The following is a 144179-nucleotide window of genomic DNA, read 5'->3' as shown; positions in this document are numbered from 1 at the left end:
CCAAACTTCCTCCAGACCAACACTCCTAACCAATGGTAGATTATCCCCACCAATGTGTACCATGACAACTACTTAAATCTAATAGCCGGTAGTGATTCCATAATATCTCCTTCAGCCTGAATGCCGACTACCCCGCACTATGTCGAGCGTCCTACCTTCCCATCGTCTAGAAACAGAGATTTCAAATGTTTTTTACTAAGTCCTCTTAGGGACAACAGAAAGGAAATGCGAGGAGGCTTCCAGGGCTAAAGAAATTTTAAAAACCATGAATCTAACCTTGTCTTCTATATTAGTCACAAATCTGGGCTCCAAATCCCCCATAGACTTTATTCTTAGGAGATTTAAGTGCAAAAAGCTTTGCTTGGAAATAAAGTGTGTATTCTACTTTTTCCAATCCAGTAAATAATTGCAAAAAGGAATAATGAACACACTGAGAAATTTCCTAAGAAGTTATTCCCTGTTTCCCATTTGTTTCTATTGATTACATCTCATAAAGAATAATTTCCCACTAAGTCTAGAAAAACAAAGCCTCAGAGGCCTGGGGAAGTCTTGGCATGGCAGAGGAATGCAGCAGAGGACAGTCTTGGAGTAAAGGACAGCGGTTGAGGAAGATGAGCTGCTTCCAGTCAGTAGGCTCTGAGAGAAGAGTTACATGCATTTTAACAAAAGAAGAAAACCAGGAAATTGGAGTTGTCTGACTGAGAAGTCATCCTAAAGGAGCTGTGAAGTGCAATGTGATCACCATCTCAGGTGCTCCCTCACACCCCTCCCATCTCTGCCCTTCTCTGCCAAGCCTCTTCACCATCATTCCTTCATTCCACTTATTCATCTGGATGTCCATTCTCTTAACACTGGCTCAATATCATACTATGTGCAAAATAAAAGACACATTTACAGTATGGTAGAAAATTTAAGGCATAGTCACATGAAAAATTTAGTAAGAATATAAGCAGCTAATGTTAAATTAAACAAAGAATGTTGCATTAATTCAGAAGGCAAGGGCACCGGAGTTTATCCTGGCCTTGAAGACAAGCAATCCCATGGAATGGCTCTTGCCTGTGGCTAGTCCCAGGCGTAATTATGCATATTTAGTCATGAATCTCTGTTTCATCAGTCTTTGCCTTGTCTCCCCACTAGATTGTCTCATGCAGCTCTGGGTTCCCAAAGTAGAGCTCCCCCTTTGAAATGTTTTGGGCTTTGGGCCTTTCCTACTTCTACCTCCCCAGACTTGTCCCCTTGTTTCCAGTCTGACTTTGAACCACATGAGGGGAAAGCTCGTCAATCCAACTAACAAACTAATTGCGGCTCCTGGATTGAGATGGTTCTGCGCCTACAAAGTGTGCTGGCTCCAGATGGCTTCTACTACTGGTACTTTCGGAAAAGTATCAGGTCACTTTAGTGCAGTCTGAGTCATGCCATGGTCACACCATAGTTTGCCTATTCCGTTTCCTTTGGGATCCCAGCTTCAAGCCCAACTTGAATTCCTGCTAAAACACAGCCACCGTGTAAATGCAGATTCTGTTCCCTGCCTTTCTCCATCCCCCCCAGTGGAGATGTGAACGTCAGTGAGACAAATTAGGTGAATCTAAAATGATTGATCAAGATAAACAAATTATTAACTTTTTCAGGTACACTATTAGGTTGGAATAGTTTCTTTTAAAGAGAAAAATGAGAGAAAACTCAGCAACATAAACTTTTTTATGTTTGAATGATAATGTTATAAGAACTTAAATATTAATGATTCATTTAAAAATATTAACTATATTTTTTCTTCTCTTCCTTCTAAGTCTTTCTATATAAAATGATTTGCTTAGTCATTCTCAGTTTGGTTCATTTTCAGTGTTTTATGGTGAAAAAACCCATAAACGTTGACGTTTGGGTCTGAGCTTGGCCAGGTACCAGCCATACACCTTGAGCACGTTGGTACATTTTTCAGGACCTCAGTAAATAAGGCATGTCTTAAGGGGTTGTTTTAAAGGTTGAATAAGCTAATCATTAAAACGCACATCATAATAGGTACTCACTGGGATAGTTTTGTTTATTTGTGACTGGTAATCATTAGTTTGGAGTGTAATACTTTTAATTTCCAACCCAAATAGCCACAGACATATTTTAAGTTCACACAAGTCTTCAGGATATCACCTGTCTACTCTCCAAGGCCCCCTCTCACCCTGCTCTGTCCCCAGGATAGGCTAACTGACTACATTAGTCAGTGGGCTCTCTTGTCCTCAGGCTGGGTTTTGGCCAAGGGGTGTCATAAGCAGGGGGTCTGAGGGCGGAAGAGGTAAAGAGACAGGATGAGGATTTATTCCCCAGGCGCCTCCCTGTGGGTCCCTCTACCAGAGGCCACAGCCACTGTCACGAGGCCCTCTCCCTCCAGCGTGCTCTCTCTCTCTCTCTCTCTCTTTCTCTCTTCCTCCCTCCCTCTCTCTCTCTCCCAGTAAATGTTCCCTCTCCCCCACGACTTATTAGCTCCAGGGTACTAGACTATTTCTTGTTGCTTTTTAGAAATCCTGTCCACGGCTTTGTAAATAGTCTATTAAACTCTTTTCAGTAACTCAGCTTGAAGATACCATTTATTTCCTGCTAGAACTAGACACGACAATAATTATTACACTTTCCAATATTATTGCTTCCAAACTTCATTAGATTTTGTTTGAATGGTAGACTATATTTATATTTAATTTAATCAGGTATTTATCACTCAGGTTCTTCCATAAGGCCCTCCATCATAGCTAACAGAAATATGTGTTCTGGAGGAGGTTTGGCTGAACACAAGCTTTGGTTTCCAAGAACTCATTCTTCTCATGACTCTGCCACTTCTAAGCTAGGCAGTCCCTCCAAGACTTCTCTCTAAGCCTCAATTTTCTCATTTGTACAATAGGTGTAATAATAGTTCCTACTTCACAGCACGGTTGTAATACATGCATATACGTTGCTTAGCACAGTCTAGAACATGGTAATTGTTCGGTTAATGTTAGCTATTAACATTATTATGCCACGAATAAGAAAAGGATGCCCAGCTGGCCATAAATGAGCAGCTGAGCTGTCGAGTCTGCTTCCAGTGCTATAACATTTCAGGCCACAGTGGAGGTACTGAAAAATCAGGCGCTGTGTGAACCCAGCACGAAAAGGGAACTGGGTGCTGGGTGCCAGAGGGCGGTCAATGTCCTCTGGCTGTAGATTAGGTCTTTGCTGGAGGCCTGGCTCCACAGCTGCTTTTCTCAACTCTGGCTCTGCATCAACCTACCAGGGAAAGCTTTTTAAAGCGCAAATTGCAGGCTCTGTTTCAGAGTCTATGGAATTTTTGCAAAGCTCCTTAGGTGCATCTGATGTTCAGCCTGGGCTATGAACCTTATCCCAAGGGATGCTGGTACCATCCTGGGCAGAGGTCGCCCTGGGCTACACCCTGGAGTCCTCCTCTGGCCCATAACCACACAGGGACCAATCGTATTGCCTTCAAAGAAAGCAAACACTGGTGCCAGCCTGGTGGCACAGTGGTTAAGTTCGCACGTTCTGCTCCAGTGGCCTGGGGTTCGCCGGTTCGGATCCCGGGAACAGACATGGCACTGTTTGGCACGCCATGCTGTGGTAGGCATCCCACATAGAAAGTCAACGAAGATGGCACGGATGTTAGCTCAGGGCATCTTCCTCAGCAAAAAGAGTAGGATTGGCAGCAGATGTTAGCTCAGGGCTAATCTTCCTCAAAAAATAATTAATTAATTAAAAAAAAAAAAAGAAAGCAAATACTTAGAAAATCCTAGGGCTAGGATGCTAACATTTACCATAGGGTTGCCAGCCATAGATTAGAGGTAGGAGCTGCCTCTTCAACTTGGGGATAGAGTCCTGGCACCAGCTATTAATCAACTCAGTATTCTCGGGGAGAGCCCTCAATCTGCTGATTTCTGCAGGTGGTCTCTTAGTGTGCAGGTCCTTCAGGGTGACTCCAACTTCTTTGGAAGCACAGTGGCTGCCACTGCTGGAAGTCTCCCTCTGCCTTCTTCCCGCCAGTGTGTTGTCCAGCCAGAAGTGCCTGTCTCTGAGCAGTACACTTCATTCTTGCCAGCCCCCTGCTTGTCCTGTGTATTCACTCATCATCCATTTATGCATTCAGTAAATATTTATTGAACCATGGCAGAGGGTGAATTCTACCTATATAGCTGTAGAGCCTGTCAGAAAACAGAAATCCTCAAGTAATTCTTCGGTACACACAGGACTGAGAAACATGCTTCTAAACATTGTCATCCTAGAATAATAACTGTGTCATTTTTCTCTAGCCCATTTTTCTCTAGCACTTTTGAGTTTGCAAGGGATTTTGGTAGGAATTATTTTAATTGTTCACTCTGCTTATCCTGGCATGTAATAGTATAAGTATTTACGGCTTAACTTTAAGGAAGAGAAAACTGAAGATGGTTGCTAGTAAATGGCCATGCCAAGACGTGGAGCATCAGTTCCACTAGTGGAAGAAATCTATTGCAGGTGTTCCAGTTTATCCAGAGTATCTTATTGTAAGGGCTATACATAAGCTTTCATTGGTTTTTACCTTCTAAGGGGATTATTAGTTTAGGAAACTGAATGGTCCCAGCAGTTCCTGCCTTTTGTTCAGGCTCCTGCCTACCCCAGCTGCCCTGGCCACAGCCAAGTCTGTGCACGGCGTGTTGCTGCCACCTCATGGTGAAGAAGGCCCTGAACCCTTGTGACTGGAAGAAAACTCTCTTTAGGAGAGAAGAGAATAGACAGAGTTGGATTAGCAACATCAATTGGAAAATGATCTTGACTCCCCTCTCGCCTTCCCAAAAGAAGCACCTGATGTATCTTTTGACAAGTTTAGATATTATACAATCATCAGATTTCTTAAATGGGCACTTAATGCGCCTTTTCCGCCTTTTCTCTATTCACGTTCAATAGTAATTTTCCTTAAAATTGTTTTAAAAATCAGAAACAAGCTATCACCCTAACCTCTTAATACCTGTAAAATATCTAAGGTGGATATGCAAACGACAGAATGTTCTTTCAACTATTTTTGTGAACACTTAAACATCAACTGTATCACACTTCTTCCAACGAATGAAATCTCTCTTCTCAGAGCCAGGACACTTCAGAAGCACTCCATTCTGAGCTCCAACAGGGATGAAGCTCATTTTAGGGACAGCACTTGATGGGAATTGATTGTAATTAGATCCACAAGCTGGAAAAAGTAAACGTATCATCTCCCCTTTTCTGTTTTGTTGGTTGGTGATCTAAAGTAAGTTCGTCCATCCTAAATTTCCCCAAGGAACTCAGAAAACGTTTCTGTTATCTTTCTCTTTTGTTCAGATGAGGGAACAGAAGTGTGAGAAACAAATAGCTCATTTGTCTAAGTCTGAATTGTGCAGAGCCAGCAGCACGCTCAGGCTGATGATTCAACACTGCTCTCAGTTCCTCTAAACATGAGACCAGTTCTGCCGCCAGCTCTCTGTGTGACCCTGGAGCACTTGCTCATGTTTGCTGGGTTTTGACTGGAAATGCTAGAAACATGCTCTATGGTTACTTCTAACCCTTTTACACACGCGCACACATGCACTGATTCCCCTGCCACACTCTCCTGTTTAAGAGACCCATGACCCTTCAAACATCTTAAACTGGATGGAATGGTGGCCCCACAAAAGATGTGTCCATAATCCAATCCCCTGGAACCTGCGACTATGACCTTATTTGGGAAAAGGGTCTTTATACGTGAAATGACGTTGAAGATATCGTGATAAGATCATGCTGGATTATCTGGGTAGGTTCTAAATCCAGTGACAACTATCCTCATAAGGAACTCTCAGAGGGGATACACAAAGAGATAGAGAAGGCCATGTGGAAACAGAGGCAGAGATTGGGGGTAAGCTATGGGACACCTGATGCCACCAAAAGCTGAAAGAGGCCAGGAAGAATTCTTCCGCAGAGCCTTCGTCCGATAATTCATCCGCTGACTGGCAGGCCAGTCTGAAGTATCAGCAGGAGAGCCACCCTCTGTCTGATCCCGGAGAAGGTGGAGGTGGCCTGGACTGAGGATACTGGAAACACAATGGTTTTGTGTGTACACTGTGGTCAGCACAATCGCCTCTGAGGGCTGTGTGTGCTTGTGTGTGTGTGTATGTGTGTAGGGGCGGGGGATGTGGGAGAGGCCCTGGGACATATCGTGAGGTTGTAGCGTAAGGATTATGCTGGCTACCGAGGAGCTATGAAGTCCCAAACTCCGTTTTATGTTTTCTTCAACTCCCTCCTATTCTTCCCCAGCCTGCAGTCACGTTTTATTAAATATTACCACCTAGTTCCTGTGCACTGGGGAATTGGTGAAGACGTGATAGCTTCTTAGATAAGAGCAAAGCCTTTGAGCCAGAACACCTCTGAATCCTGACTCAGCCATTTTCCAGTTATGTGACCAAGTTACACAAGCCTTTGTAGACTCACTCATCTGTAAAACAATGTTAGTAACAATACCATTCTCATAGGACTTTGTGAAGAGTAAACATAGAGTGCTACGGAAAGGGCTGGTCCAGTGGCACAGTGGTTAAGTTCACACATTCCACTCCTGCAGCCCAGGGTTCGCCAGTTCGGATCCCTGGTGCGGATTTACGCACCACATGGCAAGCCATGCTGTGGCAGGCGTCCCACATATAAAGTAGAGGAAGAATGGCACGGATGTTAGCTCAGGGCCAGTCTTCCTCAGCAAAAGAGGAGGATTGGCGGCAGATGTTAGCTCAGGGCTAATATTCCTCGAAAAGTAAAAATAAAAATAAAAAAATAAAACAAGTGCTGAGGACAGTACCTGGTCCATGGGAAGTGTTGGTGATGCACTTGTTGATGAGTACGGGAACTGGTGCTGCTGCAGCCTGCAGAAACCGGCTGTGAAGTGGCAAGAAGGGATCAGCAGAAGAGCCCAGAGCAGCAGTCAGGAGTCATTTGTGAAATGTTTTATATTACCGAGCAACCCCCAGATGGAAGGGAAACTGGTAAAAACAAATCTAGACTTCTTGACAATCTAACAGAATAGAAATTTCAACTATTTTTATTTCCATTGGTGGCCATGGAGTTTAGGGAATTTGAATGTACCTGGGTTGCATAAATATATTTATTTTTAAAGAATAAAAAAATGCTCTACTGTTCTCACTGTCCTGTAACTGCTCTTTTCATGTAGTAACAGATAATGAGTATCTGCCATGCTATGGTATACTGCTCTGTAGCTTTACAAAATGTTTAATCAATCCCCTCTATTTTCAGTTTATGCAGTTTTCAGGTTTTTGCTATAAAAATCAACACTGCTATGAACATCTGTAGGCTACATATTGGGCATTATTTTAGATTTTCACTGTCATTCTGTGATTTATTTGCTTGAACATGACCTTCTTCCCTGTTGGACACCTTTATTTGCCACGCCCCTCCTCCTCAATTTCTTGGGGACCTGGAGAATGGAATTGGACTTGATCGGGGGTGATCAGCCCAGGCCTGGCTGCCACTTGGGCATCTGTACTGTACATACCACTCCCCCATCCCGTCCCCCTGTCGGCTTAATCTTCACCCAGGTGAGTTGGGGAGCGTGGGGAAACGCGGCAAATTCCCATCTCTTCCTGAGGATGAATAGTGATCCCCGGGAGGTTTTGAGAAGTAGGCCAAGTTCAATGAAATTCACTAACATACAGCTAATAGGTTCCATATAAACAACACATTTAATTTGTAGTTTAGTGTGCTGACTCAAAAGATGATAGACAGAAGTCTTCAATTAAACGCATATTCTGCATACGTTAGTGGTTTGGTAAATTGTAATATGTTATAGTATGCAGAAGTTCACAGTAAACTACCTAAATGGGAAGTGTTATTCATTTGATTGGCAGACACGGATGCAAAAGCACACAGTTTCTCAGCAGGGAACTGGCACCTCTTGTTGGCGGATGGGCACGGGGCGGGGTTTGTTGAGTTTCTTTTTCTTAATGGAGTTACGGGATGAGGAGATGATTTCCTTCGCAGGTAATTGTGCTGGGGGAGAGATGGAAAGTTTGGCATGCTAGGACTATTTCACACTGAGGTCTCTAAGCTATTTTAAATGGATAAGAATGGCTGCTGGCGAAGGGTCGTCGGAGTTGCAGAGCCGGAGTCCGCTCTCCTCTGTGGCCCCACCAGCAAGGGCACAGCACGTTCTCCGGAGCTGCAAAGATAAAAGTTACTCTTCCACCTTTTGTTAAAAAAAATGTGTGGTGTGCTCACCATGTTCTAGAGATTGTGCATTGTCACATTTAATTCTAAAAATTTCTGAGGCTGGTATTTTTTGTTATCTACAATAAACAGATAAGGACACTGGAGCCTCTGCAGTGAAGTAATTGGATCCCAAATCACAAGGCTGGTAGAGTTTGGAGTTGGAATATAAACCCGAGTCTGCCGGACTCCAAAGTCCACGCTTCTAGTCACAGTATTTTACCCTCTCTGTGCTGCATAAATTAGCACCTAAGAAATCTTTATAGGAAACCTCTGCTTCTGATCCAAGAATGTGCTGTCTTTGAAGAAATGGAAATGACTCGGTGCGTAGCACATTCGATAGACACCTGATAAGTTTTTGTTGAATTAATGAATAATGATTTTGTAATTGCATGTCTTGCAATATGGTATACCTGAAAACTTTTTGGCTGCATATTAATAATTACACATCTCCAGATTTTAGAATCCTTCCTTAATCACTTTAAATTACTTTACTCTTTAAGACATAGATCAGATTAGAAGCTACAAAGACAACAAATGTAAACACTCTAATGTAAACACCAGGCTTATTCTGTGAGATGTATTTCTTTTCCATCTTTCCTCCCTTCATAAATTGTCATTCTTATCAAATCATTTCCTGAATACTGTAACGAAATGGGTAATGTCATTACAATTACAGGTATCAATGGCATGATATAATACAACAAACCATTTTATTTAGTAAACTCATTAAAACATGCTATTTTTCAGAGGGAAACACCAGTTAGGGCACACAGAGATGAAAGAACCTCGAGGTGACCCAGTGGGGGAAGCCCTGTTGGGGTCTGAGGCTGCCAGTGATTGGGAAGAATTTTAGGATGTGGTAGATGTGGCAAAACATGGCTGAGGCTGCGTAGAAAATTTGTATAGTCACGACGGGGCTGATGATCTAGGAGAGAAAGTTTAAGTTATCTGGAATCTTGTTGAGAACGGTTCAGATTTAGTAAATGGAGGAATAAGAAAAAAAAATTTCATTGTAATTGGCAAACAGTGCCATGATGATTCAAATATTCCAGATCTTTTTCTTGAAAGACTTCATGCTCCTTGTCATCAAGGTTTTGAAAGCAGAAATACAATTTTGCCACTGTAATATAAAAATAGAGGCAGTTAAGATGAAGAAGATATGGTACATGTATACAATGGAATACTACTCAGCCATAAAAAATGACAAAATCATCCCATTCTCAACAACGTGGGTGGACCTTGAGGGTTCTATGTTAAGAGAAATAAGGCAGATAGAGAAAGACAAATACTGTATGACTCCACTCACTCATATGTGGAAGATAAATAAACACACGGGCAAAGTGAACAGATTAGTGGTTACCGGGGGAAGGGGCACAAAGGGTGAAGGGGTGCACCTGTATGGTGACTGACAAATAATAACGTACAACTGAAACTTCCCAATGTTGTAAACTATCATAAACTCAATAAAAAACAACAGAGGCCGTTAGTGCATAGGCTTCTGGAACAACATTTCATTAGCAGTGCATTACGATACGGACAAAGTAAGGCTATACTGTTTCCCAAGCCCCTTTATAATGCTCTTTAATTAGGCTAGTTCCCTATCTAATCTCAGATATGGCCCAATGCAGTAAGTCGTATTTTTCTCACTGAGGTGCAGGGAGGTCGCAGTAAGTGGTTAAGTTGGGATTTAAACCCGGGAGTTGAATCCAAATTTCCTGAATCCAGAGAGCTTTTTCCTTTTCTCCTACACAATCCTATCAAGTCCTGCCTAGATGAAGATAATTTTTCAGATACCTATAAAATTATAAACCCAACATTTATTATTCTTGATCACTTTACCCTTTTCATTTCTTCAGAGCATTTGTAAAATTTTATATTTGTCTTGTATACACTCCCCTACCCCCTATACACACAGTTGATCACTATTTGTATGCTGGAGCAGAACCGAGGTTTCTTCCTGATGAAAATTCTGGCTTCGTGTTATTCCTGTGAGTCACTTCAGGTCAGAGATGAGTTGGCTTGCTGCCTGGACATGAGTACCACAGAACTCTCTGGTTTTCACAATTAGATATGGATCCTGCACCTGCTTGTCTGCCTTCATTGCACATGGACCCGCCCTCAGTCAGCACAACCAATATCAGAGAAAGCAGAAGAATCTTAAGGTAGAAAGATAGACTTGTCATGCCTTATTTTTACAATACTTGTGTTTTTTGTTTTTCTGCTGCTAACACTGCTACAGTACTTGTAAAATTAATATTTCCTGCCTTCTAAAATGGGTACTGACTCCTATTCTTTGGGTCTTCCCTCCTCCTAGCACTTGTCAAAGATTTTTGAAGGGATTCTTGCGAGTCAATCAGCTATGGAAATTTTCAGAACAGGTGTCCTCAAGTTTGAATGCAGTTTAAAAATCCTTGGAGCCATGGTTCAGTGAGATTTACCTAGAAATGAAGACTTCTCTGGGAATTCTAGATTTAATTACCCCTTCTTTTTTCCTAGATGATAAGAGAAACACAAAAGAAACATCTCAAGGTACTAAACAAGTGAATGATGAGAAGGGTATCTAACCATTGCTTATATAATTTTGTGGTGCATATGGAGAATACAAATATATTCACATGAGAATTTATTAGGCTTGCATTCCTTAATTTGAACATTCTGTATTAGAAATACACAAAAGTAGAAAAGTAGAAAAAGACTTTATTCAGGTATAAAACGGGAATAAAACAAAAGCTAACTACTGTGATAATTTAGAAACAGAGTATCCGTAGGTTGGAAATGTACGAATAGATGTCACCTATAAAATACACTGATATATATTGTTATTTCAATTTCAGTTCAAATTCTTTCTTTTTATTCAATGAAGAGTATTCTATTAACACACACCTCTTTTGCAAATGATGCAAGTCAATTCCTTCCTGAATTTGTTCCATGTGCAACACATGAGTTATCAATATATCCACATTAATTTTTTTTGGCCATAAAATCAGACACGAGTTTAAGATTACCGTCTTTTCTCTCAACAGCGAAAACAAGTAATATCAAAACAAAACAGAACATGTGCCAAAATATGGAGATTTTGTATCGGATCACATTTTTATGTTACCAGAAGACTAGTTACTAACAAGGCTGTTAAGATGTTTTAGTTTTATAAATATTTACTCATTTTAGAAAAATAATTTTTTTAATTTTTTTTAATTGCAATAACATTGGGTTATAACATTATACAGCTTTTGGATGTACATCATAATATGTTTTGAATTCTGTGATTACATCATGTTCACCACCCAAAAACTAATTATAGTCCATCCCCTCACATGTGAGCCTAATCACCCCTTTTGCCCTCCCCCCTTCCCCTATGGTAACCACCAATCAAATCTCTGTTGCTATGTGTTTGTTTGTCGTTGTTTTTATCTTCTACTTATGAGTGAGATCATACGGTATTTGACTTTCTCCCTCTGACTTATTTCACTCAGCATAATACCCTCAAGGTCCATCCATGTCACAAATGGCCGGATTTCATCATTTCTTATGGCTGAGTAGTAGTCCATCGTGTATAAATACCACATCTTCTTTATCCATTCGTCCCTTGATGGGCACCTAGGTTGCTTCCAAGTCTTGGCTATTGTGTATAATGCTGCAAGGAACATAGGGGTGCAGGTATCTTTATGCCTTTGGGTTTTCAAGTTCTTTGGATAAATACCCAGCAGTGGGATATCTGCATCATATGGTAGATCTATCTTTAATTTCCTGAAGATACTCCATACTGCTTTCCATAGTGGCTGCACCAGTTTGCACTCCCACCAGCAGTGAACAAGTGTTCCCTTCTCTCCACATCCTCTCCAATATTTGTTGTTTCCTGTCTTGTTAATTATAGCCATTCTGACTGGAGTGAGGTGATACCTCATTGTAGTTTTGATTTGCATTTCCCTGATAGCTAATGATGTTGAGCATCTTTTCATATGCCTGTTGGCCATTCATCTATCTTCTTTGGAGAAATCTCTGTTCAGATCCCATTTTCTAATTGGATTGTTGGTTTTTTTGTTGTTGAGCTGTATGAGTTCTTTGTATAGTTTGGATATTAACCCCCTATCTGATATATGGTTTGCAAATATCTTCTCCAAATTGTTGGTTGTCTTTTTGTTTTGCTGATGGTTTCCTTTGCTGTGCAGAAGCCTTTTTAGTTTGATGTAGTCCCATTTGTTCATTTTTTCTTTTGTTTCCCTTGCCCAGTCAGACATGGTACTTGAAAATATGCTGCTAAGACCAATGTTGAAGAGTGTACTGCCTATGTTTTCTTCTAGAAGTTTCATGGTTTCAGGTCTTACATTCAAGTCTTTAATCCATTTTGAGTTGATTTTTGTGCATGGTGTAAGGGAATGGTCTACTTTCATTCTTTTGCATGTGGCTGTCCAGTTTTCCCAACACCGTTTATTGAAGAGACTCTCCTTTCTCCATCATATGCTCTTGGCTCCCTTGTCGAATATTAGCTGTCTGTAAATGTGTGGGTTTCTTTCTGGGCTCTCGATTCTGTTCCATTGATCTGTGTGTCTGTTTCTGTGCCAGTACCATGCTTTTTTGGTTACTATTGCTTTGTAGTATATTTTGAAATCAGGAAGTGTGATACCTCCAGCTTTGTTCTTTTTTCTCAGGAATCCTTTGGCTATTCGGGGTCTTTTGTTGTTCCATATAAACTTTAGTATTCTTTGTTCTATTTCTGTGAAAAATGTTGTTGGAGCTTTGATAGGGATTGCCTTGAATCTATAGATTGCTTTAGGAAGTATGGACATTTCAACAATGTTAATTCTTCCAATCCAAGAGCACGGAATATCTTTCATTTCTTTGTTTCTTCTTCGATTTCTTTCAACAGTGTTTTATAGTTTTTGGTGTACAGATCTTTCACCTCTTTGGTTAAGTTTATTCCTAGGTATTTTATTCTTTTTGTTGCAATTGTAAATGGGATTGTATTCTTAATTTCCCTTTCTTTTTTTTCTTTTTTTTTTCAAGGAAGATTAGATTAGCCCTGAGCTAACTACTGCCAATCCTCCTCTTTTTGCTGAGGAAGACTGGCCCTGAGCTAACATCCATGCCCATCTTCCTCTACTTTATATAGGTGGGATGCCTACCACAGCATGGTGTGCCAAGTGGTGTCATGTCCGTACCCGGGATCTGAACCGGCGCACCCCGGGCCGCTGAGAAGCGGAATGTGCACACTTAACCACTGCGCCACTGGGCTGGCCCCTTAATTTCCCTTTCTGCTACTTCATTGTTAGTGTATAGAAATGCAACTGATTTTTGTACATCGATTTTTGTACCCCACAACTTGACTGTATTCCTTTATTGTTTCTAAAAGCTTTTTAGTGGAATCTTTAAGGTTTTCTAGATATAAAATCAGGTCATCTGCAAAGAGTGACAGTTTCATTTCTTCTTGTCCGATGTGGATCCCTTTTATTTCTTTTTCTTGCCTGATTGCTGTGGCTAGGACTTCCAATACTATGTTAAATAAGAGTGGTGACAGTGGGCATCCTTGTTTGGTTCCTGTTCTTAAAGGGATGGCTTTCAGTTTTTCTCCGTTGAGCATGATATCTGCTGTGGGTTTGTCACATATGGCCTTTATTATGTTGAGGTACTTTCCTTCTATACCCATTTTATTTAGAATTTTTATCATAAATGGATGATGTATCTTGTCAAATGCTTTCTCTGCATCTCGAGATGATCATGTGATTTTTATTCTTCATTTTGTTAATGTGGTGTATCTCATTGATAGATTTGCGGATGTTGAACTATCCCTGCATCCCTGGAATAAAACCCACTTGATCATGATGTATGATCTTTTTAATATATTGTTGTATTCAATTTGCTAGTATTTTGTTGAGGATTTTTGCATCAATGTTCATCAGTGATATTGGCCTGTAATTTTCTTTTTTTGTGTTGTCCTTGTCTGGTTTTGGTATCAGGATAATGTTGGCTTTGTAGAATGAGTTAGGAAGCCTCCCCTCTTTTTCAATTCTTTGGAAGATTTGAGAAGGATAGGTATTAAGTCTTCTTTGAATGTTTGGTAGAATTCACCAGGGAAGCCATCTGGTCCTAGACTTTTATTTTTTGGGAGGTTTTTGATTGCTGTTTCGATCTCCTTACTGGTGATCAGTCTATTCAAATTTTCCAATTCTTCTTGATCCAGTTTTGGAAGGTCGTATGTTTCTAAGAATTTATCCATTTCTTCTAGATTATCCAATTTGTTGGCATATAGCTTTTCATAGTATTCTCTTATTGTCTTTTGCATTTCTCAGGTGTCCATTGTAATCTCTCCTCTTTCATTTCTGATTTTATTTATTTGAGCCTTCTCTCTTTTTTTCTTGGTGAGTCTAGCTAAGGGTTTGTCAATTTTGTTTATCTTTTCAAAGAACCAGCTCTTGGTTTCCTTAATTTTTTCTATTATTTTTTTTAGTCTCTATTTCATTTATTTCTGCTCTGATTTTTATTATTTCCTTCCTTCTGCTGATTGAGGGCTTTGTTGTTCTTTTTCCAGGACCTTTAGGTGCACTTTTAGATTGTCTATTTGGGATTTTTCTTCTTTGTTGAGGTAGGCCTGAATTGCTATAAACTTCCCTCGTAGAACCGCTTTTGCTGTATCCCACAGATTTTGGCATGTCATATTTTCCTTTTCATTTGTCTCCAGGAATTTTTTGATTTCTTCTTTGATTTCTTCATTGACCAATCGTTGTTCAGTAGCATTTTGTTTAATCTCCACATTTTTGTGGCTTTTCTGGTTTTTTTCCTGTTGTTGATTTCTAGTTTCATACCTTTGTGGTCAGAAAAGATGCATGGTATTATTTCAATCTGCTTAAATTTATTGAGACTTGTTTTGTGGCCTGATATATGATCAATCCTGGAGAATGTTCCATGTGCATTTGAAAAGAATGTGTATTCTGTGGTTTTTGGATGGAATGTTCTGTATATATCTACTAAGTCCATCTGCTCTAATGTGTCCTTTAAGGCCAGTGTTTCCTTATTGATCTTCTGTTTGGATGATCTATCCATTGGTGTAAGTGGAGTGTTAAAGTCCTCTACTATTATTGTGTTACTGTCTATTTTTCCTTTTATATCTTTTAATAGACGTTTTATATATTTAGGTATTCATATGTTGGGTGCATAGATATTTACAAGCATTATATTTTCTTGTTGGACTGTTCCCTTTATCATTATCTAGTTCCCATCTTTGTCTCTTGTTACAGCTTTTGTTTTAAAGTCTGATATAAGTATGACTACTCCCGCTTTCTTTTCTTTGCCATTTGCATGGAATATCTTTTTCCATCCTTTCACTTTCAGTTTGTGAATGTCTTTATAAAGGTCTGAAGTGTGTCTCTTGTATGCAGCATACACATGGGTCTTGTTTTTTTATCCAATTGGCCACCCTATGGCATTTGATTGGAGCATTTAGTCCACTGATGTTTAAAGTAGCTATTCATAAATATGTATTTATTGCTATTTTGTTACTTTTTTTCCAGGTGTTTTAGTAGTTCTTCTCTGTTCCTGTCTTTGTCTCTTGCTCTCTTCCCTTGTGGTTTGATGGCTTTCTTTAGAAATACACTTGATTTCTTTTGTCTTACTTTTTTGCTTGCTTATTATAGGTTTCTGATTTGTGATTACCATGAGGATACTATTTAATATTCTATGTATATAACAGTCTATATCGAGTTGATAGACTCTTTAGCTTGACCTCTTTCTAAAAGCTCTACTTTTTCACTCCCCTCCTCCCACACTTTATGTTTTTCAAATCATATATAGTCTCTTGTTTAGTGTGTGTCTATCCATTACCCTATTATTATTGAAATAGGTGATTTTAGTATGCTTGTCTTTTAACCTTCATATTATCTTCACAGGTAGTTGATCTGCTACCTTTACTATATTTTTACCTTTACAAGTGACTTTATTGCCTGGTTTTTGTTGTTGTTGTTTTGTTTTATTTGATAATAATTTTTTTTTAATCTCTATTTGTGGTCCTTGCTTTCCCACTTAAATAAGTCCCTTCAGCATTTCTTGTAGAACTGGTTTCTTGGTGATAAACTCCTTTAATTGTTGCTTGTCTTGGAAGAAGCTCTTTATCTCTCCTTCCATTCTGAATGACAACCTTGATGGATAGAGTATTCTTGGCTGTAGGTTTTTTCCTTTTAGCACTTTAAATACTTCATGCCATTCTCTTCTCACCTATAGGATCTCAGCTGAGAAGTCTGCTGACAGCCTGATGGGCTTCCCTTTATATGCCTCTTGTGGCCTTTCTCTTGCTGCTTTTAGGATTCTCTCTTTATCTTTAATTTTGGACATTTTAAGTATAATATGTCTTGGTGTGGACCTCTTTGGGCTTATCTTGTTTGGAGCTCTCTGTGCTTCCTGAACTTGGATGTCTGTTTCCTTCCTCAGATTAGGAAAATTTTCATCTATTATTTCTTCAAATAAATTTTCTGCCCCTTTGTGTCTCTCTTCTCCTTCTGGGACACCTATAATCCGAATGTTAGCACACTTGATATTGTCCCAGAGTTCCCTTAGACTGTTTTCATTCTGTCTAATTCTTTTTTCTGTTCCACTTGGGTGATTTCCTCCAGTCTTTTGTCTAGCTCACTGATCTGTTCTTCTGTATCCTCTACTCTGCCATTGAGTCCCTCTAGTGAATTTCTCATTTCCAGTATTGTATTCTTCATGTCTGATTGTTTTTTTTTAATATCTTCCAGGTCTTTGCTGATGTGCTCACTGTCTTCATCCAGTCTTCTCCCCATATCTCTGAGCATCCTCATGATATTTTGTTTGAACTCTTTGTTGAGTAGGTTGCTTGTTTCTGTTTCATTTAGTCCTTTTTCTGGGGTTTTGTCCTGTTCCCTTGCTTGGAAAGTATTCCTTTGTCTCCTCATTATGCCTCTTTCTCTGTGCTTATTTCTATGTGTTAGGTGTATTGGCTGTGTCTCCTGATCTTGGAGAAGTGGCCTTATGTATGAGGCCCAGCAGTGTGCTTCCCTCTCATCACCAGACCAGAAGATCCAGGAGTGACCCATTTGTGGACTACTTGTGTCCTTCTGCTGTGGCAAGGTTGCTGCCACTGCAGGTACCCAGGGAGTCTAGTCTTTCCTTCCCTGGCCAGCTGTTTGCAAATCCGGTTTGGGGAGCCTCAGCACCGTTGGCCACAAAGTCTATCTGCACACTCCTATTGCAGTTTTCCTCTTAATTGGGTTGGTACCCAGTGTAGCTGGTTGCTAGGCTCAGGGGCTTACAGTTGCTATAGGCCTCAGGCCCACAAGGCTGTTGTCAGTTCTCTTAGGAGTACAGCTGAGTGGGGCTGGCCCTGGTCATGGAGCACTCAATTGTTTCAGGCTTTGGAAGGTGAGGCTGCTCCTTTTTATGGCTATTTGTGAAGCATGAGTCTTCTGCCGCTGAAAAGCCTCACCCCCCACAGGACCACATTGACATTGACACACACTGTCAACACAGTCCTGGTCCGTGCACACTTCTCAACCCCCTGGAGCGTACCCTCACGCCACACTGCAGAGGCCCCCACCTCTCCACCAGTGCCCCCCACAGTTCACCTGGTCCTCACACAGGCCCCGCCCCACAGAGGGAGACACCCTTGCCTGCCTGTAGAGGATCAAGGCACTCAGTCAATGCAGGCTGAAAAGTAGCCTGAGGGCTTGCTGTTAGGTGGGGCCAGTCCCTAGGACAGGTTGCCTGCCCGGGCTGAACTAGATTAAATCTGTGCTCTAGTGGGTGTGGCAGACCCCTGGGCTAACAGGCCAAGGGATGAACCTCAATGGTGCCCACTGGGGTCCGTGTCAGCGCGCCTGGACCAGTTCAGAACAATGGCCCCCACCAATGTCTCATTCTCCGGAGATGTTCCTCCTCTCACCAAGATGCCCCCAGAACCCACCAGGTGAGTCTCGTTTCAATAAAGGACTGTCAGCCTTCTCTCTGGTGATTTTAGGCTGCTGAAATGGTGAGTTTGTGCGTGGGCCCTTTCAGACCCAGATCTTTTCAGCTTTCCACTGATAGCTTTTCTGGGGGTGTCCTCGCTGCAGTCAATAGCCAGCAAAGCTAGACAATGAGACCCCCATCTCAGTTGGGCTGAGTCCGAAGGATGCTTATAGCAGTATCAGCCCCACTCCAGTCTTCACTCCTCCAGGGAGGGCTGCATACCTTAGGGTGGCTCCCGCCTGGCCAGCTGAGAAACTCTGCTGCTCCCAAAGGTGGCTTTTTCCTCTCCAGCAGGAATTGCTGCCTCTTCTGCCTTAGTCAGGACTGTCCCTTGTTGTGGGGGTTCTTTTTATCCAGTTTTCAGTTTTCTCTCCAGGGTAAGTTTTCCAAAAATAGCTGAAACCTAGTTGTGTTTGTGGGAGGAGATGAGTTCAGAGTCTGCTTACACCGCCATCTTGATGGGATCTCAGAAAAATAATTTTAATTACGTTTCTGTCTTTGTTTAAAAGGTTCCTAGACAAATGGCTCTTGAACATTAGGGAGCATTAAAATCTCTAGTGTTGGTGGGGGGGGGAATCTTGTTTAAAATGCAGATTTCCAGGCTCTGTTCCTAGCAGTTTTGACTCAGTAAGTCTGAGGGATGGAGCCCAGGAAACTACATTTTTAAAAACTTTTACCCGAAGTATAATATGCAGACAGAAAAGTACCCATATCATTGATAAATAGCTTAATGAGTTTTCACAAACTGAACCCACACATGTAAACAGAACCCAGTTCAAGAAACAGAATGTTCCCAGTACCCAGAAGCCTTCTCGTGCTCCTTTCTCTCACTCTCCCTTTACGAAGATAACCATTATGCTCCCTTCTGACTCTGTGGATTAGTTTTGCCTCTTTTTGTATTTCATGTGAATGGAAGATCATGCAGTTTATACTCTTTGGATTCTGATTTCTCTCACTGCACACATTTGTGAGATTCGTCTATACTGTTGTATGTAATCACGCACCATCCATTCTCATTGCTGTATGGTGTTCCACTGTGTGACTACACCACAACTTATGTATTCATTCTACTTTGGTTGGGCTTTTGGGTGGTTCCCAATTTTAGCTATTAAAACTAATATTGCTGTACACATTGCTGTTCGAATCTTTTGATGTGTGTATGAATACATCTCTTTTGACAGTGTACCTTGGAGTGGAACTTTTGAGTCGTGGAAGGACGCATGTCTTCAGGTTTGGTAAATGTTACCAAACAGATCTGCAAAGCGGTTACACCAATTGATACTCCCACCATCAGAGGATGAGAGATGGTTACTCCACATCCTCACCAACACTTGGCGTGATCTATTTTTCTCATTTTAGTCATCCTGGTGCTTATATAAAAGAAGACTTTTTTTAAAGGTTGACACGTGAGCTAACATCTTTTGCCAATCTTCTTCTTTATTTTTATTCTTCTCCCCAAAGCCCCCCAGTACATAGTTGTATATTCTAGTTGCAGGTCCCCTGGCTCTGCTGTGTAGGACACCACCTCAGCATGGCCTGATGAGGGGTGCCATGTCCACGGTCAGGATCCGAATTGGCAAAACCCTGGGCCATCAAAGCAGAGCGTGGGAAGCACTCAGGCACGTGGCCAGCCCCAAAGAAGTCATATTTTTAACATGCCCCCTTCCCACATAATTCTGATGTGGGGGGTGTGCAGACCACACTTTGAAAAGTACTAATCAATTTGTCACATGTTAGGCTAAATGAGGCCAGGAGATATGATTTGTTTCACTTACAACATTCTTTTTTTCTCAAGACCAGACTTGCATTCCTCAGTTTACCGTAATCCATGCGACTCCATCTCATTTCATCCTCCACTGGCTTTACACATTTCCATTGCCAGCCCAGCTCCCTAAGCATTCTAATGTCTACTCTTGAAGATTAATGAATCAATCAACAAATTACTAATTTAAAAGCAATTATGTGGAAAACACTATGTTAAGTGCTTCTTGATCTACAAAGAAATAATATAAAAAGTTTCCTTCCTTCAGAAATTTATAATCTAGTTGGATAGACAAGATATCAATATGAAAAAGCAAATACGTTAAAAAGAGGAAGTATTCAGGGCCAGCCCTGGTGACCTAGTGGTTAAGTTCGGCATGCTCCACTTTTGCTGTCTGGGTTTGCTTCCAGGGTGCAGACCTACACCACGTGTCTGTCAGTGGCCATGCTGGCGTGGTGGCTCACATACAAAAAGAGGAAGATTGGCAATGGATGTTACCTCAGGACGAATCTTCCTCAGCAAAACAAAACAAAAAAAAAGAGACCAGCCCGGTGGTACAGAGGTTAAGTGCGCATGTTCCTCTTTGGCGGCCCAGGGTTCACCAGTTCAGATCCCGGATGTGGACATGGCACCTCTTGGCAAGCCATGCTGTGGTAGGCATCCCACATATAAAGTGGAGGAAGATGGGCATGGATGTTAGCTCAGGGCCAGTCTTCCTCAGCAAAAAGAGGAGGATTGGCCGTAGTCAGCTCAGGGCTAATCTTCCTGAAAAAAAAAAAAGAAAAAAGAGGAAGTATTCAATGAACAGCTACTATAGTAAGTGCTAATTTGCAATGTAACTTATTAAACCATTATTTCTAAACTACCACATAAAGGAGCTGTTGTAGCCTACCAGATGGCGATAGGCCGTGTGGTCAAGAACTGAAACACTTGCCCATTAGCCAGCACCACAGCGTCAGAAATATGCATGAGGTCCTGCTGGGTCTTCCAGCCCAGCCCAGCCTCTGGTTGAATGTAGCCGCATGAGTGAGCCCGGGTGAAACGAGCAGAACCTCTCGGTCAACCCACAGCATCATGAGAAAAAATAACTTGCTCTTGTTTTAAGCCACTAGGTTTGGGGGCGGTTTGTTAAGCAGCAGTAAACAACAGAGATACATGCTATCTGCCACACCTGACGGTGCACAAAGTGAACCCCACCACAGTATTGAGAGTGTGATTCCATTTGTGGGAAAAGAGCAGATTTTTTCTATGTGTAAAGGAGTCAAACGCATGGAAGTAGAGGATGCGACTACACTACTACTAGTGATTACATCTGCGGAAGAGAGCACCCTGGGAGCCGGGAGAGTGCGCTCCACACCAGCACCGACCAACAAAAATACCACACGCAGCAAAGGCCAAACACGTGGAAACTTCAACTTTCCCCAGCTATACGATAAAAAGTAAAAAGGAATTGCCATGTTAATTTCAATAGTATCTGGTTTTGATCAAACCAGATATATACAAAAATATTACCATTTTAACGTGTGATCAAGATAAAAAAGTATTAACCAGATATTGCACATTAAGCTTACAGCACATCTTAATTTGGACCAGCCACATTTCAAGTGTTCAATAGCCATGTGTGGCCAGTGACTACCACACTGGACAGCACGGCTCTACAGTTTCTATATTCTCAATATCCATTACAATTTTTTACACTGAAAATGGATTCTTATATTATCTTTATAATTAAATATGAACAAAAAGAACATCAAAGCAAAATGGTTTATACCATTCAATCTGAAAATTAACTTAAAGACTAGAAAGAAAAAATTCAAAATCACCTGTCATCACTGTATCCAGAAAAACCACTCCTAACAAGCTGGAGAATTTTCTTACAGGTCTTTTTCCGTAAGGTGTGCGTTATATGAATACCACTCCTTAGTGTAAGTGGCTTTGTGTACGCATTTGTGGGAGAATGCTGCATCTGTCGGTGTTACATGTCCTTGGGCGCCCTGCCTATAGAAAACTGATTTTGAAAGTTCTGAAGGTTGAGAGAGGATCATTAGTTTGAGTCCCTCTGACTACAAAAGATTTGGAAACTATTCATGGAAACGTACCCGCTGTTGCTTTTCTCTTTCATTTTTAAGACATCTACAATGCAGCGAGTCTTGATTTTGTGTTCCTTTTTGGCCTGCTGATTGGTTATTTCCCTTCCTTTAATTTGTAGGGATGTGCTACTGGAGGGTCGTTTAAACCCCTGTATTGACAGGCCGCGGGGTGGGAGGTGGTGAGGAATTCTCCAAACACTGAGTGCAGCCTGGAATGAAGGTAGGTGGGACTTAGCCATTAGACTCTCTCTTTCACATTTCACTGTGTTTTGGCTTTGTTTGTTTTTAACTTTTTGTGAGGTAGAACAACAATCTGGTTTTTGGAGAGACGTTAATCATGAGAGCTAAGTTCACATTCCTACTGATCAGTATTGTCTCCTGATCTCACCTTCATAGAGCCTCCTCATTTTGTCCATAAAGGAGCAGCGTTGGGTCAAATGAAACGTGTTCCATAAAGAACTGTTCCCAGCATGACACATTTTCCATAAGGCTTGTTGCCAGATTCCAGGGCAGAGAAGTTAAGGTAGAAAAGGAAAGACAGATCCTTTCATACAAAGACAGCATTTAAATAGGGGGTCAGATTTGCCCCTGCTTAGCAATCTCTGGCAACCCCTCCCCTATTGAAATGACCTCTTTTCATCAGAACTCGGCATTAAAATGATCCCTTTCCATCAGAAAATTACTTACAAATAAAGTAAATGTCCTATGCATCTAAAAGATTCCCATGAAATTTCAGTGATTGGCTTCAAGTGCAGAGAAAACATGTGCAAAAGGCAAAAGCAACCACAGAGGTGAGGCTCCAACCATTGTCGGCAGTGCCAGGATGGAACCCCCTGAGTGTGGACTGAAAGGCTCATTTGCTTTTACTTTTCCAACAGCCACCCCTTCCAACTAATTCAGACAGCAAGGAAGAGAACTGTTTCTTCTGACTTAACTCTGGTCAAGAAGGAAAAGTTATTTGGTGATACAGTGATGGGAGAGAGCGACCATGCCACTGTAGACGACTCCTTCCTAATCATCAAGAAAGTCACTGTAAGCACAATCAGACTTATATTTAAGCTTTAGAAGGGCTGCTTTAAAAAAAAAAAAGTTTAAGAAAAAGTAGGTCAGAGCCCACACATAGGCACTCAAAAAAAGAAGAAGTTTAAGAGGGGAGGAATATTGAAGTATGAAACTCTGACAAGGGAGCCACAAGCGAGCCCTGGGAGGAGGGAGAGGGATCCCACTTAATGATCCCAGAGGGGCTGTGCTGGAGCTCTGAAAACGGACTTAGAAAGAACAGAACAACAATTTAAGGAGAGCCCAGGAATCAGGAAGGTAAGAGTCTCTGGACCAATAAGAGCAGCATCTCAAAGCTAAAGCGGAGAAGAGTGACTTGAGGCTTATTTAAAAAAAAAAAAAAAAACGAGCTAAGGGCAAATAAGGAGAATTTTAATGTTTAATACTATGTCTCAAACAAGAATAAAGGAAACAATCAGGGCAGATAAGGAAAGCAGAATTACTCAAGTCTTGTTTTTCTTACATCTTTTCAATGAGGAAAACTGTGGTAGGTCAAGAATGGATAGATTAAATATTGTTAAGAAAGAGCTGAATCCTAATATAGGCTGAAAGATGGTAAGATAGCAAGTGGCAGGTTTTGATGCTAGCAAATATATTCTGGGATACTGAAAGAACTTGCGCTGTGATTGTTGATAACCTTAGGAAGGAGAGAGGTGCCCAAACAGTGGAAATGAGCAGCTATTACCCCTCTGTCTAAGAGCCCACCCACCATGTCCTGCCTGGTCAAAATGTAATTGCAAGAGGCACCTTCACACCTCCCCCACATGGCTGAAGAGCAGCCAGGCTATTACTGAGAAGCTGTCCTGTGTGCAGGGAACAGTTCCTAACCTCCCTGTTTGGCTTCTGCAGGACTGGGAAGGCCAGGACAGGGAGCAGCAGAAAATAGGGACAGAGAAACTGAGCATCAGCATTAAGGCCAGAGGACAGGGAATACCACCAAAGTAGGGGGAAAAAGGATGGATGCTGCAGCCAGTTTGGGGTTTGAGACACTGGGGGAATGTGCCTAAGTCTAAAATGGAGTTTGAGAGCATAAGGAGGGTTGAAGTAGATCTTCAGAGAACGGGCAGTGTACAGAAGCCAAACACAGACTCCGAGTGGCAAAGTGCTCAAGTCCAAAGTCACGTGTAGCTGGCAGAGTCAGAGCTCCAGTGCATGGGTGTCTCACTCCAATGGCCCTGCTCTTTACCATAAGGAGGTCCTAGTACGTGGAGAAAGTTGTAAGTCACCCAGAACCCTGCACTGCCCTCAGGAGGCACTCTCAGAGCTACCTGCACACAGCATTATCAATTTACCTGAGCACAGTCCAGACCCCCGCACCTGGCAACAGCTCAGTCCACTAGTCAGGGGTAAAAGCCTGGATGTGGAATCTGAGAAAGCTTGGTTTAACACTTTTGAGATCAGGGCAAATTATTTCCTGTCTCTGAGTGTCAGTTTCCTCATCTCTACAATGTAGATAGTAATACTTCCCAAAGTATTTTAAGGATTAGATGCCAGGATGGAGGTAAAGTTGGACACAGATTAAGCACCATAAGTGGTGCCTATTGACTGTGGGTTCCATTTCTCTCCTCTAATGCCTGCTTCCTCTGGGGAAACAGACTTGCTCAGCCTGAGCCAAGAGGCGTGTTCACCGATGACCTCCCCTGCACTTTTCCTTGCCTCCTTTCTGTTTGTCTGTTACTAATTAGCCCTTCCACCTCTCAGTCTCCGCTCTGCCTCTGTCTTTATCACTGCCAGCTCTTTTTCTATCTCTTTCCTTGTCTTAAGGCCTTTCCCATTCCTCCCCTTTCAAACTTGACTCCTTTCTTCCTGCCTAGACTTTCTCAGGCTTCTCCCACCTTTCTTCTATTATCAGACTCTTCTCTAGGACATTCCCTTTCAACCAGCTAGCATGAAGTATGTGCTGTGCTGCTATGTGCAAATCACAGTGAGGAATATGAAGATGAGTAAGGCACAGGCCTCAGTTCTCAGAGGCTCACCATCTTATGTGGGAGAGAGACACACATTCCCCCTCTCATCAGGCAATCCCTTTCACTTTCTCCTGGTCACCAGGTTATATGCCATTTGCCCAGCCTCTCACCATTTTGTCATATGGCTACTCAAAATGTACCTGTCCTGTGTCACATTAACTTTTTACCCTTTCCAGGATCTTAACTAGCTAATCTAATGAACCAATTTTCTGTAGCGTGCTCAAGAGACAGGGTTAGGTGAGAGGACCCAGTCTTCTCTGGGATCTTCTCACTTGTCCAAGGTAGACATTACGGATTTTTAAAACAGCTTTATTCACAATAGTCAAGATATGGAACTAACCTAAATCCATCGACAGATGAATGGATAAAGAAAATGTGGTACATATACCTACAATGAAATATTATTCAGTCTTAAAAAGAACAAAATCCTGCCACATGCGACAACACAGATGAATCGAGCCAATCACAGAAGGACTGCATGATTCCACTATATGAGGAGCTAAAATAGTCCAACTCACAGAAGCAGAGAGTAGACCAGCAGTTGCCAGAGGCTGGGGGCAGGAGGAAATGGGGAGTTGTTATTCAGTAGATTTAAAAATCAGTTGTGGAAGATGAGTAAGTTCTAGAGAACTTCTGTACGACATTGTGCCTATAGTTAACAATACTATATTGTGGCCTTTAAAAACCTGTTAAAAGTGTAGCTATTATGTTCAGTGTTCTTACCATAAAAATAACAACAAATGAGGGATGAAGAAACTTCTGGAGCTAATGGATATGTCTATTACCTTGATTTTGGTAACAGTTTCATGGAGGTAGGCACGTGTCCAAATTCATCACATTATATACATTACATATGTGCAGCTTTTTGTATAACAATTATACTTCAATAAACCTGTTTTAAAAATCCGTACTCCTGCCTTGGACAAGTCATCTCCCAACTTGTTCATCAGATACCCACTGTCCTAAGTGCAGTCTGCTATCTTGGATTGGCTATTGAAACAGAAAAAAATGACATTAGTGGAAGAACTGTTGAAATCCAAACAACTGAAGATCAGTCAATAGTAATGTGCCGATGTGGGTTTCTTAGTTTTGACAAACACAAACATACCTCGGTGATGGAAGCTGTTAACATTAGGAGAAACCGGATGAGGGGTCTACAGAAACACCCTGTGAGAAGCAGAGTGATTTTGCAACTGGGGCAAAGTTAAAGAGACACAAAACCTGGTTTTCTAGAGCACTGCCGTCCACAGGACTATAATGTGAGCCACAAGTGTAATTGTCAATCTTCTGGTAGCCGCATTAAAAAGAGTAAAAAGAAATAGATGAAATTAATATTAAAACATTTTATTGAACCTGATACATTCAAAATGTTATCATTTAAAGTGTAATCAATACTCAAAATTATTAATTGGATATTTTACCTTTTTTGTATCAAGGCTTCAAGATCCCAAGTATGTTTTCCACTCAGAGCACATCCATTATTTTGGTCTAGCCACATGTCAAGTGCTTAAGCCTGGTGCCAAGGCCTTCCTTAAAAATGTTAAATGTTAAAAACTTCAGAACAGAAGTAAATGTGTTTCTAAACGTCTGTGTCACATTCCTCAGTTACTCCTGGTACACAGAGTTTACAACAGCTTTAGCTCCCTTTTTGTGGTAATCGTTGTAAGCTGTGTCGGGCAGGCAGGCGTGGTGACAACGCAGGTCTTGCTTCAAACAGACTTGGGTCAGACCCCTGACGGCATTACCAAGTGGACTTGGGAACATTATTTAGCCTCTCTGAGCCTCAGTTTTGTCCTCTATAAAATGAGAATAATAATATCTAATAAGAATAATATCTATCTCAAAATTGTGAAAATTAAGTGAGATAATCCACATAAAGTACTTCATGCAGCACTGACTGATGTAAAAGCAAGCATTTGATAAATGCTGTTATTCTGTTATTATCCGGCTGACTAGAAACCGTCTTCTCTGATGCCTTTTAGACATCTAAGTGGAGGTATTCAGCAGGCAGTTAAGCGTATGAGAAAAAAATCAGGACTGAGTAATCCCCAAAGAAGATGCAGTCCAGGCCTTTTTTGTGCTCTAGGAGCCAGTGCAAGATACCACATTGCATTTAGGACAGTTATTAGTTAATGGATAAATCTTAGTTCCTCTATGGAGGTTGCACAGGACAGGAATGTTTGATGGACAAGCTGGGAGATGACAAGTTTATGTGTTTTGGATATAAATGTATAGAAGTTAAGAGCTCAAGGGAATAAGATGTTTTTACCCAGTCTATTCTTATGAACATGCTGACACAAATCAAGTGACAGTAGAATTTGACAACCAGACCTGGAAACGTCTTCCTGTGTGAATTATGCTCGAGGTAGAGTTGGGTGGGTACAGCTGTCTGAAGTTTTGAAAAGCTTTCTTTACAAGGAGGCACATAGCAGAACAGCATTCTAGATCCCTTTTCTCAGGATTAAATCAGCTGGAGTGGCATCTGGAATTAAGTTTATAAGAGACAATCAATTTGCATCATAATGAAACACACAGCAGATGATAATAAATTTTACATTTCAAATTAAAACGTTTGTTCTCTGCTGGATGGCTCTCCCTCCTAACTTCCTGCCTTGCCTAAGGTCTCAACTTCAATGCCTTCTCGGAGAGATGTGTTCTAGCCGCCCTATCTCCCTCATGGGACCCTGTTCTTTTCCTTCATGGCTGTGGCAGACACTGCTGTCTACCGCCTTCCTTGTTGACTGACACCCCAGTTTTTGTCCAGGGCAGTGACGAGCTCAGCTAAAACGCAACATTTGTCAACCTTCCATGAGCGAGAGGCAGCTGCGCAGCATGGTCCTGGCCCAGGAACTGAGGCAGAAGGCTGCTGAGGATTCCTGGGATGTGGTTGCTTTCTCTGCGTTAATTGCCACTGCTTCCTCAAGGTTGCTTTCATCTCCTCTGTGGAATGCAGAGGCTGGGCTTGGAGGTACAATAGCCCCTTAGGAACAAAAGACACAGGCTAATGATGGTGGATTAGGAAGAGGGAAGAGGGAAAGAGCCTGTGTCCCATGCCGTCTCTAACAGGAGATTATCTACCTAACATCACATGGCAAAGAAAAGGGCCTCATTTGTTTAAGCCACTGTCTTTAGAAGTTTCTATTATTTGCAGCAAAACAAACTTCAAACTAATATAAGCTTTTTCTCCATTTGTAAACATTCGTTTATTTATGCATTTACTTCTTCAATATCTGTCTTCTTCACTAGACCATGAGCTTCGTGAAGAAAGTTTTTGTTCACCACTGTGCACCCAGCACCTTGCACAATGCCTGGCATATAGATTTTTCAGAGAAAATTTTGGAAAGAATGAATGATACACAGCATGTGGAGTGAAACATTTATTACAACAAAATATCATTGACAGAAAAGTAAGAGAAACAGTAAAAGGCAGCAACACAGAAGCCTCAGCTACAGTGAGAATAAAAGCTGAGAGCAAGGAAGAGACAGCAGTGAGCATGGCTGATGCTGAGAAGGAAGCAAAAGCCTGAGTTCTTTCCAGTTTCTCTTTCTCTAAACTGCCCTTCTCATCACACTCAATACAGTGGACGACTGCAGCGTCTCCTGCTCCTGATTACCATAGCCAGTCATCACTCATCGCCGTTCAGACATTTATGCATACATTTCAAGAAATCTCTCCACCTAGTTTCCCTTTGCTGAAAATAACAGAGTGTCTTGGGCTGGTAGTCTATTTGTTACCAAGACAACAAGGACACACACGCTGCCCTGAGCTGTGCAGTAGAGCAACCTCTGTCCCTTGGTTCTGACAGAACTGCTGCAAACTGTGCCCGATCAAACCAGTTGTACCATTTTTCCTAGTAATGATGAGAAAGGTTCCCTGGGTCTTCATACAGGGAACATAACAGAACCATGGTTATGTAGCCAGGGGCACATCTGCTGTAATGGACTCGTGGCCCTCTCTAAGGAAAGGTACAACCACACAGAGTGTAGACACCTCCTCTTACACAGGGGTTGTCAGGTCTGTGACAGAGACTGCTGTTTATAACCCAATATACGATTCCTCCCTCTTTTGTTAGTAGCCAAACCCCTATTTTAGACAGGGGTGGAATGTGCCCTGTGGAGACACTACCCTTTCTAACCCCCCTTGCAGTAGAAGTGATCAATGGATCTAGGTCGTCTGGGACTCAAGGACGTGAAGAGGAGCACATCGCTAGCATGGGCCCCGGCCTGCCTTTACCCTGCTTTCTTCTGGTTTTCTGCTTGGACTATGGATTTGATATCTGGAAAGACAATAGCCATTTGGATGACTGGAACTTCAGGAACCATCTTGGACAAGAGATAACTTCAAGAAGGGAAGCCACATATTAAGGAGGATGGACTCAAAATGTGGAACAAGCCTGGGCTCATAATGATACCATGGAGCTTCCATTCCAACCCTGGACTGTTGAACTCTTTCATATGAGGGAGAAATAAGTCTCTGTTACTTGCTGTGTAAGATATACTCCTAACTGTTACAAACTGTGGAATGAAAATCTCAAAATGCCAAAATTACCTTAGAAAATCCTTTAAATCCCCCATAAAACACACTAAAGTAGTGTGGCATGTGTCGTGAATGGGTTAAGGCATGGGGAGATGTTGAGCCTTTAATTCTTGGGGCCAGTCAAGAAAACAGACTAAATTAGGCTCTAACCTTGCATTGCATTTGTCCTTAGAAATTATCTACATTGCTTTCAGAGACTGTAATTCAGAAATTGAAAGTCATATGTTGTCTGAAATGAAAAATGCTGGGAAGCAGCAGTACATGTAGTCCCGGTGGCCGACAGCGACATGTGTGCATATGTGCATGTGTGTATGTGCGTATATGGAATTACTATGTAGGACTCCATCTTCACTTCTCACAGGCAATTTTGTGACTTTCACAGTATTACTTAATGTTTCATGACTTTTAATTAACACTTCAATTTTTTTCAAGGCTGTTGAACAAGTCATCAGCACAGACATCCTGGCTACTAGAGCGGGAGGCCTGGGATGTCTTTAAAATCATTCTCACTTTCTCCCCATAGGTTTTGGATGAGCTAAATTTGATTACATCTGCATGGTATGTGTTTTGTTTGTTTGTTTGGGATTTTTTGTGAGGAAGATCGTCCCTGAGCTAACATCTGTGCCCATCCTCCTCTATTTTGAATGTGGGATGCCGCCACAGCACGGCTGGTGAGTGGTGTGTAGGTCTGCACCTTGGATCTGAACCCTCGAACCCCGGGCCACCAAAGTGGAGTGCACGAACTTAACCAGTACACCACCGGGCTGGCCTATGGTATGTGTTCTTTAAGTAGAATTGTGGGAAGAATTATAAATATGATTGAAATTGCTCTCTTTTTTCTTTCTTTTTCTCTTGCATTCAATTCAACACTATTATAAATTGAAAACTCTGAAAGGTCACTGCCTCCGCGTGGTTTTGTCAAGCTGTGGGTACGTGGAATGCTAAGAAGAATGGCAGGTGGGGAGGTTCCAGAACTCAGATTTTGCTAAGGAATGTTGCCATGTTGCTAAGCTATGTAGTGTATCTTAAAAACCAGGGAGCCACCTAGGCTCCTTGGAGCAAGAGTGGGAGAAACTGGAGGGAGACAGCTATATTCTTTTGTAAGCAGTAGACTTTCGGCTGCTCTACCAATTAAAAATTCCCAACTCAAGTGCGAAGATTTAAGGAAATCAACAACAACTCAGTATAGACCCATTATGAGGCTTGGAGGGTATCAACACCCTTGAGTTCCTATCAACCAGAACACCTTCTTCTAAAACTCTCTTCAGGTATAATTTTAAATTCATCATTAAAATAATTTTCAAAAATTTTAGGTATAATTTAGTTTATGGACCTCAAGTTCATCTTCTTTTCAAGACTATGTAAAAGCCAAATAAGCCTGTTTTGAGGAAAAGGGGTGTCATCTTTTAAAATAAACCACCTACTTTTGAGGAGATCATACAAATGAAATATGCTGAGTTTGTGGGATAAAGACATTTACTCTGTAAAAACATTTAACTTTAATACTTATTGAGCGTATACTGTGTGACAGGTACTGTCAGTGCAGAGGTGGAAAAATGGACTGGATCACTGTCTGCTTATTACATCCTATTGAGAGAAGCAGAAAATAAGCACAGAACTGTAAAAAATGATGGCAGGGAGTGACACAGGTCACTTAAGCTACGAAGACAGCTTAAGGAGGGTGAGGACAGAGAGTGAGTGAGGCTGGGATGAGGGTGGGAACTACGTTAGAGAGGGTAAGGAAGCCTTCTGGAGAAAGTCTCCTTCAGAATAGCAATGAACGAAGGAAGGTAAGAGGCCACAGGAAGATCTGGGAGGCGTGGCTTCCAGGCTAGGGGACCAGCAAACGCACAGTGGTTCAGCACCCATCACCTAAATCATTGTCTTGACACCCGTTGGAGTTCAGAGTAATCTCAGCTGTGGATGGATCAGATATTGTCTTCTCCTTTTGTAAGCATATAGTTTTACATATGTGCTATTTGGCACTAAAAATATTAATATTTATTACAGATTTGCATAGTATTTTCTAAATAACAATGGCCAGAGTTAGGACTAAATAGATTAATAATGCTTTTAAAACCACCTGTTTTGAGAGTTTTGTGTCTGTAGTCTAAATAAAATTCAATAATTTACTAATATATAGGTAGATTCAAGAGGCTGCAAGAAAAAAAATATTGCTCCCAGAAGCGCTTACACGATTCCTTGAATGGTAAATGGTAAACCAGAATTTCCCACAGTTACCTCTATATGAGTTTTTCTTTTCCTCTTCAGAGTGAAAGCAGAGTGTTAGCATCACAGTTAAAATGGAATTATAAACAGAACTGGCCACTTTCACTCAGTGGGTCCTTAGAGTGTTCCTCTGAGTCAGGAGGCCTCAGCCTGGGTCTCTCAGCACACAGGTAGGGAAGCGAGACGCCAGGTTTTTACTAATAGTGGCTAAAATGTTCCAAATTGTTTAGTTTTTAAAAGGAATTAATACAAAAAAAGGTAAGTTCTATAACACTGCCTCCGGCATTTAGTTGCAATGCCATGTGCTTACCTGATTGCAAAGACGGGACTTAGAACCTGTTCGTACAGCTCTTCTGAGCGACAGATCTGACACTCTGTAGTTGTGATGACTGAAAACTTTTTTTAGTATTTTGCTTCCGCACAATTTTGGGACACAATCTTTAAAATCTGAACATGTAGTGGGAATGTGTCTTTCACGTGAATGTCATCTGTCATGTGTATCATGGTGGGGAAAATGGGCTGAGAAATGCTGCTCTCTATTATGTAGCAAATACCTATTAAGCGAAAATACTGGAAACAAGTATGTGCTTTTTGTTTTCCTTTGTTTTGGGGGTTTTTAAAAATAACCTATTATTTTTCACAAAACCATCCTTAGGCCCTAGTGAATAATCCATGGCACATTCGTAGAAGCACTGTAACTCCTTCAGTCTACAGAACCCATCCGTGGCCTACCGTGGCCAGCTTGGCACTGACCTGCCTCTCTGACATTGGCTTAGGAAAATGTTTAGTCACTTCAGCACAAAAGAAATGTTATTTCTGATTCTCCAATAAAGATAGTATTTATCTATCAATAAGTAAATTATTTATTGGTCTCCACTTCGATTAATTCATTATTTTAATAAGTTCTTTTCATATTTCTCTTCTCTTTTGGGAAAAAACTACCCTTTTGTATGAGAATGAATGATTCACTCATTTCTTCTGAGTTTATAAATCTTAAAAAGTTACAGAGAAAAATCAATGCTTTTTATAAACAGAAATCTTAATAGAGAAATATTATTCCAAATCAATTCATCGCATTTGAAAAGGTATCCATTAAAAGCACTGGGCAATGACTTATCGATCAATTAAAGAGTGTTGAAATCAATATAGGTAACAGATGGAAGAGAAAGATGTGGACAATTATTAATAGTAACCAAATAGTTCTGCTATTCTTCAAGCTTGAGGTAGCTTCTTTTTTCTTTAATTAATGGACTTTATTTTTTAGAGCAGTTTTTAAGCTTACAGAAAAATTAAGCAGAAAGTACAGGGAGTTCCATACATCCTCCCTGCCCAGTTTTGCCTATTATTAACATCTTGCATGAGTGTGGTACATTTGTTACAATTGGTGAACTAATATTGTACACTATTATTAACCAAAGTCCATGGTTTGCATTAGAGTTCACTCTGTGTTGTACGGTTCTGTGGGTTTTGACAAATGCAGTGTCATGTATCCTTTAGGACAGTATAGGACAGCATAGGAGAGGTTAGTTTTGCCGCCCTGAACCCCCTGTGCTCCACTATTCATTACTATCCAACTTCCCCTCTGGAATTCCGGCAACCACTGATCTTTTTACTGTCTCCATAGTTTTGCTTTTCCTAAAATGTCATATAGTTGGAGTCATACAGTATGTAGCCTTTTCAGATTGGCTTCTTTCACTTAGTAATATGCATTTAAGGTTCTGCCATGTCTTTTCTTGGCTTGATATCTCACTTCTTTTTAGGGCTAAATAGTATTTCACTGCGTAGATGTACCACAGTTTATTTGTCCATTCATTCACCTATTGCAGAACACCATAGATGCTTCCAATATTTATCAATTATGAATAAACATTCATGTGTAAGTTTCTGACTGGACATAAGTTTTCAACTCCTTTAGGTAAACATCCAAGAGTACGATTGCTGGATTGTATGCTAAGACTATGTTTAGCTTCGTAAGAAATTGCCAATCTGTCTTACAAGGTTGCTATACCATTTTGCGTCCACACCAGCAATGACTAAGAGTTCCTTTTGCTCCACATTCTCTCCAGTATTTGACGTTGTCACTGCTTTGGATTTTAGTCATTCTAGTTGATGTATTAGTGGTATCTCGTTGTTTTAATTTGTAATTCTCTAAAGACAAATGACGTTGAGTACCTTTTCACGTGCATGCTTTGCCATCAGATAATCTTCTCTGATAAAGCGTTTGTTCAGATCTCTTGTCCAGTTTTTAATTGGGCTATTTGTTTTCTTACTGTTCAGTTTTAAGTGTTCTTTGTATATTTTGGATACAAGTCTTTCATCAGATATGTGTTTTGTGAATATTTGCTCCCATATTGGATTGTATTTTCATTCTTTAACAGTATCTTACACAGAGCAAAGCGCTTTGCTTCAGATTTGAGGTAGTTTTATTCTTCCATCATTAGATCACTTGCTAGAACAATTCAAAGTACAACTTTGTCTTGAGTTATTCATTTACTTTATTTCTGATAATTTAAGTTTAAATCAGATTTTCAATAGTACATAATGTATATTTTTGATTTTGTAGAATTTTTAATGATATATGTGGATAAAATATTTATATATCGCCTTTGTTCCTTTAACATTCTTTTGAGACTTCCAAGAGAAACAATAAAAGCCATAGCATCAGATTATTAAACTTTCTGTAATCCAAGAGTAAGCACTACAACTCCTTTTTAAATAAAAGAGCAAGATGAATTTCAGACTTCTAGGAGGCACTGCAATTTTCATAAGAGGAGGAGAAAGAATTCTCTGCATTGTTTGCTGTTGAGCTTTTTTAGCACAATTTAAAGTGCATCAGTACCCTTCAAATTAGCCTAAGAGAGCTGATGTGAGAAAGACACACATAGTAGAATAGCTGAACATTCCAGCTGACACCTAAGTCAGTCCCATCAAGTTTCAGATGAGCAAATCAAAACCTAGGAAATAAAGCAATTTATCTATGATCACTTCGTTCGTTAACGGCAACACTGGGACCATAAATCCCATTTTTTAATTCCAGCTCAGTGTCCTTTCCACTCCTCAGATTACCTCCCGTAACCTTTTCCTCCAGTACAGATAAAAAATGAATTTACTGACTTCCTTGTACAAAAGGTCCCACACAGAAAGAAGAATGAATAAGTCGAACGTTTGAGTTACACCAAGAGGTTAGAACCACCTCCTCATTCTTCATATGGAGCAATAAGAAAGCATACTTTTTATTGTTAGGTAATAGTATTTTCTGAACTCAAAATATTTGAGTATATTTTATTCAGCCTAAAATAATTTTAGAGTGTATGAAAATCAGATGTTTTGTGCCAATAGGGCTGGTAATTTACATACCATACACTCTGAATATATACCGTGAAAAATTTGAACACAGATTCTCTGATCTAAAAAGATAGTCAATAAACTGCAAGTATCCGACCCAGCAAAATCTTGAGATCAATTTCTAGAATATGTACATATTTTGACACTACAAATTATTCTGACCAGAAAAGCTCCATACCATGGTTAGAAATAAAATGTATATTTCCCAATACTGCTATGATGAATAAGATTTCCACGTAAGATAGAAAATATACAGCAAAAACCAGAAAAAACATCCTTCTTACATTTCAAGGGTAGTATACCATCTTCAAGAAAGTTTAATTAGCTCTTTCCTATGTTCCTAACCCAGAAATTTTCTTTCTCACGTTTGTGAATTCCCTAAGAGCAGTAACATCATCTTTATCCCTTAAGCCTATGTCACTGTAGGTGTCAAATAAAAGATTGCTGAGTGATTGAGGGAAAATCATTAAATATTACTGAATATTGCAAATAACAACATGCCAAAGGTTCTCCAGTTTATCATCTGCAGACCCAATATCATTCTTTTGCTATTGGATTTTTTTTCTCCTTCTGGTTTTGCCACCTGCTCTGAGGATGATACAAATTTCAGATGCTGGTTTTCTTAAAATACAATGTGAAAGGTCCTCATTTAAAGTTAATTTAATGTAAAGCACGTTTGTGGTGCTGTATTTTAAAGTTATTTTAATTTACTATGTCAAAACTGATGATAACCATGTTATGTACTTTTATGTTGGTAAGCCAACAAAGTGACCTTTAATGTAATTAAATATAAAACATATTTTAAATTTCTCACAAATGTTTTGATTTTTCCAGGGAAAATTTTTCTGTCCCACCCATGCCTATGTTGATTTCAATGTTTACAAAAATTTGGTCTGAGAGTAAACTAGCCTCACGATGCTTTGACCGGAGAGATGGCTCAGTGCAAACAAAGGAGATGGAGAAATGTTGATGGGCAATGCCGAAGAACCCATCAGAACTCCTGCCATTCTGTGTTTCAGGGTCTGAGCACCTCTGGAAGGGATCAACAAGACAGACCCCAAGACCTTTTGTGGCAACAGTGGAGAGCGAGGAACCAACAGTCCATGAACATAAGCCTCAAATCCCCGATGTCTGCTCCCCAGTTTGAGAGCAAAGGCAGCCATATTATGGCTAGAAATGGAAGCTATTTTCTAGTCAGGCACACCCCTCATCCGAGAAGGGTCTGCCACATCAAAGGTAAGGTGGCGCAAGGTCCTGGAATGTCTCTTTCTTCTCTGCGTTTGGGCTACTTGATGGTTCTGGTGGGTAAACACAGAGGTACTATTCAAAATATTTAACCACTGGTGGGGCACAGGCATTGACTATTGGGACCAGATGCCATCATTGCAGCAAGAGCAGAGGCCTGCAGGCATCCCCTGTGCAAGGCATTAACCTGTGCATTACTGGATTGTTAGGAAAGGGGCCTTGAGAGGCGCCAAAGGGGCCGCTCAGGGTGCTCAAGGCAGCAACTGACCATTTGGTATAAAAGTATTTCAATATTTCAGCAACCTGCACAGCCATGCTAGCATCTACATGCTAAGTATCAGCCCTGGAGAAGCAGACATTTTATCCTCCCTCCCTGTCTCTCTCTCTCCTTCTTTCTTTCTCCCTCCTCTTCTTCCTTCCATCCTTCCTTCCTCCATCTTTCCCTCTTTCTCTCTCTCCTTCTCTCTTTCTTTCTTTCTTTCATATTTTTAGTTTCTGTAACACCTTATACTCCTAGGGTTTTTTCCCCTACCTCTGAGGGTTCTCCATCTGAAATTTTTTTGGGGGGAGGGGCTGATTCTTCTGTAAATATTGGAGTCCCTCACAGCTCAGTCTTTGTCCACTTTCTCTCTTTAATCTATACTGTGACCCAAATCAAATTTACTCATTCAGACGTTTCAAACACCAACTATAGGCCAAATACCTTCAAATGTGTCTCAGACTCCGGCTCCTTTTCTAAAGTTCAAACCTCTATATTCAGCTGCCTTCTGGACCTATACAGGAGGCTCTGGTGCTTCACGGGCACCTTGAATTTCGCTCTTTGAAACCGAACTCTTGATCTTCCCTCAAAAGTGTGGTTCTCCAACTAGTCTACCCCAACTAGTAAAAGGTACTATAAATTTGGGGCCCTTCTTTAATTCCTCCCTCTCCTTCCCTTCCCCTTGCAATACTTCACTTGATCTTGTCACTTTTTCTTCTAAATATTTTGTAAACGAAGCCACTTCTCTCCCGGCCACTATGACAGCTCCCTCCGAGGCCACTGCTCTCTCTTGCTCTGATTACTTTTGCAATCGGTAGCCTCCTAACTGCTCTACTTCTACCCTTGTCCTCATCCAATCCAGTCTCCACAGAACAACAGAAAGATCATAGTAAAATGTAAGTTTAACTGTTGAAACACGCTCCTCAAAGCCCTTCAGAAGCTCCCATGCACCTAAGATAACATTGTGTACCTTGACATGGGCTAAAATGTCCCTTATGATGAGGCCTCGGCCTCTCGAGCCTCCTAAGCCTCCTCTCCTACCAATACCCTCCCCCCACATTATATATATGTCACGCTGGACTTTTCTAAGTGCCTTGACCATGTAAGAAGCCCTTTCCACCTCTGGATTTTCACTTGTACTGTTCCCTCTAGCCATAAAACTCTTTTTCCCATTATTTGTTATTTCTCATTTTTCAGGTATTGGTTTAAATGTCACTTAAAAGAGACATTCCAGGCTCCACATCCTCAGTCTAAATTAGATTTCCTTACAGCATATTTTCATAGTCCCCTACATTTTCTATGAGAGCCGTTGTCTTAGATCAGGTTCTCAGGAAATGGATTCTGGGATAGAGATTTGTGTGAAGGGGGTTTCCTGGGGACTGCTCTTGGGAACAATGTGTATAAAGAGGCAAGGGAAGCTGGATTGGGCAGAAGCAGAATTGTGATGCAGATACAATAGAGGCCTCAGTCAGTCCCGCAAGGAGCAGTGGATGGCTCTGGAGAGGTCTCTACTGAGGCAAGGGTGTCAGGTCTTTGAAACCCCCATCAACCACTCATTGGCCGAACTCCCAGTGTGGCATGAGAGCTCCCTTCAGCGGAGAGCAATTCCCAGAGGGGGGCCTCAGCATGAGCCATCGGTAGCTGACACCACGGCAGGTAGGAGATGAGTACCTTGGTCCTGAAGGTATGATCTAGGTGGGTGGAATGTGCACCACAGCATCCACTACAGCAAATATTGCAGCTTATGACTAAATATTTATTTTTATTTGATTACTATCAAATATCTTCCACTAAACCATGAGCTCCTTGAAAGTAAGAGGTATGTCAGTTTTTCTCACCTCTTATTTCCATTTCCCAAGGAGTGACTGCCACCTGAGAGGTGCTAAACTCTTATGGAAGGAAAGACATTTAAATTACATCCAGATGAGATAGCAGAGCCACTAATAGGTTTTAAACAGATTTTGTATTCTACCTAAGCTATCTAGTAGTCGTGTGCCCTTGAACAAGTGATTTCATTTAAAAAAATAATTCTAGCTGTATTAGAAAAAGTGGAAGAGGATCAGGGGCCTCACTAGAGGTTGGGAGATCAGATTAAAGACTCAGACATTCAAGTGAGAAGTTCTGAGGGATGGGAAGAGAGAAGAGCAGAGAACTGAAGATTGAACTTTGTAGGGAGAGCAAGAGGAAAGTCCAGACGAGCAGCACAGAGACAAGTGTCTGCTGGTTATGCGATAAACAAGATTCAGGAGAATGGCTGGGTGCCGTTCCTGGGTGTCCAAAGACAAATTCCTAAAGGAGATTAGGAAAATGAAGACCAAACAAGAGCAGACAGATGTTATAATAAAGAAGTCATAGATGGCCTTAGAATCTATTGTCTTGGCAAAATCTGAGGACAGGATTTTTCATAAACCACATAAGAAAATCATTGCATTTAATTAGAATTGTCTTTTTTTTTTCCTAAGAAGAAGCATAAATTTTTCTGACTTTGAATATTTGAAAGTACTTGATATATACCTCTTCCATATTTTTTTCACATTCTGCCTTGAATTATCTTATACCTGTAATATTGTATAAAACTGATGGTAGGCAAGGGACTGAGCTTTGTGTCTTCAAATTCCCTACAATGCCTACCACAAAGCCTTGCTCATGGTAATATATGTTGACAGAGAAACATATGTTCAACTGAATAGAGAATTGTCTTTGGCAATCTTTCAAGGATATCCACGCTAATTCTAGAAGCCTAGTAAATGGAATTGTATGAGAAAGAGGAGAGCAGCAGGCTGCTCTATTTTGACTATTAACAGCTACGCTAAATTCAACACGTGCTTTGAGCCTATGCTTAGCACAAGGACACTACAACTAGCTTCACTAGTTTTACCCCAAAGATAGTTCTTATAATCCATTTTACCAACACTCAAATGTTTAGTCTATGAGATCTAATGTTATTTTCATAAATAAATGCTTAAAATATTAAATCATCCATAAGTTTAGTCAGTCTAAGAAACACCAATTTAAAGTCTGCTATTTGTGGTAGGTATACGTACTTTGCTGAAGGACACAACATAAGTTAATTCCTGCTCACAATGTAGTTGGAAGAGACAGGAATACAAGGAAATAATTATAATGCAGTGTGATATGTGCAATGATATAAGTGTGTTGGAAGTTCAGATGCAGTACAGCGACAGGGAAATCATTGGAGGGTGACGGGTGCATTTCACAGAAGTTTCGATTGAGAGATACATATGATAAACATTAAGAAGAAAGAATCAGCAGAACTTGGACCTTTATTGGATTTGGGGGATGGAATAAGAAGTCAAGAATTACTACCAGGTTTTTAGGTTGTTTGACTGGGTGGACAGTAGATCAACCCACTAGTCCTGGGCATATAGGAGGGAGAACATATGTAAGAGATAAGACTCTAAACTTCATTTCAAGATTGCTGTACTTGATGTACTGATGGAACATTCAGGAGGAAAGGGCCAAGCAGAGAAATGGATATGAGGACTTAAAGCCTAAGGACTGGACGGGGCTATAAAATAGATTTGAAAGACAGGAGCAGAGAGGTTAAAACTATAATGCTATTGTCCAAGAACACAAAAACAACCCCAAAGACCTCTGAAAAACACAGGGATGGGTGGACACAGAAAATCCAGTGAAAGAGACAGAAAAGAACTGGCAGAGATGCTGGGGTAGAACCAGGAAAATGTTGTCTCTGAAAATGGACAGAAATGATTTTAAAGAAAGAGGGAACAGTAAACGAGGTCATCCATAGAAAGATCAATGCATATAAAAGATGAAAAATTTCCATTTACGAATTAGTGATCTCTACAAGTCTATTACATAGAATAGGGAAAGCTTGAATTTATAGACATGATTATATTAAAATCTTACATTCGCTTGGCAGAGGTTTTCAAGCTGTATTCTGAAGGGTCCTAGAGATCCAGGCAGGCGACAAAGATGGAGTAAAATGTGTTCGAACAAAGGGCACGGTAGTCAAAGAAGTCTGAGCACCACTACTGTGGGGCGAAAGCATTCTATTGATTCATAGGGTCAAATGAGGCTTTTCTTCTTCCATAATTTTTGCTAAAGCCAAATCGTGAGATCATCTATGCCAACTTGCTAAGAGGTGATTAAAAAAACTGGCCCTGCCACAGCAGTCATTGCTACCTGCAGGCTCTCCTCTTACTTTAGAGAAGAGTGAAGGTTCATAGAAACAAAAGAGTGAGGATTTCCTTGAAAAGAGTCATTGGGATGCTAAGCACTTCCCCTGCTCTCCTGAGGAGCCTTAGCAGCTGCCTTCCCTACACCTGCAGGGCTCTCCAGGGAACCATTTATAAGAAGTGTCTACAGGGAGGGAGACCAAGGTCTCACTGGCTAGCCAGATCCTTGTCTATGCTGTTCCTTGTCTGACTACACTGTTTCTGCATCGGAATAAGGCGAGACTATTCTTGGGGTGAACTTGTTCTGTATCTTGTATGCTATAGAGGACACAGAGAATAGTGTCTCGTTCTCTCCTAAGATCTAAAGACAAGAGCTGGCGAGAGCTGGCTGAAGCTGCCTGTGTCAGCGGTGCCAAGACTGGGATCAAATTGCTCTCCCACTTGTTACATTGAAACATTCTGGATGCTTTCCAACATCTAAATCTGATATTCGTGAAGAGGCTAACATAACCCCCCTGGTCAGTAGCAAGACTCGGGAAATAGAGGTCTGTCTGGGATAGAGGCAGATCTATTCCCCTTGACTCTCAGACCAAGATCAAAGATGAGGGCCTGGTTCTCAAGGCTGACAAGATGGCAGGACATTTTAAGGAAGCAGGTGTTGCAAATGGAACTCGCTACATTGACTTTCAAAGAATGTCCACCTAGCACTGGTTCATACAATTTGAAGTCTGACATCTTATGTACATTTAACAATATGTGGTTGGGAAATTGCTGATCATTCAAAGAAATCTGGTCATTTGGTCTTTTTATCCTTACTCACTTAGGTTTGAATAACATTCCAATCTGTACTGTGAATGATGATGAGAAGTTATTGTGGGGTGTTGGCCAGTTCGGCCACTTAGAGAAGGACAAGATGCCATTTGCCAAATGCAGTTACCCACCTAGCACTGCAGCCCTGGAGAGCCCCGTCAGAGAAGTCTCCCCAGCCCCCAACAGTGTCAAAGTGCCCCCACGGCCTCGTTCTGGTGAGTCCTCTCCACTGATGAAATCTTTCCTGAGGCCTCCTGAAAACTATCAGGGGGAAAATAATCTGTGTGCTTGCCAATATGGCTGCAGTGGCTTTTAAATAGCCATGAAACTTTCTTGCTGCGAATTAGCTTATTCATTATAAAATGTTTTCACTCATCTAATCTCAATTCAGTAGTTCAATAATGTTAATAAATACTATTATTATTAATTGTGCCCAAGACATATTTGGTGTGGCTCCAGTCTCTAATTCCTACGAAAGTAGCTAAGAGATACCAAAAATGAATGTTTACCTAACATTGATAGGGAAAGTACTTCAGACAGAAAGTGACTTGGAGAGATGCAAGAGGGCTGAAAGTATGTATTTACATCCTCCCCACTGGACAGTCAAGCCCTTAAGGTCAGGGCCCAGTGTTATGGCCTTTGGTGTTTTTGCTATTCTCAGTATCTCCCCAGGTCCCAGCACACTGCCTGGTCTTCAGTAAACAACTCAATTAATTAACTGTTTATTGAAGTGAAATGAAAAGGGATTAATCAAAAGTACAGCAAGATGACTATAATATACTGTACTAGGTATTTGAAAGTTAAGAGAGTAGATCTTAAAATTTCTTACCATAAGAAAGAAAAAAAATTTGTAACTGTGAGATGATGGGTGTTAACTAAACTTATTGTGATAATCATCTCGCAATATATACATATATCAAATCATTATATTGTACACCTTAAACGAAAGCAAAAGCCCAGTATGGCAAAATCTAAAAGGCAAGGTAAAACAGAAGGCATTCTGGATGGTAGGAATTATATCCGGTTCTCTTTCTCCTGCCCTATTCACTTGCAAGCTATTACTAAAGGTTTCGGGGCACATGAAATTATTTTGATATAGTGTGGAAAAATCTTTGTCTCTCACAAGGTAATGGTAAGAGCACTTACGCTGTGATTCCATTCTAAGGTCCTTACACTTGTGAACTGCTTTCGTCCTTTCGAGAGCTCCTCTTCCCTCCTTTCCACTAGCAGTGAAGAATCAAAGCCAACTTATTTCACCCGCTTTCTGGTGTCCCTTCTTACACTGTGAAACTTAGAAACTTAAAAGTTACATTTGCAAGAGTCCCTTAAGGGGAATCAGGTGTGGCCATCCAGTGAGATTTGTATGGCAGACATGGGGCTACGGTCATTTTTTTGGTTGCTGGCTGCTGCCAAGCACGCCTGGAGTCACAGTGTCTTCCTGCTGCAGTGCCCCAGTGTTCAGATTCCGGATTTATAGGTGTCAAAAGGCGAAGTCAGCAGATATGGCAGCTTTCTGCTTGCAGCCACGATCCAGCACCTAGGGTTCAGCCTCATGGACGTTGTGACAGCCGTTGAGGTGGCATGGCCTGATGACTTCCCTTCCTCCCCATCGTGATAAAGCCTGTGCCCCCTTAGTGGGCCAGGTGCAAAGTGTTGTTCTTGAAGTGATCTGTGAAGGTCAAGACCAGCCCACTGCCCCAGACCTCTCAATGACTATAACGACTGCCTAATTCCCTGTGTACAATCTTGCTTAAAATAGCTGGAGTGGTATCTGTTTCCTGCAAGTGAACACTCACTTAAACGGATACACTGCCTATAACTTTGTTCTCACTACTTGGAGAGAGGTAACATTTTTCTATCTTTCTTCAGCTAGAACTAATTAATTCAATTACCCTTAGGTATATGCACAAAATCTTTAAAAATTGTTGTGTTAACTATGGCTTCAGTAAAAAGATAACATTGTTTACACAGAATATATCTTTAAATTAATGCAAAAAGAAATTAAGCAAATGTTTAAGTGGTTTTAAGGTAATTTAAGGACATTTAGTTAGAAAGCTGTATGAAATGGGTAGGGTTGAGAGACCAATGTGATGAGAAATAAAACAAAGAATGTAATTATAGCTCAGCACATTCCTTCTCTTTCTGTTTGCAGGGCAAACAGCACACATACAATCTCCTTAATTAGAGAAAGTGACAAGAAACAGAGAAAAACAAGTCTTATATGAAATATGTACTTCTAAAATCAGTTTACCCAGATCAAAAAAGCTCCTGCAGTGTTTTTTTACATCATCTTTCTTGGCATAGAATTAGTTTCTAATATAAATATGCTTTTATGATGTTATTGCAGTACAGTTATACCTGAAAGTTTTCTAATATTTATAAGTAGATCTTAACTGAAATTCAGATGTACTCTTGGCAACTGACGTATATGTCATGTGATAGGAATTGTTTTCAGTTTGATCTAAATATATTTTTCTTCCATATCATTTCAGAGCCCTGTAAAAAAATCAAGGAGTGCTTCAAAACTTCCAGCGAGAATCCCTTAGCGATTAAAAAGGTAGAGAAACAGCTATTCACAGTGACCTATTTACTTTGACTTCCATCGTTTCTTCTCCTTTTCTTCACGTACCTTTCTGAAAAGGCACATTTCACAATATTTTTTACAGCTTTGTTTAAGTATAATCAACATGATATAAAATGTACATATTTGGAGTGTACAATTTGATGAGTTTCGACAAAGATCTATCCACACACGGGAAGCCACCACTGAAATCAAGAGAATGAACATACCCATCACCCCCAAAGTTTTCTCATGACCCTCCTGCAGGCACACATTTATCTGTTGTTACTAAAGATTAGCTTGCAATTTTTAGGATTTTATATAAATGGAATCGTATAGTGAGCTCTCTTTCTTAATCTGGTTTCTTTAACTCAGCATAACTATTTTAAGATTCATCCACGTTGCTATGTGCATCAGGGGTTCATTCTTGTTTATTGCTGAGTGGTATTCAATGGTATGGGTATCCTACAGTTTATATGGGCATTTAGCTTGTTTCCAATTTTTGACAAAGCTGATATAAACATTTGTGCATGAGTCTTTGTATGGCTATATATTTTCTTTTCTCTTAGGTAAATACATAGGAGTGGAATGACTAGGTCTTATAGTAGGTATCCATTTAAATGTTTAAGAAACTGCCAAAGTGTTTTCCAAAGTTGTATGATTTTACATTCCTGCCAGCAGTGTGTTAGAGTTTCCTTTCCTCCACATCCTGCTAAAACTTAGCATGGTCAGTATTTTTAATTTTAGCAGATCTAGTCAGTGTGTAGTGGTATCTCATTTTGGTTTTAATTTGCATTTCCCTAACAACTAGTGAGGCTGACATCTTTTCATGTTCTCATCTGCCATCCATATACCTTTTTGTGAGAAGTATAGGTTCAAATCTTTTGCCCACTTTCTAAATTGGGTTGTTGGTCTTGTTGTTTTGAAGTTTTAAATGTTCTTTATATAAAGAACTGAAGCTTTACTTTTTTTTATAACAATGTCTTTTGAAGAACAAAAATGTATAATTTTGATGAAGCCCAAAATTTTCATCTATCTATAGTTTCAAAGCCACATGCTGCTCATCTCTCTGTTGTGTCTTGTTGCGATGGCTAACCTCCAGGGCAGTGGTGAACAGAGTGACAAGAGCAGGCCTCCTCGCCTTGCACCTGATCATAAGGGGAGGCATTCAGACTTTCACCATGAAGTACAATGTTAGTTTACTCTATTCATAGCCTTTTATATGGCTGAGGAAGTTCCTTCCTATTCCTAGTATTCTGGGAGTTTTGATCAGAAATAGGGGTTGGATTTTGCCAAATGCCTTTTTTGCATCTATTTGAGTATGTTCACATGATTTGTCTTTTTAGTCTGTTAATATGTTGAATTGCATTGGTTAGCTTCCAAATGTTAAACTAACTTTGCATTGCTGGGAAAAAGCCCCCACTTGGCGGCGATGTGTTATCCTCTTTATATATTCAATTTCATAAAATATCGTTTACCATTCTTGTATCTGTGTTCATAGGGAATATGTGTTTGTAGTTTACTTGTAATGTCTTTTCTGGTTTTGGTATCAGCATAATACTGGCTCCATAGAAAAAGTTGGGAACTCCTCTTTAATAATCTCAGGGATTTAATGTAGAATTGGTACTAGCTCTTCCTTAAAAGTTTAATAGAGGGGCTAACCCCGTGGCCGAGTGGTTAAGTTCGCGCGCTCCGCTGCAGGCGGCCCAGTGTTTCGTTGGTTCAAATCCTGGGCGTGGACATGGCACTGCTCATCAAACCACGCTGGGGCAGCGTCCCACATGCCACAACTAGAAGGACCCACAACAAAGAATATGCAACTGTGTACCGGGGGGGCTTTGGGGAGAAAAAGGAAAAAATAAAATCTTTAAAAAAAAAAAGTTTAGTAGAATTCTTCAGTGAAGCCATCTGGGCCTGCAATTTTCTTTGAGTTAAGGTTTTTAACTACAAATTTAGTTACTTATTTTCATAAATATAGGCCATTCGGGTTATCTATTTCTTCCTTGGTGAGCTTTGGTACTTTGAGTTTTTCCAGGAATTTGTCCATTTTATCCAGGTTCTTGAATTCACTGATATAAAGTTATTCACAAAATATCCTTTTAATGATTATATGATCTGTAGAGATGTTCTGTCACTCATTACTAATGTTGGTAATTTGTGTCTTCTTTTTTTACTGATGTGTCTAGCTAGAGTTCTATTAGTTTTATTGATCTCTTTAATGAATCAGTTTTTCTTTTCATTGATGATCTCTACTGTTTTGATTTTCTGTTTCTAGTTCATCGATTTTGGTTCATGTTTTTATATAAGTTGAAAGCTTAAGTCATTGATTTGAGACACTTTTCCTTTCTGATATAAGCATGTAGTGTCATAATTTTTCTATAAACACTGCTTTGACTACATTCCTCAAATTTTCCTGTATTGAGTTTTCATTTTCGTTCTGTTCAAAATACTTTCTATTTTCGTTTTTAATTTCTTCTTTGACCCATGAGTTACTTAAAATTATGTTTGCTCATTTCCAAATATTTGGGATTTTTAAGATATCTTTAAGTGATTGATTTCCAATTTAATTCCATTGTGGTCAAAACATACTTTGTATATTTTGAAACTTTTAAAATTTATTGAGACTGGTTATATGGCCCAGAATATGGTTGACCTTGATACATTTTCCATGTGTCCATGAAAAGAATGTTCACTCTGCTATTGTTGGATAGACTGTAACAGAAATATCAACAGGTCAAGTTGGTTGATACCGTCATTCAAGTCTTCTGCAGCCTTACTGATTTGCTGTCCAGTTTTTCTATCAATTATTGGGAGAAAGATGTTGAAATCTCTAACTATAACTGTGGATTTCTATATTTCTCTTCATTTCCATCAGTTTTTAATCATGTATCTTAAAGCTCTCTTTGTAGGAGTATAACTATTTAGGTTTGTCATGTCCTCTTAATGAAATGACCCCTTTATCATTATAAAATTGCTATCTTCAACCCTGACAACATTCTTTGCTTTGAAATCTATTTCATTATAGAACCATCCAGGTTTTCTATTTCTTCTTGAATTGATTTTTGTAATATAGTCTTTTCCTAAAATTATCCATTTCATTTGGACGTTCAAATTTATTGATAATGTTGTACATAATATCCATATATTCTTTTTTAAATATCTGCAGGATCTGTAAGATGTACCCTTTTACAAATCAGTTTAATTTGTGTCTTTGTCTTTCTTGATAAGTTTTAACAAGTTTATTAATTTTATTAGTATATCAAAGAGCTAATTTTTGTGGGGTTTTTTGATCCTCTATGTTGTATATGTCTTTTCTGTTTTATTTACATTATTCTTTTTTTTCTTTCCATTCACATACTTTTTGTTCTTTTTCTAACTTCTTTTATCTTTCTAATACACATATTTTAAAGCTATAAATTCCCCTCTGAGGATTGCTTTAGTTGCTTTCATAATTTTTGCTATGTAGCATTTTCATTAGCATGAAGTTAAAATTTTTTCTAATTCACATTATAATTTCGTCTTTGACTCATGACTTAACTGCTGAACATTATATATGAAAAATTACTTGTAGGAATCTGAAGTTCATGATAAATGGACTTTCTTCCAGAGAGAACTTGTGTTGCTTCTGTAGGAACCCAGAGTAGTAGAACCTACTAGCCTAGACCAACTTCAACCAAGCTCAAGCCTTGATCTCGGGCTACTTATTCTTCAAAGCCTTGCTCTTCTAGGTCACCTTCACCTTGAGGGTACAGCCCTTTGTTGGCCCTTATTTGGGTCCTGAGATTTGAGTCCTGTCTTCCAGGACCTTGAAGACTTTCGAAAGGAAAGTTTTCATTTTCCAGGATCGGACAGTGACCTCAGGGCAAAACGGCTACTGCGCTGCTCCATCTCAGGCTTCTCATTTCCCCTTCATTTTCATCTGTTAAGTCCTATCTTATTCACTCCTTGACGGTTTTATTTATTTATTTTTTTAATCTGTCTTGTTAGTTGTGTTTGGAGGGAGGGTTGAATAAAAAAATATATTGCTATTCCTCAAGATAAGAAGTCTACATAATAAACTTTAACAGAAGAATGCATCTATATATAATATAGCTTTATTTTCACTAAACATCAATAGTTAAATATTGTTGTGTCAATTCCAATTGTCAGTTCCTGGTTCTTGACACATTCAGCCACTAGCTTCTGTGTTTGTATGTATGTCACTCACTTCTAAAGGTTAAAAAAAGTCTTTCTTGAAATAGGCACACCGATCTAAGGCTTCTATAACTCTTCTTGGACTTAAAGCTCTTATAACCTCTTTTTAAAAAATTGCAAACATTATATTTGCCTCCCGGAACAAAAAATAGCCCTTCTATTTCCTCTTCCAACTCGTCAAGGAAGTTATTTAGTTTACCTCTTTCATTCTCCAGCTCCCAGCTGCCATTTAGCAAAGCAAGGAAGCAGCAGTTCACACCAGGTAGTCTCTTCACAGACATGGCATAAAACCTCTCAGCTGGCTTTTTCCAGTCCTAGAATGCAAAGCTTCCCACTCAACAGAAAATCTCGTGCCATGAGTTGGTTGTTATTTGGAGCAGCAAGATAAATAAAGGTTACACATTAAACATTAAAAACTTATTATCTTGATGTTTAACCAAACATTTAAAATGCGTTCATGAAAAGTAAATAATATATCACCTTTGTTTTGTCTCCAAATGCAAATATTTGATAATTAGATTTTTAAGGGAGGACTAAAACTAACCTCCTTTTTACTTTCACGTATGTTTCTCATTTAGCTACAATATTTCTCACTCTTTTTACATTCAATTTTCAGAGAAAATGTAAGTGGATACCAATGCATGTTGATTATATTATACCTTTGATTTAGGAAGAAATTAAGGAAAAGGATCCACCGTCACCTCCACAGGCATGGTCCACTTCCGGCTCCTGTTCTTCGGAGGCGATACATACCAAGACTGACGTCAAAGAGAACACTATTCGCATACCAAACTATCTGGATCAGGAAATCAAAGTAAGAGGCAGGTGTTTTGGATCCATAACTTGGGAACTGCATAAATATACAAAAAATCACGTCACAAGCATCCTTAAAACTCTTTAATGTTCCCCTTTGACATCTGAATTGATTTTAAACTACTTAGCCTGAAACCCAAGGCCTGCTCCTGTTTTTATTTCCAGCATTACTTCCCCCTGGAATCCTGTCGGTCTTACAGAAACACAATCTTTGGTTTAGACCTAATGAAAAGCTTGGTGTTCGCCTAACAGACTCGGCCCTCTTCTTGCCCTGTCTTTCTTCATCATCCTCCTAATGCTTGATAGGCACTGCCTCCAACTTCTTGCCATTGCCTATACATTTACTTCACATGTTTTAAGGCAGAGATTCCTCCAATCAAATTCATCTCTCTTCTTATCCGTGAAAAACTGTTTCCTCAAACTTTCTCTGCCTGGGTTTATCAATTTAGTTGTATTAATAGTAAAATGTCACATCAGACTTCTGGAAGGTTCTCTCCACAGTTATTGCTCAGAAGGGCACACAGTCAAGAATCAATCAATCAGCTGATGTTTGTCATCTGCCATTCTTTGTTTTCCTTCTTTAGATCCTTTGGGTAACTTCCGCATCACCTCACTGTAAGACTAATTGCAATGAATCAAGGGTCAAAATATTGTAATGATGACTCTGATAGTGGCTTTAAATAAGTATCTGTAACAGCAATTACAAATAACAGAGCATGCCATAAGGATTGTTATTGAATAATCCTGATAAAGAACTATTTTAAAAATCAAGCTTAACAGTGGCATTGGGTATAATTATGCTGATGACTAAAATTGGGAAGGAGAAAAAAAGGAAAAGAGGAAAAGAAAAGAGAGTATCTGCAGACTTGACTTGTGTTTATATGTTTCCTGACGATTCTGGCTAAAGACCTTATATTATTCGGAGTCTTCAGAATTACTGTCCACCTTACCCACCACACTCTGGCACCACTGATCTTTCTGTACTTTGCTCATTCCCACCCTTAGGGGCCTTCCCCTACTAAGAATTCTCTTCTCCTTGATCCTCTCAGTAGTCACCCTCTTCTATTGTGGTCTCAGTTTAAATATCACTCATTCAGAAATAATTTCTTCTCCATCCAATCTAAAGTAGCTCTCTATCCAGTCATACTCTATCCCATTGGCCTTTGTTATTTTTGGCATAGCACATTGCCATATCTGATATGTTCATATGTATGTATTTATTTCAATATCATCTCTGCCTCCACACACCACTCACACTAAAATTTAAGTCTTATAAGATCTCATACTGGTCTGTCTTGATTACTGCTTTATCTTCGGTGCCTAGAGAGGTGCTAGGTACCTAGTAATTATTAAATAAGTATTTATTAAATGTTGAATACATAAATTAAAAAGAAAACTTCTATCAAGACCAAAGTGAAGCTGTAGAAGATTAGCTAACCACACGGGCCCTCAACTCAACCAAACCACAAACTGACACCAGTTTTGGTAAGGCTGTCTCACTTCCCTGGGCACATCAACAGACCAGCATGATCCTGTAGAACTGGCCTTGTGGGCATCTGTTAAAGAGTGCTCCTCTCAAAAGCATCTTCCACCTTACAGATATTGACTTGACATCAATTGATACAAAATCTGCTAAAATGTAGACTCTTTGAAGGAAGGGATCTTGTCTGTCTTGTTCACAACTAATTCCTTTCACTAATTCCTAATTAGTGAATCACTTTGCTTGAAAAATATTAACTGGCACACATAGCATGGCATTTTATCAAATAGTTGTTGGCAATTTGTTAAATAAATGAAAGGAGAGGGAGTAAAGTGAGAAAATAGGCCTTACCAAGATTTTTTGAGTCCTAAGCATAGTGCTTGTCTTGGTGGTATTCCATCCCTCCATACTGTCCACAAAAAAATCTGAAATATCTTCCAATTTCCTACCATACAGGCTGGTAACTCTGAATGGGTTTTGACATCAAGAAATGTTTGTGCTGGGGTGTGTATGAAAGAGTATGCAGCTTCACAATTATTACTTTAAAGGGAAAGAAAAACAAAATTCTGTGTCTATTAGTATTTCGTTTTTAGCCTTCCTCCCAAAGATCCTGAATTTGTAAAAATAATAGTCTCCTTACTATGGACATCAAAAAGTCTACCAAACACATTCACTTGTTCTATAAATATTTAGTGTCAAACAACAAAATACTAGAGTTGGGATCCAACTGGCTCCTTCATTCACATACCTTATTAGAGGGATTGTACAGGCATTCTAACAACTTACAGGAGGAGATTTTGGGCTAAGAGAGTCTTCAGGAGAAAGAAACCTAAAGAATGTTTAAGACAGAATTAGAAGATGAAGAGAAGTGTGGAAGAGATAATTCCCAGTCAAGAGACCTTTATCTCTAGAGGCTAAGAGGTGAGAGCGTTGTTTACTTGAGGAACTAAAAGCAGTTAGTACGGCCGCCGCAGAGCGTGCAGGGAGAAGGGTGCCGTGATGCGGCTGGAGACTGCAGCAGAGACCAGATGATCAAGTCCTTCACGAGCCATAGCGAGGTGTTCAGATTTCATCCCAGGGCTGTGGGAGGCAGTGAAGAATTTTAAATTCTACTGAAGTCCTTCTAAGAATTACATGGTCAGAGTTGTACTTTAGAAAAATCACTGTAGATACAATACACAGAATTAATTTTGGAGTTGGAGGCAAAATTGCAGGCAAGGTTCTCTGCTTCCAGAATAATAGATAAGGTTCGACACTTAGCCTCCTACTATAAACAACTATATAACTGAGGAAAATACATAAAAAAATTGTTTTTAGACATTGACAACAGACAGTATAGATTTATGACGATTGAGAGAAGGGAAACAATTGGGCTGATTCCTACATTCAACCCAGATTTCCACCTGCGGCACATTCCTAATCACAGAGAAGTGGAGCCCAATCGAGAATAACTGCTTTGCTGGCTAGAATTTGGGGATGCTGAGGTAGCTGGAATTTATCAATTAAGATACTGAAGTAGAGGGATTTGTGGAGAGAAAGGGCTCCCAAAATCCACACCGGGTTCCGTGAGTCTTTAGCCCAGGAGAACCTGCACACACACGGGGTGAGATGGAGACCTGGCGGAAGAGAGCTAATGGGAGGTCGCACGCTGTTTAGAGATGACAGACTTCTGATCTGCCAGAGTGGAGAGACTTTGCTGAACACACCAGGAATTCAGCTGAGACCCCAGAAACGTCACACTTTAAAAAAGAATAGAGTACTCTAGACCTACACTTTCAAATCCTAAAATCCAACTTCAACAGATCAAACTCAACTACCGATATGTTAACTACCACCCAGAATAAAACTCAATGAAGAGAAAGCAAGAGGTTTCCTAGAAGAGTATGTTACACTTCCTCTCACTGAAAGTATAATTGTATTCTCTCAAAGTTGATCAACGAGTGCTCTATGAGTCAGAAGAAGCTGGGAGTAATGTGCAATCACCATATTGATGAAAAATCATTAGAGGCAGACTAGTCTAGAGAATACCATAGGGCTCCTTTTCTATTTTTGCCATGGCCATTGATTTATTGTGAAATTACAAGCAATTTAACTTACGCTCTTCTGGGATATGGTATCATTGAGGACAGGAATCTTAATAATGTAACAAAGCTCAATACAGGCCAGTGGATTTTTCTGCCCTCTAATTTCAGTTCTATATCTCCAGCATCTGGATCAATGACAGACACAAATATTTGTGGGATTAATAGTATTTTAAGAGAAGATTTTGGGCAGAGAGACTAAGAAAAAGGATGTTGCAGTAGTGTAAGAATTGATGATGGGTAGACTGGGTCAAGACTGTGGGGATAAAGAGAAACGGAGAGATTTGAAATTTAGAAAGAAGAATGTACTGAACTTGTTCGGCAGTGTGTTGTAGAAAAGGGAGTTGTCCGGGATGAATCCCAGGGTCTGGCTTGGACGTACGTTCAATGTATGCTGGTGCTGTCCACTGACACAGGGGAACCAGGAGGAACAGGAAGTTTGGAGCAGGTTTTAGGAAGAGAAAGATGGGTTTAGTTTTAGATATTTTGGGTTCAAAGTACCTATAGTATATCTAAGTGCATGCACCTGGTAAGCAGATGGATATGTAAGACTGAAGTTCAGGAGACACGTGTGAATTTCAGATATGTCCAAGTTCCAAAAACAGATAGAATTTAGGGTCAAACTGGAAATATCATTACATGTGTTTAATACTTGTACTTTAGTGCTTATTATAGTCCATTTTATTAGAATTATTCCATATATCTGTCTCCTCTATCATCCACACTTCAGCCCTTAGCTCAGATAAAAAATGTCAAGGAACGATTCTGATTGACAAAATGGAATTATATTTCTATTTCATTGTGCCAATCACTGTCTTCAGGAAACCGAGGCTCAATGATGAATCCAGCTAGATTCACCCCCTCCCAAGAGGAGCAGTACAGATGGGGACAGCTCTGTGACTGGAAGACCCCCTTTAGAACCCCGCAGGGCAGTGGGAAAGGATCAATTCCCCAAGAGACAAATAGTGAATTGCTCCTCCGGAAGATTTTGGTACTGAACAGACAAAACAAGAGAAACATTGCCTCGCCTAACCTAAACTATTACTTGTATTGGAGGTGTTTTGTTAAGATTCCACTGTGTATTATTTGAAATTTGGCTCCCAAGTTAAATCCCAATTGATTTAATTGAGCATCATGCACAGAGTGACATTTGGGAAGACGAGATTGTGGAAAAAGTAAAGGGAACCTTGTGGCTGTATGATTTATTTGCTCACCATGTAACTCTAATATTTTCTGTCAGATTCTGGCAAAGCTCTGCAACATTTTACATACCGATTCTCTGGCAGAAGTTCTACAGTGGCTGCTTCATGCAAGTTCAAAAGGTGAGATTAAAATAAGCATTTGCAAACACTGAGCTCTGTTTATTGTCAGCAACCAGGAATGTGCCAGTATTTGAAGTTTTCTACCTTGGATTTGCAAAGATAACGTTGCAATATGATTTTCCTAGTGTTTGAGTCTCAGAGTCTTTGCAGTCCTGTAAACCCAACTGCATGCAAGCTGGTCATTCAATAACCCAAAATTAGGTATGCCCCAAACTGAACTTCTTTGGGTGACGTGAAACACGTGTATCCAGGGCTGATTTGCCTTTCTCCTCTTAAGTCCACACATCCAGGGCTCTCCCTGAACCCAGAGCCTGTTTCCTTCTTTGGTATGCAGGCAGGAGCCCAGCCTTCCAAGTTTCAGATTCCAACAGCTCTGCCAATTCCCCACCAAAATCATCAAGTTCATCATCTTTAGGCCCTTCTTGGTCTGTTCCATGAAAACATATGACAGTTCCAGTGGGACAACCATAAATAGCATGGAGCAGCTATCCTCAAACCTAGCTGATCATCAGACTCACCGTGAAAACTTCTGAGGGGGGTGGGGCCTGAGAATTTGCGTTTCTAACAGTTCCCAGGTGATGCTGATAATGCTGGTCTGGGGCCTCTCTGAGACTGCACTAAGCAAAGTCAGGAAATAGCAGTGTATTAGGGACAGAGTAATGTTTTTAAATGGGAAGCATTTTGGAAATAGTACCTTACCCCAGGAATTCAGGACAACTTGGCAGGCAATTGAGAAGTATTTTGGAGGTAGGGAATCTTTAGTTGCTCTCTTTTTTTTTTCTTTTTTAAGAATGTAACAAAAAAAAATTACAGAAATAATAAGTGTTTATTGTTGGGGGAGAAAAACGGATGAACTAGAAAAAAGAAAAAACAAAAGAAGAGCAATAATCAATTAAATTATCACAGACATCATTTCAGTGAATACTTTGGTGTAAATCTTTCTAAATATACCTGTAACTATGTAGTAGTTAACTACTGGTCTGTGTTTTAATGAGATCATATTGTACTTATTATTGTGTATAGGTATCCTTGTGTTTTCACTTGGCAGTGGCCTGTAAGGCTGGGTTTTGTACTCAATATTTAAAAACCAGTCCACTGCCATTCAAGGACAAGTACCTCAGTGAGTTAACTCCTCTGGGCAGTCCACAGGATCACAGGTCAACAGAAACTAGGTTGATGTGGACCAACTTTTCTGCAGAAACCTTGACTCACACACAGGTGCCTACTGGGAACACAGATTACCAGCCTTTCACACTGGAGTGCTGGGCAAAAGAACTAATCCTGTGTTTCTCACCAACGTGATAATGAGAACCTTCTTCCCCCTCCTTTTTTTCAATCAGAAAAAGAGTGGATCTCAGCTTTGATTCACGCTGAGCTGACTGAGATAAACTTATTGGCTCACCAGCGAAGAAACACCTCAGCAGAACCAGCAGCAGAAACTGGGAAGCCACCCAAAGTTAAATCGCCCCTAAATTCAACCGCAAAATCAAAAGTGCTGACCGGATCTAGGGAAGGACCTCACCTGGCCAGGTAATTAGACACGACGGCCACCTAGAGGCCATGCGGCCCGCAAGGACTTAGAATTTGCTTCTTGTTATTTTTCAAAATACTAAACACGCTGAGGTTATAAGTCTCCTCTTGATTCAGTGAGGGAATGTAGCATGAGAGTCGTTCTGAATCGGGTTGTTCAGAGCATCTTGGCAGGGCTGTGTCTTCCTTTCCCAACAAACTTTGTTTTGAGGAAAGCTCCCTTTCCACAATGGCAAAGCAAGAGTAGCCACTCAGAAATCCAAGAAAATATAGGGTTTTTTAGTTTACCTAAAAATAGAAGCAATAAAAGGAACCAAAATTGTATTGTTATTGTATATTTTGTTAATTGCCTATCACATAGGTATCACTTTTTTTGTGTGGAACAATGCAAGAATAAAATAAATGACTTCAGTTAATTTTCTCTGAAATATTCCTGGGGGCTGCCAGGGGGAAAAATAACTGTTACAGGAATTGGAAATTATTTCAGCAGAAATTTTTCTTAAAATTTGTAATTTCAATAACACAAGAAAATACACATTTATGTATAATATCGTGGTGAAAGAATGCGGTAAGAAGTTATTTAAGCTGGGAGGGAAAATCTTATTGCTTTAAAATTAAAAGTTGGGTAAAGCTTAAATTCAGAGAAAAATATTCAAAAGACATAATATGTCATTTTAAAAAGCACCATGACAGAGGAGAATTTTGTCTACAATTTGTCTCCACCTTAAAATTTCCATACAGTTGGAAACTGGGAGATAGTCAGGGTCAGTCTCTCTACCTTAGTGATGTACTGTTTAGATAGTTACTCAAAGTCAGAATCTTTCATTGGAAAGTAAATTTAATACTGTCTGCATTGAAAAACAAAGGGATTATTTTGTATAGAAAGTACTCGTTTCTATCTGTGAATTTCATTTTCTCTTTCTCCAACTGATTTAGAGTATCAAGTCAAGGATCTGAAGGAAATAAGGAAGTGCCGAAAGGTTAAGTACAGTTTGTGATAATTACTGAGTTGGTATAAGGAAACCAGTAAGTATCTAACTAGTTAGGAACACAGATATTAAGGATCGATGGTTTTAAAGGCAGTATAATACTGTAGTGATTTCCAGCCGCACTTGAGGCACAGCATCTGCTGAATTTCTCATAGAGACAGATTTGACATAAATTAACTTTGTTTTGAAAGGCAGAGGTCCTTATCAGGGACACTCTTTGAGAAGCAGGACAGCAGGAACTCTAGGTTTGGTCACACCAATCCAGCGACAGGAGAAGCCCTGCATTGACCTCACAAAAGGACAATGATCTCAGAGTTTTGCATCTAGACAGCTTACCTGTCATTGAGCTAAATGATTTTCACTAAAAACAAAGTCGACTGGAGAAAATAGTAAAACGGCAATCGGCCACAAGCTGATGCCCCATGAGACACCTGAAATCAATAGAGTAGCAGTTTTGTGTCCCCACCAGAAGTCCAGCCCCAGCCAAAAATTTGAACCAAGAAAAATGAAGAATTGTGGAAAGGCCTACTTTGGCCCAGAATAGCCCAATTTGAATGTCCCTGTGGGTTTGGCAACTCCTAGCTTTAAAATAAGCACAGCAACAATGACTCCAGAGCCACAACCATGAAGTATGTCTGCAAGCCTCAAACAGAAGGCTGTCTCGTTATTTCTACAGGTTCACCTCCTACCAGGAATGATAGGGTAATGAGTTAGAGCTCCTTGAGGTCACTCTAGACCCCAGCAATTTCCTTTGTGGTTAACCAGACCCAGAAGAGGCTCTATTTACTGATAGGGAATAAAATAAGTGTAGTTTAGAAATTAGAAAATACTCCCTTACTCTGACACTCCGAGGATGGCCTAGTGTATCTGACTTCTCCTAACACTCTCTTTGCCCTAGGACTGTAAGTCATGACGGTGAAGGTTTCTTTCTTTTTTTTTAATTGTTTTTTTTTTGAGGAAGACTGGCCCTGAGCTAACATCCATGCCCATCTTCCTCCACTTTATATGTGGGATGCCTGCCACAGCATGGCTTGACCAGTGGTGCGTAGGTCCACACCCGGGATCAGAACTGGCGAACCCCGGGCCGCCAAAGTGGAATGTGCAAACTTAACCGCTGCGCCACCGGGCCGACCCCATGACAATGATGGTTTCTATTACTTATCTATGTCTTCATTATAGGCCCCAAATATATTCTACCCTGTCTAGATATTTGGAAAATTTTGCATTAGAATCCCCACATCATAGCCCTTTGTCTCCAGTGTTGATATTCAGCATCTCCCCAAATCCTTATTTCTGCTTGTTATAACCATGTAGGCCTTAGGAAGGTCTTAGGAGTACAATTGTTTTAACCTACTTGTCTATCTTCTCTTTTGTCTGTCAAGACCACAGATCCTTCTCCTTTCTCTCACTGGTCCCATCCTTGCCCATCACCTTTACCAGCTCTAAATCATTCCTACCAAAATAATGTTTGATTCTAAGAGTGAAAGAACATATACTGCATTTTATAGAACAAACAACTCATCAAAGATGAGCAGGTGGTAAGAAAGAAAGATAAGAATAGATTCCTTTATGAATTTGGGGTGTATTTGATTCATCTAAACTTCATGTAGTTTTTGTGTGTCATTTGCTACCAAAACACGACAGAAACTAAATTTGATGTTTAATTGTATAATGTCTTGTTTATATATTTTTTTTATTTCAGAGGCTGAGCACAAGTCCCCATTGTTTATAAGAAGAAATGAGATGAAAATACCTATTACAGAATATTTCAGCAAACCAAAGTCTCCTCCTAGGCCTAAAACTCAGGAGAGCGTAGCAACAAAAGCAGGTTCAGCAAGAGCATACAACAAGGAGACAGTCTCTCTCCCCAGAGAGCGTTTTATCCTGTGAAATACCACAGGTAGAGATTCTCGACCCGGCTAAATCTTTCACAAATAGGCTTCACTTTGTTACAATGTCAAATTATTTTAAAAAAATATTCTTGTATCAAGGAATCAATACATCCTCTATGTGGTGGCACAGGTAAATCTCAAAGCATCTGTATATAATGTCACCAAATAAATATTAATGGAGACAATGTTTCTATTTGTAGTTAATTTTAATGCCATGTGTAAAAGAAATATGTGTATTTATATACTCCATTTCCAGTCTTGCACCCTTAGTATTAGCACATAAGCACAGGGCCCATCATCCATAACCAGAATTAGTTGTTTTAATCTGATACCTACCCCAGTCTCTGATAGAGGAAAAACAAACAAAACCCAGAATTCTAACATCTGAGCTACTTTCCACAATTCACAGCGTTTCAATGTTGTTGGACTATTATTGAAAAATGCTTACGTCCCTCCAAAAAAGAAAAGAAACAAAAATTATCCCTAACTTATGAGCCAGAAAGGAGCTAGTTTCCACTCATCGCAAATTGTGAATCATATTAGCAAATTTCCTAATATTGAACTTTTGTACTTTTAAAATAAACCACTCTTGGGCGATGACCATTATTCTTTCAGTGTATTGCTTGATTCTATCTACTAATTAGCCAAGATTTTATTTAGAATGTTTGCACTGATATTTAGAAAGATACTATAAATTGCACATGTGTGAGTACATGTGTGAATGCACACAATCTTAATGATGACATATCACACTTCCAGTGTGTCAGGAATCATTTGATATAGTAACAATTTTCACAATAAATATTTAAGGTAACCACTATTGTTATTCTCTTTTTTTTTTTAAATAAAAAACTGAGGCACAGAGAGTTGTACTCACTGGGATGGGATAAACAGTTGTAACAAATGTCACCATTCAAATACTACAGAGGTCTATTTCTCACTCTTTAAAATCCTTAAAATCCTTTACGTCCAAAGCGTATGTTTTCAGTCAGCAGATGATTTCACTTTATTTGGTGCTTCAGAGGCCCAGGATTCTTCCATCCTGTGGCTCAGCCATCACCTAAGTTTTCACCATTAACTGCATCTTGCTGACAAAGGAGGAAAAAGAGAGTGGAGGAAAGTATTAGTTTCCTATAGCTGCTGTAATAAATTACCACAAACGTAGGGGCTTAAGCCAGCACACTTTTAATCTTTTACAGTTCTGGGGGCCGAGGCCCGAAATGGAGGTGTTGGCAGGGCTGCGTTCCTTGTGGAAGATTTAGGGCAGAATCTGTTTCCTTGCCTTTTTCAGCTTCTAAAAGTTGCCATGCTCCTTGGCTCATGACCCCTTTCTATCTTTAAAGCCGGCAATGGCTGGTTGAGCCTTTCTCACAACTCATCTCCCTGACACCCTCTCTCCTGTCCCCTCCTCCACTGTTAAGGACCCTGTGATGGCATCGGGCCTGCCTGTTTTCCAGGTTATCCAAGATAAACTTAAAGTCAAATCATTAGCAATTTAATTGCACCTTACCATGTAATATCACAGGTTCCACGGATTAGGATCTTGGGGGAGGGGCATTATTCTGCCTTATACAAGGAGGGTACATCTGCTTAAAGTCTTGGACTTGAAGTGGGAAACATCACTTCTGGTCACGTTCCATGGTTGAGAACCAGTCTAGCTGAAAGGGGGCTGAAAAATTCTTAAGTAGAAATCATATCGCAGCTACAACTATATTCTACGAAAAGGAAAATTGGCCTTTGGGTGACAGTCAACACTGACACAAAGGTTTAGTGACTGGCTCCCAGCGTGGCTGGAATCTACACGCTTCACCACTAGACACTGCCGATACGTATCAAGACAATGCTCACCTCACAAATTAATGTTGAAGCGCGCTCTCTCTTTTTCCTGTTAAGGAGAGGTGGTAACAGCATTGCAGATTCCTTCTCCCTGAAAACTTAATAAAATTCACCTATCTGACCATGTAGCTTTGGAGGTTTGGGAGGTGGTAACCCTTTGACAATTTTATTTCTTCTATGATAACTGGCCTGGTTATATTTTCTGTATTTTGGAGGATCAATTTAAGAGATTTTTATTTTCTTATAAAATTAATCATTTCATCCAGGTTTCCAAATTTATTTTCAGAGTTGATAATTCTCATAATTCTTCTAAATTCCTCACTATGTTTATTCTGCAATCTCATTACGTATTTGTAATTTTTTGGATTCAGTTAGTGGCTTTTTACATTTTACTATCACTTTCAAAAAACCAGATCTTGGATTTAGTGCTATGTTCTACAATATTCCTATTTCTTATTTCATTAATACCTCCTTTCATTCTTTGTTTCTTTTAGTTTCTTTAGGTTCATTATTGTTCTAATGTCCTGAGTTGAATGTTTTACATATAGTTATATTCAGTCATTATGATTTATTAGCATAAGTTTTTCAGGTGGGATTTATACCTGGAATGCAATGATGGTTCAATATATGAAAATCAATCAATGCAGTACACCACATTAACAAAATGAAGGACAAAAGTCACACCATCATCTCAATCAATGCCAAAAAAGCATTTGACAAAATTCAACACCCTTCATGATAAAAATACTTAAAAACAAGGAAGAGAAGGAAACTATTTCAACATAATAAAAACCACATATGAAAAGCCCACAGCTAACATCATATTCATTGAAAGATTAAAAACTTTTCCTCTAAGATCAAGAACAAGGCAAGGATGCTCACTCTCACCATTTCTATTCAACATAGTACTGGAAGTTCTAGCCAGACACTGACAAAAAGAAATAAAAGGCATACAAATTGGAAAAGAAGGGGAAGAAGATAATTAAAATGATTTCTGTTCACAGAGGACATGATTTTTTTTTTTTTTCTGCTGAGGAAGATTCACCCTGAGCTAACATCCGTGCCAATCTTCCTCTAATTTTTAGTATGTGGACCACCAGCACAGCATGGCCACTAATAGAGCGGTGTGGGTCTGCGCCTGGGAACTGAACCTGGGCCACAAAGTGGAGAGAACTGAGCTTAACCACTAGGCCACTAGGGCTGGCCCAGATGACATGATCTTATATGTAGAAAACTCCAAAGATTCCACCAAAAAGACCCCAGTTAGAACTAATAAACAAATTCAGAAAGTTGATGGTTCAAAACCAACACTCAAAAATCAGTTGCGTTCTTATACACTAACAATGACCTATTCAAAAAGGAAATTAAGAAAAACAATCCCATTTACTATATCATCAAAAAAGATAAAATACTTTGGAATAAACATTAATTAAGGAAGTGAGAACTTGTATATCTAAAACTACAAAACATTGCTAAGAGAAATCAAAGAAGAAACAAGTAAATGGAAAAACATCCCACACTCATGCATTGAAGGACGATATTCTTAAAACGTCCATCCTACCAAAGACATCTACAGATTCAACTCAATCCCTATCAAAATCCCAATGACGCACTGCAGAAATAGAAAAAAATATTCTGAAATTCGTATGGAATTTCAAGGGATCCCAAACAGCCAAAACAATCTTGAAAAAAGAACAAAGTTTGAATCCTCACACTCTCTGATTTCAAAACATACTAAAAATCAGTAGTAATTAAGACAGTGTGGTCCTGGTATAAAGATAGACATATAGACCAGTGGAACAGAATAGAGAGCCCAGAAATAAACCCTGAAGATATGGCCAAATGATTTTCAACACGGGATGTCAAGACTACACAATGGGGAAAGGACAGTATCTTCAACAATTGGTGCTGGGAAAACTACCTATCCACACGCAAAAGAATGAAGTTACCTTACACCATATACAAAATTAATTCAAACTTGATTAAAGACCTAAATGTAAGACCTAAAACCATTAAACTCTGAGACAAAACATAGGGGAAAACCTTCAGGTCATTGGATTGGGCAGTGATTTCTTGGATATGACACCAAAAACACAAGCAACAAAATAAAAGATAAGTGGGACTCTACCAAACGTTAAAACTTCGTGTCCAATGAAACAATCACCATAGTGAAAAGTCAACTTACGGAGAAAATATTTGCAAATCATATTTTTGATAAGGGGTTAATATGTAGAATATACAGGGAACTTCTATAGCTCAATGAGAGAAAAATGACTCAATTTAAAAATGGGCAAAGGACTTGAATAGACATTTCTCCAAAGAAGATATACAAATAGCCAAGAAGTACATGAAAAGATGTGCAACATGACTAACCACTAGGGAAATGCAATGAAAACCACAATGGGTTAACCCCTCACACCCATCAGGATGGCCACTGTCAACAGAAAATAGGTGTTGGCAAGGATGTGGAGAAGTCAGAACCCTTATGTATTATTGATGGGAATGTAAAATGGTACAGCCATTATGAAAAACAGTATAGAGGTTCTTCAAAAAATTAAAAATAGAATCACCATATAATCCAGCAATCCTACTTCTGGGTATATATCCAAAAGAATTGAAAGCAGGATCTCTAAGAGATATTTGCACACCCACGTTCGCAACAGCATTATTCAAAATAGCCAAGAGGTAGAAGAAATCCAAGTGTCCATCAACAGATGAATGGATAAAGAAAATGTGGTATATACATACAATGGAATATTATGCAGCCTTAAGAAAGAAGGAAATTCTGTCACATGCTACAACATGGATGAACCTTGAGGACATTAGGCTAAGCGAAGCAAGCCAGTCACAAAAGGACAAATAGTTATGATTCCACTATATGAAATATCTAAAATAGTCAAAATCATAGAAATAGAAAGTAGAAAGGTGATTGCCAAAGACATGGGGGAGGGGGAATTAGCGTTTAATGGGTATAGAGTTTCAGAGTTGCACGATGAAGAAGTTCTAGAGATCTGTTGCACAATGATGTGAATCTACTTAACACAACTGAAATGCACACTTAAAAAGAGTTAACATGGTAAATCTAATGTTTTTATGATAATTAAAAAAATAAGTGGGAAAATATATGAATTGAACAGCACAGTTAACAAGCTTCATAAAATGATTGTTCCCTCATTTTTAATTTTCCACAAAAAATCTGTGTAAGGTGATTTTTTTGCTTTTGGTATGTCTCATAGATATGCATATGGAACATTTGGTCATAGATTTCAAAATATATCAATGTAGTTAGAATTATAAAAATCTTTGGGGTTTTAAATATTTTTTTCTTGAATTATTTTTGGTAATTTTTATTTATTTTTATAACCTAGTCATTTCGTATAAACTTTCAAATGTATCGACATAAAGTATTTTATAACATCCATTTGTTTCCCATTTAATATCTCCATTATTCATTTCTATATTATTATATGTGCCTTCTCTCAAAATTTTTTTGTTTAATTTTGTAGAGGTTCATCTATTTTCTTAGTCTTTTCACAGAGTTGATTTTTGCCTTGAACCTCTTTACTGTAGGTTTGTTTTACTTTTCATTATTGCTGCTTTTATCTTTATTATTTCCCTCTTTCAATTTCAAATTTATTCTCCTGTTCTTTTTTATTTTTTTTGAGGAAGATTAGCCCTGAGCTAACATCTGCCACCAATCCTCCTCTTTTTGCTGATGAAGATTGGCCCTGAGCTAACATTTGTGCCCATCTTTCTCTACTTTATATGTGGGACACCTACCACAGCATGGCTTGACGAGCAGCACATAGGTCCGCACCCGGGATCCAAACCAGCGAACCCTGGGCTGCCGAAGCAGGAAATGCAAACTTAACCACTGCACCACTGTTCTTTTTTTAACTTGTTAAATTAAATGCATAGCTCAATACTAGTCTTTCTTCTTGTTCTAACTTAAGCAATTAGGCTCTAAGTTTTCCTCTAAATGTTGCTTTAGTTACATTCCACAAGTTTTAATACATATTCATCAAATTTACTTTTAAATACTTTCTAATTTTCATTGTTTTCTCCTGTGACCCATAAGTTGTTCGGAAGGTATTTTTAATTTTTAAGATTTTATTTTTTCCTTTTTTCTCCCCAAAACCCCCCGGTACATAGCTGCATATTCTTAGTTGTGGGTCCTTCTAGTTGTGGCATGTGGGATGCCGCCTTAGCGTGGCTTGATGAGCAGTGCCATGTCCGCACCCAGGATTTGAACTGACGAAACACTGGGCTGCCTGCGGTGGAGTGTGCGAACTTAACCACTCGGCCACGGGGCTGGCCCCAGGTATTTTTAAATTTTAATTCCACATAGATGTTTTTCAAACTTGTTATATTTTTAAACAATTTATGGTTTAATTGCATTGTGGTCAGTTAATGTGATCTATAAAAATAATCAATCCTTTGATTTTCTTGAGGGTAGCTCTGAGGCTTTGCACATAGTCAATTTCATAAACTTTACATGACTTGTAAAGAATGTGGATTTTAAAATTGTTGGACACAAAGTTGTAGATATATCCATGAAACAAAACTTGTTAATTATACTATTCAAATCTTACATATTCTATCTAATTTTTCTTTGTGCTTGATTTACCAGTTACAAAGATGTGTATTAAAATTTTCTAACTATTATGGTAGATGTTGCAGTTCTGTAGTCTTTGTAATTTTGTCTATTTTGATTCATATATTTTGAAGTAATATGTGAACATAGTTTACAATTTTGTAATTAAGTCATGACCAATTTTATTTCTAACACTGCTTTTTACTATAAAGACCATCTGACATTAAAGAAGTAGTTCTAGGTAGTAAGGATTTCCTTCCATCCTACAAGTTTATTTTCACTTTAAGGTATTGTTCTCAGAGAAGTTGCCTGTATTCTTTCTCCTTCTGGAACTTATTTTCCTTTGTGGGCTAATATATAGACACTTACGAACATTCCTTGGGGCACTGGAAAACTGCTTTCAGCCTACAGAACTTGATATATGTCAATTATATATGTCTTATTAATTACAGCATCTAAATCTCCCATCTATTTGTTTTGTCCACTTGAGCTGTCATGGACCGGGAGGTTGAATTAGTCTCCTTACGCTAACGCCTTTCTTGCTATTTCATGTAATTCCTGAAGTTTTTTCCCATTGAAATGGAATACTATGCTATTTGGTGCATAGATATTCATAACCATCAGATCTTCACCGAGGATTGAACTAAGGATCTTGAACATTACAACATGCCTTTCTTTTCCTTGTTTAATTGTAACATGTTGAACCTGATTGAGTGTTAAGACTATGCTTTCTGTCTTCTTTTTCTGTTTGCCCAATTGCCTGTCTCCCTTATTTTCAACATTGTTGAGTAACTTTATTCAAATACAGCATATATTGAGTTTTGGGTTTTTTAAGTCCAATTTGAATGATTTTAGACCATTTACATTTGCTGATAGGACAGAGACATAGTCTTCTGTGGTTGCTGCATTTTACGTCTGTTTTTATTGCTTTTTGGAACGTTTCACTAAATGATCTGATTTCAATATTTTGTTTAATGAGTGTTGATTCTTACAATATAAAAAATTCACATTTTAAAAATATTATCTAAGTCTGGGTTGCTCAGAAAGGAGAGCCTGAAACAAAGCCTTATTTATCCATTACTACTTTTTTCAGATAGGCAATGTCAAAAAGGAAGAGTGAGAAACAAGAGAAATGAGGCAAGCAATGAAGACATGCCAACAGAGAAACTAAGTTAGCTGCTGCTTGGTTGCAAACCAATTGCTTGCTTAACCCTGATAGGATAAATGGGCTAACAGTCCCATTTACAAACGAGGACACTGAGACTTGCAAAGGTTGAATAAGTTGTGCAGTCACACAATTAACAAGCGGCAGTGCTGAGATTTAAGCCAACTCTGCCCACTAACTGCATTACCTTGATTCTGTCTCTAGTTCTCTCCTCCATGTTCATTAAGTGCCTCCCCTATGTGTCTGGCAAGGAGCTAGGAAAACAGAGACAAATATCTGTGTGCTGAGGTCGCTTAATGAGTACTGTAGGCCACTGCTGTCATTAGTTCCAATCCCTGCCATTTTTTTCCACAACTGCTGTTTGTACATTCTCAGTGTTCTATGGACAATGCTTGCCTTTTATCTGTATCATCTCAGTGACCTTTTCCATCTACAATGTGAAGTGATGTATCACTTTACTTTGTAATGGTAATTGGTGGGTTTCGTAATTGTTCATGCACCTCCTAAAAGACATTCTTTCAGAATTGCTTCCTTTTTCCCTTTTTGCTTTTTTCAATTCCAATTCCGAGCATTTTCAAATGCTCCAAGGTAGCAATACACTAATCTCTGGAGAATCAGTCTGAAGAGTGTCCCTTCCCTTAAGAATGTGCTTGCTTTATGAAGACCATAGGTTTTTAAAGAGATGAAATAAGAGAAAATCCCATTATTCCAGTAGAGATATCTCCTTCTGACGAATTTAAGTGCTAACTCAATTCTCAACCTTTAAGTTCCAATACAAGTGTCTTTAATATTACCAAGTTTTAAATACGGCACCTCAATAAAGGAAAACAATGTTGAGAGAAAAGAACACATTAAGAAAAATGATTACTATTATTTAAAAAACCAAATTTGTAAATACCTCAGAAATGAGTTATTTTTTATTTTAATCTCTGCCTTCTTGAGGTGAAGACTGTAATCTTTGCCTTCTTGTCATCAACAGCCTGAACATATGGACTTGGAGTAGACAGAATTGTGTCTACCCACAAGATGTTCAAATCATAATATCTAGTACCAGTGGATGTGACCTTATCTGGAAACAGGGTCTTTGTAGATGTCATCAAGTTAACGTGAGGCCACCGTAGATGATGACTGGTGTCCCTGTAAGAGGGACACAGACAGGCACGGAAGCCGGGGTAGAAGGCCGTATGACGACAAAGGAGAGAGTGGAAGGACACAGCTGAGGCCACAGACGACCAGGGATTACTGGCAGCCACCACAAGCCAGGAGGTTGTTCCCTAGAGCCTTCTGAGGGAGCACGACTCAACCCAGGCCTCGACTCTGCGCCTTCAGCCTCCAGGCTCCAGGGACAGAACAAGTTTCGGTTGTTTTGAGCCTCCCAGTTTGCGGTAGTTTGTTACGGCAGTTCTAGGACACTAACGCAGAGTTTTCATAATGAGCGAAAACTAAACTACACAGTGCCTGTAATGATTTTTCCCTACCTTTCAAAAACATTCCCTATGGAATAATTCAATTAAAAGGCATAATATTTCATGGTACTAAACCACATTTACTCACAAAAACTTGAAACTGAAAAACACAACTTAAGACATAGCTTTGTTCCTGAATTGTAGGGGCTTTTCTTTATTCGCACACCTTGCTCACATACCTTACTTTAAACGGATAACTATAATAGATTACTAAGAATAAAGCAACAAAATGTAAGGGACAGTGAACATCCATCCTAAATGCAGTGAACTCTCTACCAAATGTGTATAGAATTTGGGACGCCAATGAATAAAAAGAACAGAAACTCACTTTATCCAAACTGAGTGAAGGCTTCTGAAATCTTACTTTAGCTGCAACAAAGAACAATCACTGTACTTTAAACATAACTGTTTACTAGTAGGAAACTGAAACAACTCCTTTCAGCCCCATCTTCCCTTGCCAACGTCCTCACACAAATGTTTAGTTATGGACTTTTGCACTTTATGAAATTCAAATTTCTTAGTGTTGTTCAACACAATCTTTCATGCTAATACAGATACACGGCAACTCCATCCTGTTATCAGTTAATAACTGAGCAGCATGCAAACTGTGGACAGACGTATGTACAATTATATGCATATTTTCACACATGCTTATATTATTTACAGAAACATACATTTATATTAGCTTGAATATTATTACTCTATGATAGTAGGCAGGTACAGATATAAAGTTAACTTTATTCACTTTAAGAACCAATAGATATTTTATTTTAAAAAAGTACACATGGAAGGAAAGGATAGCTGCTATGAGCTGCTTTTAAATTTAGGTAAAGAAAAAACTGATCCTTTGATAGCCTTTTAAAGTAATCTGGCCTGAAAAACTAAATCTTGTAACTGAAATAATTTATCACCATTATTGGAAGTAAGAAAATACCTTAAAGAGGTTCTTAACTCTCAGTGACTGCTTTAGGACCACAAAAAGGCCTTACAAAGGAGGAACACGGACAGGCTCCATAAGCCAAAAGATAGACTGTAGAGTTTATCAGTCTGACACTTCTCCCTAAAATCACTATATTCCTCTGAAGTAACTAAACTGAATATAAAACCTGCAAATAGAAGGTAACTTCCCACAGAGAACATCTTGGCAGACTTGCAGGAGACTTAGGAATACGTACCTCCACAAATAAGCAGACAGCAAACCAGAAAGGCACTGAGATAAACATAAAATAATAAAACTGAAGGTCAGAAGGCACATTCTAAAGAATACATTCCAGTAAAAAAAAAAAAAGAGAATGAAGCTTTACTAATAAAATTCTCAAAAAACTCATTAGAGGCTTAGAAAACTATTTTAAAAATTACACATTTAAATCTTACGCAAAAGCAAAAATTGTTTTCTTATAAGGGCTTTTTATTTTAAAAGAAAGTTTTAAAAATTTACAACAGAACTAAGAGAAAACGAGGGGACTAGCCCAGTAGCGTAGTGGTTAAGTTTGCGCACTCCCCTTTGGCAGCCTGTGGTTGGAAGGTTTGGATCCCAGGTGTGGACCTAGCACCGCTCATCAAGCCATGCTGTGGCAGCATCCCACATGAAACAGAGGGAGATAGCCAGGGATGTTAGCTCAGCAATAGTCTTCCTCAAGCAAAATGAGGAAAGTTGGCAACAGATGTTAGCTCAGGGCCAATCTTCCTCACCAAAAAATAAAAACAGAAATAGAGCAAATGAAATTTTCTTCCAATTCAAATATTCTCTGAAGCATGTCATTTTCTCCGAATTTGTCCTTTAACTAAAAAACAAAGATCCCAGATGACATTAGTGTGGTATAGAGTTCATGGCAGATTCAGTGCTGTTTTCTTTATCCCGATTTTCTTCCTCACGTGGTGAATCCAGTTCATTTCTGCTATTTTCCTCTTCACTGGAATCACTGTCCAGTCCACCTCCAACTCTGGCAGGCTTCTTGTTATGTGAGGAACTTCCACAGGCGTTGTCTGTGGGAACAGCTCCTTTCCGCTGGGGTAAGATGGTAAAAAATGCTTCCTGCCAGTCTCTGGTTTCCAGATATTCCAGAATAATCTCAAACACTGCAACAAAGACAAAGCCCATACATTTCTTAGCTGAGTTCATCACAATGCTGCATGCTGTATTTTAACACACATTGTGTTTGTGTGAAGAGTGCCAGCATGTCCTAACAACTACTCCGTCCTTACCACTTCCTTCTCCCACTGGCTCTCAGGGCCAGCTGCCCCAAGGTGCTCAGCCTGTCCTGCCTTGTCTGGATTCCCCTCAATCTAGTCCGTAGGCACGCAGGGGTTCACCACTACTCTTGTTAGTGATAATCAGTAGACAGAGGACCTTTCTCCTTTCCTGCCTATTCTTTATCCTCCTCACTTCTTTATCCTTTATGTGCTAATAACAACCAGAAAAAAAAAGTTGGCATTAATCTAAATTTCTTCTGTCTTTCCTATAGAGCCACTCACTCCGAGGAGCGTCTGGCCTGCCTTTTTTCTATATTAGAGGTAAAGAATATTAATGCTGTCTCCAAGGTACTCTCACTTTAATACACTGCTCAAGGGTTAATCAGGATTACTTTACGGAAAAGTAATTTCCACTGTCTATCCAAAGTCTTAGAAGTAGTTCATTCTCTGAATCAACAAGTTCATTTCTATAACTCCCTAGATGCTGCTATAGAGAATGTGTTTAGCACATAAAAAGAGTCCACTAAATAGTTGTGTACTAACAAAAATCTGTACTAAAACTGTTTTAAAAAGCAAAACTCCAGGCAAAGACTTAGGTCCAAGGATGTCTATTAAAATGTTATTTACAATAGTAAAAAGAAAAAAAAAATCAACAGAAGAACAGTTAAATTATTTTATATATATATATATATATATATTCAGATGGTGGAATATTACATAGTCATTAACAATGATTCAATGACATGGAAAAATATAATTATAAATGGGGAAAAAAACACCCCAGATTTTTAACATCTTATGCAATACAGTAAAAATCCAATTATGTAATAAACAGTATCTATGCATAGGAAAAAACTGGTAGGAAACACATCAAAAAGTTAATACCAAGTATCTCTGGGTAGTGAAGTTACAGCTTACTTATTTTCCTTTATACTTTACTACATTTTCAAAATTTTCTAAAATATGCCTCTGTTATTTCTACATTCAAACAAATTACACGTGATTATACTTTAAAATTTTGTCTCCAGCAAGGTACATATTTTGTACTTGTCCAAATGTAAATGTAATATTCTTCTTCACAATGTTCACTCAGGTATATTTTCAGTTTATCCCCTCAGAGCTTACCATGATTAACTGCCAAAACTTTTCTACTATTCATCTTCACGAAATTTCCAAGGGGAAGCTGCGCATGATCAATTCCATGCTCTGATGCTTGTTTATATGTGAGTCCCTAAAACAAAGACACTATAACTTGGACTAGAACATTAAATTATTTTAACTTAAAGTCTATGACAGAATAAATAATTTCTAGAAAAGACTTTAGTTCAGAGAATGTAATCTGAAGAAGTGTGTGTGTGTGCGCCTGTGCGTGTTTAACTGCTAATTTGGAAACACTCTCCTGACAGTAGCAGTTTGTTTAGGGCAGTAAGTAGAATGTTTAGGGCATTTGCTTAACCAGTTTAGAAGGAGGAAACCAGAGACATGTCCCCTCCCCTGTCACAAAGCCCCCAGTGGCGGACCCACAGGAGAAGCCTGGCTCATGCCTCCTGGCTCAAATATCTTTTCACCACTCCACTCTGCCTTTTCTCTCACTTTAAAATACTCAAACTGAATTCCTAGAGCAGCACCATTACTCTTCCCACACATGTAAAAGATATAAAGACAAAACTATGTTTCATTACATAAGACTAGAGGCACAAAGGACAAATTAAATGAAAATCTGAATTTAGAAATTTTAAAAATTGCCTATAAAATTTTATTTTTCTCTTTCTGTCAATTAAAAGAATGTTGAATATGAATTTTCTCCCTTCTCAAAATTAAAATCCTTAAAGCCTGGGTCTAACCAGAACTGAAACAGCCAAAAGACAAGAGCAGAGGAGAAAGAAGAGCGAAATTTCTCAACTAGTAGTTTGCCTATTTTAGGGACAAATACTTAATAACAGATTGAGGTAAGTGCTTTTGAAAACAAAATTGTTTTAGTTCAGAGAAACAGTCAACATGAGAGGAAAAACTTTGGTTCCACATAAGTAAAAGAGAATTTTTCCACTGAGAAAAAAGTAAAAAGGCCACAGATCATTCTGCTAAAATTCCCTATGATGCTAGAGAGCTGCCCTGTCCGACTGCAGCCACAGTGACCACTCCAATTTAACAGTTTACACAAAGTCAGCTTCTCAATCACTCTGTGCACATGTCACGTGCTCAGCAGCCATGTAGCTACCGTGCTGGACAGGAGGACAAACGTTTCCAGCATTGCGGGAAGCTCTTCTGCACAGTGTGCTCTACAAGAACAATGAATTCCTTCCTGTTACTCTCCTAACAATACTTCCTCAGACACTTAGGAAACATGTTTTTCTTTAGTTCGGTTAATTTGGCCTGCCACAAAGTAGCTGGCAAAGTACAAAATGATGTTTTCTTTTAGAAAGTGTATTTATGTAATTTTTCATTAGAATGAGGGTGAGTAGGTGGGAATAGACAAAAGTATGAATATGAAAGAACAGAAAACACATCCCATGAAAATCACATATTTAAAACTTATAAATTTACCAGTTTTGGTATAAATTGATATAAATTTTACCAATGCCTAGACAGTGATTAGCAACATCATCTTCTATCAATATAGTGTATCACTTAAGTATGTGGGCTCTGGAACAATCCGCCTGGTTTCAAATATCTGCTTTACCACCTATTACTATTGGTTCTAGACTTATTTCTCTGTGCCTCCGGTTCCTCATCTGTAAAATGTAGATGATAACAGCACTGACTGCAGTGGGCTGCAGTGAGGATTAAGCAAACTAACGTACGTGAAATGCTGTGCCTAGCTAGAAAGGTGACTGAAATTTGCTAGGCACTCAATAAAGATCAGCATTACTGTTACTATCAAGAAGTATTTTTACTATCAGGAAAATTGATGTATCAATTTTAAGTATGAGCAAAAGCAAAAATGAAACCTTAACAGTACCTTGTGATGGTTGTGATCCACTAACCCTCCGATCACATAGGCCTTGGATTCATCTAATTCCTTCAGGACATTAGGTGAATCTGACGTAAGATAAATCAGGTCTTCTTTCTTTATGAATTCACTATAGTGATCTGGTTTGATGTGGATATCCTTTAAGACACAGGGCAAAGATGTTATTAATTAATAAGATTTTGTGAAGACTGGCTAAAAATGATTATGTTCTGTTCCATAGACAAACCCACCCAAAAACACACGATAGGAAGTTTGAAAGAATATCGTTACGATGTATCATTTAGAGCCTACTACCTCAACTCCTTATCACCCTCACATGTCAATGATTTAAGTAGCCCCCTAATGTTACTTTCCTGTCTCTAGCCTCAGATCCCTCCAATTTACCTCCACATGCTGATGGAAGACTCATTTTCTAAAACACTATTTTCAGTGTTTTATCATTATCTGTAGGATAAAATTCAAACTCCTTAATTTAGTAACTCTTTCCTGAATATGGCACTGACCTACCTTTCTAACTTTATCTCTGTTCCAAAAAAACAAATGCATTTTTGTCACATATTTGCTCACACTGTTCTCCAGCCAAAGAATGCCTTCTTCAATTACTTGTTCTACATCCACATGAATCAGCAAAAGAAAATGGCTGATAGATTTAATAAATTCCATGCATCTGTTTTTACAAAGATACACATTTGAAATCACCTTCACCAAAATTGTCAGGTTAGAAGTCCAAGACTGAACAATAGCTGGCAGGCAGAATTTTGAAAACTACATTGACAGAATAAAAGAGGATGTGACACCAGGGCCAGATGGCATTTACCCAATAATTTTTAAGGAAATCAAAAGTGAAGCAGGAAACCTCTCACCTAAAATGTACAACCTACTGATTAATAAACCGCCACTTTTCTGGAAAACGGTATATTAAAAATTTGACCCCTATGCTTAAATAAAGGCCCTAAGAAGGACCTGAGTAATTACAGACCAGTGAACTCACGTCTTTCTGGAAAGCTGGTGGTATAAATAATAAATTTACAAGGCACAAAATAACTGAAGGTATGCCTATTTCAACTTATTACATTATGCCTCAGAAAAATAGGCATGAACATAAAACTTGGTAAATATCTGTACTTTAAAACTTAAAAAAGTCTTTGACAATGTTTCACCCTATAAGCTATTAATAAAATAAATGTAGTCATTACAGGACTAGTGAGTGTGAGAGGGAAAGTTAGTCACAGAGAGAACTGGCTTTGAGAAAGAAAAGCATAGGAATAACCCAATACAGACCAGGGTTCCTCAGCAATGGTACCAAAGCCGAGCTATTAGTCATCTTTGCAAATGACTGAGAGTGCTTTAGCCCAACATAAAAAAAAATGTGAGCCACATATGTAATTTTAAATCTTCTAGTAAAAGTAAAAAGAAATAGGTGAGATTAATTATAATAATACATTGCAGTCAACACAACATAGACAAAATGTTATCATTTCAACATATAATAGTTTTTAAAATTCCACGGAGATATTTTACATTCTCTCTTTTTTTTGTTACTAAATCTTTGAAATCCAATGTATAGTTCACATTTACAGCACATCTCAATTCAGACTAGTCACACTTCAAGAGTTCAACAGTCACGTGTGGAATGTGGATGCCATATGGGACAGTGGAGATTTAGAAGAAACAGAATGCATTCACATTTCCAAATTTTAGAGTGACTTCACTCTTATAAATAATGGATAGACAGTTCACTAGGCAGAGATTGTATAAAGATCTTTAAAAGTCTTCCTTTTTCAAAATATGTTTTAGGTTGGTGGTAAAATGGCAAGGGAGGTTTAACGAGAGTGAGGACAAACTAATAGAAATCTCAGTCTCTCTAGCTTCTCTCAGTCTTGTAACCTTAGACTTAGGTACAGTGATACACTGGGTTTGGGTTGCTGACTCCTATATTTATTGGCAGTACATAGAATATAGGTAAAAAATGTAGACTTTTAAGCATAAAAATATTGGAATTATGTTAGAGTTACTCTATTCTAATTACCTTCCAGTTGACCCATCCTTTGTCATTTTCATCCATGTTCTTTTTCAACTGGCCTCCATGGCTTGTCAAGTAAAACTGTAAAGAGATTGGTAGGCATAGAAAGAAAGAGCAAATGACTATGAAAGTCCAATATTTTATTTCCCTCATTCACCCATCTGATCATCAGGGAAACACAAAATATTTTCATTCTAGAAAAAAATAAATTTGTGACATGCTTTAAACACACAAGAACAAACTTGTGGAAAAATGACATTTTGTTTCTCTCATAACCCACCAACTCCCATATTCCATCTACATTTTCACCCCATTTTTCAAGCAGCTATCATTTGCCTCGCCCTTAACGACCACTCTTCTACAAAGTCCCTGCTTCCATGTCGAGTTCCCATTCCCTTTCTTTTGCCACCACTGTTACTTTTCACCAGTCCAAAGTCTTTGTAATTTGCCTTTGATTCTAAACCCTGATACCTATTTCAAGTCTAATCAAGGGTGAGAGAAATATAAAATTATTATCACTTGACAAAAAGAATATAGCTAACCAAAAAATATCAAGAGTTTCTGGTTCTTAACATCAGTGAGCCAGTGTTAATTTGTAGGTCATCTAGAACTCAAGTAAATTCAGAGAGAAAAAAGACCCTCCTCTTAAGAGTAGCCAACTAGTCTCACAAATCACTTCCTCACTCTAGCTAAGGAAGTATCCTTCAAAATTATCAGTGACTCAAAATCCTTTAAGTAGAAAAAATCTATCCAACAGGTACCACAGCACACAAGAGGCAGGGGAGTTCCCCCACTCCCCAGAAGGGAAGGAATTGAGAGCTGAGAAACTGGTATGAAAATATGTGTATATCCCTTAATGCAGACATTTAACTACACAGAAATGAGCAGCAGGTCCATGTGCACAAGACTGACGGTGACTCCGCAGAGCGTGCCTGAGAATGACATACATGAAAAAACGTTTAAAATATTTTCCTTTATTTTTGCAGAAAAATGAAATATTTTTCAAATAGGCATTTTGTTCTCTAAGGAAGATTATCTGTAAGACTCTTGTAAAGGCAATTAGGATCATCTATGCCTTTTTCTGAGGCAGACATAAAAGGAAACTGGAGTCTGTTTTAAATTCCTCAAACAAACCTGCACAGGATGCAGTGCTCGTCGATTTTCTGCATAACATCGTTGAATCTGCTTATGAAGTTTCTTAATGTCCTATAAAAGAGTGCAGTTTTTAAAGGAGCATTTTCAAAATCATCTATGACCATTCCATAATCTCAGTGGAACAGAATAAGCAGAAGCCATGACTAGATAGATGCATTTTTTCTTTTGAAATACAAGTCTTTTCTGATAATTTCCATTCAATTTCCTCACATATTAACAAAATAATTACCATAAGTAAAGTCAATACTCTGTAAGTGAACCAATATTTCATATTTTGCATCCACTTAAAATACTAGTTCATCAAACATGTACTTTTCTTAAGAGACAACAACAACAGAAAAAACTCTCTTAGAGCCATACTATTACTATTTTCATAACTAACCCATGGTTTGGAAAGTAATTAAACCATGTTCTCTTCACTAGCATTGCTCAAACAATCAGGTTTCTCAAACTATTAAATATAAATAATTCTATTAAGCAAATCATATTTCTTATTTTCTTCTTTTTGATTAGGACAAATAAAAACACACAGATCCTTATGACTAATATGCAGTTATTGACTTTTATCATATAATCATGGTGTCTGTCTCTCTCCCTCTGTCTATACATATACACATCAGCAATTTATTAGTTTAATTTAGGGGGCACAGATTTTTAAAAACTTGATTTAAGATACATTTTAGTACACAAATTTATATCAAAGTGGTATTACATATTAAAGCAAGAATGATTCACCCTACTTTACCTACAGGATTTTTCTTACAGTGATTCATGATACCTTTAACACCATCAAGCTGTCAAAACTGCAGTCAATGACAAGGCGGAGTGTACTATGAACAACATCTCTTCGAATACGTTTTCTGTCATTTCCATCTGAGTTTGAGTCCTGTTGACAATGTCGCTCTAATTGCTTTCTCTTGCGTTTTTCCTTTCGCTTTTGTCTAAAATTAGTAATTAAAATAACTTTTTGTTATTTGTATATCCAGATATTTACAAGCCTCTTCTAAATAGACAAAGAAACAATTACTTTTTTAAATCAGCAGACTGAACTAATGTATGAAACTGCCACTTCTGTGGATCAAAAATGATCAAATATCAGCAATTTTATATAGTCAATCTAAAAACTTTTGATAAGAAGGAAATGAGTTTGAAAAACAATATAATGCTTTCCTTACAAACTTAAACTACACTACTAATAATTTCATGTATTATCGGCATCACACTATACCAAGAAAACTTTATAAATACTGAATTTGAGAGTTATGATGAATTTTTCTTTTATTCTTCCCCTACATGATCTTCAAGCAACATTTATGTGCTATAGGAAAAAAATAAAGTAAAATTACTTGTAAAAAGCACTCATAGACTTCTTCTTTGATCTACATTAACTATAGTTTATTTCCTCCCAGTAAATTCTGACATTAGACAATATTAGCTTCAGCCTTACTGCTCTCACCAAAACCTGCAACAGTTCTAGCAAAATCAACATTAGGCCCAAATTTGATCTTTCTGAGGTAGTTATTTTTGTTCCACATCTACCACATGGATACTAACTATATCCCTTATTTAAGTCAGTTGTTTCAGAAATTGTGCGGCTACTCACAATAGGTTCTGGGTGAGAAAAAGTGTACAGTGTAAATTCATTAACATTGCTAAAAGAAAATAATCCAAACACACACAGTTTTAACAGCCAACTGACAATGTCAGCTAACAATATGCGTAGCCCCAATTTCAATTAACACAATTACTTTGAATGTGACAAAGGGCTACGCGAGGTCCAACATTCCATATGTCTGAATGGAGCCAGAACATAGGCACTTTGAAACATACTTGCGGAGTTCTCGTTGTTCTTCCCACTGTTTCTGCTTTATTAGCTTCTTCATTTGTCGTTTAGATATTGGTTCCAACCCTTCACCTGATCTTGGCTTCTGGCTCTCCTCTTGATCCTCACTTAAGTCTTGCGTTCTTTCAACATTAGAAGCCTCAACAAATGCTGGCAACATTTCAGATGACATTATTTGATGCTTCTGAAAAACTGAAAAGCAACTTTTGACATGAACGTGATTCACAAACACACAAAAAGTAAAAAAACAAATAACCAAGAGATGAGGTTAAAATTAAACCATATCAGTAATGAATAAAAATGCAAACCGAGACAATTAAATGTCATTTACTGGCAAAGAGCATTTGATGAAATGGGGTGTTTTCATATACTACAGGTGGTCATGGCATAATTTTTCCAGAAGGCTACACAGATCTATGTTTTAAGAGCTTTAAAATGTTAACGTCCTTTGACCCAGTAATTTATTTCCTTAAAATAAATTCCTGTAAATGAATCAGAAGTACAAAATTAATGCAAAAGAGAAACGTTACTTTCATTATCTAGGTATACACTTACAATTGGTTTTTGACCAAAACTATGCTACAGATTTGTACATTTTGAACAGCGTAAAAAACAAATTTTGTTGCCCCCCCCCCCACTATTTTTCACTGGAAATATACAATTGTAAATATTCCACTTTAGTAAAGTCTGAAAACCAAAATATGGAAGTTGATTCTGTAATCAGTTGTGGAATACTTAGGGCCATCTCACACATTTCGATTTAACTAGCCACATTTTTATATACTGCCTAGAACCGAACTTGCCTTCAGAATAGAGAAAGAGCTAGAAATACTGAGAGTTCTTTTCTTGTTAATAGATTAGTAACACCAGAGCTTAAAAATGTATTTTGCTATTTATCCCTATCAAAGACTAAGCATGAAGCTTGCAAATATTTCACTGGCCTTAAAGAAAATTCTATGATTCTTCCTTCTTACAGAGATAGCTAACAACTCAGTGCAGAGAAGCTACTATCTAAAACAAAAAGAAAAAAAACCCACAATTCAGATAATGGAAGGATGAAATCTTAACAGCACATAACAGAAGCAGTAGTTTTATTATATGGTTCTTGCTTTCTTTAAAAGTGCAATGTTGTTTAAAAAACAAGACGCAACAATATGCTGCCTCCAGGAAACACACCTCACCCCAAAGACAAACACAGACTCAGAGCAAAGGGGTGGAAGATGATACTCCAAGCTAAGAGCGAACGAAAGAAAGCAGGTGTTAGCATACTTATATCAGACAAAGTAGACTTCAAGACAAAACAGGTAAAGAGAGACAAATAGGAGCAATATATAATGATAAAAGGGACACTCCACCAAGAAGACATAACACTTATAAAGATATATGCACCAAACACAAGAGCACCAAAGTACATAAAGAAAATATTAACAAAACTAAAAGGAGATGTCACCAACAATACAATAATAGTAGGGGACCTCAACACCCTACTAACACCAATGAATAGATCATCCAGATTGAAAGTCAACAAAGAAACTGTAGAACTAAGTGAAAAACTAGACCAGCTGGACTTAATAGATACATATAGAACACTCTATCCAAAAACAGCAGATTACACATTCTTCTCAAGTGCACATGGAACATTCTCAAGGATAGATCATATGTCGGGAAACAAAGGAAGCCTCAACAATTCTAAGAGGACTGAAATGCTATCAAGCATCTTTTCCAACCATAATGCTATGAAACTAAAAATCAATTACAAGAAAAAACCTGGGGAAGGGGCAAAGATGTGGAGATTAAACAACATGCTACTGAATGACCAATGGATCACTGAAGAAATCAAAGGAGAAATCAAACACTAGCTGGTGACAAATGAAAATGAAAACACACCATAGCAACTCATTTGGGATGCAGCAAAAGCAGTCCTAAGAGGGAAATTCATTGCAATATAGGTTCACCTCAACAAACAAGAAAAATCTCCAATAAGCAATCTCAAACTACACTTAACAGAATTAGAAAAAGAAGAACAAACAAAGCCCAAAGTCAGTAGAAGGAGGGACATAATAAAAATTAGAGCAGAAATAAATTAAATTGAAACAAAAAAGACAGTAGAGAGGATCAATGAAACAAAGAGCTGGTTCTTTCAGAAAATAAACAAAATTGATAAACCCTTAGCCAGGCTCAGAAAAAAAGAGAGAAGACTCAAATAAATAAAATTAGAAATGAAAGAGGAGAAACTACAATGGATACCACAGAAATACAAAAGATTATATGAGACTGCAATGAAAAATTATATGCCAACAAATTGGACAACCTAGAAGAAATGGATAAATTCTTAGATTCTTACAACCTCCCAAAACTGAATCAAGAAGAAATAGAGAATCTCAATAGACCAATCACAAGTAAAGAGATTGAAACAGTAATCAAAAACCTCCCCAAAAATAAAAGTCCAGGACCAGCTGGCTTCTCTGGAGAATTCCACCAAACACTCAAAGAAGATTTAATACCTATCCTCAAACTATTCCAGAAAATTTAGGAAAATGGACCACTTTCTAATACATTCTACAAGGCCAACACCACCCTGATACCAAAGCCAGATAAGGACAACACAAAGAAGGAAAATTACAGGCCAAAATCACTGATGAACACAGATGCAAAAACCCTCAACAAAATATTGGCAAATCGAATACAGCAATACATTAAAAGATCATCATGATCAAGTGGGATTTATACCAAGGACACAGAGATGGTTCAACATCTGCAAGGCAATCAATGTGATATACCACATTAACAAAATGAGGACCAGAAACCACATAATCATCTTAATAGACACAGAGAAAGCATTCAACAAGATCCAACATCCATTTATGATAAAAATGTTCAATAAAATGGTTAGAGAAGGAAAGTACCTCAACATAATAAAGCCCATATATGACAAACCCACAGCCAACATCATACTCAATGGGGAAAAACTGAAAGCCATCCCTCTGAGAACAGGAACAAGACGAGGGTGCCCACTCTCACCACTCTTATTCAATATGGTTCTGGAGGTTTTGGCCAGACCAATTAGGCAAGAAAAAGAAATAAAAGGAATCCAAATAGGCAATGAAGAAGTGAAGCTCTCGCTATTTGCAGACGACATGATTTTATATATAGAAAACCCTAAAAAAAATCCACTGGAAAGCTATTAGAAATAATCAACAATTACAGAAAAGTTGCAGGGCACAAAATCAACTTACATAGATCAGTTGCATTTCTATACTCTAATAATGAACCAACAGAAAGAGAACTCAAGAACACAATCCCATACACAATCACAACAAAAAGAATAAAATATCTTAGAATACATTTAACCAAGGAAGTGAAACACCTATACACTGAAAACTACGACTTTCCTGAAACAAACTGATGACAACATAATGGATGGAAAGACATTCCATGTACATGAGTTGGAAGAATAAACATAGTTAAAATGTCCATACTACCTAAAGCAATCTACAGATTCAATGCAATCCCAACCAGAATCCCAATGACATTCTTGACAGAAAGAGAACAAAGAATCCTAAAATTCATATGGGGCAACAAAAGACCCCAAATACCTACAGCAATCCTGAGAAAAAAGAAGAAAGCTGGAGGCATCACATTCCCTGACTTCAAAATACTCTACAAAGCTATAGTAATCAAAACAGCATGTACCGGTACAAAAACAGGCACAAAGATCAATGGAACAGAATTGAAAGCCCAGAAATAAAACCACACATCTATGGACAGCTAATCTTTGACAGAGAAGCTAAGAACATACAATAGAGACAGGAAAGTCTCTTCAATAAACAGTGCTGGGAAAACTGGACAGCCACATGTAAAAGCATGAAGGTAGACCATTCTACACCATTCACAAAAATAAACTCAAAATAGATCAAAGACTTAAAGGTAAGACCTGAAGCCACAAAACTTCTGGAAGAAAATATAGGCAGTACACTCTTTGACATCAGTCTTAAAAGGATCTTTTCAGACACCAGGCCTTCTCAGACAAGGGAAACAATAGAAAGAATAAACAAGTGGGACTTCATCAGATTAAAGAGGTTCTACAAGGCAAAGGAAAACAGGATTGAAAGGAAAAGACAACCACTAACTGGGAAAAAATATTTGCAAGTCATATATCTGACAAAGGGTTAATCTCCATAATATATAAAGAACTCACACAACTCAACAACAAAAAATCAAACAACCCAATCAAAGAGTGGGCAGGAGATGTGAACAGACATTTCTCCAAAGAAGATATACAGATGGCCAATAGGCACATGAAAAGATGCTCATCATCACTGAGCATTAGAGAAATGCAAATCAAAACTATACTAAGATATCACCTTACACCCATTAGAATGGCTATAATCAGCAAGACAAAAAATAACAAGTGTTGGAGAGGTTGTGGAGAAAAAGGAACCCTCATACAGTGCTGGTGGGAATGCAAACTGGTACAGCCACCATAGAAAACAGTATGGAGATTTCTGAAAAAATTAAAAATATAAATACCATACAACCCAGCCATCCCACTACTGGGTAACTATCCAAAGAAACTGAAATCAGTAATTCAGAGAGACTTATGCACCCCTATGTTCATTGCAGCATTATTCACAATAGCCAAGACGTGGAAGCAACCTAAGTGTCCATCGACTCATGACTGGATAAAGAAGCAATGGTATATATACACAATGGAATACTACTCAGCCATAAAAAAATGACAAAATAGTCCCATTCATAACAACATGGATGGACCTTGAGGGTATTATGTTAAGTGAAATAAGCCAGATAGAGAAAGACAAACTCTGTATGATTCCACTCATATGTGGAAGATAAACAAACAAATGGACAAATGGAAGAGCTTAGTGGTTACCAAGGGAAAAGGGGGGGGGGGGGTGGGCACAAAGGGTGAAGGGGTGCACCTATCAGATGAATGACAAATAACAACATCTATCATAACCTCAATAAAAAAAAGAAGAAAAAAGTGCAACGTTGTAAAAGGACATATGGAGATAACTTAGCAAGTTTACCAAATTTTGACTGAAACACAAGAAATTTTAATATGTGTGCTTTCTAGGCTACAGCAAAAGCCCTGGCATTTTACCAGGTCACAAAACTACTAAGAGAGAGAAAGAATCATCCAGTAATCCAAGTAAGAGTTCACAAGTTTTCCTTATACTATTAACCAAATAGCATCCTGAGTTTGAGGGAACACCTAGAAATAACTCAAATTTGATTCTACACTGGAAGCTCCATATGAGCAGGGATGATGGCCACTTTTGCCAAACATTAGATTGTCAGTACTAACACAAGGACTGGCACTTAATACATGCTTATTATATAGTGGTGGAATAAGTAAATGAGTGAATATGATATTACAAAAGACTTTAAAACACAATGAAAATAGTAAAGTCGTGAGTCACTTAATGACAGGAGTATATTCTGAGAAATACGTCATCAGGCGACTCGGTCATTGTGCAAACATCACAGAGTGTACTTACACAAACTTAGTTGATACAGCCTACTACACACCTGGGCTAAATGGCACTAATCCTATAGGACCACCGTCATATATGCAATCCATCATTGGCCAAAACGTTATGAGGCGCATGTCTGTAATAGCAAACATTTATTAATTTTTACTGTGCTTAATAAAAAACTTAATATCTAATTTAATCCTTAAAATAACCCTATGAGGTAGACGATATTATGCCTACTTTACAGAGAAGGCAGGCACAGTGAGGTTAAATAACTTGCCCTAAATTACAAAGCTACTAAATATTTCCTAAGAAGCAAGGCACCTAGACCAAACCTAGCACCAAGTAGGTCCTCAAAATACTTGTTGAACGAATAGACAAATAAAGTGATGGAGCTAAGATTCAAACCCAGATCTAACTCTACCATCTCCAGAAATCCAAAACCGTATTTAGAAAATAAGAGTTTCCAAAGAATGTAAAAGAGCTGCGTTGCTTCAACCCTGCTGTTGGAGGCCTCTGAGAAGACTTGTGTCACTGTAAGATACAGGGAAAAACAGCTGCAGTCCTATTCCTACGCCACAGAATCAGGAAGTTGGAAGAGACTTCCTGGAGATGGTTGCCAAGAGTTCATGTTTTGAAGCACCTTGCCTCCCAGTCTTGAAATACATGACAACAGGAGATAAAATATAAAAAGGGGAAACAAAAAAAGGTATAGCCTCTCTCAAAACCAAAACCAAGAACTAGAATAGGTACTGACCCTGCTGGTCTGCTGTGCAAAGGCAGCTGGGAGGCCTCCTACTTGTAAAGTAAGGAGAAAACAACACAAGACAGAGGATGGGGGAGACAGGAGACAGCTTAAGACGAACCCTTAAACTAGTATTTACAGTGGGGCTCTCCCTTCCATGAAAAAAGACTGAAAACAGGTAAAATGAGACTAAGGCTTATACAGAGCAGAGTACTTGGGGGAAACCTGAAGGAAGCAGACACAGCCTCGTAGCGACAACCTGGGCCAAGCCGTGAGGGGACATACGAACTTTAACACTACATGGTAAGAATTCTGAAGCACCCATATACGCTTTGCTGTGGCCTGAAGCACTGAACAGGACCATGGGTGGGACCAACCACAAAATCAGTACTAGACAGACAGGTGGTTTGGAGAAGGGAAGTGATAATTCCACTCAACATGAGCCTGCAAAGTGAAATTACAAAAAGACAGAAACGATGGGGAAAAAGCCAAAATCAACACTTGAGATAAATCCACTCGACACAAATTGAAAATAATAGGGCAATGTGAAAATGACTTTAAAATAAGTTTGACTGGAATCTTTCAGACATCATAAGGAGTAAGAACCATAAAAACAAAACAGGAAATTGGGACACAAACATAGACACAAAAAAGCAAAATTAGAATACTTGAAAAAGAGCCAATTTGGAAACCAGGAAATGAAGATATAAAGATTTCAGAATATGAGACAAACTCCAGATTACCTGGTGTCCAAGAAGTAACCGATGAATTAGAAGACATCCTCACAATCTGACTCAGAATTCAGACAGAGAAGAGAACGAAAAAATAATACGTTGGAGCAGTTAAAAGCCTGAATAATAGGATGAGAGAAATACAGGCAAAAAGGCCTCAATTGGAGACAAATGTATAACATTGAGGGCATTTATTAATTTTTTTTTAAAAAGCTAGAAGATAAGGTAAGCACTCAACTTAGCAAATGGGAGGCAGGAGAAACTCAACTACCCCTGAAAAGATTAGAAGGAAGAAAATTTTAAAATACATATTGCGATCCCCAGGATCACTTTCATTTTACTTCTTTCGCATAGACAGTACATTAAATAGAAGTCAGCCATGAGTGTATCTAAAACAACATAGGGTGAAAAAAACACATGCTGAACCTGTCTATTAGGCTAAACGTGCAAACTTAAAAGCACAATTAAAATTCACAGGAAACAAATTGCTCTCGTCACAAAACAATGATTAAGATTCTAAGAAAGAACATTTCCGATCATCACTGGCATCGTGTTTTGCCAGTTCCCTATTAAGTTCAAAACTGCAAGTGTTTATTCGCTCTATAATGTGAAAACTTTAAAAAGCAATGTATAGCCATGTTTTACAGCTCATGTACACCAGGGGGAGCGTTTGCCTTTCCTATCCAAGCAGCCTAAGTTAAATTTAACCTGGCCTATCATTGCATACTAATATTTTTAAACAGCCTATCAAATACTAGGAAAGATCATGAGTTGGTCAACATCATCATTATTATTTTTAAAGCCATTCCCAATTAAGAAAACGCACTGTAGTAAGTGAATTTTTTTTAATTTTTGAATAAGCTACATACAATGAGGCATGGACTACAACAAAAATGATGCTGGCTTGAGCTCCTATAAATTATTGCTCACAACACTCTATGTACAAAGATATGTACCAACTTCCCCTGCTGTACCACCCAATAGCGTTTCACTATGTCCTAGCTTGTTCGGATCGCCTGTTCAGCAAAATACGGCGCTTCACTAGGCACACTTGCTTATTTTAGTTTTGGCCGGTTTATAAGCTCCACGGCAGAGGGTTTTCCACTCCTTTCTCACACACAGTGATGCTCAGTGTACGTTTTCATTCATTCGACCACGTCCAACCAACATTTAAGAACGGTATTTTCTAGCAGTTACAGAAATATTTGTGTGAAATTTACTTTACTTTAGCATAGGGAAAAAATTTGGTTCATTGAGTCACAGACATCGATTATCAGGTGGTCTTACAAGAACGGGAAAACGATGACTAAGGCCATCTGCTGTGGGACTAATGCGTAAAAACCGATGCCAATCCTCCTTGTATTTCCACCTCTTCGCACAGCTTCCGGCAGGGAGGACACATCATCCATCAGTGAGCGTCCAAAAGAAATGTTAAAGAACAAAATAACTTTTATGGATTTTATTCACTGGGCTGAAATAGAGTCTTCATTTGTGACAGCCTCCCTTCCAGAAAGATCCAAACCAACGCCGGAACAACTGCAGAACGCAATTACAGAGCGACAGCGACGGAGCAGGAGCAGCCCGGGGAAGGGGCGGGCCGAGGCCGCGCGGCGTCAGCTCGTCGGCGGGCAGGCCCGGGGCGGGGCTGGGGAGAGCGGCAGGATTTAAACAAACAAAAACCGGAAGAGCAGCTGTCGCTACCCTCCCTGCAGCTCTAGAAAACGTGCCGAATTGTCACGCTGAAAGTATTTCGCTGAAAGCAGGAACACTGGGTCTCGCGGGCGCTGGACCGGCCTTGGCGCTCCACGTCCCAAGGCGCTCGCTGCGTACCCCCAGGGGGACACGGGGAAGGCGCCTTGCCCACGGTCTCCAGCCACCCAGGGACAGGACGAGAGCTCGTTTTCCGGCCCTTCAGAGCGCAGACTTCCCTCTCCCATCATTCTTTAGAAACTCACTCTTCACATACTAGGGCCCGGCCGACCCCACACACACGTCGACTACAGGAGGGCCACTGGGGAGGGCAGAACCTCGCCCCACCCTCCCTCTAGGCCACCCCCGGCGAATGCACTCGAGAGGCGGGATTAAGCAGCAGCCAGCGAATCAGGAAGCTGCTTGGCGCACGACGGGGACGCGCGGTAGCTGACGTCACTTCCTTCGAAAACTGGGTTGAGGCTGCCCCTTCCACAGCCCAACTCCCCTCTTCCCCCGGAAGCCCTTGTTAGTCGAGAGCGGCTCTGGCACGCACTGTTTTTGCGGCCGGAAAATACCAAAGGGTAGGAGAGCGCCAGCCTCAGTGCCAGGAGACTTACCTACCTAAGGAGTGGTTGGGGAACCTGAGAGCTCAAGCAGAAAGCCTTTCTGGAGTGGTCTTGGTCCCGCACCCGAGTCCTTTCGGAAACTTCAACTCCCAGAGGCAGAGACGGTAGCCACACGTAGGCGGCTACGCCGGCTACGCCTTACGTCATCTAACTGCGCCAACGCCGGACCTGCAGTGGGAGAAAGGGGAGGGAGGTTTTGTGGGGCGGAGTCTGGAGTGGGAGGTAGTTACAGTGATGCCTGTTTTTCCGCTTCAAGGCTAGTGCGTACCTACGGGCGTGTATTCATTCATATATTCCTGCGGGCATGGGGGGGGGGATCTTAAGACATTCCTACTCTTCAAAATTAAAAATGCGACACTGACAAAGGGCTCTTAATCTGTGTTGGAAATGAAAGGAAATGATTTATACAGAAGGTTGTCAGTATCACATGATTCTACACAACTCAAATGGAAAATCAAATTTAAAAAGCGAGTCAAATTCCTAATAAGGTGCATTTCAATCTACAATGCGTAAGCCTTTTTTCCTGCTTACAGCTGTAAGTCTTACTCCCATTCATTCCTTGAGCTATTTTTCTCTATCCTGTTTTGCAAAACATCAGGTGACATTTCATTGTTTATAATACTTGACCTTATATAATCTTTTTGCTATATATAGACCAAGTCAACTGAGGGAGAACTGAAACATAATCTCATAGACTGTCGTTTTCTATTTAGTTTTTGATTTGATCCTACTTCTAATAGTATCACAGAATTGGAACATAAGAATGAGATTTGAATCAATGAGTAGAAGACTACCATTTCAGCGTGGAAAGAATTCGGAAGTATATTATTCTTGATATTTGAAAACATTTAAACGTTTAAATGTTTCAATGAGTAGGAATTTAAATTCAGAATTTGAGTTTTCTAAAAGTATTGAAATTTCTCTAGTCACAAAATTAAAGTCACTCTTGCTTTAAACCCTCAAATTTTACTTGAAAAATCATGTCAGCTGGAACACTGTCGTGGCTTACTCTGTTTCTTCCTCATCTCAAATCTAAAAGATCTTTTAACTGGGCATTGGCAACGAAGTCTGGATCCATTTCTGATCTGTTAGTAGGGCATCTTTTTTCAGCTGCCTCCATATCAGGGCAAAGGGTAGCTGAGGGAGGATTAGTAATTGGATATGTAGCCCTTCACATGTAGGTCATTAAACTCAGGCTGGCATAGTGATGTGCCAAATCTTTGAACAGCTGTTCAGTTGCCCCTTAGGGATCTGTGTAGTGAATAATTATATATTTTTTCAGAGTTAATGCCTGGCATCCTTAGATTCGCATATTGGAAACAAAAATTTTAAGTTACTTTAAAAACCCTCATCTTTGAATAGTGGAGTTTGTAAGTTTTATTTTGACATAGCCATTTAACTTTATAGTCATATGGTACAAAATTTAAAATGCTTCCAGTGTCAATCCAAAGCAAGCACCAAAAAAGTACCGTCAAAAAAAGGGCACTTTAACAGAAGATTGAAGCATATAGAAAGTATAGGAAGATAAAATCATGATATGGAATAATCTTACTTTCATTGATTTTTAAAATTCATGGGTTTATTTGACACATTTATTGAATTCCATGTTTTTTGTCTTAGTACTCTTGATACAAAGATAACTAAATCATGATCTGTATCCATAAGGAATCCCTAGTCTAGAGGGAAAGCCAACAGTAAATAAATGCCATACACTATATAATGTACTTGAGATGCCTTTACTTGGAAAGGAGCAAACTAAATGCTCCTGGAGGCAGGGGATGTAGTTTCAGAAACTGATTAATTTAGTTCTGTCTTGGAAAGTAAGTAGGAGTTTTCCAAATGTCAAGAAGGGAAAGGTATTTAAAATATTGGGAACAGTGAAAGCAAAGATATGTCATAGTTTGGCACATGACTGAAAAGCTGTGGGTAGGATGAGGAAGAAGGAGGAAAGAATAACCCTAAGGGTTTTTCTAGTTTGGACAACTGTGGGACTGTAATTCTGTTAACTGGGTCTTTTAGAGAATAGTGGAAGAAAATTAGGTTTTGAAAAAAATGGTTTGATTTTGAATATGTGGGTTCTGGGGAGAGTCTACAGGACATCTAAGTAGAAACAGATTTAGAAATCATTAGCATGTATTTGGTAGTTTAAGCCAACATAAGAGATTGAAATCAAAGAGATGCTAGTCCATGGGTTACAAACTTGTAATGTCTATGAGGACTAGAAGGTAACAAATGAGAGAAGCTATCTGGGAGAAAAGTGTCACAGACTGAGCACATTCTATGTTTAATCAGGGTACAAATTCCAAGTAGGAATGTGGGCCTAATGACAGAGATGTCAGTTTTTTAAGAGCAGCTGGAAATCTGGATTTTTATGTAAAATCTGTTTTTTTAAGTATTAGCAACTATTTTGTTTGTTTTTAAATACTGAGCAGGCAAAACAAAACGTGTCTGTGGACCACATTCAGACAATTGGCAGCCAGTTTGTTAAATTGGACTGTAGATTGTAGAGTGAGAAGGTGGCTACAGATAGAACCAGAATTTCAGGACACAAAAACATGGTAATAAATACAATTATGAGCTCCTCCAAATGTTTGGCCTGAAAACATCAGGCAGTCATTATAAATTCCAGTATTTTAAGCCTACTTCTGATATTTTGTTAATTCTGAGAGTATTTGTAGCAAGTTGAGAATGAGGAAGTATGCAAATAGAGTAGCACTTGTGAGTATCTTAATTTCAGGCTAAGAAAGATAAAAAGAAACTAATTTTTTTAAATGACTTGAAAGGTATCTAAAAGGCAGAATCAACATATCATCCATAAACATTTCTCTTGCATTTTGTTTGACTTTAAAAATATAGAAAAAGTTTAAAGTGTTCTTTTAAAAATACTTTATTCCCCTCCCAGTAATATATGAATATTGAAGACTCTAGGAAGATGATTATGGAGGGAGTATAGTCTGAATCTCCTCATAAAACCAGCCGGAGTGTCTAGAATAACAAAACAACAATAATAACAACAAACCCAGATCATGGCTACAGCATAACTCAGTGAAAAAGAATCCTTATAACATTCATAATATGAGCAAGCAGGAAGAAACCGCCAACTTAGTTTCATCATCTGTGTAAGAGGAAATAGAGGGAAGACAACAGAGCATCTGAAGGCCATGAGAATGGGAGGACCCCCAAACTGCCAACAGGTGTTCACTGAAAAGCAGGGGAAACCAATATAAGATCAGCAGCAAAACTGGCAGAACTGTAATTCAGGATGAGTACAAAGGGAAGAGCAGGAAGCTCTGAAAGTGCTGGAGGGATGTGAAGTCTACGAAGTCTCAAAACTTAGTAAGCTTGAGCTTCCTTCTTGGACAAAACCCAACACCAAGGAGAAGCTTCTGGGAGTAGAATCCACATTGAACATGACAGGGACAATAGAGGCAAAGGAAAAAGCGGGTCCAGATAAAAGTGGGAGAGAAGAAGAGGAGACACAGCTCAGAAATGGCAAGGGTACATGTGTGTCATTTTATAAACAGATCGGGAAAGGAAGCTCTAGAACCATGAGGCTAGGAAAGCTATTTAACCCACTCCTCCCTCTTAAATCTACAGAATAACTTATGTAGCCTACAAATATACCACATAAAATGATCGTGGTTGAGTCCTATTTAACATTATTATAATAAAAAAGAGAATATGAAGCAGGAAAAAAGCAAATGAAAACTATAACCCAATATTTCAAAACAAGTTAAAAGAATTTTTTTAAAGATGGAAGGTAAAACAACAGAAAGCAGAAAAACTCAGGAGTGACAGAACGCAGAAAAGAATATGAAATATAAAAAGTACACATATATATTCAACATCATGTTGGAAGTCCTAGCTAGTGCAATGAGGCAATAAAAGGAAATAAAAGGAAGTAAAACATTTCAGATGACATCATTGTCCATGTAAAAAATCCCCCAAAATCAGCAAAAAGAATCTTCATGAAACTAATAAGTGATGATAGCAAGGTCACAGGATGAAAAATTAACATACAAAAGTCAATTGATTTCCTATCTACCAGCAATGAACAACTGAAACTTGAAATTAAAAAAGTAATAGCACTGAAAAAGGAGAAATACTTAGGTATAAATCTAACAAAATATGTATAGGATCTATATGAGGGAAACTACAAAACTCTGATGAAAGAAATAAAGATCTAAATAAATGTAGAGATCTTCTGTGTTCGTGAATTGAAAGACTCAATAATGTAGAAATGAGCACACTTTGTGTCCAGATCTTGGTTTCTAATACCATTCTTCAATAAAAGGAACCAGAGCTCCTTGGGGAAATGACTGATTCTAGAATTGGGGTCAAATAGTACAAGATGATCCTGGAGCATCTTGTAGTGCCAGAAATTAAGGAAATACTTACACACACACACACACACACACACACACACACACACACAAGGATGGGGTATGTCAAAGGAACACAGGAGCCAAGTGAAAGAGCTCCCAATGGCTAAATCTGGAACAACTGTAGAAACAAATTAAATAAAGGAGTATTGGATTAAAAGGACAAAGGAGTAAAGGATTGGAACCACAAAATATAAAATAAATATTCATAAGTCCATACTGATATAAATGATAAATAAATGGAGGAGAAGAGATAACTCTCCCATATAGAGGAATTCCAAATAATTTATGGAGGTACTCTAACCTTAAGGAGGAGGAACATAACTCCTTACTCCTTAAGTATGGGCTGCACATAATATTTCCTTCCAAAGAGTACAGTATGGAAAGGAAGGTGAAAAAAGAGTAACTTTTACAATGTAGAAACCTGACAATACTACTCAGCCAGGTGGTCAAGGTCAACATCGACAGTGATAAATCATGTTGATAGCATGTCCCTTTGATGTAATAAAAATGGCACCTCTGTGGTCTTCCTCCCCCAACCCTATAAGCCTGGTCAAATCATGAGAAAAACATCCAACAAATTCCAATAGAGGAGTATCCTACGAAACTCCTAACCTGATGCTACAAAACACTTCAAAGCTGTCAAGATCACCAAAAATAAGGAAAATCAGAGAAATTGTCCTCACCAAGAGATTGTTTACGATATGTGACAACTAAAAGTAGTGTATCCTGGGTGGGATCTTGGGACACAAAAAAAACGTTAGATAAAAACTGAGGAAATCTGTGAGCCAGCCCCATGGCCAAGTGGTTAAAGTTCCGCACACTCCCCGTTCGTGGCCTGGGTTTGCAGGTTTGGATCCTGGGTGCAGACCTACTCCACTCATCAGCCATGTTGTAGAGGCATCTCACATACAAAAGACAGAGAAAGATTGGCACAGATGTTAGCTCAGGGTGAATCTTCCTCACCAAAAAGCCAAACAAACCAACCAAAAAAACTAATGAAATCTAAATAAAGTATGAAATTTAGTTAATAATAATATATCAATATTGGTTTATTAATATTAACAAATCTACCACACTAATGTAAGATACTAATAATAGGGGCAACTGGGTACAGGCTATATAGGAAATTTCTGGGCAATCTTAATAAGTGAAATTATTTTGATCAAAATTTAAATTTTGTTTTCTTTGCATTAGTCTACTGAAAGAAAGCCATCGATTCTCTCCTTTAAATGCTAGAAATTCAGTTTTGTGTGATGAAAGGTAATGTAAGGTTAGACTGCTCTTAGGGTGACTGTCGTTGACCCATGAAGACTTTTTGGTTGTTGTCAAATATGAGTGCTTGGGGGCGATGAGAGCTAGGGGTAAAGTTTGGTTAATAACTCCATTTTGGAAAAATGACTATTTTTCTTGGAGGGTCTTAGATTCCAAATGTTTCAAACCTGATTTTCAAGTTTACTTTTGTTAAGGAAAGGCATTTAGTGGGTTATTATTTTCTCAAAGGGAAATCTTAATGCCTTTTGAAATAGTATATGTACTCTCTTATAATTTTGCCTTGGTAAGAGATCATCGCATCATAAGAATACTCTTAACCTAAGAAAAATCTTTTTTGCCAGATTCCTTGGAAATGCTCACTTTCTCACTGAATTGAGAATATTAGTAGATTTTATTATGACCACTCAGGGATAACTTGAAGTGCCTCTCTAAAAAATTTTTTTCATTAATGTCATTCTCCTAAGAACAGAGTAAAGTGTTCTGATGTTATAAAGTCTTTTTTTTTCTCTATAGCTGTCATACATCCTGACTTATCATATCTCTATCTGATAGGGTAATACATTTCCTTCCAACCTTTAGTGGGGTGAAGTTCATCTGTCTTCCAAGCTAGGAAAATGAGTTAACTCCCGACAACTTCTAATACTCAACAGAAGCACAACTGTATTTTGTACATTTCATAGTCTCTTATTTATCACTAAAATAGTAGTATAGCAAATATTCCATGGTGTCATGTACTATCAATGGAATTTCATTGCAATAGGATTGTTTTAAAATCTACTATTTGATTTTGACTTGGCTAGCACAGGTCAGTTTTTTCCCCTGTATGTTTAGCCTGGAACATCTAACTATAACAAGCAAGTGCTCTGTTAGCCTCCATAAAAAATTATGATGCACTTATTAAAGGACAGTCCCAATAATTCTATGTCATCCATAAGAAATATTTTCCACTTCCTATCTCTAATAATTTTTAAGTAAAGAAGAATATTGGGTCTAGGTTTCAAAGTTTGTTTTCCTATTTTGCTTAAATCATTTTACTAAATTAATCTGAACTTCATTTTTCTAATATGTAAAACCTTTATTTTTAGGATATACTATAAAAAATGTAAAGTGCTTAGCATAGTGTATTGTACATAGTAATCATTCCACAGATGGTAGCTCTTGTTATTTTCATACTGTGCTGTGCACCTGTCCTGCTTCACATGCCGTGCAAAAAAGCCGATGAGTTTTGGGAGGTATCTCCCACGTATGTTGTACAGTATGATATTTGTTCTGCTTCATCAACAGAGCAATAAAGGAGAATGCCTGTTCTTTAGTACACAGAATTCACTGAATATGGAAAGAGTTTGGCATTTTTATTTCATCTCTGGTAAAACAATCTTAATATGTCTTTCAAATGACATAAGAAAAAGCAAAACAAGTTTTTGTAAAAAGAAAAAGTTATAAGCAAAATATAAAAGGATGATATTATTTATTGCCAACAGAAGCAGCCTTATTTGAACATCCTATGTTGAAATGACTGCTTAATACAGTGACTCGTAGGAGCTTTCTAGTGGAGAGCCGATGCTGAAATGAAACAGCATTTATTTTGTTAGGCAATAGTGATATGCCTTTTATTGGTTGGACTCTAGGAAACACCTGACCACAAATGGTACTTTACCCTAAGAGACACGTATCACATACCACATATTCTAAACGCAAACATTAAAGGTCCATATAACTCTGAACCTCAAGTGGAAATACAAAAGACAATTCTCAGAGTCATGTAGTATTCAAAATAGTCTTTAATTTAAGTAAATAAAGATGTGAAGTTTAAGTGACTATGATGGCTTCATGTACGTATTGCAGGAATTGTGGGAATACATAGAAATCTATTCAAATGCAAAGCAATAAAGCACATTCACGTTACCTTATATTTATACCAACTATTCATAAAAAGTTATATTTCTTCTACAAAGGTATTTTTCTAAGAATGGCCTTTTCTGTTTGCCCCAGGAAAACTTATTATTTATGACTTCAAGGTAACAGTCACAAATATTTTCTTTTTGTGTAGGTACTTTAGCCATGATCTGTATACAAAGCTCATGATAGCACATGAAGTTCTCAACTCAACAGACAATAAAGACAAACACTTTTCATCTTTCACTTCCTTACCTAAAAATATATTTCAAGAGGAAATGTGCTTAACTTTGGAGATTTTTAAATTTTGTATTTCATTTTGTGGCCCCGTCTGTCAAGCTGGCTATCTTTTACCTAGGTTGTCTAGAAGATTTAAGCTTAAGGTTAGGATTCTAGAAAAAGGTTTTGAGAGAGAAATGAGGGTAGATTTAGGAACTCAGTTTATCCTTAAACGTGGCTGTAAGTATTTTCAAGTTCATTCACACAGCCCTTCACCACCGCTTACTCCCTCCTTTGCCAAAACCTCCTCATGCGCCTCCCAGACATCTCATTTTAGTAGGTTTTGTTTGATCACGTCTTTCTTGAGGGAGTTTCCAAGGACAAGAGTGGGTTCAGTTAGCGTGGCCTTAGCCATACTAGGGTATTCACTTTAATTCTGGAGAAGCTTCCTAGGTAATTTTCTGAAGAAAAGTGCTAAGGCCTAGAATCCCTTCCAAGAATGGGATTCAGAAAGCACGGAGGACCTTCTCTAGCCAGTCTGGGGACTTAGACAAGTGTTTCTTGTCATAGACATAGCTAGGGGTCTGCTAGGATATACTCAATCGGCCTGCTAGCATGTTAATGATAGACAACGCTGATTCGCTACAACTCCATACAGTTTCACACATAAGGAGAATCATCTAGCTTTTGGAAATGAAATGTTCTATCTACTCCAACGTGTTGAAAGGATTGGTAGTAGTACAACTTAAAAATTTAAAAGTCAAATCCTAAAATTCAGAGTGATTTTTTATAATAGCATACACATAGCATAAGAAAATTCAAAGATGACCATACAAGACATAATACAATTCAAATAAGTTTAGCTGAGTTTGAGAATCCTCACCACCCTCCCACATAAAGTGGTAAAATGTGAAGACAGGCGTTTAATGTTATAGGCATGGTGATGATTACGTACTGAGCGGAAAAATATCACCACCAGTTTTCCTCAAATGTCCCTCAGTATTTCTGAAGTTATAAGAAGGTAGACTGGTTTAGTTCAGCTCTCAAAAGTGAAGTTTTTAAAAATTTTTACTTGTTGAGTAAAATAAGTAGAAATAAAAAATAAGAAGAGCGAGAGACTGAAAACTACAGCCCACCTAAGTTTAATCATTAATAGGGAGCCCTTTGGTGAACTTAGGTCCTGATTTTGGAGTTTGGAATCTGACCTTTCCAGCGAGATAAACATTATTGATGCAGATTCTGAGGAGGGTCACTCCCTGGCTGCCTTCAAAAGAGTCCACTTCTCAGTGACTGCTCACTGGGAACCGGCTGTGTTAAGAGGGCAACCAATCAATATGATTCTTCTTGCTGTGCTTTTTCTCTGCTTCATTTCCTCATATTCAGCTTCTGTTAAAGGTAAGTTTGTGTTGCCTTTTGCTAAATTTTAATTTAATCTTTGAGGGAAAAAATGTGTGTGCGTGTGTGTGAATAGTGAAAGAATTCCTAACTAAACCATCCTCAGAACCATGTAACTTTGGAGTGTTTGTGAAGACAGGACTGGGTTGGAAGGAAAACCAAATCAAATTCCTACATACACTAAGAAAACAGGGGTTCCTTTTAGTTTCAGTCCCTCAGACTGGTGTGCTTTTTGCTTCGTTTTCTCATTCACGGTCTATTTTTTAAATGGAACAAAAAGATGCCAACTATTGTTACCTGCTGCTGTTGGTCACTCACTGAATGCAGCTCTTTCATTTGAATTGTAAAAGAGGCTTTTAAAAAACCAGTTCCTAAATTTCCCTCTAGTTGCTTAGCAATGTGACATCAAGAAGAATTAGACGCAATGAAAAAGGCCTTCCATTTGCCAAAGAATTATGAATGAAATGGTAAAGAGTGTATTTAATTCCATTACCATTCAAAAGTGATAGAATTATCTTGGTGAATTAACAGAAAATAAAACTACGTGATATAGATTTAAGAAAGAAGACATTATCTTTGGAAAAATAGTGTTGCTGGTTATAGCTTCTATTTTAAGTTGAAATTTATTTAAAAAAACACGTATGAATTGATACCTTTCACAGAAAACAAATTTTTTATGAGTAATGGTTTCAAAATCTGTATGAAATGTATTAATATGGAATCTTGTTTTAAATCAGCTCGTTTATACACTCTTTTGGTTTCTAAATGTTGCACCTGTAAAATTTTCACTTTTTATAGTCTCTTAAGAGGCTGCAATGTCAAAACCAATTGATCTAACACTTAACTTAGCACAATAGGGTCCAATTTTAATAACTGTGTACTCAAAGTAATTGATATAAAATAATTCACTTGTAAACTTCTAAAACCCTTTTGGGATAACTGTGGCTTTTGATCATAAAAATGAAGTTTGTCTTAAGATACTTTTTGAGGAAGATTAGCCCTGAGCTAACATCTGCCACCAATCCTCCTCTTTTTGCTGAGGAAGACTGGCCCTGAGCTAACATCCATGCCCATCTCCCTCTATTTTGCATGTGGGACGCCTGCCACAGCATGGCTTGATAAGCAGTGTGTAGGTCTGCGCCCAGGATCTGAACCAGTGAACTCCAGGCCGCCAAAGCGGAGTGCGTGAATTTAACCGCTATGCCACTGGGCCAGCCCTGTCTTAAGATTTTTTGTGTAGAAAATTTCCACGTGAAGAAAAAAGAAAATCTTTGTTATTGGAACAATAAATGGAGAGCTAAATAGAGATTGTTTCATCTAAGCAAATCATACTTTAGGTTCTTGAACTAAAAATAATATTTTTCTCTAGTTTCTAAAATGTTTAGCATTTAAAGATACAGTCCTTACTTGGATGAAAAAAGTTTTAATGAGAAAAAAGTAAAGGTTTCTAAATTATATCTGACTGAGAATTTTTTTTTTTAAAGATTTTATTTTTTTTCCTTTTTCTCCCCAACACCCCCCAGTACATAGTTGTATATTCTTCATTGTGGGTCCTTCTAGTTGTGGCATGTGGGATGCTGCCTCAGCGTGGTTTGATGAGCAGTGCCATGTCCGCGCCTAGGATTCGAACAAACGAAACACTGGGCCGCCTGCAGCGGAGCACGCGAACTTAACCACTCGGCCACGGGGCCAGCCCCCTGACTGAGAATTTTTATAGACAGCTTACTATTTTATCTGTCAAATAAACTGTTGAGTATTTGAAATATGAGCAATTTATATACCATTAATATCAAACCTAATGTCATGATTATTTTGAGACAAATACTTGAGATATAGTAGTTATTGTGGTGTTTTTTCCCCCGGTCTATAAATGAGAAACTTGAATAACTTGATATTTTCAAATACATGCACTTATAAAGATTTAAAAATACACACACATACGTACACACACATATAACAATGACATACAGAGAAATATGATTTAGAACATGACAGATAGCTGCAGTTTGTTGTGTGCAAGCTCAGTGGCAAATTGAAATTTTTAGACCCTGAAGCTTATGCAGTTAGGGGTCATCTTTGAGAAAAGATTACAAAAATATCTTACTTTTGCAAATGTGACTGAAAAAATGATATGGCATATGTACACATTCCTAGAGTCCCCTCCAAGGTCTTGGAAGGAGCCTGGGGAAGTGAGGGCCCCAAAGCCTCAGTGCCATTAGCCTCATAGCACCAGCTGCTTCTACCAAATATCGCAAATACAAGGTACAGGACTCGGCAGGTCTCTCTCTACTTGGATGCGATAATCTCTTGTATTGCAGTACAGTGATTTAATTGACGTTCCTTTCCCTCTGTAATGATTGACATTTAATATGCAAACAACTTGTGAAGAGATTACTTTAAAATCAGGCCATTATAAGTTTTGGGATCCTATGCATCACCTCAAAACTCATCTCAAATTTAATTATCAGTGTAACTGGCAAATCCCCGGATCTGGGTGGATGTTGAGTGCAGCTGGGCTGTGAAGAGAATGGAGGAGGGGTTAGGATTTCTATGGAAGGGGTCTATTTAGAAGAGATATGCTGAGTGTGAACATTCTAAAGACTCAGGTTTTCCCTACTTTTTCTGAATCGTATTTTGTAATGATGGGTCTATTTTCAATGCCTTCTTCAGCTTTCCTTTTTGTACTTTACTTCCAATAATTCATACATAAGCTTTCCATGTAATCCTGTCACCTCTACAGTCCTGAACTGCTCCTGCACTTCCAGTCTTTCTCTCAGCCCCTGGCCCTACCTGTACTTTTCAGTCCATTCTCGTTAATCATCATCCAATTTGTTTTTCCTTATCTTTCATTCTTCTCTTTTACTTCCAGCCTTATAGTTTTCTGTTGGAATCCTAAATCCCATTGCCTGTCATCTTTATCGCTATTGCATGTCTCTTCAAACCTCACCTTTAATTTATCTCTACTTTATTTTCTTGCTTAAGCAAATTAACTGTGCTGTTGTATGCATGTAAGTGTGATAAATGAGTATTTTAAGATATTTCTTAAAAGATTCAAAACTGGGGCTGGCCCAGTGGCATAGTGGTTAACTTCATGTGCTCTGCTTTGGCAGCCTGGGCTTCACCTGTTCAGATCCTGGGTGTGGACCTGGCACCACTTATCAACCCATGCTGTGGCAGGCATCCCACATATAAAATAGAGGAAGATGGGCACAGATGTTAGCTCAGGGCCAATCTTCTCGAGCAAAAAGGGGGAGATTGGCAGCAGCTGTTAGCTCAGGGCTAATCTTCCTCAAAAAAGAAGGTTCAAAACTAAGAATTTTGTTACTTTTAACAATTCTAAATGCACTTGAAGAGGCACAGTGATGAGGTACCGACTCCTTTTTGGGCTAAAGTGAATTTCCCTTCTGGTTTTACCAACATCACTTCCACAAAATGCCATTCTAGAAATTAAGTCAACAATATGAATACTGCCCTATGTTGCCAGATCTCTGAATAACCTAAAAAGAGAAATATTTATCAAGGAGGAGAGGATAAAAGGCCCACGCTACAGCACAATCCACTTATTTGAACCACTTTAGGCTTTATCTCCTGTTGAAAGAGGTAGGAACAAGTTCTAGGTGAGCAAGGCCCAGTCTTTCCTGTGCTTTATCACGTGCAAGTCGTCGTCAAGGACTGGTCTATGACATATTGTCCTTTTTCACATTCTTTTGACCAGTAAAGGAAAACTAAGAAAAAAATGATCAACATGAAAAGCTTTGGAATTTAAGAATTTAAGAAAGGCTACCTTCCTACAAACTTTTGTTACTTATTTTAATCAAAAGACACCTTCATGTAGTCCACAAAACTTGGATCTCAGTAAATTTAAATGTCAAATTCTGCATGCTGTCTGCTATGTTGGGATGAATGCAGAGTCACCTTTTCTCAGCTGTCGTATAACGCTTACCTTTCAGAATTGCTCTGAAGATTAGATAAGACAGCATGCATTTCCTTTATACTCTACGTGGGATTTGGTGGGTGTCGTAAAAAGAAGGCCTCTCTGGCCAGAATATCTTTCCTGGCCAGGAAGCCAATGTTTGACCCTGCAACACTACCTCCAGCTAAGATGTAGAACAGTTGGAGGTTGGCGAGACTGGAGGGAGTCACAGACTTCATCTCTGAGGTTTTTCCTGACTTCCTGCCTTCCCATCTCACACCTGAGCTTCTGCCTGCCTTGGCGCTTGGCCACAGTCTGTTTTCGTGTGTATACGCCTGAATAACCACTCCCAGGCCTCCTTCTCCTGGCTTTTCTAGATTCCTATTTCTTGCCTCCTTATCCCCTTTCTTTGAAGGTTTGTCAGATCTTGTGACTTCACCTCCAAAAACTCTCCAGTTGTTTCCCATCTCACTCAGAGTCACATTCTAAGCCTATGCAAACGTTCTCCCAGGTCTCCCTGCCACCCATAGGTACCCGTCTGACCTCATCTTCCACTGCATCTTTCACTTACTCAGTTCCAGCCTCTTTGGCTTCCCTGCTGTTCTTCCATTACACCTGCCTAAGCCCACCTCAAGGGCCTTTGCACTTCCTGTTCCCTCTGTGGGGGGCTGGAGTGGAGGGGGATGCTCTTCCTGCAGATCTTCATGTGGCTGTTCTAAAGCCTTTGCCAAGAATATTACCTCCTCACAAAGGTCTTTTTCTCAGCATCCCCCTTCCCTTTCCTGTTTCATTTTCTTTCATTAGTACTTCTGACATACTTATAATTTGCTTATATGCTTATTTTTTATTGCCCGTCTCCTCCTCATTTAAATGTAAACTCCACAAAGGTAGATATGTTCTCCGCTTGTTAAATAGTATAACCCCAGTGCCTGGGAAAGTGCCCCCCACGCAGCAGGTTCTCAGCACATCCTTGTCGAGTAAATGAGTGAATGAATGAATTCCTAGATCACTCCCTAGGATTGGAACAGAGTTCAGCCTAAAGCTTTAGATATGTGCAATACAGGTAAGAGCATGGTCTCTGGAGCTGGCAGCCTGGGTTCAAATCCTGGCTCCGCCGCTAGCTGTCTGAGTAATCTCAGGTACAGTGTATAATCTCTGTGCCCCTCGATTTCCTCGTCTATAAAATGGGACTAACAATGGTACCTACCCCGTTAGGTTTTTGTAAAGATTAAATAAGTTAATGCACAAAAAACATTTAGAACACTTTATTACAGACAATGTGTCTTGGCCATTTTTTCCTCTGGGCAATAAGTGCTGTAGTAGGTGATGAAGACTGTAGATGGTAAAGACTTGCCAGAGGTTTTCTTAATTTTTTGGACTTGCAAAGTAGCTTTCCTTCCTTTCTCAGCTGCCTCACTTTAGTTCCAGTCATCTCAACCTCCTTTCCTGTCCCTCCCCCCATATGCATATTTCCTGAGGGAAAAGAAAGTTATGGTTGACTCTTATAGTTAACTAGGCAATGCAACCTGGTTAGCACCGTGGAAAAATGTGTACCGAAATGTTTTTTGACTATCTCCTGAAAGCCACAGACAGAAAATATACAAATAGAGTTTGTATGACCCTAAACTTCAAGTCTTCTCTGGGAAAGACTTGATCCTACTGCTTTGCATGTCTTTGGGTTAGATTAAACTGAACTGGAGAGTGTGTGAACTCCTCTATATATGATTTTAGCAGATGGAGAAGTAGAGCCACCTTTCATTCAGCAAATGTTTACTAAGCTTCCACTGGGCACCACTGTGCTAGATGAGGAACGCATTGATGACAAGATAGCACACACCCTGCCCAACGGGGGCCTTACAAGTAAGACTTAACTTGTGTCACTATCTTTGTGCAGGTCACACAACTGGTCTCTCATTAAATAATGACCGACTATACAAACTCACGTACTCCACTGAAGTTTTTCTTGATCGGGACAAAGGAAGCCTCCAAGACAGTGTGGGCTACCGAATTTCATCCAGTGTGGACGTTGTCTTGCTGTGGAGGAATCCTGATGGTGATGATGACCAACTGATCCAAATCACGGTGGGCAGTTTGTACCAGAGAGACGCAAAGCTTAGATGTCAGCAGTCTTTAAGGAGTGTACCATTTGACAGTAGTTGTTCTGTGCGGTCGGTTTCATATCCGTTTAGTTTGTTATCTCTCACTAAAATGAGTTGACTACAGTTTTGAAGTTTTTCGAATCAAAGTGATCTGATCTTTCTAAATTGTTGAAGCAGGCAAAAGAAGGCATATACTGGGGAGTAACTAGAGTATGAAGTCCCGTTCTACATGTTGTGTTAATAGGCACATTAAACTAGAAGCCAATGGAAACGTTCTGAGAGTGAGCAGTCTAGAATCCATGTCATGGAAAAAAACAATTGAGACTGTGCTAACTGAAAGAGGAGATATATTGGGACATCCCAATTTTTCTGAGTTCCTTGACGTAACAGATGGAATTACCAGTGAGGGAGTAAACCTATTGTTTACTCATCCTGAGGAAAGAACCAAGTGCTCGCCTGCATGGCAGTGTTCGGTCGGTTATGATTGCTCAGGTTTATGTGTTGAGAAAGGAGGTCAGATTAGATGGCCTCTGAGGCATATTCCAGTTTTAATATATGGTGATTCCATATTTGCTTTTCAAGGACCTAAAGACAATAGATTTCTTTAGTAAAGTCGGTTGGTGTTGTCCACGTTAGTGTGAAACAGGTACACAGAACCAACATTTGCTTGCTTGTAACTAAGCAGCTGCTGGTATACTTTATAATGAAGTGTCATTGCGATACATCTAACAAGGAATCTTTGCTTCTTTGTATGTCTAATAGCTGTTGTGTTTTCTAAGTTGGATCAAAACTTCGTCAGCCACCTCTCCGAGCCATTTCTCAGTAAAACAGCAAAGTACTCTGTAGAAAACATTATATACCTCCTTGTTTAGTAGTCAGACTATCTTTAATTTTGTGTATACAGATAAAGTGCAGTGAGGCATGATTCCTTTTAAACAAAAAGTGCAGAAAGTGAAGAGATCAGACAGACAGCAACACTTCAAAACGAATGCGGAGAGTGACAGTGGCATAAAAGAGCCATCTTCCAGTCACAATTATTGTAAACCTGAAGTCACAGATTTCTTTGAGTATCAGTATTTTTACCTAATTTTTGAATACCTTCTCCATTCTGTTGAAGTTAATGGGTAGGTCCTGTGAATCATAAATTGAGAAACAACAGACGAAATTATGGCCAGCTCTGTTTATTGCTTTACCATTTTATTTTCTAAAAGACTCTGATGGAAACAGGCATAGGAAGTTTTCTAATAGGTTTCTTTCCATTATTCCAGATGAAGGACGTAAATGTTGAAAGTGTAAATCAGCAGAGAGGAGAGCAGAGCATTTTCAAAGGAAAAAGTCCACCCAAAATCATAGGAAAGGAGAACCTGGAAGCTTTACGAAGACCTGTGCTCCTTCATCTAATCCATGGAAAGGTGAAAGTGACTGGGGGCTCCACACCTTTTTTCTCCAAATTCAGGTTTTTCTTCCCTTCAGTAGAGATTACTTTGAGGTGATCATGGTGTCACTACATTTATGGTAAATGGAATTTTTTCAAGAACTAATGAATAGAAGTTGCAAATGAAATGTTTCAGAAGTAAATCAAGGCATTAAACTCACATTTTCTAGCCGTTTATGTTCTCTATTTTTATGAAAATCTTTATAGTAGAATCAAGTATTTGTTTATTGATGAGAGGCGTTATTAAAAGGTGCATTTCTTATTAAATTATGAAGGATTAGAAAGATATTGTAACACAACAGGTCGTCACAGCTGATTGGATAAATTTAGGAAAGTAGACAAATTATGAGAATGAAGTGATCTAATTTAGATAAGTGATATTAACTTGTTATGAGAATATCAATATCTGGCTAAAGTATAAAATTGAAGCTTTTGAAAGGGCATAGCATTTCTAAGGTAGAGTTGATTTTTAACACAGCGTTTAGAGATTAGTTTAACACTATGACTTTGAAAAGCATTTTATGTATAAAGTAATTAATGAATACTATAATATTCATTTGGAAATTTGCTCAGAAAATTCTGTAAGTGTGCATTACTTATGATTTGATTCTAGTCTGTTAAAATGGGCTTAATATCTTTGAAATTGAGAAGCAATTGTGATCAGTGAATTATTAGGCATTATATTTGTGGGTTTATGAAGAGTATAGATATTATATTGACATGCATAAAAATGTATCAGTAAAGATGAAAGCTCAATTTTAGTAACTAAAGCAGAAAAACAGAAAGAGATCATTAGTTAAAAGTTTACAATTTCTAAAATTTCTCTAGACTCAAAATAAAAATGAAAAAGAACCTTTAAATATAAATTTCAGACAATATATCGCTAATCACAATGCACATTTTTATCTAAAGTGCTAAAAAAGGACTCACAAGAAGCATTCTTGTGTTGTCACCTCTCCTACAATCAAATATGAATCACCACCTCAATAACGCTTCTCTTCCTTCTCTACTTGTCAATATACCACGCTTCAGCTTTGCTCACAAGCCTTTTCTTTCATAAAGTTCACACCCCTCCAGCCATCAGGAAATAGCCATCCCTCTTTAGAACCCTCTTAACATTTTGCAGCTCACTCAAGGCCCTTATTACTTTCATTTTGGCCATGTGTGTTCATGTTAGGTTATGGGTAGAGAGAAATTCCTGTTCCTCTTTGTATTCCAGGCGCTCCCCCTCACCTCCATGCCCTTCCACTCCCTTCCTCCCTAAATCCCCAAGAACCGTGCACTGACTGACCTGATGTTCGAGGAAGCTTCCTAACATTCTCCCAAACCCATACTCCCCTGGGTTTATTACAGTGTATTGTAACCCTCTCTTTATCTGCACACCATCCACATTCGAGTAAGCTTCTCTTGGGCAGCAATTGTGTCTTTATCTCTGTATGTTACTGCCTTGCTCATAGTGAGAACTCAACAAATGTTTGTAAACTAAAGGAATGAACAAATAAGGTTATATGGGGCTCAAATGAGTTGAACTTTGAGAAAGGCTTTGCTTATTGTTTGCTTAATGATAGCTAAAATGTACTGAGCACTTTCTGTGCCCCAGAGGCTGACTGAAGGCATTACAGGAGTTAGCTCTTTCATCTTCATGACAGCCCTAGGAAGAAGGTGCCGCTTCATCATCCTCTTGTACTAGATGAGAAAACCCAAGTTAAGAGAAGTAAAGAAACTCGCCTAGGGTCACACAACTGTCAGGTGGTGGAGCTGGGAAGGTCTAATTTCAGAGTCTAGGCTGGAAACCTTCCATGTATACTCTCTTCTAGCTGGAAAGTATTTGGGGAAATACCGCCTCTTTGGTTGACTTGTAGTATTCCTGTTTCAATCTTCACTGTATCTGTTAACTCACTTGATTTTCATATAGCACAACTTTGTTAACAACATGAAATACTATTATTTTCTTCTCTGGCCTTCCAATGTGCTAAGACACTTAAACCCATGAGATATTAATTGCATTTACAATCTTAGTGACAACCAATCATTTTCTAGCTCCTTGGGCAGCAGTTGAGTACAAAGTCTTTTGTTACACACACAAAAGGACTCAGTACCCTCACTGTTTAAAGGCTGGCAGGGAGCTGCCACATCACTATTTCAGTGACTCCAACGTGCCAATTCTGGAGGAGCTATGACTTATGATGGTTTACTGTAGCCACAGGTTAAAGTGCAGTATGGTATCTTTTAATTATACAATAAAGTACTTGTGGGAAAAGACATGACCCTGGAGGCTAACAAGCCACGTGGAATTTTCAGCCACATCACTGTTAGAAAGATCATTATTGAACTATCACTTCAGCTTACTATGAGAAAAATTATGAAAGGAAAGACTGAACTGCTGATCGGCAATTTTCTTAAAGAGTATTTTCTACCCCAGGCTCAAATTAAGTTTTACTTTCTGGAATTTCTGTGATTTCAAGGATGCTCATCAGCATGTATTTTTTTGTCCTTCCAGAGCCCCTTTTTTATGCTCCTATATTTGCATTATAAAGGAGAGCCCATTAAAACACTTAGATGCGTATTTATTGCACGTCTTTTTTTCCCATGCCCACTCATCTCCCCTATGTAAGTGTTTGGGTGTGACTCTAGTTTTGTCTACAAACCGTAATTGAAATTGGGAATATGACATTTTCTGGTTAAGTTGATTAACACCAACAAGCAAAAGATGCCTCAAGTTACTGCATGGATCCTTTTTGACCTGAAATGCTAATCCAGTTAACTGGATAATTACCTGCTTTCCATTTCTAGTTTTCCCAGTCAGTATCCATTAAATTCATCACTTTGCTGCTGAGCTGGCCCTTTATTTTGTGTCATATCTAAGCATTGGTTTGCTATCTGAACCTCGCAGTGTGGCTCCTGTGTGCACACTGAACCTCTAAAAGAAATGTGATACCTTGAGAGCCTTCTAATTCTCCACGTATTTCTTCCCTTCTTGGTTTCCAGTGTGCCATTTCCTAGCTGTGCTCTGTCTTAGACACATGTCAAAGATACGTTTAGAGACGTGGCTCCCGCTAAGTAGACCAAATCAAATGACCAATCTCTGTTTGCTGGGATTCTTTTTGTTTCTTTTTGCTTTTGGCCACTTAATGGAATTTTGCTTTACCTTATCCTTAAAGAATGTATAAATTAAGGGAATTTATAGAAGCATTTTTTTCCTAAGGGAAAAGTACTAATAATCCCTACAGATTCCAAAGGGAAATTTGGCCCTCGGAATTTGGCTGGAAGAGGCACCACATCTCCTTCCCCACAGCCCACCCGTCTCCCTCTGCGCTCGGTTCCTCTGGGTTAAAGGCCGAGTCTGTAACTGGGTTGAGCCGCTGCTGCTCCCGGGGCGCTCTGGGGACTGTGGACGTAGATAAGAGTCCTGTGCTCTGAAATGTTCAAAGCTCATTTCAGAGCTGAATGAAGTAATCAGCTTTACAGCCTGAACGTGGTAAAACGTACTCAGCTCCTATTGAGAGAGAATGAATTTAAATTATTGCTGTGACAGCCACGTGAATTGAACTGCAAAGTTCTGACTTATTAATTTTTTAATTATCTAAAGCCAGCCCAATTCTAACAGTTTTGACATTTCGCTAATATGGATACCAGTGCTGTCTTCATTTTGGATCTCATTGGTCTGCAGTAAAGGAACAGAATTTTAGGCCCCAAAGCGAGCAGTCATACAAAGGAAAAGAGACTTGTCCACCTTTCTAGGGAAACAATGAAAACTAACAGAAGGAATGAAAAAAACATTCTCTTTCTGTCTCGCAGTTTACATTGTTCAGACTGCCAGGAACAAAAAAGGATCTAACACCATTTTCTTAGGGACCTAGCGGTCAAGATCAAAACTTGATCCATAGAAGTGGGCCCCTAATAGAGGAGCGCTTAACCTTATGCACGGTCCAAAGGTGAAATCTGAAATTTTAGGTTTCCTGAAATTTTAGGTAAAACTTTATGAGTAGTTCAGCTACATTTTGTAGCCTGGAAGGAAATTGAGGATACTGATGATAGTACAAGTATTTTTCCCGCTTAATGGCTCCTCTTGCTTTCTGAGGTATTTAAGACAGGCCAGAAGAGTTGCAGGCCATAGGCATGTGTATATTGCCACTGAGTGAGCCCTTCTCGCTGTATCTGGGCTCAAGGGATCTGGTTATGAACCTCTAATAGTCATGATATCTGGAGATATCATACTCCCAAATATTTGAAAAGGAAATTACACTGTAATTTTTCAAAGGAAAGACCCAGTTTGCAAAATAGAACATCAAAAACTCAGCCTTGGATTTGAGAAATTGCCAGTGATTTGTTTGAGAATATGATAGCATGGATTTTCAGACGCTGAGGTCACTATTCCAGTTCCTTTTTAACCTGGACAAACACAATTCCAACATTTATAGGTTTGTCCAGTGAAACAACTAAAATTGATTGCCGAATAAAGTACCTAGTAAATCTGTCACTAGGCAGAGTATATGTAGAAAATAGAAATAGAGATTCAGGCACTTGTTTGGATAATTCAAATAAAATATTCTCTTCTTCTAAGGTATGAGAGAGTTTTCATGTAGGCTGAATTGTTCAGATTGATATTAATGGAGTTCATTGCATAATTACTGAGCTTTCTGTTTTGCTTGAGAAGTCATGGTTGATTTTAAAGATAAATAGGAAGGCATTCAGGATATTTCTGTTAGAAAAGTTCAGCTAAAATTATCATAGACTTTGGGAATTTTTATAGGGAAGCTATATCCGTCCTCTATTTCTAAATTGTGTGAAGTGTTTGGAGTTAATACAGGGTGAAAAATGACAGACTGCTTTCCAGAAAATTCTCTTTGTATTTTTGTCCTTGTTTCTTAAACATTATCAGAATTGTATGAGACATTGTTATCACCCTTGTGCCCATAAATATCAAGGATGAAGCAAAGCTAAGATAAGCCATTTATTATTGCAGCCAAATCACAGTCACTCTCCTCTTTTCAACTTCCTTTTCCTTCTTTCTTAAAGGGAACTCAAGCTGGCCAGACAGTAATAGCATTCTCAGCCTCAAATCTTCCAACCTCTGAATCTCCTTATACCCAAGGCCAACACGAATGCTCTGGAGGGCCAAAGAAAGTCACCCCTGTGGAATTTTGTCCATGGACTTTATGGCCACATCTGGCCCTTATCACATAGAGGCTGTGCCATCTCAGGAGTCTCAAGAGTGGTGATAGCTGTTCTCTTCCAAGAACCTCTGTCTCTGCTGTTGTTGTAAACCTTGGGGGTTTTTTGTTTCAAGCAGGGTTACAGGTAGAGAACATGTCGACATGTTCAAGGAGAATGCTCTTGATTTCTCTTCCTTGAGCAATCTTGTTTTCACAGAAATCCCAGCCTACGTCAATGTTCTCTTCTCTTCCCTGTGCTGTGTCCATCACGTTAAGAGCCTTCCTTATCAGTCTCCTGAAATTCCATATTCTGATGGTCTAGCTTCTTAGAATGTAAATAGCTTCTTTTCACAGAAAAAGAAACCCCGGCTTTGGAGTAACAAACTTCTTTCTCCTAGAATTGATAGGAGTGAGAATCTGACCCTTCCTGCCACTTATTTAACCAAATCTTATAAATGATGCATTTTTGCCTCATTTGTGCTTGTCCTTTTTCTCCCTTAGGTCAAAGAGTTCTACTCATATCAAAATGAGCCAGTGGCCATAGAAAATCTCAAGAGAGGCCTGGCTAGCCTATTTCAGATGCAGTTAAGCTCTGGAACCACCAATGAGGTACTTACTAGTATTGAGGATCCAGAATCTTATTTGTCAATGGAGTTACCAAAATTGTTTATATGGATTTCTCTTTGTAAAAATTCAGTAAAAAAGTTACTACTGTGGTAATGCTCAGAAAAGTTGAGTTAGGTAGTCATCTCATTTACGTATGAAACAAATTGCCATTTACCCCAACATTTTATTACTCAAATATAGGGTAAAGGAAAATAGAATTGGTTATACTAAGGAGGCCTATCGAATGACTAAATGTTAGAGATGCAGAAAACTTTGGGGAGCATTTCAGTGACATGACTGTGCATGTCTGTCCTACAGGGAGCTTCATAAAAATGTAGATTCTCTGGATGCTCTGCACAGATTCTGATTCAATAGATGACGGAGGACCTGAGCATCTGTATCTTAACAGTTTTCTCACACAATTTGTATGTGTTGTCAGTTTGGTGAACCACTGGTCTAAACCAACCCCTTTCATTTTACAGACAAAGAAATTAAGGTTAAACTAGGGAAGTTGAGTGGCTCTCCTGGCATCACACCTGGAGTCAAAGGTAGAGCTGAGTCCAAGTTTCCTAGTCTGAATTCAACCACCCATGAGTGGGTGAGAAAATCTGATGGTAGGGCTAGGCCAAGGAAATTGTTGGTTAGTTTGCTAGAACAGAGGCTGAAGTGGTGCTGGCAGATGCCCAAGGGGAGGCTCAGAGAAGCTAAGCAGAGTCTGTATTGGGATAGATTTGCCTGCACTCAAGTTGTTGATGTCATTTATAATGAGTTGAATTAATCCCACAGGATTTTAAGAATTTCTCATTATATTCAGCTGGTCAAAATATGTGCACACACACACACATAGCCTAGATGCAGCATTAAAAGTCAACTCCCAGAGGTTTTGGTTATGACCAAGCCGTTTGTCCAGTTCTTATTAGATATTAAAGAGAAGTAGGAAATCCTTTATTATTATTCTTGGGGCAATTAGAAGGCACCAGAAAGACTCAACCAAAGAGGATAGAAAAGAGTCTATATGCTGCAGGAAACACTGAGTTCTCCTGTCTTCCTATCTTGTCAGCCTGGACAAAAGGGAGTTCCCAACAGTGTATTAGGGACCCCAATTTCCAAGCCACTTCCCACTAAGACTCAAATGGTCTATACAAGAATCCCAACATTGTATTTTTACTTTTCTTCTTAGGTAGATATCTCTGGGGATTGTAAAGTGACTTACCAGGCTCATCAAGACAAAGTGACAAAAATTAAGGCCTTGGATTCATGCAAAATAGAGAGGTCTGGATTTACAACCCCAAATCAGGTATGATAGATATCACTTTCTTTGAGGGATTCAAACAATCGCATTTTGTAGAGATTAAATTTAAAATAATAGAAAAATAAGGTAACGATATAGTTTTGAAATATTTAAAATGTTTAGTTTGGGGTGTAGTTTCATATATATCAAATGAATAGATTTGTTATAATATATCATAAGTTTGGGTATGGGGGGAGGGTGTGAAGGGGCAGCTCTTTTGAAGATTAAAAGAGAGTTTGTTATTTGACTTGATTCAAAGATAAAAAGCAGATTACTTGTGACTTTTATAAATATTTATTTATTTATTTAGGTCTTGGGTGTCACTTCAAAAGCTACATCTGTCACTACCTATAAGATAGAAGACAGCTTTGTTGTAGCTATGCTTGCAGAAGAGACACATGCTTTTGGGCTGAACAGTCTACAAACCATTTCAGGGAAAATAGTATCAAAGTGAGAGAATTTTTATTTTCTTTTCTATTATTTGATATACCATTGTACTTGGCTTTTAAACAAGTGTATATATACATATTTGTGTGTGTGTATGTGTCTGTGTATTGTGCTCCCTCGTTTTGACTATGAGCTCCTTGAAAACAGTGATTTTATCTTGCTCATCTTTATTTTTCACGTCATCTACAATAATATGGCACGTGATAAAAGTTCTATTTTTCAATAGAATTTCATTAAAAATCAATTGTTTATTGAATAGAATTTAAATTTTAAAAAGACAAACTATTTGATTCATTCTAGTTCATTTTCTAATTTCTCTGTCAAATGATCTTAATGTTCAGGTAAAAAAGTAGTGGCATTCGCACGTTTTCCCCTCCAGACTTTTTTTGTTACTGTTGTTAAGCAACACGTAAAAGTTCCATAGTAAAGCAATGTGACAGAATTTTTGGTGTGATTTATAACACAAATATTCAAGCCTGTTTCTTCAATTGGAGGAAATTTCTCTGGTCAGAATAAATTTCACAGGATTAAGAACTGGAATTTTAAATCTAAGAGTAGGTGATATTTTTAGATTTTAATTCAGAAACGAATATTTTCTAGCATTAAATGTAATAGGCCTTATGCCACTGCTTCGCACATGTTTCTTCCGAAGCAGCCCTAACGTCAGAGGTGAATGGATGCAAAATCTTTGGAGAAGTGCCTCAAACTATAAATGCTTTGAAATTTTATTGAAGCCTCATCTGGAGTAGAATTTTGCAGTTTATTTTGTACTATATATATACTGTTTTCATACAAACTAAATATTTTTAATTGCTTATCGGGTCCATCAGATTTCTGTTGGTGTATAACAAACCAGCCCAGATTTAGCGGTATAAAAAGGAACAATCATTTTCTTTTTTTCTCTCATAATTCTGGGGCCTGCCTTGGCCCAGCTGGGCGTGACCTGCTTGGCATCTGTTATGCAGTAGCAAACGGTCACTGCCTAGAGCTGCACTCGTTCAAAGGTTGCTGCCTCACCTATCTGGTGCCTGGGCTGGGAAGACTCAGCTACTGCGGGTCCTCATGCGTCTCTCTTTATCTCCATATGCCTCTCAACATGGCAGCTTCAGGTAGCCAGACCTCTTACATGGCAGCTCAAGTCTCCACAGGTAATTGTACTACTAGCATGCCATCTGAGAGCTGAGTTCCTATGTATGACTTAGCCTTAGAGGTCGCATAGTGTCACTTCCACCGTCCTCTATTAGTCGGGGCAGTCACAGAGTTCTGCCCAGTTTCAAGAAAAGGGATGCACACACTACCTCCTGATGAGAGACAGGCAAAGTTCTAAAAGAGCATATCAGAGAAAAATATTATTGAGGCTATTTTTGGAAAATAAGATTTCCTAGTTGTCTTAGTTAATAAGTGACACATGGTCGTATTGAAGATATCGTTTTCAGAAAGCCGGGCTAAATTTGAAAGAGGTGACATCGCATATCTTGTTCAGCATCCAGGCAAATTTTTTCCCCTGTATTACCTTGTCATAATAGTTTGAAAATTCAGACTTACATTTTCAAATTTTTGAATAAAATTATTGCTCTAGAAAGATTTCATAATTATCTTGAGGTTTGTTACCACTGGAGATACCGCAGTTTGAAAGACATGGACTTACACAATTTGAATATATTAGTATCCTATTTGCCAAAAGAATGGCAATCTGTAGCTTGTTCACTTAAAAGAAGGCTGCTAATGTGATATTTCTCTTCCTCTATATGCAGGCAGAAATTAGAGCTAAGGACAACTGAAGAAGGCCCGAGACTGATGCCTGGAAAGCAGGTTGCAGCCATAATTAAAGCAGTTGATTCCAAGTATGTGGCCCTTCCCATTGTGGGACAGGTCTTCCAGAGTAAATGCAAAGGATGCCTTTCTGTAAGTGTGAAGAACTGCGTTGTGTGGCCAAATATGGGAATAATCATGCCTTAAAATTTTTATTTTCCTGTTGTCTCCACTGGAAGCTTCAGTTAATTCTATGAAGAAAATTGATAAAGAACCACCAGCCGTTACTGAGTTAGAATGGCAGTAGCTTAACAATATGCGCCTGCAATGATGAATAATAATATAACAATAACTAAAAATAACTACCATCCACTCATCTCGAATCAAGAATGTTATGATGTAAGGGCAGCTTTTTAAAAGTGGCACCTAGAATGCAGGAGGAATAAGGGCCCAATGAAGTTAGGGGGAAGCATATGGTGTCAAGAGCGCACACAGTGATCCGAATCCAGAAAGTTCTACCACTTAGTAGTGATGTGTCCACAGGTGAAATGTTTTACTGAGCTCAGTGTTCTGAGTATTGCTGTGAGGACTAAAAAAGGATACAAGCTCTCTGCCTAAGTTAGGGAAGACTTCTCTACCATACCCCAAACTGCCCTATAGTTACAGCCAGAATGAGATAGCATGTCCCCAAGTCAAAGTACAAATTGTCTTACAACACTTTTAATACAACAAAGAGAAATTTCATTTATTGCATGAGTCAGTTGTGATGTATGGCCACAGAAATGACTTTCGGGTCCATTATTTCATAATACTTAACCTCTTGTCAAGAGAGCAAACACTTGGCTTCATGCTCTGTTCTTAGCTACCAGAAGATGTTCTTCCCGTGGGTCTTATTGGTGTTCAGGGAAGTAGAATGATCAAGAACTAATACCATAATTTGCTTAAAGTACAAGGCACTAATTCCTTACTAGTTTCTCAAATTTATCAAAATTGAATTAAGGGAAAACCAAAATGAAACAGAAAATCATCATTCTCAAACTTCATTTTATTTTTTACTTGTTTTTTTCTTCCATATATCATTTAATGTTCCAGTGTAATTTTCTAATGTCACGTGAGATGGAAATTGTTTAGGAAGGTGACTAATAAAACCAACGATCTTTTTCATGCTGTGAACTATTAATTTCTCCCTCCATAGTTATTAAGCATCATGAGCCATCCAAGATTTTTGATAATTATTTCATCATTATTGTAGGAAAGGTTTATGTCTCTGAGAAATCTGCTTTTCCAACTTCAGTATAATGTCACAATTGCAATGCTTTAGAGAAAAAAAATCTAAATTCACACTGATATGCTCTCTGCCCTTAGAAATGACTCAGGAAATCTTTAGCTAAGTACAGCTGGAATTTTGCTTTGGAATATCCTCCTAAGATTAGATAACCAAAAGGATGTGAAAAAGAGCAAAATATGTGTATATCGCTTATTAGAAGGAGTTAATAAATTAAAAACTGGTAGCATGCTGATTACCACAGAGTTGGAGGTCACTAATGGGATTTAATGCATTCTTTGCAACTAGGGGAAATGTGGTCAACTACAAAAAATAAGTTCTTTAGCTTATTTCAAAGCCAAAAGATGTCATTATTTAGAACTATTTACTATTCTTAAAACCACAGTAGAATAGCAATAGAGTGTATGAGAATTACCTTTATCTAAATACTACTCTGACATATGAGTAACGAACAGTTCAGACCTCAGTAATAGTTAAACATTGCTTTCATACAAACAATAAAGTGAAGAGATAGAATAGGGAGCTCAAATTAATACAAAGATGGATTTTCGGTGAGATTCCAGTAAACAAGAAACCTGACACCTTTCTTCAGCAATTCTGATTCTTTCCCCCTCCAATATCATTGTTCCCCTCCGATGCCGTTAATTAATATTCTGTGCAATTTCACTATGGTAGTCAAAGCCTGGCCTCCGATATAATTCCCTTGGTGTAACCATGGAATGACGTATATGCCCGAAGCCCAAGGTCCTTTGAGCTAAATACTAATAGACAAAAACGATCCTTCTACGGAGGAACCGTCCCCAGGCTGGGTAGGCCTCTATATGTGCCTCTGAGCAGGGCAATCAGGTATAATGAGGTAAGATGTAAAAAGCTTCTTTTGCTTGTCAGATCTGAGGAAAAAAATTTTTCTGGGGGGAACATCCCTTGTAAATGTGGATGTTCAGAATTCTGAATGGGGTATGAGCCTGCCGCCATGTTTTGCAGCTCTCAGAGCATTGGCATTTCACCAGAAAACACCTGCAGCCTGACAACCTCTCCAAAGCTGAGGCTGTCAGAAGCTTCCTGGCCTTCATTCAGCACCTCAGGACTGCGAAGAAAGAAGAGATCCTCCAAATCCTAAAGGCTGAAAACAAGGAAGTACTGTAAGTTCACTGAACATCGTGTGGGGTCGTCTGTAGGGAAGCATTTCTGGGTTATTGTTTTTTTGTTAAGCAAGAAAGACCCCTTTTTAACCAACTGCCTGCCCCACCTCCAAATCAATTATTTCATTGTTTTGCATTTTCATCCAACAGTTATGCCACAATGCTGTAATTTAACAGTTACTTGGTCAGAAATGCAGTAACAAGTTTTTAGCAGTGACTCAGAATGAACATTTTTTGAGTATTTATGAGTTTAAATCAGGTCTAGCTTGGTACATAGATAGAGGAGGGCAGGCTCCATCTTGACACCATGGTGCATGTGTGGTCTCATGGTTTTTGAAATTGTGTTCCCAGAACTATTAACTTACACTTGAAAAGATTTCAGAGTTGATTATAAGAACAAAAAAAGAGTATGACTTTTTCAATGGAAAAATATGATTTCATTAAAGATTCAATGATCATCCCATTGAGGCAATGTTTTATGTAGAAAATTGAGAACTGAGGTAAATAGCCAAAAGAATCTAGAAAAAGAAATCTGTGCATTATTTGAATATTTGGTGAAAGTGTGATTCATTGTACATGCACAGTAAAGATAGTTGACTTAATTCTCAAATTTACTTTGCAAGAGTTTTTTGTCTGTAATGTAGAATTTCTAAGTGCAAATTCAGCTGTGTGCTACCTGTTATCCTCGTGATATAGAATATGGCTCGATTCATTTGACAAACACTCGAAACGGGCCATTAACGTGATCAAAAGTGGTAATTGGCCAAGTTGCACGGACACATGGCAGCAGTAGTCACTGAGTTCAAAGGACTCAGATTTTCAAGAAAAGAATTTAGCTTTTTTTCTGAGAAGTCTATTTATTCTTGATTGTATTTGTCATTTACTTGCCTTGAGGATATTAAAAAAAATTGATAGGAATTCCATATGACTAACTATACTTGGTTGCTTTCTCACAAACTCATAAATTCTCAGACCCTGTTTTAATCCTAGAACTTTAAGATGTGTTCGTAGGGTGATTTGTCTTTATATCAAACACAAAAATACTGACAAGAAAGAGCAAAAATTAGCTATTGATTTAGAATAGATATAAAACTAGACCTTAACCTTATTTGTATCCTAAAAATCTTAAGGTGGCAATGATCTGGATGACTTCATGTATTTGATGTATTTTCTAAATCAGATTATTTTGAAAATATTGTATCATATTTGACACACGTAGCATAGTGTAGTAGAAAGGATACTAGGATGAACTAAAATCAGAAGACATAGTTTTAAATTCTTACTTCCAATGGCGTATAACCTTTAATCAAGTCATTTGCATTAAGCCTCTCTGAGCCTCACTTGCAACATCTGTAAAGTTCAGAGAATAATTTCCTCTATTTACTGTAGGATGGTGAAAGGCAGGGTGGTGGAATGTAACCTTTCCCAAAGTGTCTATTGTGTGTATCCTGTAATTCGCAGAATATTAACAAGTATGCCAAAACAAAAGGATTCTTTAGGCCACTGAGTTTGAAAAACACTGCATAAAACTAAGTCAAATAATTCTCTTTGCTGCAGAAATTTTCAGCATCTTTAATCAGATAATATTATAGATGTTTCCATAAACATTTTCTAAACTTACATGACCTTGAGAATCCCTTTTCTTAAAGCATTTTGTAGTACTAGAGTTGCATGGAAAACACTTTGGGAAACACTGATGTGATTAAAAGATCACGGACTCCTGAGTTAGAAAAACCTGAGTTCGAATCCCAGCTGTACACTTACCAGTTACAGGATGCAAACAAATGACTCAATCTCCCTGAGTCTGTTTCCTCATATGTAAGGGGGAAAATTAGTATTAAACTGGCAGAGGTGTTCAGTGGATTAAATGAGGTGATTGTGTTAATAATAGCACATATTTATTGATCGCTTAACATGTGCCAAGAACTATTCTAAGTGTTTTTCAAAGATTACGTAGTTTAATCCTTCCAACAATCATAAGGTAACTGCTATTTTTAGCCCCATTTTATAGATGAAGAAATTAAAGCAAAAGAGACGTTGTCCGCCTAAACTGTCGAATGCAGTGCTTACATAATAGGCACTTAATAAGTATTATCTCTCAGTTTTTGCTTTATTCCCTAGATTTTTGTTAGGATCAAAATGATATCATGCAAGTCTATCATTTTTGTAAAGTGTAAAGGACTAACCACATATATGGTGTGCTTATATGGATATAGAATATAATATTTACATACATAATGTGTTTATTAGTATGACAACTAGTTTCAGAAATTTTACCATCCCAGACTCAACCAATCAAAGATTCCATTAGACTAGAATATGCAATTAGAACTTTCCTATGGGATTTCCTGTCTGCCCATACATAATTATTGTAGTTGAACTATACCATGGTCCTTTTTTAAAAAAAAAAATGGCGAAACTTCTCCTTTGGGTACAAATTAAAGTTAAAAGAATTTTCTATCTTTCTATTAAATAATCCTACCTGAGTTAAATTAGGCATTTGGGAAGTGTGTATATTTGCAAAACTAATTAGAGAAAGAGAACCAATTTTGGGGACTATGGCTTTTATGTATTACCCATGTAGAAAAGAATTTGAACCTAATTTATAATTTATTTATATAAGTTTTGTTTACAGTTCTCCAAATTACATTTGGCTTAGGCTAATATAGTAAAATTAGTTTGTGTACTCTGAGTATACACTGAATTTAAAGGAGAGAATTAAAATAAAATGTAGAGGTATTTTTAAGAAAGTCATTCATTTTTCTTTTGTTCAAATAAAAAAATTTCACTTCCTTAGGAAACTCAAACCAATGGAAAGTCTGTGAATGGTAGAGATTTTAAGTAATTTCTTAAGCATCCTAAACATTGATATCCATCACTGTGCCTTTTTGTAGACCTCAGCTGGTGGATGCCGTCACCTCTGCTCAGACTCCAGACTCATTAGATGCTATTTTGGACTTTTTGGATTTCAAAAGTGACAGTAGCATTATCCTCCAGGAGAGATTTCTCTATGCCTGTGGATTTGCCTCCCATCCCAGTGAAGAACTCCTGAGAACCCTCATTGTGAGTCAGTGAACACTGGGAAAATAAACGCTCTCAGCAGCTGAAAACCTCCTAAGAATCTAAGCAGTAAAGGGAAGTTGCTAGATCAGAGTGAGGGCTGAAACTAGAGCCTTCCGTTTATTTATATTCAAATTCTATTGGACTCTCTTTTTATCCATTAATCGTTAACTGTATAGTAAATTATTTCACATAATGTCCTCTTCGCAATTCTTCTAAATAACATAAACTATATGGAAATTTAAAGATTGTGTTTACCTATTGTGTAATGTGACGGGACAAAATTTTGGATGGAAGTCTTGGTTATGCTTCAAAAGTTGATTTTAAAAGATTTATTTTGATTTCAAAAATCTTCATTGTATTTAATACACAGTACACTGAACAGATACAATTCTTCTGATATTTAAAAATTTGGGGGCTAGCTCTGGTGGCCTAGTGGAGTTCGGTGTGCTCTGCTTCGGTGGCCCGGGTTTGGTTCCTGGGTGTGGACCTACGCCACTCGTCTCTCAGTGGCCATGCTGTAGCAGTGGCTCACATACAGAAAGAGGAAGATTGGCAGTAGGTGTTAGATGGGGGCAAATCTTCCTGAGCAAAAAAAAAAAAAATTATTTGAAACAAAAGCTAGACTTCTTTTAGGTCCAAAATTTAAAAATAAAAAGTGCACTTATCCCCTTATGATCTAGTGGAATAGTTCATCATCTTTTTGGAAAATGGGCTCATTTGAGAATCTGATAAAAGCAATGAAACCCCTTTTCACCCATACATAAAATTTTACATACCGTTTTCTTGGTTCACTGATCCAGTGAACTCAATCCATAAACCTCTAGGGAGTTCACAGACCGATGTTAAGAATGTCTGGACAGGGGATATTCTATTCACTCTTCAATTCAAAGCTAGACAATGAATGTCTAAGTGTCCTCAAAGCAAAATTCTGAGTTTGCAATCTAGGAACATAAAAACATTTTCTTCAGGCATTGGTTACTTTGTCTCTTAACTAAAAATGTCCCATGGAAATGTTTAAATGTTTTGGTAAGTCATTTTATCCCTGTTTGGCTAACAGAGTAAGTTCAAAGGTTCCTTTGGGAGCAATGACATCAGAGAAACTGTCATGATCGTCATTGGGGCCCTCGTCAGGAAGCTGTGTCAGAATGAAGACTGCAAACTCAAAGTAAGTGTGAATCCAATCTCAGGTGTTATATGTACAGTCACAGACCATCCTACGTCCTACTCACCGTGCTGCCCACCACTGGCGCCCCTAATCCCCTTACCGTTCTTTATTTTCCCTGTTTACATAGCAATTATCGCCATGTAACATACTTTATAATTCAGTTATTATGTTTATTATTTCTGTCTTTCACTGAAATGTAAGCTCCTTGAAGAAATGGATCTTTGTTCAACACCAATTGTTAAAATGGTGCCTGGTACATGGAAAATGTTCAATAAGTACTTGCTAAAAAGCACATAGTCCGTTAACCCCCATCAATATCTATTGCCTGCCCACTATGTATCAGCTTTGAATGGTGTGTGTGGTATAGTTCTTGTTTTTAGAAAAATAGCAGCCTCTAGGGCTACCTCCTAGAACAGGACTTTATCTATCATAAGTGTGGTTCGCAGCTTTGAGTTTTAATGGTGGGAATTTCCTTACTTCTAATTACTTAGAACTTTATATTTTATTTTTTATTTCATTTGCTCAAAACTTCCCCACTTGCCTGAATGGACTATCAGTTTTAACATCTTTCTCACTAAAATAAAACAAAGCCCTCCATAAGCATAACTAAATGTGGAAAATCCAGATGGATTAATATCCAACACAGTCCATCTTTCTATAATGAAAATAGATTAAAGATGGTGAATATGTAAAAACATAGTCTTTTTTCTGTCCACATTTATTATACAACCAGCTTCCAGTCAGTATTTTTCTTCTATTTCCAAAAGACATCACTATATTATTTTGCTGAGTGCTTGCTATTAAAAACAAGAGAGAGAACATTCTTGAAACCAAATAATTCCCAAAGAGGGAACTCATAACTAGAACATAAACTATGAAAAAGATCACTAAGAATAATGGCATTGAAAATGCTTGAGTATCAGCTTATTAAGTTCTGGCAGAAATCAAATTTGCATAATTTTTATGACATCAAAGAGTTATGACTTCTTATGTTTTTCAATTTCCACAATTGTTGAGTAGCTGGTTTACTTCAGCAATCAGATATCAAACCTCTTGGCTAAAGAGAAAACTCACATATAGAAACATCCATCCAGCAGTATTTAATGAACGTTTACACTGTGCTAGGCGTGATACTAATCCTGTAATGAAAAGATGCACAAAATATTCTGCCATCCTCAGAGAACTCCTAGTTTATCAACTGCAAACAGATAAATAATAATATTGAAATATAAACAGAACGCTCTGAGAATGCAGAGATGTAGCAAACTATTCTGTTTGGGGGGAAGTTTTCACGAACACAGTAATATTTGAGTTTAGTCTAGAAGAGCTTCTTAGGTGAAGAGATAGAACTATGGAATGGAGGACATTCTAGGAGAAATGCAACAATGTGTGAAAAAGCCCAAAGTCAAAATGGGCCTAGTATGCTTGGGAACAGTGAGAAATTCTGTGGGGCTGGAACACAAAATACATATGTTTGTAAGGCAGATAAGTGAGAGGGGCGATGCAGAAAAGGGGAAGAGAGAAGAAAGTAGGCTGAATCTTTATTAGTAAAAAGCTAAGGAGTCTGGCCTTCAGTACACAGAGAGAAGGGAGAACAATGTGGTTTTTAGGCAGGTGGATGACGCGCTCAGATTTTCTATTTAGAAAGAAGCAAAATGGTATATGGCCTGGGTGTTGGCTGGGTTACAGCCAGTGAGGTCTGATTGGAAACGTTTGCAACAACCTGGGCACGAATTATTAAAGCTCTGGATTAATGTAGGGTCAGTAGGGTGAAGGAGGAGACTGATTTAAGAGCCATTTAAGAAATAGAGTTAATAGTATTTAGTCAGTGAAGGGATGTGGGGAATGAGAAAGAAGTAAGAGTCTAGCTGACTTGAAGCTTCCAGTTTAGGATACTAGATGTATGGTGATGTCAACCGCTTAAGCAAAGTTTGTAGAACCTGGTTTGGGGGTGGGAAGAGGGTAGAATTGTTAATTTATTTTGGCCGTGTTAAGTTTGAAATCCTTTGGGCCACCAAGTTGAGTTGTCCAATAGGCAGATGGCCATACCTATCTGCAGCCCAGAATCGGAGTCAGGGTCAGAAATAGAGAGTGGATGGAGCCTTGGGAGAGAAAAGAACGTGCATGAGAAGGAAAGTTAAAGTTCTACTGATAATGGAACAACCTAGTTCTCATCACATCTTTAAAGTTAACTTGTAGGTAGCTGTAAACTATCCACTATCACCGTCATTCAATTTTGTTAATGTGTTTGAGCAACTTTTAAAAGATGCATCTTTGAAGATAATTAGAGTTGGCCATTAGATGGATTGTAGTAAATGCACATTTTCTTTTCAACTTTCTGCTATATAATCTATCTTTTGCCCAAATCAAAGACATATGAATAGAAAGAAAAAGATGTAGGGGCTGGCCCAGTAACATAGTGGTTAAGTTCACACACTCCACTTCAGTGGCCTGGGGTTCACGGATTTAGATCTGGGGTGCAGACTTAAGGCTCATGAAGACATGCTGTGGCAGCGTCCCACATACAAAATGGAGAATGATTGGCACAGATGTTAGCTCAGGGACAATCTTCCTCAAGCAAAAAGAGGAAGATTGGCACAGATGTTAGGTCAAGGCCAAACTGCCTCACCAAAAAAAAAAAAAGAAAGAAAGATAGAAAGAAAAAGATGTATTCTAAGTACAAATTTAAGTTGTCTATTGGGACAATACTTATACTACCCCAAAGGTACCTGCCATCCTATTGAGTGCTATAGCTTTTCAGCAATTACTAGCATGAAAGCTACTGCCCTGTGACAGTCTGAATGGCAACTAGACAAGTTCACAGAGTGCTAAGCCCCCTACTTCTTTTTTCTATTTGTTTTCTACTTAAATTTTGTCCTCCCTGCATCCTAATTTCTTTTTTCCTCAAATTCATATTTGAAAAAATTCAAACCTACAGAAAAGTTGTAAGAATAGTACAATTCCATGAACATTTGTATACCCTTCATCTATATTTGCCAATTGTTTACATGTTGCCATATTTCCATGAACTAATTCTGTTTTCTTTCATTTTATTTTATTTTGGTTGAGCCACTTGACAGTGAGTTGCAGACAGCTGACATCCAATGTTTTACTCGTAAATGCTTTTATTTCTCGTTACTTGAGTGCCGTTGCATCTAGGCTCTAACCATGGACAAACGCATATTTTTGTATTTATTATATGATGAGTTCATAGTGCTGCCTTTACTTCCAATCCGATATGACAAGGTTCTTCCTCTCCTTTCCCCACTCCATAGCTACATCTTCCTTCTCCCACAGAGAAAACACTGGTTTTCAAGAACATCAATATATTGATTCATTTGCTCAGTCTTGGAACACACACAACATAGTTTTGGAATTGGTACACCAACATCACTTCAAAAGATAAACTGACTAAATAAAGGTCAAGACTTCGTCACAGTTCCTTTTTTCCTTAGAATATATCTCAGGAAATGTGTACAGAGTTCTATGTTCGAAAGTCTCTTGGATTCTTTTTCTTTTCTGTTTAGTTATGTTATCAGTTTGATATATGCTTAAGTTCATTCATTTCTGTTTGAATTCAATTTTAGCAATCTTCCATCCTTGATTTTAATTTTATTTCTTGAATATATGAACTATTAACATGGTTCAAAAGTCAAAATGCCATTCTGAGAACATTCTCGAAGAGGTCTCCTTCCATTCCCGGCCCCTTCCACCCATTCGCACCTACCTCCTTTCTGGAAGCAGTGTCATTGGTGTTTGATTTCTCTGTTCTGTGTTTCTTTTTGCACAGTGAGCAGATGTACACACATATTCTTACTTCTTTTTTCTTGCACAAGCCATAACATTCTATATAGACTCTCTTGTATCTTATTTTTTCCACTTAACACTATGCCCTGGAAATCCCCCCATCCTGGTTCACAGAGATCTTCCTCATTCCTTCTCACAACTGCCTAGGCTCCATCTGTCTGTGTACCACAGTTCATTCACATCTCCTCTGTATGATCATTAGGTGGTGTCCACTATTTTGCTATTACAAACAATGCTGAAATGAATAATCTTAGGTACATTTTTTCTTATGGTTGGAGATGTAACTTCAGAGCTAGGGTTGCTGGATCAAAATTCAGATTTTTTAGCTTTTGCCATATTATCTTCCACAGAAATTGTACAGTTTTATGCTTCCACCAGCAACGGATGAGAACACCTATTTCCCACAGCCTCCATAACAAAGCATGTTATCAAACTTTTGAATTTTTGTATCATTCTGATAGCTGAGAAATGGCATTTCTGTAATTACACATGAAGTTTAGCATCTTTCTGTCTGTTTGGGGGCCTTGTATATCTCCCCACATTCCTCAACTCTCTCTCTCTCCCCCACATGTGTGTGTTTGTATGTGTGTGTATTTGCAGCCTAATTTCAGAGTTTGACAAATTCAGTAGATGAATTAGAGCTTAGGAATCTTTATTTTAAAGATGAAACTGAAGCCCCTAAAACGCATGTAGTGGCAAGGACCAGAACCCAGACGCCCTATTTCTAATTTGCTTTTCCATTAAATTGTTAACTTGTACTCAATTCCATTTTTTCTAGGCCCGGAAAAAGGCCTTTTCTGATTAAAGAACATATTTGAAAAGTACCTAGCAAAATACACGCCACAGTCAAGAAATATTTTTTGAACCGTGTGGCAGCATTAAGCAAATTTGGAGTCAGATGGAAACAAGCACTTTTTAAACATTTAGGATGAGGCCTTGTGGTGGATTTCTAAGCAGTTTCACCAAATTGTTACTTAAGAGAAAGCATGTGGCACCACGTAGGTGCCATCTAATTGTTGCTTTAGAAATTCAATGAATGGGCAGTTTCACGAACAATCAATTACAAGGGAATTTTAAAAGTGACTTTATACATTCAGAATGTCTTCAAAAGTAAATATGTCCATTATTAATTATACTCATCACTTCTTAAGAATATTTTAATGCATGTATTTTTTAAAAACACACCACACCCTTACCAAGCTTTACTTGTTCATTTTCATTGTGTGCCTCAGCCAGGCAAGCAATGCAAAGCTTTCTAAAGCTTGAGGTTGTTTTCTTGGACGCAGAAGTGAAGCCAGTCTTGCTCAAGCCTTGTGTAATGAACGGTTGGGCATACGTCTGAGGAAGTCTGTGATTTTTTAGGCTGTGGTAGAAGCCAAGAAGTTAATCCTGAGAGGACTTGAAAAAGCAGAGAAAAAAGAAGACACCATGATGTACCTGCTGGCGCTGAAGAACGCCCTGCTCCCAGAAGGCATCCCTCTCCTTCTGAAGTACGCCGAGGCGGGGGAAGGCCCTGTCAGCCACCTTGCTACCAGCACTCTCCAGAGATTCGATGTCCCTTTCATAACTGCTGAGGTAAACTCCCCGAGAATGTTCCCAACCTTCACAAAAGGAAGAAAATATGCCTAAACATGAGTCAAATGCTGTCAGCCTGTTTTTTCCAATACTAACAATCTCTTTCTTGTTTAAGAATAACTCTTAAATTGAGTTGAAGGCTATTCTGAAGCAGCCTCACATTTTGAATAGATGATGTTCTGTACCCTGAGGCATAAATATTGAGGCACGTTCTCTTATTGTAAGAAACAAATCTTGTCAGAAATATCTTTACTTCTGTAAGTTTTAAGATGCTGTGAAACTTTTCGACGTTGTGAAATATCTGGGGTTAAGTCTTACTGTGTTGGTTCCTACAGCTACATTTTCAGGAAGCTGGCTAAATTAACTTTTTGTTAGGGCAGAGAATGTTTGTAAACCTCAAGATAAACCGTCTGCTGAGAATGGTGTTTCCGGTTTGCAGCTAGGCGCTTTGTCACCAGTTTTGTGTCAAAGTTGGTAGGCTGCAGTGTGACGGGCTTTTGAGACAGACAGACCCCTGCATGAATTCTGGCTCCGTCCCTTCCTAGCTGTTTGTGCTCAGGAGAGTTGTTTAGCTCCCATAGACCTGAGAACCAGGCCAACATTTAGGGAGATAGCAAACGGCAGAGGGAAGGAGAAATGAAAGAAATATTTATAAGTGCTTGGTACAGAACCCCACACACCACATTATTGTTAGGCAATGCCAGTGACCAACAAAATTATTTGTCACCACAAAATGCAATTATTTTTGCAAATTTTCTTTGGTGTTACTGTTTTTTTAAAGAAAAAAAAAAAGCCCCCTAATATAACCTATGAACTTTGGGTGATAATGATGTGTCAATATAGGTTCATCATATATAAGGAATGTAGCACTGCGGTGCGGGCTGTTGACAGAGGGGGAGTTGTGTGTGTGTGTTGGAGGAGGGGAGATGGGCACAGAGAGTACACAGCTCTCTGTACTTTCAGCTCGATTTTTCTGTGAACTTAAAATAGCTCTAAAAAATGAAGTCTATTCATCAAAAAAAAAAAAAAAGAAGGGAAGATTCTGAGGTACTTCATTGTAAGGAAATGTCAGTTCGTCTAGCTCTCTCTCCCCAGAGCCCCACAGCACATAGCAGTAGTATATTTAAAAATCTAAATTAGTTCGGTAACACCTAAAAATTTGCTACAATAGCAAACGTGCCTCCAAATCTCAGCTTATCAAAAGTTTATTTCTCATTTGTGCTCTACCTGCTGTAAGTAAGGGGAAATGTGGCCCTAAGTTCACCACAGGAGTAGAAGAGAGGGAGAAGGCACGCCAGCTCCCAACTGCCTCAGCCCAGAAGTTACCACAGCGATTCTGCTCACGGTCCATCAGCCAGAATTACGGCCCCGCCCTAACTGCAAAAAAACCTGAGAAATGTAGGGATGCATGTGCCTTTTTAAGAGCACTAACTATTCCTGCCACAGTATCAATTTTAAAAATCTAGATGTGCACCAGCTAAGCTTGAACATCTTCTGAACAGGTGAAGAAGACTTTAAACAGGATATACCACCAGAATCGTAAAGTTCATGAGAAGACCGTGCGCACTGCGGCAGCTGCTGTCATTTTAAATAGCAATCCATCCTACATGGAAGTGAAAAACATCCTGCTGTCTATTGGGGAGCTTCCCAAAGAAATGAATAAATACATGCTCTCCATTGTTCAAGACATCCTACGTTTTGAAATGCCTGCAAGGTATGATACTGTGCTCCTGTCTCTGCTTAGTCAAGCTTATTTGTATATTGGGGTGGTACACGTGTGGCTGTTAATAATGGTTGTGGTCATTATGCTGGGCTATGTTGCATAAAACCAAAGAGTTTGCCGAATTTCCCACATGAGAACTATTTGGTGGGCCAGATAAAAGAACTTCGCTTTGGCACTATGATTTGGAACTCTGGGTGTGATTTTTACTCTAAGTCTCCCGTTCAGCCTCGTGAATATATATTGCCAAATGTTTGTAATGTTTTCAAATTCAACTACATTTTTAATAGGACTATTTTTACAAATAGCACAACAAAATGATGTAAGTTCTCACCAAACAGTCTTTGACCTTGACTTTCCAAATGTTAGGGATCTTTGATACCTCATTTATCACAGACCAAAATTAATTCACCGTTTAAGTTTAAAACCTTAGACATGGCCCATGTTTCAGGACTAGCAAGGTGTGAGGCGTGGGAGCAGCAGACTGCGTTGCGCGCTTACTGGATTCATCTTCCTTCCCGTTTCCACGTCTCTTCTCCTGAATTCATGGACGCCTCTCTTCACAGCGGCCCCCCGAGCTCTCTACACCCCTCACTGAAATCAGAGAGCCATAGAGGGAATGTCTAGTTCCCCTGCTGAGTACGTGCGGAGCACCATCCCCAGGAAAGATCCAATTTGAGCATTCCCAGCTGAAGGGGAAAACAGACATTGGCGAGGGTGGAAAATAGATAAAGGACATTTTTTTAAAAATCAGTAAAATATTGAAGGAAAGAAAATAAGGAGTAAGAAGACTGAAGGAAGAAGAAACAGGAGGGAGTGAGTGGAAGGGAAAGCAGGACAATAAGGAAGAAGGATGGAGCAGATGAGTGAGGGAGAAAGAAGCCAGGGACTCCTGGGGGACAGAGTGGACTTCTGCATCTTGGTCTGCTTTTAAGGCACTCTGTGGAGGAGACCCTGGGTGTGTTTGGTGCCCTTGTCTGGTGAATTTAGTGATTTAGGGACAATGAAGGGGAGGCAGTGGGGTAGAGAGCAGCCTGGGAAAGGTGAGGAAGCATCGCAAACACTGCAGGTCAGATTCTGAGAACAAAGATGCTAGAGTTGGAGGGACGGGAAAGGCCAGCTTGCTTGGTGTGTCTCTCCAGTGTGCAGGTCTAGTCTCCTGGCAAGTGGAATCCAGACTCTGCTTGTACCTCTCCAGTGGCAGGAGGCTCACCTCCTCTGAGGAACTTGGGTCATTTTTCAGAAACTCGCACCATTGCTTCTTTGTATAACTGAAATCTTCCCCTTGGCCCTGGTTTTATCCCTGGAGTAAAGCAGAGCAGGTCTAATCATTCCTCCACATGCAGGCCCTTTGAATAGTTGAGGACAACTATCTTGACCTTTCTCATCTTTTCTTCTCCAGGCTAAAATCTTGTAAACTAGTAGTATTATGGGGAAAACCTGTAAGGTTACCATTCCCTCCTCTCAATCATTTTCTACCTCAGTTCTAGATCCAGATGTCTATAGCTGATTATTTTAATGCTTTTTGCTGTGTTGTCACAATTTTATTCTTACTGATATGATTAGTGTTAAGTAGTCGGGACTGGAAAGATCACAACACTATTTAGATAGATAGGCAAGACAGAACATGGGGTAAGGCCTAAGACTTCCTTTAGAGGAGACAGTGGTTACTGACATGTCTTTTTAATTGGAAATAGAAGAAATTCTTGGAAACTTGACTGTTATATATCATTATACTATTGAACAATAGAACCATGGTGATTCAAAGATCGTATGTCGTCCACTCCTGAGGTATGTCCATCAGTCATTTTAAGCCATCTCATAGCCAGGCATCCACACCTTGCTGTCATTTTGATACCAAACTGAATTTTACGTATGTGAGGAATGGACGGGAAAGCCCTAATCCAAAAGCTGGGGCTTCAGCTGGCACCTCTCCAGTCTTGGAGTGGCAGGAGGAAAATTTGGCCACCTCTTTTTTCCACTGAGGGTTTGATTTCTTTCCAAATCTGACTTGGGAAATAGCCATTACAATGAATGTGCAGCTTCTTCCTTTTACGTGTTGCAGCAAAATGGTCCGTCGAGTTCTGAAGGACATGGTTGCTCACAATTATGACCGTTTCTCCAAAACTGGATCTTCTTCTGCCTATACTGGCTACATGGAACGTACGTAACCCAAAAAGGGGTTCTCCCTCCATGCCCTTCCCCAGCTTGGATGATGCTGGAACTGTTATTAAATTGCAGGGTTTTTTGTCACTAGGTAGTCCCCATTCGGCATCTACTTACAGCCTTGACATCCTTTACTCTGGTTCTGGCATTCTAAGGAGAAGTAACCTGAATATCTTTCAGTACACTGGGAAGGCTCATCTTCACAGCAGCCAGGTAACTCTTTTTCCATTAATTTTGCTTAATAAAGTACGTAAGAAATTAGTCTGAGGTAGAATAAAATATGCACTGATGGTAACACTGTAGAATGCAGAACTGAGCGGTGGCTTCTGCCATAAGTTGCTCGTGACTCCGTCATCTGCAGGAGGCGGTATGGTTCATAATCCCAGAGAGAGTTTCAAACACAAACTTGAAACCTAAGTATTTTGGTTCACTGGACTTGCCAAACCTCCATTTGCCATTTCAAAGGTATACATATTCACAAAATTGAAATCATGCCAGTATTTCTCACAAAAGTTTTAAAAAATATTTTATTTTTATTCACAGATATATTTCTTATAATCATATATTAGTTCTGGAATATATTTTCCTTTCTCTGGATGTTTCTATGAAGAGATTGATTCCCCATAATAAAAAGTTTCATAATAGAACATGGCTTTCTAAAGAGTCGTTCTATATTTTTCAATACTGATAGGAGAGAAAAGAATAAAGTGTCAGCTTTTGACAACTGGCTGATTTCCATCCCTTTGGTTTTATCTAAAATTTGGTGACAATCTATAAAGGTTTCCTAATTATGAAACATACTTTCCTTTTAGTTTTCATGCCTATCAAATTATGACCTTCTAAATAAGTTCATTTAAGCTTTAAAAATGATCCAGTGCTATATACGTGAGTTCATATCAATATTATATTACCACACCCCATGAGAGGACTCTGCTGAGAATACTGTGCCCTTCTGTCCTGAGGAATCACCATCTGTCTTCTGATATGCACTGTGAAATGCCAAGCACCCAGTGGTCAAGGGGCTGGGTATGGAGCACAGAGAATGTGTAGGATTCCTATGTATGGTAGAGCTCAGGGTATGAGCCCTCTTCATGGCGATCAACAGCTTTCTTTTAGCTAGAGAGAAAAATTTGGCATGGAAAGGTGTGAGTCATGGCGTAGAGAGTTCCACACCCTCTCACAGCAGAAGCCTTAGGTCGACTGTCCCAACACCTCTCCCTCTCCTTTTAGGGGCTCTACAAGATAGCCAATCCATTATGTATGACAGTCCTGGAGAGACTGAGAGTCTTTCGGACAATATCATAAAGTCAAAAGCTCATGGCCTTTGTAGTCAGACAGAAGGGGTTTGAATCCTACCTCTGCCATTTGAGCAGGGTTTTTTTTGCCTTATCTGCAAAATGGATAAAGCTATATGTACCTCAGAGGGTGGCTGTGAGGATTAAGTGAAGAAAACTAGCTCACCTTATATTCAGGCATAGAGTTGTTTTTTGTTTTTGTCTATTTATTTATTTATTACCTAGCTACTGCAGATATTTGAATTTTATTTCATTTATTTTTTTGTGAGGAAGATTGGCCCTGAGCTAACATCTGTTGCCAATCTTCCTCTTTTTGCTTAAGGAAGATTGTCGCTGAGCTAACATCTGTGCCAATCTTCCTCTGTTTTATGTGGGATGCTGCCACAGCGTGGCTTGACACGCAGTGCTACGTCCACAACAGGGATCTAAACCTGCGATCTTGAGCCGCTGAGGCGGAGCATGTGAACTTAACCACTGTGCCACAGGGCTGGCCCCTGAACTTTTGACCCCTAGGAAAATTCTACCCATAGCTCAGAAGGCTCACCATCACTTACATAAAGGCGGGGAGCTCGCATCATAACTGATGTATCCATTTTTCCCCAGGTAGTCATTGAAGCGCAAGGACTGGAGGCCTTAATTGCAGCCACTCCTGACGAGGGGGAGGAGAACCTTGACTCCTACGCCGGCATGTCAGCCATCCTCTTTGATGTTCAGCTCAGACCTGTCACTTTTTTCAATGGATACAGTGATTTGATGTCCAAAATGCTGACAACATCCAGTGACCCAATCAGTGTGGTGAAAGGACTTATTCTGCTAATAGACCATTCCCAGGTAATTCATTCATTCTGCAAGGATTTGTTGAATCTCTAAAGTGTGCCAGGCACAGTTTCAACGTGCTCTATGCTTGGAGGATACAAGACAAAGTTCCACTCACCTTGGAGCTCACATTCTAAGCATTCGGTCCTCTTGCTATTGGTGCCCTTTCTCCTTTTCTCCTTTGCTGTAGGTAAGCAGGGTTTGTGTGTGTGTGATTGTGTGTGTGTGTGTGTTTGCCTTTATTAGCTGATTCAGACTTCTCACTGTTAAGGCGAAAGAGAAAATACTCAATATAATATAATATAATGTCAATTCAATAAAACTGAAAGAAAAAAAGAGAAAATACTTATGCTAACAGAAATGAGAACTTATGGAGAAAATAACCTAGGATACAACAGAGCAGAGGTGGCACTACCTCTTCACGTGGTTTTCCTGGGCACGAGGGCGTAGATGATATTTATTCTGAAGGCAGGCACTGAACTGCATGGCTTCCTAAGTCACCGATGACATTTATCATGACAGCAATGATGAAGATCCAGAGAGTGCATCGTCTTGACCCTGCCAAGTTAGTAGAGCCGCAAACAACCACTGACACCAACTACGTGTTTCATGGAGACTCTTTACTCAAAATTCTCGTGTTCACAGAATCTTACAAAGTTTCATTCATTATCAGAGAATAGGAGTACTTTCACTCACTTGAACTGCATTCTTCAGATCATCCTTACGATATTGAAAATACTCAAGGAGATTGGATTAAAATTTATAGACAATAGTATTTGCCTGGGAAGTTCGCTTTTGTGGTTTAATAACTTTATGAGCAATAGCCTAGGTCTGAGTTCTGCCTCCACTACTTACTTTCTATGTGCTCTTGGGCAGTTGCTTAATAGCTTTACACAGGATTTCTTACTAATACAGTATGACTCCCTTATTTGTGGTTTGCTTTCCACAGTTTCAGTTACCCATGGTCAACCGCAGTCCAGAAAATAAAACTAGGTCACAATGCCTGCATCATTCACCTCATTCCTCTCATCACGCAGGCACTGTGCCATCTCACACCATCACAGGAAGAAGGGTGAGCACAGTGCAAGGAGATATTTAGAGAGAGACCACATTCACGTAACTTTTATTACAGTATGTTGTTATAATTGTTCTATTTTGTTACTAGTTACTGTTGTTAATCTCTTACTGTGCCTAATTTACGAATTCAACTTTATCATAGGTATATGGTCATCATATATGTACAGGAAAAACATAGTACATATTGGATTTGGTCCTATCCATGGTTTCAGGCATCCACTAGGGGTCTTAGAAAATATCCCCCACGGATAAGGGAGGACGAGCATAAAGTGAGGCATTTAAAACAGATGAGCCAAAGTTTTTACCATCTTCGCTCTTTGCCGGATGATTTGAGGATTCTCATTTGTTGGATTCTGGTTGTGAAATCATAGATTTTAAGACCTGGGAGAGAGCTTAAATGTTAAATTTTACTAAAACTCCTCCAAAACATTGTCAGTTAGAACTAAATGTCAATTCCCCATCTTTATTATCCCTCACATCAGTTCACAATGCCGTCTGTAACAAAAAGCCGATTTAGAGTGGCTTAACCAAATAGTTCAATTTTTACCATGTAACCAATATTTGGAAGTAGCTAGTCCAGGGTCGTTATGGAAACCCTAAGATATTATCAGGATCCAACCTCTTCTTCCCTCAGCTCAGTCATCTTTACTTGTGGCTTGTCGCCCATGCTTGTCCCCTCGTGATTATCAGCTGATGGCTACACTGCCAGCACTATCGACTCATTCCAGGAAGGAGGAAGGGAAGGGGCAGCAGAGTCTGACTCTTTTTAAAGAACTGTCCTGGAATCTCTATCTGTTCCTGTAAAAGTTAAGCATCTACAAAAGGAAGCCCTTTTGTTATTGACCAAAACTGTGTCATATGATGTCTCTAGCTGCAGGGCAGGCTGGTAAATATGGTTTTTCAATGGATGCCTTGTCGCTCTGAATGAAACTGTGTTTCCGTTAATATGAATGAAGAGAAGAAGGGCAACCAACAGTGGCTGTCATGTCCCTCAATCCTCAAGGACACACGTGAGAAAAGTTCTCAGACCATATGAGAATTTTACACTGCACATTTCCATTGCAGTGTTGGCTCTGGGGAGATGCGTTCTTAGTGAACAAATCTCTAAAGAAGGCCTAAGAGTGCTGAGGGAGTGGTCCATATTCTAGGACACAGGAATAATAGCAGTTCAGCACCATCAGTCTGTGCTCAGCTACCCTTCAACAATGCCTGATGGTCTGAATCGGGTGTAAAGCTTGATGCAAACATAGGTAGTAACCTACATCAGGGTCAGCAAACTTTTTATGTAAAGAGTAGAAAGTAAATACCTTAGGCTTTGTGGGACACGTGGTCTCTGTTGCAACTATTCAACTGTGCCATTGTAGAGTGAAAACAGCTATCAGTAATACATTAACAAAGGAGGACGCCAGTGTTCCAACAACATTTTATTTGCAAAAACAGCGAGGGGCCAGATTTGCCTGCAGACCATAATTTATCAGCTCCTGATCTAGATTATCTTGTAAGGTTTTTCTATTCATTGAACAAGAGCACCTAAGGGATATTCTAAGAAAAAGATGGTCCTGTTGCTATTAAACATAACCCAGTGTCTGTATTTCAGAGTGGAGTATTTGGCAGATCCGGGCTTACTATACAGAGAAGCTGTGTGAGGCACCCTGGCTCTGCAGAGCACTCCAGTAATGCCACCCCAGCTTCAGAGGCACATACCACTCTAGGTCAAGTGCTGACTTTGAAGGAAATTTTGGCAGTGGGCAGCCTGTCACAGCCACCAGGGCAGATGGAATTACTCTGTGCTCACTCTCTCTCTTTTTTCGGCTAATTGGATTACTCTTCAGAGAAAGATGTCTGCTAAAGTCAGCTTATTAGGGGGATCCTTTTTATCTAGCAAAGAACATATTTTCCCAAATGGAAGGAATGGGATGAGTTGTCAAAGTATTGGTGTCTGAACTGTAAGAAACACCTTTGGGAGCAAAGGTCAAGGATCCAAGGAGCCACATTAGCTACAAATACAAAGCTCCAGGATCGTGTTCCTGTAGTTCACAGTCAAAAGTTTAAACACACATGCACTCTGGGTCAAACAAGGACCAAGCCTAGGCTCTTTTTCGCAATATTTCTGAGAACAGGCTTCCTGCACACCAGGAGACAACAGAGAGCTCTGAGTTCGTGCTAGCCATGTCTGAGAGTAGAAAGGTCTCCACCCTAGAGACAGTCTGAGTATTCATTCTGGCTCCATGCGTGGCCACCAAGCCTGATTTTTCTTGTCAATCTTCAGATATAATGCCTAGCATGGAAGATTAGTATAAGAATGAAATGAGACACCAAATGTAGACACAGTAGGGACACAGTGGGTGCTCAAAACTGTTAGTTCCGCTTATTTTATACCCTCACAAACAAGAACCACTGCACTATGTGCTTTAGTCCCTCTCACAAAGAAAGAATGGTTTGTCTTTCTACAGGGGTCAGTGGTTGGGCCTGTTATGAGGGTCCAAGCAAATTCCTCTGTGGTGGCATGTAAGAGTTCTTCCATGATCCCTTTGCACGGGAGAAATGGAATCTTCCCAGAAAGCCAAGGCACTCCTCAAATCCGCAATGCAGTGGAAATGTTCTCTCTCCATAAGAGGCACGTTGTCTAATAGCCAGGAAATGTTCTTTTCCATGGCACTTGGTGTGTTTTGACATCCATCTAATATATGGTCAGCAGGAAGGCCAAAGTCCACATCGTAGACCTTTTGTGGGTTGGATGAACTTAACAAGATGATAATTTTTGCATTAGGAAGAGAGGAGAAGACCCAAAGAAAGAAACACCTGTGAGGCAGGACACACAGCAGCGTTCATTTGGCAGCAATCACAGCTACAGTGCGCGTGCAGAGCTCTGGTATCTTGGTTCTCCAGTTCATAGGCACAGCTTAAAATTTGGGCAGGATTATTGTAGTTTTTTCAGGATAATTTGTATTCCTTCATATTAGTTATGATACTTTAGACAACCCCTGCATCCTACCACATCCTATTTTGTTCTAGACTGAATGTAGCTGTGAGTATCCTTAGGGCTCTCTCCTATGTGTCCTGAGCTCTGTGTCGAGAGTCTCACGCTTTCAGCCAAGCGTCTTTGAGATTGAAAGTAGCTTCATGCCACAATCAGATTTCTCTAGAATGCCTGGTTGGTAAGCAGGTCCTTTGAATGAGATTTCCTGCCACAATTTTTAGAACGTGGAGAGAATTCAGGGAGATCAACATGATCCTTTCTAGAAAAGGAGATCAAGGCATTTGAGTCGGTGAAAGCACAGCTTGTTTGGTCTGAGCAAGGCAGTTACAGAAAGAATTTAGTCATGCTGCCGCTTGCCATGAACCTAAGATCGTGGAGAGAGATCAAAATTAATGATACTGAGCCTTTTTCCCAGGACCTTTATCATTTTCGACACTGTCCCCAGGCAATCTGATTGCAATCCAACTGAAGATGTTTTCAGCCAACATTACCCTCCCTAACATACATAGAAAATGCAAGACTTGAGGGCTAAAGGTGGGCAAACGGCACAAAACAATGGGTTTCAGACAACTACAAAATTTCTCAGGATGGACTGTGTTTACAAATGAGTGCCGTCTCTGGAACATGCTGTTGAGTTCATGCTGGACTTGTTTGTTAATTTGATATTCCAGTTGTCAAACAGCAGGTATTAAGGCTTAGTTAAATTGCCTTGCCTTCCTTTCCTAGCTTGATTAGGCAGTTCCTGGAACTTGCATAGGGCACCAGCAGTTTTTATCCTGCCTTTCAGTTGCCAGCAGGATGCAGTTGTCTATATTTGACACGGCACATAGCTAGAGAAGTGCTGAAGGACCTCAAGAGATCATCTAGCTCAACCCCTCACCCAACCGCAAAGCCATGCCTGGATTTCTGATGGAGATGCCCTCATTTTCCCCAGGCTGGTGGCTCTCAAATTTAGGTGCATCAGAAGCACATGAGGGCTTATTAAAACACAGATTGCTGGGGGCCAGCCCAGTGGCATAATGGTTAAGTTCATGTGCTCCACTTCCACGGCCTGGGGTTTGCTGGTTCATATCCCAGGTGTAGACCTACACACTGCTCATCAAGCTGTGCTGTAGCAGCATCCCACATACAAAATAGAGGAAGATTGGCACAGATGTTACTTCAGCAACAATCTTCCTCAAGCAAAAAGAGGAAGATTGGCAACAGATGTTAGCTAAGGGCCAATCTTCCTCACCAAAAAAAAATAAAAATAAAAAAATCCACCAGATTGCTGGGCCCTACCCTCAGAGTTTCTAATTCAGTAGGTATGGGACTTGCATTTCTACCAAGTTCCCAGTATGCTGATGTTGTTTCTCAGGGGACCACACTTTGAGAAACTTTGCCTCTACCAAAATGAGGGAATGATTGAAAGAAAACACCCTTCTCAATTCGTGCTTCACTTCTCTAGTATTTTAGTTGACTAATCTAACAAACCAGCAGTCTACTTCTAGTGATCAAGATTAGAATAATGTGTTTCCAAGCCTAGGGAAATACTCCAACATTAACACAACTCAGATGGTATTATGTCCAGCAGGAGGTTGAATGTGCCTTTGGAAATGGGTTGGCTAAATTGTGCTTATTTTTATTATTACTACTATGTATATTTTCGTTTCTAGGAGCTTCAGTTGCAATCTGGACTAAAGGCCAATATGGAGGTCCAGGGTGGTCTCGCCATTGATATTTCAGGGGCAATGGAGTTTAGTCTGTGGTATCGTGAGTCTAAAACTCGGGTGAGCAATCGGTAAGCATACGTATAATATTCTATGCAAAGAACCACCGAGATATGGTTTTGGAATTGTTTAATTCTCTGACTTTTCAGAATCTATGCTTTCTATTTGTAACCATTAAATCACAGAGTAGGAAGTAACCATGGGAAGTCATTCTTTCCATAGCTGCTTGTGAGAAAGTCAGTACCTAAAACGACTCAGCCAAGAAGCTTCTTGCTTTTGAAAACGCCCGTCGACAGCACGCCGCACGTTTGAGGAGTTCGCTTCTCTTGGGCTCCACTTCAGTGTTGACAGTGCTGCCAGGAAATTTTACTTTGAAGTAAACTTTTTAGCTTATCCCTCTTGTTGGGATTTGAAATCTTTTCTTTTGCTGTCTTCAGTGGAGAAAGATAAAAAGCTGATCACTTTTGAGTAGAATCTAAATCTTAAGCATGAGGAGTCCCTGAGTTTTTTGTTAGCATCCATTTTTCTAAACAAAATGTTCTCAGCTCCTTGAGTTTTTTCTAATCTACCTATCAGCTCAAAGTGAAATGTTTTACTTTGAACATAAAATAATATCTCTGAGCCAGTGTGTTCATCAAAAGAATTTTTCTTCTGTTTGTTATAGAATTGAAGAAAAAAAATGGAAAATGCGATTAATCTTTGCCTTTTTTTGGTATTTAAAAATATGGTGGGACAGAAGTGAGATAGAAGTGATAAAATTAAATTTTTGATTTATTTTAAACTGTAGATGAAGGAATTGAGAACAATCAAAAGGTGACACATTTAATGTGAGAGGTGACCCACAGTGTTAGTAAAGGAACCAAAGGGTGAGAAATGGAGCAGACCATCAGAGGGATCAGCAATATAATTTAGGGCTTCCCACTGAATCAGTCATCTTTCTCCTCTTTCTGAAGGATTTTCTAGATAGACCTTTCCCCAAATTAAACTGAATTGAATTCTTTGCAGGAAGAAATCAACAACAGCAAGAACAAAAAGAGTTTCGATTTTTGAAAAGGACACAGTATCCCTAAGAATCTACCAGTATCCACACTGTAGCCAATCTAGCTTCACTTTTTCATTTGTTCAATTTAAAGACCACCTCATAAGGCTTTGTTGAGTGTAAGATGTTGGAAGGTGTGTTCAGGGATTTGGGGGTTTAAACGATACCGCCTCTGACCTACTTTTCCACTGACAACAGCAGCAGCAGGGCCTCTAACGTTTCACAACAAAAAGTAGTACCCCTACCAAAAATCGTGGACATACAACTCTGATTTAACTGTGGGAGTATTTCCCACAAATTCACTTAAGGTCTACAAATAAATGAGACTGGTCCTAGAGGTAAACCTTCTACTGGGATCGTTTTTCCTCTTCATTCATCCAAGCCACATTCCCTAGTCAATTCCATCTCTGTCCAGTCCTCTGGGGGATTATTGGAGAACCCACCATATCTATCCTTCCTGGACACCCATTTTACATGCCCCACTGTGGGAATGGTTCTTTGTGACACAGTATTTCCTCAAAGAGCTTGGCAACCATAGACTTATGTCTCTAGAGACCCTTTGGAGAAAGTAATGAAATGGAATTGAAATAGTTACATAAAAACCAAGAGAGAGCTAGTTACCAAGAAAATTATTATAAACGTCAGCTGTCTTCTTGGTGAATTTAGACTTTGTTTTAAGATAACTCAGGTATTTCTGACTTCCTAAGAGGACAACTTTCCAGGCATGTTTTCACCTTGGCCCTTGGTATGGCCATCGCAAACAGTAGTACCTGATAGACATTTCACTCGCACATCTAGGACTGAAGGCTAGGGGTGGGCTCAGGGCAAGGACAAACCTTCCCACCCAATCCCAGGGACTACTCAGGCCCTGGCTCCCAACAGAACTCTAAGTACACACAGGTCACATATTGGTCCCTTAAGTGTTTCCTTATAGTCATCAGCATCACAAGTTCAGACCCTGTGAAACTATAGCTGTTAGTTGAGCTCAGTTAAATGTGACCTTAACAGATTTTTTTACCCAAATCCTTAGGGTGGCTCTGGTAATAACTGGTGACATCACCGTGGACTCTTCTTTTGTGAAAGCTGGCCTGGAAGTCAGTGCAGAAACAGAAGCCTCCATGGAGTTTATCTCCACAGTACAGTTTTCTCAGTACCCATTCTTAGTTTGCATGCAGATGGACAAGGATGGAGCACCGTTCAGGTAAGAAGCTGTGCTCATGGAATGTTCCAGGGCCGTCCCCAGTTCACTAGGACCTTGCACTCAGTTTGAGCATTTGGTTTCAGAAATTAAAAGAAAATGGTAAAAACCCAGTGAAACATGAATTTTCTTTAAATGAGTAAAAGAATAATTGATAAGTCTGAAAAAAGAGTCAGTTTCTAGAATACCAAGAAACTGTAGTGACTAACCAGTTTATTTGATTCTGAAGATAATATCATGTTCTAATCCAGAAGTAATTCTTCAAGGAAACAAAAGGATTTGATTTACTATAAGAGTTGCCATGTAGTTTCAGCAAAGTACTGGATGCATATATATATAAATATATTTTTTTAAGATTGGCACCTAAGCTATCGACTGTTGCCAATCTTTTTCTTTTTTCCTCTGCTTTTTATCCCCAAATCCCCCCAGCATATAGTTGTATATTTTAGTTGGGGTCCTTCTAGTTGCGGCATGTGGGACGTCGCCTCAGCGTGGCCTGACGAGCGGTGCCATGTCTGCGCCCAGGATCCAAACCAGCGAAACCCTGGGCCGCTGAAGTGGAGCGCGCAAACTTAACCACTGGGCCACGGGGCCGGCCCCACGGATGCATATATATTATTGGCTATCTTCACAATTGTCTCCTGGACAGAAAGTTCAAAACAAAACACCTAGCAATCGTTTACCGTGGCTTAAGAGCCCAAGTGAAGTCACAATTTTTAGGTAATCCATACAACAGCATTTTGACCTTGTTTAAGTTTTGGCTCAAGCTTGAGAGTTTGAGATTTTGAATTTAAAAAAAAAAAACGCTTTCAGCAGAACTTTTAGTGTCTTCAAAACCAAATATACATGTAATTGTCCATATAACTTTCTCGACACCTCTTCCGCTCTAGAGCTTCTCATTCACACTGTGTCCTTTGAATCTTGAGGCCATATTTGTAATAATGCTGTCACGTGGAAGTCACATGCTTGGGTCTCCGTAGCACTGACTCTTCTGTTGGTTATGGAGGCCTCCTTGACACGTACCACTAACCATGAAGCCATAGCCTACATCTCACTCTTCATAAGTAGGCCAGAGCTGAGCACCTTCTCTATTTGATTGACCTTTCATGATCCAGCTAAGGAATGCAAAATGATGTAAGTACAAATATGTGTAGGTTATGTTTTTACAGAATAAAAGGTAGTGGATTATAATCAGAATATTAAGCAGTTGCTAGCTTGTAATAACTCGTGTCCAGAATAAACCTCCATGAATGCAATATAGAAAATCAAAATGCAGTGACCACCAACCGAAGCACATGGCTAACTGGTTCTACATTTCACTCGGGCCAGAGCTCTGGGAATGTTTCCCTGTCAGCATTCTCAGCTTAAGTCCAGTTGGACTTGCTACTTACTCAAAAGGGGAGTGCTCCCAAGGTGGGGCTCCTGGAATGCGGGGTGAGAGACATAGCAAGGCCTGCAAAGCTTAACAGCATCTCCAAAAGGCTGAAAGGAATTTAGTCCTTCATTGCAGAAACATGTATGGCAGGATTCCCATTCCCAGCCATTTGAAGCATACAGTGAGTCTGTTGGTGTGAAAAGAAAGGGGAAGAAACAAATCGCCTGACTCACGGGAGTGAGAGCTGGGAGTCTGGCGCTCAGGCCCCTTCTCAGGTTGCTTTGAGAGGAAGCTTCAATGTACTCTCAGTCATTTGGCTCTGAGGGGTGTGAGTTGGCTTCAATGTGTGTGTGACTTTGTTATTGTTGTTGTTGTTATGCAGGCAATTTGAGACAAAGTATGAAAGGCTGTCCACAGGCAGAGGTTATGTCTCTCGGCGAAGAAAAGAAAGGCTGGTGGCAGGATCTGAATTCCCGCTCCACCAAGAGAACTCTGAGATGTGCAAGGCGGTGTTTGCCCCTCAACCTGAGAGTAATTCCAACAGTTGGTTTTGAACTGATGGGTGCTGTTTGCTTGAACCTGTTTCCCCAGAAGGGATACAATGTGACATGCCGGAGTACTTGCTCTCTGAGAGCACAGTGTTTACATATTTACCTGTATTTAAGATTTTTGTAAAAAGCTGTAAAAAACCTCAAATAGTTAAATTTGGGCCTATTCAGTATACTCCCTACGATGTCAATTTTGAGCCAACGTACGTGACACTTTTAGCAACGATCCTAGTTTTCGGGTACCTCTCTCGGATCCCATTTGATACAGTGAGAATCATTCTGCCCTAAGAAGAAACTATTGTTTATGAAAAAACAAAGCAAAACACGCCATACTCACAAGAACCCAATTTTGTTTCAGCAATTTTCAATCAGTGCGTATGAAGCCCTTGATAGAACCTTAAATGTGGATTGTTTCTACCAAACATGTTGCCCAATCAGGAAAAAAAAGACCTTTTTTTCTTCTTTTTTGGGAGGGTAGGAGCAGGGGACAAGACTTTTTAAAGCCTTTTGTCAGCCAACTTCAAGAATTAATATTTATCTCTTCTATTGTTAGTTTTACTAAGCATTGAGATAGAAGGTACGCAGAATTAGAACATACCATCGCATCTTTCTGCAGACCACAGAGTTAGATTGCTAAAAGAAAGCATTCAGTCCTCTGCCTTCTGCCCTACAAAAATAGTGAGCTTAGCACATAAGAATCAGAGACATTAATTTCAGAAGCTCCATTTGATTTTTTTTGTGCTGTGTCTTTTTGACACTGTCCTTTATAAGGGATGTCTTCATATATTCATCATTTTACCTTTCATTCTATTGTTTTGTGGTGGAAATTCTAGTCTGTTTGACTACAATCATACAAAAGCCAGAATAGCTGAGAGAATTTCAGCCAAAGAGAATGTTGCTTTGAGAAACTAATAGATTTGGACTTCTAAAATATGAAATCAAGGAAAGATTGTCTTTATTTGTATAAATTAAAAGAGCCATGTTAAACATTTTCAAATATTTATTAATCAAACAGATACATGTGTTTATAGTGTTAAACCCAAAACCGATAACAGGTGCTCATTTTTCCATTAAACACACACACACAGTGGAAGCTTAGCTAGCCTGCCATTGGTTGTCCATTTAGAATGATGTGTGATGAAATAAATATGTGTAAATCTTATCGAATTACTTTTGTCTTTCATTACTGCAAACACCGTATTTCTCTGTTCTTGCCACTTTCTGAGCCAAGACACATACGCAAATAAATCTGGCTCTATAGTACGGGCTAGATTCTCTAATAGGAGGTCAGAGCCTTTTGAAAAATGGGCCACTGAAAATCGCCCTCATTTTTAATACTCAGAACCACTTAAGGACCTGTCAACTTGAAAACAAGCTTCTAAGCCCAGTTTTCATAAAGGAGGGGACTGATACCATTATTGTTACATTACTGAGAAAAGAGAAAAAAATCAAAAACTAAAGGTGGGGGCGCTGTGTCATTGGTGGTGGCATTGACCCTGGAGGATGCCCTCTATAAAGACACTCATGCTGCAGCAAAAGCAAGGTGAGTGAGGGCACTAAGCTGAAGATTTCATGGGCTAAGGAACCTCAGCCGTGTCATGTTCAACAAATCACAGCTGCTTCTGTGAAATGGAAAATGATGATTTACTTAAGAGTGATGGCTGCGGTGTCCTGGACGTTAGTGCTGTGCTGCTTCCCAACAGCTCATCTGCCTGGCAGAGTCAAACACAGCCACACATTTGGAGAATGGATAGTACTTAGCAAGTCTAACATGCTCCAAAGAAACAAGAAACCTGAAGCACAGAACAAACATCAACCTCTTTCTAGATAAATTGGAAATTTAAGAGGAATTGAGTGATAGTCCACGTTTTGAAGTGACGTATTGGAGCCAGAAATGTAACTGTAAGCCTCGCTTGCTATCCTCTAGTTCTGACCACTTCACTGGTTCAAACCTCAGTGTCCAGATGGTTTTGCCCTCCGCTAAGATGTCTGTCTGGGGGTTACACAGCCCTCTGATGCGGTTCTCTGCCCAGCCGGCTTCTTCCTGCAAACCTTAAGGGTTGAGCCTGCAGCTTTTCCTCTGTGAAGTGCTACTGCCGTTCCCTGTCTCTCGTTGGTGTCCTGCCTGTGACAAGTTGCCCTCTGCTTCTCTGAACCTGATCACCTCCAAAATATTTTTTAATCTAACATTTATTTAGTGCTTATTATGGGCCAGGTATTTTTAAAGACTTTACATGTCTTAAATCATTTAATTCTCACAATAACTGTATTTAACAGGCAGCCTTATTATTTCCATGTTCTAGATCAGCACGGTCCAATAGAAATATAACGTAAGCCACATAAGTACTTTTAAATTTCTAGTAGCCTTATTAAAAAAATAAAAAGAAACAGGTAAAATGAAATTTAATAATATATTTTAACCCTATATATCCAAAGTATTATCATATCAACATGTAATTAATATAAAAGGATTAATGGGATATTTTATTTAGGGGGAGGATTAGGTCTTTGAAATGTGACATAATTTGCATAGAGAGCACATCTCCTTTGGAGTTAGTCCCATTTCAAATGTTCAACAGCCACATGTGCCTGGTGGTTACTGAACTGGACAGCACAACTATACATAGAGAAACTGGGACACAAAAGACGTTTACCTTACCCCACAGAAGACGTTTTCTCAGTGAGAAAACGGTAAACTAGGATTCAAGCATAAGCCATCTCGCCCCAGAACGTGCTCTCTCAATCCACTAGACTACATTTTCCAGATCGTTTTGGTTTTAAAAACTTGCCACTAAAAGAATATAGACAGTAGTGATGAAAGTGACAAACGTGGGACAGCAGCTACAAGGCTTGAAGCTGTGTTACAGAGTTCTGGGAGTCAGTGCCCTTTCTCTGTGGTTCTTGTGTGTTTTTCTCTGACACTATCAGAGTTCCTCGTTCACTCGTAGACCTCTATTTTTTCTTTTGCCAACTGTCCCTTCCCCCATGAAGGGTACTTCATCATTCGAGGCAGGTCTGAATGTGCAATAACAAATATGCATTTTTTTGATAGCAGCTTTATTGAGATATAATTCACATGTCATACAATTCACCTATTTATAGTACAGAATTCAATTTTTATATTATATAGAAATATGGCATATTCACAAAATTATACAGCTATCACTACAACCTATTTTGGCACGTTTCATCATTCCAAAAAGAAACCCGTATCCTTTAGCTGTTACCCCCAATCTCCTCATCTCCCACTCCAAGGCAATCACAAATCTACTTTCTGTCTCTATAGATTTACTCATCTAAATGGAATCATATAATATGTG

General features: G+C 38.9%; 3 protein-coding genes across 17 annotated transcripts; 2 read left to right on the top strand and 1 right to left on the bottom strand.

Annotated features, from left to right (window-relative positions):
* Positions 1 to 36290: 36290 nt before the first annotated feature.
* On the top strand, positions 36291 to 68770 carry C3H4orf17 (chromosome 3 C4orf17 homolog). The gene is made up of 8 exons (XM_014846082.3): positions 36291 to 36399; positions 41652 to 41852; positions 44130 to 44194; positions 49062 to 49205; positions 54006 to 54087; positions 55428 to 55617; positions 56554 to 56597; positions 58309 to 68770. Exons 1-8 carry the CDS (start codon positions 36291 to 36293, stop codon positions 58494 to 58496), a joined length of 1023 nt encoding a protein of 340 aa, XP_014701568.3. The 3' UTR covers positions 58497 to 68770.
* Positions 67619 to 87187, bottom strand: TRMT10A (tRNA methyltransferase 10A). Of its 15 annotated transcripts, none has more exons than XM_044766373.2 (8): positions 87029 to 87187; positions 77732 to 77936; positions 76680 to 76842; positions 75881 to 75952; positions 74753 to 74827; positions 72712 to 72861; positions 70878 to 70983; positions 67619 to 69638 (listed from the first exon to the last, which is right to left on the bottom strand). In XM_044766373.2, exons 2-8 carry the CDS (start codon positions 77914 to 77916, stop codon positions 69370 to 69372), a joined length of 1020 nt encoding a protein of 339 aa, XP_044622308.2. In that variant the 5' UTR covers positions 77917 to 77936; positions 87029 to 87187; the 3' UTR covers positions 67619 to 69369. The 15 variants fall into 15 exon arrangements, with proteins under 15 accessions (XP_044622308.2, XP_014701567.3, XP_070361410.1 ...); XM_014846081.3 differs by having other exon boundaries at positions 87025 to 87186; XM_070505309.1 differs by having other exon boundaries at positions 77732 to 77894; positions 87029 to 87177.
* An 8616-nt stretch (positions 87188 to 95803) lies between these two features.
* On the top strand, positions 95804 to 142021 carry MTTP (microsomal triglyceride transfer protein). Its single transcript, XM_014846073.3, has 18 exons — positions 95804 to 96200; positions 102008 to 102195; positions 103481 to 103624; positions 109305 to 109412; positions 110590 to 110706; positions 111011 to 111150; positions 112902 to 113052; positions 115169 to 115326; positions 118221 to 118389; positions 119447 to 119554; positions 124724 to 124936; positions 126439 to 126650; positions 128722 to 128819; positions 128914 to 129035; positions 130721 to 130948; positions 136646 to 136770; positions 138769 to 138939; positions 140694 to 142021. Exons 1-18 carry the CDS (start codon positions 96140 to 96142, stop codon positions 140863 to 140865), a joined length of 2685 nt encoding a protein of 894 aa, XP_014701559.2. The 5' UTR covers positions 95804 to 96139; the 3' UTR covers positions 140866 to 142021.
* The last annotated feature ends 2158 nt before the right edge of the window (positions 142022 to 144179 follow it).

Source organism: Equus asinus, chromosome 3 (assembly GCF_041296235.1).
Source record: "Equus asinus isolate D_3611 breed Donkey chromosome 3, EquAss-T2T_v2, whole genome shotgun sequence".
Taxonomy (NCBI): Eukaryota; Metazoa; Chordata; class Mammalia; order Perissodactyla; family Equidae; genus Equus; species Equus asinus.
Note: the sequence above shows the minus strand (reverse complement) of the source record. Positions and strands in the feature narration are given on the sequence as shown.

Bases quoted from the DNA above. Each gene is read 5' to 3' on its own strand.
- TRMT10A (XM_070505299.1), bottom strand. From the start codon at position 84,764: ATGTCTTCTAATTCATCGGTTACTTCTTGGACACCAG. The intron at 76,843-77,731 runs GTATGTTTCAAA...TACTAATTTTAG, and splicing joins GAACAACGAGAACTCCGCAA to ACAAAAGCGAAAGGAAAAAC. The intron at 74,828-75,880 runs GTTTGTTTGAGG...ATCTCTTTACAG, and splicing joins GAGCACTGCATCCTGTGCAG to TTTTACTTGACAAGCCATGG.
- C3H4orf17 (XM_014846082.3), top strand. From the start codon at position 36,291: ATGTCTGCTCCCCAGTTTGAGAGCAAAGGCAGCCATATTATGGCTAGA. The intron at 41,853-44,129 runs GTGAGTCCTCTC...ATATCATTTCAG, and splicing joins GCCCCCACGGCCTCGTTCTG to AGCCCTGTAAAAAAATCAAG. The intron at 49,206-54,005 runs GTAAGAGGCAGG...ATTTTCTGTCAG, and splicing joins ATCTGGATCAGGAAATCAAA to ATTCTGGCAAAGCTCTGCAA.
- MTTP (XM_014846073.3), top strand. From the start codon at position 96,140: ATGATTCTTCTTGCTGTGCTTTTTCTCTGCTTCATTTCCTCATATTCA. The intron at 96,201-102,007 runs GTAAGTTTGTGT...ATCTTTGTGCAG, and splicing joins ATATTCAGCTTCTGTTAAAG to GTCACACAACTGGTCTCTCA. The intron at 111,151-112,901 runs GTGAGAGAATTT...CTCTATATGCAG, and splicing joins TCAGGGAAAATAGTATCAAA to GCAGAAATTAGAGCTAAGGA.